Source organism: Pholcus phalangioides, unplaced genomic scaffold (genome assembly GCF_987345545.1).
Source record: "Pholcus phalangioides strain wild (caught in Gottingen) unplaced genomic scaffold, Ppha-v1.0 ptg000020l_1, whole genome shotgun sequence".
Lineage (NCBI taxonomy): Eukaryota > Metazoa > Arthropoda > Arachnida > Araneae > Pholcidae > Pholcus > Pholcus phalangioides.
In genome coordinates this window covers 14,323,589-14,467,767 of record NW_028301613.1, presented here as the reverse complement: position 1 = coordinate 14,467,767, position 144,179 = coordinate 14,323,589, and the positions used below count along the sequence as shown (strand labels likewise).

At 37.4% G+C, this 144,179-nt stretch overlaps 4 protein-coding genes and 1 pseudogene across 5 annotated transcripts; 3 read left to right on the top strand and 2 right to left on the bottom strand.

Annotated features, from left to right (window-relative positions):
* Positions 1-2,703: 2,703 nt before the first annotated feature.
* Positions 2,704-24,651, top strand: LOC149071056 (hexosaminidase D-like). The gene is made up of 15 exons (XM_089248345.1): positions 2,704-2,895; positions 2,987-3,081; positions 4,632-4,686; positions 4,793-4,902; positions 5,675-5,762; positions 5,850-5,928; positions 7,965-8,050; positions 9,695-9,878; positions 12,243-12,317; positions 12,474-12,669; positions 14,569-14,651; positions 16,570-16,651; positions 17,934-18,044; positions 18,863-18,949; positions 19,066-24,651. The coding sequence occupies exons 2-15, from the start codon at positions 3,038-3,040 to the stop codon at positions 19,247-19,249; spliced, it is 1,464 nt and encodes a 487-aa protein (XP_089104471.1). The 5' UTR covers positions 2,704-2,895; positions 2,987-3,037; the 3' UTR covers positions 19,250-24,651.
* Positions 24,652-33,069: 8,418 nt separating this feature from the next.
* Positions 33,070-61,723, top strand: LOC149071055 (putative aconitate hydratase, mitochondrial). The gene is made up of 22 exons (XM_089248676.1): positions 33,070-33,361; positions 35,766-35,843; positions 37,359-37,438; positions 38,435-38,573; positions 39,391-39,429; positions 40,465-40,545; positions 41,780-41,872; positions 44,246-44,315; positions 45,851-45,991; positions 46,107-46,205; positions 46,829-46,933; positions 51,985-52,079; positions 55,297-55,402; positions 55,489-55,646; positions 55,740-55,813; positions 55,988-56,172; positions 56,264-56,469; positions 57,781-57,878; positions 58,388-58,481; positions 59,105-59,237; positions 59,358-59,479; positions 61,333-61,723. Exons 1-22 carry the CDS (start codon positions 33,326-33,328, stop codon positions 61,465-61,467), a joined length of 2,367 nt encoding a protein of 788 aa, XP_089104802.1. The 5' UTR covers positions 33,070-33,325; the 3' UTR covers positions 61,468-61,723.
* A 6,885-nt stretch (positions 61,724-68,608) lies between these two features.
* On the top strand, positions 68,609-68,838 carry LOC149071054 (U1 spliceosomal RNA; annotated as a pseudogene).
* A 12,649-nt stretch (positions 68,839-81,487) lies between these two features.
* Positions 81,488-96,487, bottom strand: LOC149071053 (uncharacterized). Of its 2 annotated transcripts, none has more exons than XM_089248508.1 (3): positions 93,596-96,487; positions 88,282-88,452; positions 81,488-82,953 (listed from the first exon to the last, which is right to left on the bottom strand). In XM_089248508.1, the coding sequence occupies exon 1, from the start codon at positions 96,183-96,185 to the stop codon at positions 95,175-95,177; it is 1,011 nt and encodes a 336-aa protein (XP_089104634.1). In that variant the 5' UTR covers positions 96,186-96,487; the 3' UTR covers positions 81,488-82,953; positions 88,282-88,452; positions 93,596-95,174. The 2 variants fall into 2 exon arrangements, with proteins under 2 accessions (XP_089104634.1, XP_089104635.1); XM_089248509.1 differs by having other exon boundaries at positions 94,528-96,487.
* A 3,728-nt stretch (positions 96,488-100,215) lies between these two features.
* On the bottom strand, positions 100,216-143,261 carry Rpn2 (Regulatory particle non-ATPase 2). Its single transcript, XM_089248844.1, has 26 exons — positions 143,140-143,261; positions 140,706-140,823; positions 139,198-139,261; positions 138,468-138,573; positions 136,555-136,754; positions 135,240-135,383; positions 134,689-134,757; positions 132,900-133,057; positions 132,600-132,702; positions 130,991-131,128; positions 129,960-130,048; positions 129,746-129,824; positions 128,188-128,361; positions 126,990-127,050; positions 124,359-124,486; positions 123,957-124,172; positions 117,465-117,529; positions 115,496-115,610; positions 115,178-115,294; positions 112,175-112,277; positions 111,832-112,001; positions 107,545-107,721; positions 106,855-107,061; positions 106,604-106,654; positions 104,964-105,039; positions 100,216-100,426 (listed from the first exon to the last, which is right to left on the bottom strand). The coding sequence occupies exons 1-26, from the start codon at positions 143,165-143,167 to the stop codon at positions 100,356-100,358; spliced, it is 3,027 nt and encodes a 1,008-aa protein (XP_089104970.1). The 5' UTR covers positions 143,168-143,261; the 3' UTR covers positions 100,216-100,355.
* Between the last annotated feature and the right edge of the window lie 918 nt (positions 143,262-144,179).

Below are 144,179 nucleotides of genomic sequence, written 5' to 3'. Positions count from 1 at the left end.
GAGTCATGCCGGAAGTGTAACTGTGTGTGTGTGTGTGTGTACCTAACAGTCTGAGTGCACGATTGTAGTGTTGTGCATGATTTTTCAGTGCTGCCATCTATACTTCAGAAGTGAAGGGAGTGATGTGTTATGATTGAATTGCAGTTTGTGGAGGGTTTTTAAAGGGGAGATCGGCTCGCATTTTTGCGTTGAAGTTGAGAACCACTAATGGAGCAGAGGCAGACATCTTCAGCTGCGAATGAAGTGCCTGAGAGGCACAGTGATAAGATATGCTCGCCTTCCACCTTCCGTCAAGGTCGAGGGATTCAAATGTGGAGAAAGAACATCAGAAACAAGTTCTTTACTTACCAATCCTGGGGCAACCCCCGATAGATGGCACCTTCATTCCCCACCCAGCTCCACTTTGGAAATTTCTGTATAGCGATATATAACAAGAGTTGATGTGCGCTAAAGTAGCAGCTGCGAATGAATCTGCAGCAGATGCAGACATCTTCAGATGTGAATAAAGTAGAGGCAGTCATCATTAGTTGTGAAAGAAGCAAAGGCAGAAATCTTCAGCGGCGAAGGAAGCCAAGCTCACATGTTCCACTATGAAAGATTCTGGGACAGACATTTCGAGCAGCAAATGGAACAGAAGCAGGTGAGGATCTAGGATGATATGTCACAAACGGTGACAAAATGTGCGAACTTGTCAGACCATCCCGTATTTTACGGGATAGGAAAATTTTCCCATATTATCCAGCTGTTGCGAAGGATGATCACCTAGTGCCGTCTTAACGCATGGGCCCGGGGCCTAAAGGGAAGAGGGGCCTCAGAGATATTATAACAAGTCGAAAATTTGTCGGGTAGGGCATCAGAAAAATCACTCAGCCCGGAGGTCTATGATGCTCTTAAGACGGCCCTGTGATCACCTACCTCTGGATCCGCACCTTGAAAGTGAAGAGAAGAAATGAAGCGGTGCCGTCTTGACATATGGGCCTACCCAAGCACAGCTCGGTGGGTGGGGGGAAATGTATAACAGGTTTCGTGATAAAAATATTTTTGGGTTTTGATTCTTGAATAAAGAGAGGAAATTTACAAGCAAGTACTTTCAGCTAATTAGTGGTCCCGATATTGCCAATTTGCCTGGGGTCCATAGTGCTGTTATTACGGCCCTGAAATTAAGTGTATATTTTACCCTTATTAATTTATCGGTTAATACGAAATTCGAGTTATACACATAGTGTTAATATGGGAAACTTTTCATTTTCACAGCAAACGCAAAATAAAATATGCTAAAGGATATGTTTAGCTTCTTTTCGAAGGTATGTCTTGAACCTCATGATTTTTTTCACCGATGTACACAATCTTGAATATACGTGATTATTTAATAATCACATCTTTGAATTCATTGATAATGAATTATGAACCATGCGCAAGAGAAATGAAATCAAACCTAAATCTTGCGTCGAGAAAATTCAGTAAATTTTTTTTTAAAAAAGATGAAGTTAAAAAATGAACCTTCTGTGATAATTTTAAAAACTGATTAGGGAAATTGAAGGATAAGGAAAATTTCAATTAATCCGATCTTATTACCCAGACAATTTCAATCAATCCAATTGGATTACCCAGGCAATTGTTTGTTTGGTTTATGTCAACAACTAAACGGTCTTGACTACCTATTTTAATTACAAAAATTTCTGATGAGGATTTAGCTTCACTTCTACTGTTTGATTTTTCAGAGGTATCCGAATACCAAAAATACTTTTAGATAATATGTAACCATATTTGAAGAGATATAATGAAGGACGTACAAGGTCCTAATAATAATTTTATCATCTCATAAATAGTTTTAAATTTTGTGAAGAGATGACAGCACTAAAAGTAGGTGCCAATAGTGAAATTTAGTTGTCGTCTGCTTTCACTGAGGTCATTTGTTTTGTATGTTTCCTTGTATGATCAAAAAAGGACTGAACTTGACATGCAGCTCAGTTTATGGGCCCCACATTTGTAGGGAACAGAACTGAATGAAAATTTCTGCTCTGTTTCCCGGAAATTCATAATCACCTCACGAGTTTCCTTTGATTACGATAATAGATGACAGCACCAGTAATATAAATAAAACAACAGAAATAGTTTGTCGTCTGCTTCTATAAAAATACAAAATAATTATACAGGGCTTTTGGGTCGTCTGCTTTAGTCAAGGTTATTTGTTTTGGATTCCTCCTTGTGCGCCCAAAAAAGAACTGAACTCTATATTCAGCTCAGTTTATGGGCTGTGTTCATACGGGAACCGGACTGAATGAATATTTCTGCTCCCTTGAACGGAAATCAATAATCACCACTTGAGTTTTCTTTAATTTCGAAAATAGATGACAGCACAAAAAGTGTGTTCTTTTTGTCTGTTTTTTCAAAGATTGTTTGTTTTTCCTTGTACACAAAAGAAGTAAGTTGAGTTTTTGAGCTATGCTTGTAAGGAATTAAAGTAAATAACGACCAAACCTCTTTTATGTTTACTTCTATTCACTCACAGACTCCATGAGTTTCCCCCCCCCCCAGTATTCATTAAAAATATTTTTCCATGAAAACTAGAAAACTGAAAAAATTATGAGAAAATCAAAACCTTATTGTGATTTTGTTTTATTTATTTTATTTATTTATTTATTTTTTTTTTTTTGTAGCCACCAGAATAAATCTGGCATCGACTATGTCCTCTAAATAAAGATGACCGTTAACTGAACCGAAACTTTTTTTTTTAAGTAAAAACAATTTGAGTAAAAAGAATCAAACATGCGCATTATATTGTGGAAAAAGAAGAAGAAATTGTAAAATTCGAAGTTTTTTTTCGATAGTTATCGTGATAATCGGTGAGCCGGCTGATTATAATTATCCCCGTATAACGTATGGACCCTGTGTGTAAGTTCATAATTAATCTATATGTTTATTATTCGATTACCTTTGTATAATTATTATCTATTGATTTATTATGTATTCAATTCCATTATAGTACACAAGAAGGGGGCTCTTAGATTGTGATTTTCTCAACTATAAAGGCAACATGGAGGAGGAATCAATGGCTTTCTCATCACCTTCCTTCGCAAAGTATTCCTTTTAGAAATATATGCAATTACCATTCTTTTAATGTATATGAATATCCATACACAAGTATTTGATAATTTCCTTAATAAACTGTTCAAGGAGAATTTGGGATATCCTTGGTAGAGTAACTATCAATTTGAAAATCCTATGCATTGATTCGTTTACCTATTTTATGTGTTGGTAGTGACGTAACCAGCGTCTCTCTATTTCTTATAAGTTTGAGCCCTGGGCAAATATGAATTTTTTTTATGTCTCTTACATATAGTGTTGTTTGAGGCAGAGGCGTGCCCATGCCTATAATATGCAAAGGCAGGCAATTTCTGGGCCCTTAAAATTTGTGGATCCTCTAGGCACATGCCCCTGAATCGCCTACGTAAGAAACAGGCCTTGGAAGTAACTCTATTCCTATCCTCCCAGGGTTTCTGGAACCTAGGGTTGGTAAGGAAAGTTTGACCTTGGGAAGAGTGAAAGTTTCCGGGTGGGGGGAGAGAATGCATGAATTTCATTTTTACATATTTACTGAAAATTTTTTGGATCTGACAGGCTACAGTTTAGCAACGACTTCACTGTGTAAGGTAACAATAAAAACACTGCTGTGTGATAGGGAAAAAGAAAACACTCATAGAATGGCAATTCCTTGCATTACGCTTGCAGATGTATCCTAGCCACTGCACCAACGGCAACAAACACTGGTACCAACAACTATTTTCACCATCAAACATGTACACACACTGACAATAATTGTCACTGATAAGTATTCGCCAGCAGCAGTTATATGTCTATATACAAAGCTATGACCAAAAAAAAGTGATCTAGAGAACATTCAAAGCAGGAGAATGACCGAAAGGATGACCTAGAGCAGCGGTTCTCAACTGGTGCTCCATGGAGCCCCAAGGGCTCCGTGTGTGTCTCACAGGGGGTCCGCAGTGGCTCCAGGAAAATAAAACGAGTCAGTAAATTTGATAGATAAGTAAATAAGAGAGACCTACAAGGTTATGCCATAAAAATCATGCACAAAAAAGGGCTCCTCGAGTCAAACAGGGCTCCACCATAGAAATTATATACTGAAAAGGGCTCAATGAGTCAAAAAAAGTTGAGAACCACTGACCTAGAGCATGTGTAAATCACAAAAAGATTGACCTATAAAGCAAGGAACCATGCCATTGAGCGACCAAAAGAGCAGACCTACAGCTTGTGCAAGCATGTGAGTGACCAAAACAGTGCACAGGCAAGTGAATGACTAAAAGAATAACTTAGAAAGTGTGGGAGAGTGACTTAGAGAGAGACATGGGTGAACTTGCAGGAGTTGGGGGAGGAAGAGGCCAAACACAGAGGGCAGCAAGGAAAAAGTAGTCAGGAAAATTAGACTAGAATGTGAGAATGGGCGGCAAAACCATAAATGCGTTTTTGTTCCTTGCCCATATCCAGGAAGGGGGAGGCTGTGGGGTCGAGATCTTTGGCGATCTCTTAGGATTTTTTTATGCCTTCAAACTATCATTTTAGGCTTTTATGAAATGGTTTCCCCTAATTTTATGATTAATTTGGAATTGCAGGTTGGTTCACTTCGATTTGAAAGGCGCTCCCCCACTTGTTTCATATTTTCATCAGGTGAGTTGTTCCGATCATTGTATACCTTGTCTATTTTGTATCCTCAAACCATTTCATTTGAATTGTGTTCATCTGTAATAATTTTTGTTTTGAAAACTTTGTGTAGGTGTTTCCTATCTTAAAAGAGTTGGGTGCTACTGGTGTATTGCTTGAGTACGAAGATATGTTCCCATACGAAGGCGATTTAGAAATCGTTTGTCAACCCGATGTGTACAGGTATGTTGATCAAGAAACTAATTGGGTACATTAATCTTTTCATAGCAAATAAATGCACACAAGTTTTTGCTTGGTTCATTGATGTCTTGTGAATCTAGAAGGTTCTGATCGTGCTAGAGGCACCAAGCTATCTCAGATTGTCTCGCTGATTATTTATGGACTTATAGAACGGAAAGAGTCTCGAGTTCTTCAGAGTAGAAATCTACATCATTGTCTAGCTTCGTAACCGCAGTAAAAACTTCAGACCCTCTTCGTTCTGAGTGAAGCAACCAATCGGAATATCTTGGTGCCCCCCTTGTCCAAGTCTTGTATACTGAGCGGCTCAGGCCAGACAGCGCTGGAACATGTTAAATATGAAAATTGGACACCTAGCAGTTGGAATAGTTCGACCTGATGCAAATTGCTTTTTCAGAAATATAGTCTAAGCTTCACAATATTTCATACTTTCCATTTTACAAGAGGTTCGTCTGTAAAAACGTTATGAATTTTCTATACTTGTGGCAAGTTTCTTTCTTGTACCTGATATCATTAGAAAATACAGTGAATCCCAATTCAATGTGACCATTTGTGTCACAAAACTCTGGTGATATAAAGAGTTTGGCGTGATATTAAATCACAGTTCAACAAGTGTAAAGACTAGAAATGGAAGATTTGTTCACTGAAAATTTCTGATGCCAAACGGATTCCGCACAAGACTGGAGAGGGGGTGTGTTATAACAGGGTGAACTGCGTTATCGTAATGTTGTACTTCTCTTTTTTCTCCCTTTCCTAGTAAGGAAGAGATCAAGCAGATACAAGCTGTTGCGAGCGATAACGATCTGTTGGTCATCCCATTAGTACAGACGTTCGGCCATTTAGAAGTGAGTGTTTATTCATGAACGGAAATAAAGAGGCATGTGATGATGACTAAATGAAACTGAATTTTTGTATGCGTTTCTGCATTACAGTTTCTACTGAAGCATTCCGAATACTTTGAGCTGAGAGAAGCAGAAAGGTACCCGAACTCCGTATGTCCTTCGCATCCAAGTAGGTGTCAGCAATATCATTTGATTGTTCTTATATAGGTTTTTTTTAACCTGTGCTATTTATATTTGCCGTAAAGTTTTCAGATGTAAAGTATTAGTAAAATATTTTTCAATGCAGTAGGACCCTCAATTATTTGAACTGATGTGGACCGAACGTATCCCGCATAATGGAAACCTTGAATAACCCAGACCTTACAGAACTTCGATGTTATAAAATAAATGAAGCCATAAATGATGGAAATTACGGTCATTAAAGAAAGGGGGGTTTTTTTTTAAATTACTACATAGATCAGTAAAACGATCAAATGAATATGGCATAAGCCCCGTTCACATGTGCTAATATTGCGGTAGCATTGGGAGTTCTAGCACCCGCTTCACGACTTTTTTCCTTCGTAAGGAAGGAAATGAAGCGCAGTGATTGGTGAAAATTCTTGAAGCAGGTTTTAGGTTTTAACCCCACTTTTTCTATTTCCCATGCGAACGGGGCTATGATGTTACGTGAAATGCTGTAATGTATTTAGAGTTGAAAAATAGTTTTTTATCACCGACGAGCACTCTTAAATACTTCCTGGTGCTTGAGAGCAATTGGCTCAAGTTCCCAAGAGTACTTCGTTTTTTTTCTCATCATTCTCTTACTCGAATAAAATAAATGCTAATCATCTTCTTATGGCTAAGTCAACCCATTATATCTCCTTTGTAGTTCAGGCATCTTCAATCCATTGCTTGCAAGCACCACAGTGCTCTTTGAAGCACCCAGAGTGCTTGATACTCATATCTGATTTCATGCTCACGAGCACTTAATCAACGTTTCAATCAAACATCTTGTAAAAATAGACTTCTAGGATTGAAATCGTAATGATTTCATGCATTCGTGTGTCAAATTTGCTGAGAAAACGCTGGTCTAACCTTCCACAACTCTGTAGAGCTCTTGTTACATTCTGCAGCATTCTGTGAATGAGTTTGTCACAACACTATTAGTTTCAATTGAGTCTCAGATAATAGGGAAAGGGGGGGGGGTCCTACTATATATTATACAGTAAAACACTTCCATTAACCGCCACTCGTTTAACCTCCAGTTTCTGTTGTCCGTCACCATCTGAAAAAAAAATACGGAAAAAACAGCCCCAGGTTTTAAGGTCCAAAAAGATTGGATCACTGCTATGGTCTGTGCAAATGCCACCGGCAATCATAGATTACCCCTGCTTGTAATTAGTAAATTCAAAAATCCATGTGCTTTCAAAAATTTAAATACGGGCGCATTGCCTGTGAACTATTATGCCCAAAAAAGTAAAAAGTACTTGGATGGACCAAACAGTTTTTTCAGAATGGTTCCACAAAGTTTTTGTGCCTAAAGTTAGAGCTCACATGGCCGAACAGCAGTTGCTGCAGGAAGCAAATACAACTCCACTTATACAGCCTATGTACCAGGGCATAATTGAAAATATGAAGCGACATTACAGAAATGCTTTTATTGAAGGCTTGTTTCTTATCTTATGATGTCATGACTGTCAAAGCATTTTGGGAGAGATACAACATTAAGGATGCTATTGTCAATGCCGCCACTGCCTGAGCTGACCTTATATTGAAGTTTATATTGATCGTTTTATATATAAAATTAAATAAAATATATGTGTGTGTGTGTGCATTATTATTTATTCCCTTTTAAAGGATTTCATTTTCATCCCAAGCCTGCAGCAAAATCGTGTCACTGTACATTTATGTATTAAGCAATTTCTGTGTTATCCGTCTATTCGGTTACCCATCACTGCCCTGGTCCGGACAGTGATGGTTAATTCAAGTTTTACTGTACTGTGATCCATATAGTATGTAACTCATAAGCGGATGCAGACTCGTAGAACGGAGACAGTAATATGAACGGGATGGAATGTCCACTTCTGCCCTCCCGCCTATGCCAATAATACAAGTTTTCCACTTGGGGAGGGGCCTTTTGTATCCACCTATAATGCAATCTAAATTTGTCTCGATTGTTACGTTTTTGTTTGTATTATTGTATTCAGTGCATGTTTTGTTTTACAGAAACAATGTCTGTTATCATGGACATGATCGATCAGATAATGGACAGTCACCAGTCTCTGAAGTTCATTCATCTGGGTGCTGATGAGGTATGATTCCTTTTTTTTAAACTTTGTGTTAATATAATATCGCGGTTGGCATGGAGTTTAGATACCCTTCAGAGAGTCGCCAAATGTGGCACCTTGGTTACGTTTGTTTGTTTTTCTCTGTGCTTGCCTGCTCCCACTCAATTTTACTGTCTCGTTCGTCTACTAGGGCTTTAAACCTGATTAGTGAAATATTGATAATGGTGACATTATAATAATGATAACAGTAACACTGATGTGATAGCAAAATAATAATGGTTTTTCTGATTTAACCCTAATATGGTTCAGATGCATCAAGTTGGCAATAATAACAGCTGGGGCTTTGCTATCACAAATATTCAAATGCATTTGAATTGCAGTAAGCCGGTGCATTTCATATTCATTTTTTATTATTTATATTCAGAATGAGGGGTCATGACAAAGTGAAAGCGAAATCACATCTATGATTACAGCTGTAGTAATTTCACTGCGTTCCCTTTTATGTCTCCTTTGCATATTCGCATGGAGGTATGTGGAAAAAGCTTTTCCACTCATTTTTCCTTTTTTTGGAAAATGAATTTTTTATGTAGCTTAAACCCTGGATTGGACGAAACATTTTCTGCACTGAACTATTGCATTGTTGAACTGTGTCATTTTGCTTTCATCGCACAGGTAGTGCTGTTGCAGCATATTCTGCTCTCAGCAGGGGCGTCGGAACTGTTTCGAACCTGTGGGTGCCCGTCTTGAGATTCATATAGGAAATTTCGATTTTTGAATCAATTCTGTGGGTGCTCGAACCCGCTCTACAAACTTCCGTGGGTGCTCGAGCACCCACAGCACCCCCGGCTCCGACGCCACTGGCTCTCAGTCGCATTTCAGCACTGATTTTCTTTCCCCCCCCCCCCTATTGTTCACAGTATTGAACTGCTTCTGTTGGACTGAGGCCTCACAACTTCTCAAACCCCTCTGAATTTTTTTTCCCTCTGAATTTTAATTTGCATTTTCATGGGTTTTTTAAATTCGAAACAAAGAAAAGGTAGTATCAGTGTATGGTCCATTCAATTCCGTGCATGCCCTTTTGATTATTTTGAGTTATAGCTTGAAATATAGTGTAGGTTCCCTTTTGATTAATCCGATTTCTAACGGGGATTATTACTGTGCCGTGGAGAAATGGGGATGAAATAAAAGAAAAACAGGTAAGCAGTAAAAAAACTTTTTCATATTTCCATACATTATGCATTGGGTTGCAATCCAAGGTCTTGGTGTCCCAAAGGGTAACTCCATTTCCACCTCATATTGCTTTTATCACTGAGTTATTATGATAAATAAAAAAAATTCCTTTCATCACATCATTGAATGAACTTGGGTCCATTGATTTCTAATTTTTCTGCCAATGACTTTCAATGAAAGGGTCAAATGCTCAGACCCATGCCACAAATTACTGGGGGTGCCAAATCATCCCCAGCTTCAACGGCACTGCATTTACAGTAATGTTGTGTTAATAGAGCATTACTATTTTCATATGGCATAGATGTACAGATAGGGTAAAAATAATTAGACTAACTAAAATAGTAGATACCTGTATTATAATAAAATGCAACACAATTTGGTTACACCCCCCACGCTACGTTTTTTTGCACTCTATGTTTCTTTTTATTCTTCTTACAGGTTTGGCACTTGGGACTGTGCACCCAGTGCAAGGAGAAAATGAAGGAGAACAATTGGTCGAAAGAGCACTTGTTCCTCAGCCACGTAAACAAACTGGTGACAGAGTTCCGGGAGAAGCATCCAGGCATTCAGGTGATAATATGGGATGACATGATGAGGGATATTGATATTGAGATTCTTAAAAGTTAGTCCATCTCTACGTATTCTCGTATTTCATTTTTTTATCACTTTGATTCTGTTTGTTTTCCTCTTTTAAATGCTATGTAAACTTTGTTTCTGGCCATGGACTTTTTTCATCTAGTTTGCGATAAAAAGTGACTTGTTTTCAATTAAATAATTGTTCAATTATTTTCTTTGCACCTTGGTGCAGCAATACCTTGGCTGAGAAGATGATTCATCCTGGATTCACGTTCGTTAGCCAAAATATTTGTTAGACGAAACAGGATTTCCCATAAGTTTCTGTGGGAAATCGTTCGACTCATTCCAGGTTTTGCCAGAATTTAAAAATAAGTTTTTTTTTAAACATTGAGGAACGCTGTAAAAAAGACAGAAACTGACTGAAGGCTAAAATGAATGTCTTCAGAATTGTATAAATGGGAATCTACTGGAATATGAGAGGTATTGCAGACCTTTTTCTTTACACTAACATACACAACCGACACCAGCTTTAGTCTACTAAAGCAGTTGTTCCCACAACCTAGTCGGGATCACAGTTGTCCCCATCCATTTGTGATTTTGTCAACTTGTTTCTGTGTCTGACATATGCAGAAAATCTCCTAGAATGTTCAGACTGTTCAGTTTTATGCTCGAGTCTTGCACTGAAAGAATGAGTGCTCTAAAAACATAAGTTCGTTTTTATTCAATGCATTTTCTTTTAGCTGTATCTTTCATTTTACATGAAATGGTTCAGAAACTTTCAGAAAGAGAAATAAAAAGGTTGAATATGGAAGAAAATTCCGATGTGGACATGAGTTTATCGTACTCAAGTGAAAGTAATTCTAATGTGATGGTTGATGCCAAAATTCAGCTCACCACGTGGCTGTTTTTTATGTTAGCACATTCATCCATATATCAACAAAAATGCTCATTAGTCAAATCTGCATTTGTCAGCTGAGGCAGAAAACTCATGGAACAAGTCAGTTAGCGGAAAAAATTTGTGAGCCAAGGTGTCACTGTACTTAAGTGCGGCTCATACTGAAAGAATAGTACAATCGATACACTGCTGCATTGACATGAATTGGTCAAAAATATGAAATCGTATTGATTTCAACCTGGTGGTTTTTAACCAATCCGTATCAATGTGATGATAGTATTGCATCAGTGTGTGCCATGCTTTAATCTTATCAGTTATGCTCCTAATTAAATGGTCAAATGCATTAAAGATAATCTCCTAGAAAGTTCAGACTTTTCAGTTTTATGATCGGAGTCTTGCACTGTAAGAATGAGTGCTCTAAAACATATATAAGTTCCTTTTTATTCAATAGGGGCTGCCTAGTTTCTTTGAAATCGGAATCACTTTTTTTTTCATGGCTGTCTGTAGCCTCGTCAACCACCTACCATGGCTCCTCCTTCCATTTTATTTTTACCCCAACCCCTCCCCTTAGTATATTCCAGTACTTCAAGCAGCCATATTGCCCCCAGGTTGAGAAACACGGTTCTGGACTTCTGCACAAATGAATGCCAGAACTCTGCCACCAGACTTATCCCGTTGCAGAGATCTCTCCCAGTCCTGGTTTGTGGCAGAGTCAGTGATTATAGACTATACTGCAGTGGGTTTTTTAAATTGTGTGTATCGCAGCTTCCAGAGATGTCACGCTGAGCCAAGGATATTTATATGCACTTGTGTAATGAATTAGTATAAAGCGGATTCCACCGATTATTACAGCTGTTATTACTATGGCAGTTTGGTAGACCTCTGGGGCAAGAAAGTAAGGATAATTGATCACTTTGGCAAGGGATTTGCTGGCAAATGCCCAACAGAGTGAGAAGAAAGATACTGGTTAATCATCTTTAGAGCAAAGGAGCCACGGTTATGACCACTAGGACAATAAGTTAATTAGTAAATGATTGCAAGGGCGACGTAACAACTGCTAAATGACCACCAATGTGATGAAACCATGTGTGTGAATGCTAAGGCAAGGAAATCACAAGTAAATTATTGCTCGGGATTGCAAATGGGAGAAACGGTTGCATTTAAATTGAAGGAAATTGAATAAATCAGCAAATGAAAAATTTTGTTATTAAAAAAAAAATCTCTCATCGTCAAATAACCTTAGTCAAGTGCCCCTTTCCTACATACAACATTATTTTCATTCAGCAATGACTGCGAAATCTTGATCAGTATTTGAATTCATATTTGTAACAATGGCGTCTTTCAGAGCACTGAATCTTTCATGTTTCAATCATTTTTATTGCTTTGTTACCTTGTTTCTAGCTTTTGTCGTGGCATTGGGTGCATTTGAAAAATTGTTAATATTTTATGTATGTTATGCTAATGATATAAATTTTGAGTAAGAGTAAAATAATTTTTTTATCATCATCCTTCAAGGTTCCAACATCGGTAACCTAGTTCAGCCGATGGTGTGGCATTACCTGCCTCCAGAAGATTTTCGTCTCAAATCAGGTATGTGACACATGTCCAAATATGATCTTTCCACACTTCACTGAAGATAACACTGATCCATGAATAAGTTTCCGATAATTTTTAGTTTGTGATGATCCAAAAAGCATGTCTATCACCATCCCATTCACTGTTAGCTCTATTTTTTTCATCTTCTAGCTCTATGGGAAAAGTATTGTTCTGTGTTCTCCGACATCTGGGTAGCCAGTGCGTTTAAAGGTGCCACAGAGATGACGCAGTTAATAACTCCACCGAGGTATCATGTGGCCAATCAGCAAGCCTGGTTGCAAACCATTAATTCTTTAGGGAGTTCTGTGTCCAAAATCCAGGGCATCGCCATCACTGGTTGGCAAAGGTATGTGCATCTTAATAATGATTCATTCCAATGTGTATGGATTGCATCTAAAGAGTTTCGTGAATAGCCAAATGTCAGTTAAGTCACATCTGCATGGTCAACAAGTGTGATTGTTAGTTCACTGCAACAACAGTCATTCAATTGTAATCCATAGCAATAGATTTAGCTGAACAGTGATGACAAGGTAAACTTGGAAAAAGAAGCTTTCCGGTCTCCACCAGGAATTGAACCGCACTCTTCTTGCATTTTCTAACTTTGAGGCACAAATGCAAGTCGGTCTTCCATTTGAAAAAGTCGCTTCACAGAGAGCAGCATGTTGACCTTTAACACAATACTTACATAACATGAAAATTTGGGTACTTGCTATTTTCACTTCAAAGTATAGGAGAGAGATGACAGCACTCGAGTAAAACACGAAACACACATAATTCTGGGGAGAGATATAGACAGCTTTTTTTCTCAGCCCAAGATATCAAGGAAACAGATATTTTCTGAATATTATGCTGAGGTGAACTCGGAAAGAAAAGTAATCTTTTCTTTGCAAGGACTTGAATCCACGGCCTCTTGCATGCCCGGGGCCTGGATTCAAGTCCCAGTGGAGACAAGAGAACTTTTCTTTCTGAGTTCACCTCAGCATAATATCCAGAAAATATCTGTTTCCCTGACACATAATTCTGACTACATAAATACATTAGGGACCCCATGCATTCAGATCATGTTCCAGCATGTACCAATTCGTTAGAAAATTCAGCTGGGAATGTCTACAAGGTGCATGTGCGGTTAAGTAGTAATCTTCTTGCATCGTTCTTGCGCTTGCCTGGATTACAAAAAAACAGTGGTTGAATTCCCAGCAGAGATCTGCAGATTTTTCTTGGCATTAACATCCAAAAGTCTCATTCCTTAAAACATGTTATAAATTAGAGGGTTATGGTTGCGGGAAATAACATTTGGAGATATGAAAATGCATGCATAGGCTTACACAGAATTTTCTCAAGGGGGGTTTCAATTTTTTTTCTTTTTGGGGAGGGGGTGGTTTACGTTTTTTCCTGAAAAATAACACTATAATTTCAGCTTGGGGGGGGGGGGGGGTTAGAACCCCAAACCCCCCCCCTTGCATATGCCAATGGATGTATGAGAAGAATACCATACATAATGTCAAAATAATGAATCGTTATAAAAGGCATCTCAGTCAATCATGTACATACAATGATGATTCTGGTAGAAATTCGCAAATTTAACTTCACCAAAATGTTCCCATAGGCTTCATGAACCTGTCTAAAAACGTCTGTTCAGCTCACTTAATTTCAATTAAATGCTTGCAATACATAAAACTTCCAACAACTTGCTTTAACGGTAGCATTGGTCTCCTACCTAGCTAGACGTAATGACTTGATTAATTCTAAAAATGATCTTACATGGATATAATTACAGTATTCCCTGCGTTAGCTGGCATGCTGGGAGATTTGAGTTGCAGATTCGAGGAAATTCTTAAATATCTGGACTCTAAAAATTGATTAAATTGGCGGATTTGTAGCTTGTCTGTTCTCTGTATGTTAGGATCCTCTGAGTTTTGTGCACTATGCTAGAGATGGTTTGAATTTCGAGTTCGCTTTTGTTATCATAAATCTTTTTATGGAGGGGGGGGGTTATCTCAGTTTATTGGGAATGTTGTATACTAAGCATACTTATTATCATAGATTATATGAACTAAATCAAAAAATTAGTAAACTGCAAAGTATTTGTATATTCTTCTTGGCATACTGGGAATCAACCAGACTAAAACATTCACAAAAGCTGATCTACCCCCCCCCCCCCCCCGCTGATTTTTTCAGCATGCCGGCTAATACGGTATATTGTTGGATGTTCTTATTGAAGCTCATTTGTTCTCTTTCTTTGAAGGTTTGATCACTTCACTGTGTTATGTGAGCTCTTTCCCGTCGCTCTGCCTAGTCTGGGAATCTGTTTGCAGACAGTTTTGGAAGGTAAGGCAGTCAGTGTTTCTATAATGTAGTGCCGCTTTCTGATCTATCTGCAAGGCAGCAACTAGGTAACTAAGAAAGGAAGTAATTGGGGGGGGGGGGGTTCTGATGCCACAGTCACTGGACCAGGAAGGACGCCAAGTGTTTACTTTTTATTCATTCATGATTACAAGGTGAGAACACCAAAAAAGGTGGTTGCCACTGGCAACAAAGTCAGTTTTTGTTCCTAGTTGCTGCCCCGTCTATTTGTTTTTAGAAATGAAAAAAAATGGAATAGGTCATCTCAATTTACCCAGAAGCCTTCCGATTTTTAAGCCTTATTGAAATCATCTAGTCAAAAACCAGATTCTTCTGATTTTTCATATTTTTTAAAAAATCCGAAAATTGTGCTTTTCAAAAATGATTAAAAAGACCAAAGAAAATCCCTCAGTCCATGCATTCCTATAACATGAAAATTCTAGCATTTACCATTTTCACTTAAAAATATGGAAGAAAGATGGCAGCATTAGCTAGAGCATAAAATAAGCACAACTCTGACGACATAAATATGTTGGAGGCCACACATGCAACTCAGAACATACAAATTCTGACATGTACAAATTCATTAGAAATTCTGCAGAGGAATATGTACGAGGTGCATGTATGGTTAAATAGTAGTAGTTCTTGCATTCTTAGGCTGGCCAAGTTCGGCAAATTACCTATTGTCGTCAGCCCCCAAAGCAGAATGCTTTGCATTGTTCTGCAAAGAGCCCTCTACTGACTGAAAATGTCCTGCAATAGAAGTTCCCAGGCCTACAATACAATTATTCAATCATTGCACTTCACTCATAGTTAGAAAAATTTGTGGTAGATGGCAGCATACACATAACAGGTATTACACAGAAACAAACATCACGTTAGGTTCACAACATGTGTATGCACATTCCAACATTTATCAATTCGTTTGAAGTTCTACAGAGGAATATGGATGAAGTACGTGTCTGGTTTAGTAGTAGTACCGTGTTTCCCAGAAAATAAGCCCTCGCATGATTTTTCAGGATACTCCTAATATAAGCCCTAACACATTTTTTGAAACTAAAATTAATATAAGCCTGAGTCTTATTTTCGGGGAAACACAGTAGTAGAAATATCCATAATAGTGTTTTTTATACTTTTCTTAAGAGATTCTTTTAAATTGTTCTGCAGTAGTACTGATTGTTCTTCGATGTTTGTCATAGATTTCAGCATATTCTGCTTTAAGGTCGCCTGCTATGATGCAAAAAGTGAGCAGAGTTTGTCAATTATTGCTAAAAATCGCCAAAAAAAAAATCACCAAAGGCTGGAAATGAGACACTACTGAAAATTAAAGTGAATTGAAATGAATTTCACACAAAAAAAGTAATGAAAGATAATTACAAATATTTGAGATGAATATTGATATTTATAGTCATAATGTTATGTAAGTTAAATAATAATATAAGTTAGCAAAATGACTTTAATGCTTGATTTGAGTGAAAAATATAAATTTAAGTAGGCTTCGTTGGAAACACACGGAAAGAGAAAAAAGAACATCTTTAAAAAAAGAAACATCTGGATGGTCAAAATCAGAAGAAAATGTGGGAATGAAAAAGTCCCAGATTTCTCCCTTTGTGTAAGACTCATTTTCTTCACCAGCGAACTGTGTCTACATATTACAGACTACAGATTTTCCACGTCTGACACCTATGAATTAAAAACCGTTTTGATCATGATATGGATGATCAACCTACTACTTCCATGATTTGTTTTTACAAAAAGAATTCATGAGCTCTGAATAATTTATGTGTGATTTCATACAAGTACTCATTCATTTACTGATGACAAATGTTTTGCTTGGGAAAATTTCTAAGCATGCAGTGTACTTTTGTTGAGTCTGAACTCGTGACTACTCTTATTATTTCAGGTGATGTGACGTCAGAAGGTCTCAAGAGGGTTTCAGACGTTTTAGGTTTTTCGGGTCTTCTCGAAATAGATCCTTTCCCAAGGTAATCATGGTTGGTTTTCTCTGCTATATTTATTAATTTTTAATTGCAAAATATGCAATAGTTCAACATGACATATCTTTTTTTTCTTCATTCGATTTGGTTGATTTCAGTGAGACACTGAGCAACAAATTTTGACAAACGTTCTTCTGCAAAACAAAAATAGTCTTACTTGATTATAACGACATTGTGCAACAATGTTTGCATACCCGGTATGTTTTTTGTTTACCCAGATAAGTTTTGGCAGACAACAAGAAGAAATGACAGAATTTTTCTATATGAATATTTATTACATTAATTTTATATTAATTGCAGCAACAATCGTTTGATAGGATCTCTGGAAATGATAATCACAATGCGAAATTTCAAATGTTTATGTTAATAAGATTCAAAGGCAAAATATTACAGTTGTTATCTGTCTCACCAATACGATGATTGGAAAAAGTATCCACATGACTAGAAAGTCGGTTGCATCCACCTCGAAGCACGCAAAGTGGTCACCATTCTCGACACCTAGAATTCACACAGGACCACATTTCAGGAAACCAATTACCAAAAGTACGAACCAAGCAGCCATCACATGTTGTTATAGGCATGATGATCTTTCCCCCGAGAGATTGGCAAAACGGCTATAAAGTATGGTACTGAACACGATCACCTCTACAGAACCGGAGAGGTAGTGATCGAAAGGTGGCTACATCGGCTGTTCATCCTTCAGGATATCATCATGATAAGTGTGGTGACACACAAGGTGCCTTTATCGTGAGCTATTTCATACTGCAAAAACAAAGAAGTGAGCGCGAGAGGATAACACGCAACCAGTATTTAAGGGAAACTTCCCGACCCCGCAGGGTCACCAGATCCAATCAGATTTAATAAATAATACCAGAATTTGCATAACACAACAACAGTGAAACAATCTTATCTCAAATCAGGCAACAGAGTGAGAATTGGCTGCGATTGCTGAAACATGATCATCGAAACTGATCTCAAAGAGAGCAAAAAGGCAAATATTCAATAAATATAACTATATTGAAAGTAAATATGGCTTTTCTGTTGGGCCATAACATGGATATGTTACACTGAACAACAAATTTTGATAAATTTTCTTTGTCCAAAAAAAATACAGTCTTTCTTGGTTATAACAACATTGAAGATTTCACGAAATTGTGCAGATAGTTTTTTTTTAACTTTTCCATCATAGCTTATATCCACTTTTGTATCTTAAGCCAGCATTTCTGATCATGCCATGTGACTCACTTCCGAATGCTTTTATCTGATACAGGCCTCAAGCCATTGCACCAGCACCTACCTTCCCTGGTGGAAACATATATAGCAGTTGTCTTCATCTTTCCAATTTCATCACAGAGTATCACATTCTCATGCATCATCCCAGGTGATCTATTTTTATTTCTTGATTTATTCTATTAAAAAAAACTTGCTTCAATCCTAAATGCAATTAAATTCTACTGCTGCTTTTTCCTTTTGCACTTGTGTAAATGGTAAAGAACTCATAAAAAGCCTTGGCACTTAGTTGCAACCCAGCTTCATAGTTTAAAATATATTGCTACTAGCTGTTACCAGCAACTTTACTCGTGTGGATTTGGTAATTTGAAAATTGTTGGGCAATGATTTCTCCCATATAACATATGAACCCTCTCATGACACCCATAGGGGTTGAATTTACAGAAAATCCCACTGTAGTAAGTCTCTATATTATAAAATGTGATAGTGACCAAATTTCATGTTTATAGCTTCAGCGGTTAGGCTCAATTTTGGAATTTCGGGCCTCATATAACCTTTGAACCCCCTTATGACCCCCCCCCCCTACGGGTTCGACCCGTAGGGGGGGGGTCATAAGGAGTTCTGTGAAGTTTCACAGAACCCCTCCATACTGAGTCTGTATATCATGAAATAAAATTACCGATCCAAAATTTCATGTTTATAGTTTTAGCGGTTTTGGCTTGGCATGATTTCTCCATATAAATTGTGAACTCCCTTAGGGGTCGAATTTTGAAAAACTAAGTGAGTTCTTACAACATGAAATGAAACTACTGACTAAGTTTCATGTTTATAGCTTCAGCAGTTTCGGCTCAGCAATGATGAATCAGTCAGTCACAATCAGGAGAGAGGCATGTTATTACATATATATTACTTTGCCCTATACAACTTATTATCAACAATCACATTCTATTTATTCTCCTACACTTGCAGTATCGAAGGAGCCTTCAGCAGTTATCATGTGATGCACAACCGAGTGAACACGCTGCACATAGATCAGTTCCTCCCCAGAGCTCGGATGTAAGTATCATATTTGTTTCATACTCTCCCTCAGCCGTTCCCCTGCCATCCTACTTCAATATGTTATCATCATTGATCAATTACTGATATTATTATCCTCTTTGTTTCTATTGAAGACTTCTCATAAACATGGAGTCATTGTACAACCAAATAGGCACTGAGCTAGCGCAGGTCTTCTATCCGAGCACCGTAGAAGAATTCCTCGCTGTGAACGTGATGCCGTTCCTAGAAAAGTTGAGGAAGCTGGTTCGAGATGCAGATCAACAGGTTATATTGAATGCTTCTCGCGACAAGAGGTGACTGTGCATAAAAAAAATTAAGTGTTGTTATTTTGTCTCATGTAAAAATACACTGATTGTGTTAGGAGAATGTAGACTTTCATGGTCAATGCTAACTTCGGGAGATTCCAGACTAAAGTCCAGGGATTCAGAGGAATTATTAATATTTTATATTTTGTTCACATCTGCATAGCAGCCATCTTCACTTGGGATAAAAGCAAGAGTTCATCTTGTCAATTCCGCTCCCATCTCCTCTGAGGATGTCAGATGCAGATGTGAACGAACGGCTCTCTGTCTATTTAGCACGGAATCTTCCAAGTGAGCGTGTATTATTCTCAATTGTCAGTTTGTTGTCACTTGAGGGGCAGGTGAATAATTTTTTTTTGCCTTGTCAGATGACCTACACACCAGTATTGCCATTTATAGTTGATTTTAATTGTGGAGAGTATTCAACACAAAATTCATTTTTTTTAGTATATACAGTGGAACCTTGTTTATACTGCATTCAAGAGGCTCGGTCAAAACATCGTTTTAATGCCAAAGTCACACAACTGAAACTTCTTTAAAATATGACTCTACCCTCAACAGACATACAATTTGTTATAAAACTCAACGTTGTTTAATTACATCTCCAATTCTGTTAAAAAATCATTTCAATAATGCTTAAGATGGGAAAAACAAAAAAATTCAATTTTAAATATCCATTTCAAACCGCTCACTGAAATAAAATTAGTCTATCATTTCTTTTCCTTTGGAAAGTTTGCCATCTTGCACTCTCATCCTTTTGGCAGTAAATAATTCACAACCATATCAACTTCGTCTTTGATTTTACTTCTATGTTTTACAATTGTTTTTCAATTAATTAACTCAAAATTCTTGTCATTCTTTCAACATTTCCAGTTAATTTTTAAAGCGCCCGAGTGGCGCAGTGATAAGATGCTCGTCTACCACCAAGAAGGTTGTTGTTAGGTCCCAGGTTCCCCAGGGTAAGAATATAGATAAGATATTTTCTCTATCAAGCTTGAGAAGACCATGGATAGGTGGTGCCTTCATTTCCACTCCAAGTCATTGGCGGTATAAATTGCATATAACGATATAGCTGGAGTTGGTGTGTGTGGTGAAGTAGTTAATTCTAAAGAGAAAGTGGCTTTCGTTTTCGCGACATTACAAACAGTAGATTTGACTAGGGATGGGATAAATAGTGATATGGTCAAATACAGAAAATTCGGCTAATGTTTTGGCTGAATACCAAATATTCAGTGGCTGAATATCAATTTTCTTAAAATTAATCGCAATCTATATAGATAAAATTGATTTTCTCTCTGTGCGTGTTCTTTATACAAATCTACAATTTTAGATCCATTGTCGCCATATTTTGCACGTATACCAAATGGGACCCGGATTGAACGATAGGCTACTTTAAAAGTTCATCAGAGCTGGACAAATACTCAAAATGGGCAAAAACCTGTTGGGCAACAATAGTTCCTGGAGCCTCAACAATCACTTTCAGAATGTTTACTCTGGTTACCGTGGTTCTCAGACGTGAATGTGCCTTTACAATGGTTTGTCACTTTAATGCTGCCAATGTAATATTTTATTCCTTCATAATAGTTTGTCACATTTTTTTCAGTCCTCCCACTAATTGAACAAAATCCTGGCAGCGTCGGGTGTTATAACTAGTAACATATATAATTCATGCTCACTTCCACCTTATTGCAGTAGGATTCTTTTCTGGGTTTCATGTTTTCCTTAGGGGCTGTTCAAGTATTACGTCAGCAAATTTTTAGCCATTTTTGACCCCCCTCTCCTGTCAGCAAAATGTTGTCATCAGCTCTGAATCCCAATGCATGTTGGTGGGATCAGAGACATACATAGAGGGATAGAGGGAGGTAATAGGTGCTCGTGCCCCCCCCCTCCCCCGAAGATCAAAAATTTATTTTTTAATGCAAAAATATATTTTTTTAATTGCAATTTCGGAAGAAAATACCTTTATATGTTATTATAATCAATTTCTGTTAATTTCAATGTTATTTGAAGGCTGAGAACGCAAAATTTATCTTTAATAAATTCATTGTGACCCACCCTCTCTAAGCCATATATGGTAAATCGCATAAAGGCCCTTGGCCCGCGGACCAAATATGGCCCTGGGGGTTATCTAATGCGGCCTGCCCTCCTCAAACCTAATTTTGTAAAAATTAACTAAGGGGCACATTTACAGATCGCTTAAGTAACCTATGGTACAATTCCAGAATATTCAAGTGATCTGTGGCACATTTTCGGATCACTTAAATGACCCGGGATGCAGTTCCAGAACATAAGCTATCCGTGAGGTTCCGCCATGAGTGATGTAGAACCACCCCCAGTGCAGTTCTACATCACTCAAGTTACCCACAACACATTCTCAGATTATTCAAGTGATCTGCGGCATAATTATGGATCACTTGAGTGATGGGTGGTGCAGTTCCAGAGTGTTTAAACAGCCGGACACATTTCCAGATTACTTGGATCCGTGAAACGTTTAGAGATCACTAAAGTGGCTCTGTAGGGCACTTATTATTGGGGAGAATATTAGTTCAGGTGCGCCCACAAACTATCGAAAGGTTTTTCTCATTTCTGATGCACCGAGTATGATGCCATTAAGAATATTTCATATTTTTATAAAGGGTGGTTGATGACGTAAGCATTATCCAACCCCCCCCCCCTTGTCATCAAAAGTCAGCAAATCATAAACAAAACACACCCCCCCCCCCACATCGATGCTTATGTAATATTTGAGTAACCCCTTATCCTAGAAGTTCACCCTCCGACAAAACCTCTTTCACAGAAATGGAAGCACACCACACGTTAAAATATAATCAGTAACATTAGTGTACGCAAATGGTGGATTTTGGGTTCTAACCCCCACCCCAAAGCTGAGATTACAGTGTTATTTTGCAGGAAAAAATGCACCCCCCCACCCCCCAAAAGGAAAAAAATTTAAAATCCTAACCCCCTCCCCGAGAAAGTTCTGCTTACACCTATGATCAGTAAATTTTTGATTTATGGGAAAAATTCCTATCAATATAATTTTTTGAATTAGTTTGTTGTGCTTAGATTTACACAGATATTCGGCCAAACCGAATGTTTTGGCAGAAGGGCCAAATAGGTAAACACCAAGTAACAGCCGAATATTCTCGTCCCATCTCCAGATTTGACACAGCTAGCAAGCCAAGTACCACAGTGGAAAAAAATTCCACTAGAAATGATAGAAAGAACTGACACATACTACTGTGTGTATGTGTGTCTTATTGGCAAACCTGTACCCTCCAAATGCTCACAATGGACTTTTCCACCATCTGCTGGGGATAACGCTGAAAACATTGGGAGAAAAAATTCAGAAAGGACGTACGTTCGCCTTTCAAACACTAAAACCCGTTTCTTTGGGGCTTGTCACGTCGGTGTATTCTCAGAAACTAGCAATAATCTAATCATTTAGGTGTCTACTCTAAATGGCCATCGGCCAACTGAATTGGCTATTTTCGTACATGTCAAAAATCACTCTAAAAATTATGACTCTTGTCTTGCGATGATAATATGCAAAAAGCCCTGTTTCCACTGTCTACAAAAGTTGTGAGCATTTGGTGAATATAAATGACAATTTTCGAAAAGATTTTGAGTTCGAATCAAAGTGGAAATGTAGAATAATTTACATTTTGTGTCAAGTAAATGAATTACTTCAACATTAAAACGTATAGGAACACACCAATAGCAAATGAAGCGAAACATCTTATAAATATGAATGTTAAAACTGAGCCATGTATAAACGAGGTTCCACTGTATTTTAGTGAATTTGTGCAAGCATTATGTTATTTCATGGCAGAACTGCAACAAGACAGGCTCCAGAAACATTCTGAGGTGTTTTATTAATACATTGGTATCTCACAGTTCGACAATAAATTCATCACCAAACTAATGGCAAATTGTGTACCAATGTTTCCCCCGCCCATCCAGGAATTTTGTGTATTCTCATTCTAAAACATTAGAGCTGGTCACCATATAGGATGAACGTGACCTAATCTGCCAAAAGAGGAGGGAGGTGTGTAATAAATGAGCCCAAGTGGGACATAAAACATCCTACCAACCCAGTCCTATTTCAAACTGTTTTCGAGTTATCATGGATAGCCGATTATGTAAGAAAAATATGTCAAATCTTAAAAAAACTCAAATTTATGAAGCTTCTAAAAGACCTACACTCAAACTATTTTGGCGATAATTCAATTTTCTATTTTGCCAATCGCTCAGCTCTAGTAACTCACCATTAAATCCAGATATCCTGATACAGGTGGTGTCGCCTTATAGGACTTTTTCTGCAAAATCAAATTGTCACCAAAATCTGTGATTGTTCACTCCGAATTTTCTTCGAACATGACTTTGAAACACATCAATTTCAGTGATGTAATACAAAGTGTGTCAGATGATGCAAACAAGGGGCTGAATTTCTTCTGAACTAGAATACTGACATGGTTTGTTGTACACGGACAAATTTTTGGTAAATTTGACTGATTTAGCTATAAAAGTGTTTGCGGAATTGGCGGTATAAGAATGTGGTGACAATCATGGCTGTATCAACAGCATGATGGGCCCCGGACCAACTGCTTTTTCTGAAGCTTTACCTAGAAATTTCTTGAAAATTGTATCATTTTTGTGAGGCCCCTCTTCTCTTAAGGCCCCCGGGCCGTGCTTGGGTGAGCCCATCCTTAAAACGGCACTGGTTGACAATTTGATTTTAAACTTTGCAAGCTTGTAACTTTTTCAGTACTTGTAGCTAAATAAATATCGTGAATAAAACTAGATGTTTTGATGGAAATGTTGTTACCTTATAAGACTTTTTCTGTGCTTAGTTTGTGTAAAGGTCTTCTAGAAACGTCATAAATTTTGGGGGGTGTTTTTGACTTGACACATTATTCTTCCATAAATCTTTATCCACCATAACTCGAATACGGTTCGAGATAGGACAGGGTTGAGAGGGTGTTTTATGCTCCACTTGGGCTTGTCTATCCCCCCCCCCTTTCATTTGGCAGAACAGGTCACGTTACCTTGTGTAGCTCTTGCTACCAATGATAATGTATGATTGGTAACTTTTGAGATGACAAACTTATACAGGGTCATGGCCGGCCACCATATCAAAGTGGGATGATGAACCCAGATCCCAGGCTAAACAGCTATGATCTATAATTATTGTCCTTCTTTTTTTTAGTTGAGCTCTGGAAATTTTGCTCTGTGCCAATTATTCGGTGCGATTCATTTCAAGCTGCCCCCCCATAAGGGGTCATTCAAGTATTATGTTAGCATCGAGGGGAGAGGGGGGTTTGAAAGTTGCTTACGTCATCGACCACCCCTTTTTGAAAATATGAAATATTCTAAGCTGCTAACAGGGGGGGGGGGGGGGGGTCAGTGTTTTGCTGACTTTTGCTGACAAGGGGGGGGGTTAAAAATGGTTGAAAAATCTGCTTACATAATACTTGAATGGCCCCTAATCATCTTTTTTTACACCTTTCTGGTCACTTATTTTGTTTTGAGAAATTCTCAAAATTCTAGTTTGTATGCTCTCGTCAAAGAATTGTGTTATAGCTTGCATATCCCGATGATAAAAACACAAAGAAAAAATAAAGAGTTCTTTAGAGAATTGTTAGCGTTTCTTGTATGCATTTTGTGTATATGTAACATACATATTCTATACTGAAAATGTAACTCGGTGCTTCATATTAGTATACACGTGACTGCTTTTTACATATGTGCATATCAAATAAATATTTTACTGTTGATCTCTGGGACATTTTTTCTTTCTATGAGTCTCGATATGGGAACTGAATGGATGACATGCATCTCTCATCTCATAGTTAACTGCAAATCTATTTGTATCATGCACACTATTTTATTCATTTAAACCACGAGGCCTTGAGTATTCTGAGCACTCTATTTTATTGAACATTGTGATGTCATGTGTGAGGTGTGTAGTTTAGGCAGGCAATTCAGTCAGGCTCTGAATAGGCAAATGCCTATTTACCAATATCCATACTTAATCTCGCAAATTTTATATATATAACCATATTTCATTATCCCTCTCCCCCGCTATTCATTCAAGGCCTTCGTGACTTGCCCGGGTAGGCCCATGCATCAAGACGGTACTGCCTAAAGTGCATAGGTGCCTTGAAATTGTGCATAGTTGCTTATGAAATTTGGTACAATGATTTTAAAAATTAGGTATGTGTCCCAGACCAGATTTTTCTCGGTCTAGTAAACAAAAAAATTTAAGAACGCTTCCGCGTTCATGGCAGGGCCGTTTTAAGAGTATCATGGGCCCCGGGCCAAGTGATTTTTCTGATTCCCTACATGAAAAATCCTCGGATAAAACAAAAAGGGCCCCTCTTCTCTTGAGGCCCCTGGGCCATGCATTAAGACAGCACGGGTTCCTGGGCTTGAGCCCTGCTAGCTCCACGCTTGTAGAGGCTACGGTTTCTTTCACAGGCTTCTGTGGTCTAGATACTGTGTTTCCCAACCGTCGGGCCGGAGCAACACCTTCTATAGCAGAGAGCCTCCGCGCGAAGCTCGTAACGTCACTGAAGTCTCCTATCTCCTCTATAGTCATTGGATATGCTGCAAAAACGGTAAAGATTTCGCATACGTCGGATTGCTATATCCAATGGCTGCAGGTGAAATTGGCGACTTCAGTGACGTCAAGACTTCGCGTGGAGGCTTTCTGGGACCGGGGTCAGGTATCGACATGACATCAATGCTACCACTGGTGTCGTCTAACGCATAGGCCGTACCCGGGTAGCCTTATGTGCAGAGGTTCCTCATGACACTAAAATCTGGTCGGAATTTTCGAGCTTGAGCGTGTAAATTGGAAGGGGAAAAAATTTATAGCTAGAAAAAAGGGCCCAAAACAAAAATTGCTTTACCCGGGGGATAATGACAGTGCCGTCTTAAGGCATGGGCCCACCCGGACTACGCTGGATAATGATTCTCTTATATGACGGCCCTGCATACCGTATGATAATCATTCATACCTAAGAAATTTTGAAGACTAAGATTTCCGTGATACTTGACCCTTTTTAAGTGGTTAATTAATGCAATATTAGGTAATTATAAATAGTGTGTAATTAATATAGAAATCATGTCTTATTTTTATCGACCGGCCGCGGTATCATAAAGGTTGAAAACCACTGATCTAGAACCTAGGACAGTTTTCCAAGTTTTTTTGTTTTACCGCCCCTTCAATTATCATGTGGCAAAGGCCAGGACCGTCTTAACAGCGTCATGGGCCCCCGGGCCAATAGATTTTTATGAGGCCCTTATCTGAAAAATTCAACTAAATCTCAATTTTGTGAGGCGGCCCTGGCAAAGGCATTGTGGTTGAAAGTTCTGGCTTTCCATAGTTGGGTGCGATGCCCCCCCCCCCTTCTGCATTGTCAGGAAGAAAACACATCAGATGGGGACTGAAGTGAAAAAGAAAAACTTTGCTCGCACAAGCAAAGAAAAGTAGGAAGAAAAAAAATTTTTGCCATGAACCACAATTTTGGAAAAACCGCCACCCGCCAAAGCCAAAAATGTCCCGCCGAACCGTTTTCAAACCAGCCCAATTTGATATTGACGGGAAAACCGCCAATCTGGCAACTCTGAAGCTCAGGTATAAAAAACTAAGATAAGATCGTGAAAACTTTTCACGGAAAAGGGAATTTTCCCAAACACTCCACTTTATGTAATGTGCTGCCATCTAATGTCAAATTTAAAAGTGACTCATGTGGTGATGATGAAGTTTAAAGTAAAAAAACTATATTCTTTATTCTGCTCAGTTTCTTATAAACAAAGTTCATAAACTGAACTGGAAATTCAAACTGAAAGTTCGGTTATTTTCTTTGAGCATAAGGAGACGGGAAAAACCAAGAACCTCTAAGTGAGCAGACGACAGACAGTTTATTCGGTTCCCTACAAGCTAAGCTCACAAACAGAACTGGAAGTTTGTACTGCCAGTTCAGTAATTTTTTCGGGACACAAGGAGACGTCCAAAACAAGGAACCTGGAGAGAAGCAGACGACAGAAATTCTGAGGCTTAATTTAAAAACTGTTGGTGCTGCCATCTAATCTCGAAATTTCAAGCAACTCATTTTTTCATCATACGATGATGAAAAAAGAGAGAGAGAGTTCTTTGTTATTTATCAGCATACAATTCTTTTGAGACGAAAATTTCGGTGACAAAATTCGTACATTTGCAATAATCGATTTTATGTATAAAAAATAATTGTTCTTTCCACAAAAAAATTTGGACGATAAAGATGATCGAACAAATAAGTGAAAATATGGATTATGTGGTCTTCAGCTATGGTTACCAGATTCAAAACTGAAAAAAGAGGACGCCTGGTGCGAACATTTCAGGTAGTGCATCCAAAAAATCCCTTGGCTCGGGGGCCTATGATGCTCTTAAGACGATCCTGACTGTCAGCCCCATCCTTGTGGGGGTCATGGAATTCCAGTACTTGATTCCTTTACTTCTGTTAATTTGCATTAATTAAACAAAAACAGCAATAAAAAAATTCGAAAAATGATCAAAGTTACCGAATTGCAACGTATATTTGATAAAGAGATGATGAAGCGCTTTTTAAAAGTATGACAAAAATTTATGTCTGTTCAATATGATTCGAGCCACGATGAAGTGTCAGCAGGTGGACCACGCGCTAATTACTATTAACAATTTATGAATTTTGTAAAATTAATATAAATTCCATTCCCTCTCAATGGATCGTGTTTGATTACGATCCAGACAATCAACGCGTTCCTGAAATAATGGGAAAAAAATGAGTATAATAGAATGCGTTCTTTCTGAAAAAAAAATCCCCCTTCAAGTAACTCGAAAAGTTTGTTAGCCGAAGAGCAACTGCATAAAAATTTTTCAGAGAGGTCACAAAATTTTTTTTTCATTGGGCCGTGAAATTCTCGTAAGATCGGACCTGTCTCCTATTTTTGAATTTAAATATCTTAGGGAATAAATAAAAAATATCTCATAATGCAGTTAAAACATGCAATTTGTTTGTTGGGCTCAGAAGAGAAAGAGCAACAACTGTCTAATTGGAAGTTGGAGGACGAGGAGGGGGGGGGGGATCGTATAAAAATTTACATTTTTTATTTTATGTACACTGTGTTTTCATCCTCAAAACTCGTACACGGTGATTTCTGGTCACAATTTGAGAATTTTCAAAATTAGAACCATACCACTACGACGAACGGTTGATGAGATAAAGTCTGTAACAACACTCCAAGGAGAAGCCATTGAATGTTAGAATGACCATAATATTACCAACAGGCAGGGCCGCAATTAGTGGGGGGAAGCAGGCGGGTCTGGTGCTCCGGTCGCATCACAAAGGGGTGCAAATTTAACCTCTCCTTCAGGTGCCTAAATGAGTAGTTGCCGCGGTTAACCAAGTATCCAAGTGCTTATAGGAATAAGTTGTAAGTATCCAGTTGCCAATAGGTATTTTATTTCTGATGAATCACCGTTATATTGAGTATGTTTTCTTTTAGATACATTCTCAAGTTTGTAATTTACAAACTGGTAGCATTTCTTTTACTTCTATAGATCAAACTACACAGTTGATCTACTAATAACCCCCAAAAATCGTGCACTTGTTCTGTAGAACTTGTTCCACTGCATGGGCCCATCTGGGCACTTCTCTGGAGTGTCAAGTGACAATTAGATCTGGTTCCGATTTTCGTGAAAAGCTAATCGAAAAACTCAGCAATAATGTGAAGTCTAGTTTGCAATATTATTAGTTTCTCATCTTTTGTGCCATTCTTGTGATAACGATCCTCAATTCTACAATCAAGTGTTCTTAAAATTTTAGGATCTTTTAAATCTGTTGTATCTTTTGTATTTTTTAAATTAGAATATACTTGAATATAAAAAATATTCTTTTTATATAATATATTTTTTTATATACTCAGAACTTTATCATTAAAATATAATAAATTCTGTAAATTAGATTAAGATAAGAGAGTATAAATTCTCACAATTTACAAAAAATCATTGCCGATGTCAACTGGTGAACCTGAAATCCTAAATCATGACTTTCAAACATTACTAAAATATCCATTAGGCTCACTGCGCAAATTATTTACGTTAATGTTGTGTTCATAGAGCATTATTCTTTTTGTATTGCATAGATATACAGATAATTTTAAAAACAATTCGATAAACCAAACCAAAATTTTCGACTTTAGTGCAATACTTTAAGACGCGTATGCCCTATCGCGCCGATCATGCAACGCACGACCCCCCTGCAGCGGTTCTAATCCACTCGTGGGTACACAAACTTCCTTTGTGTTCCTTTCTTGACTTTGTGTTCGTTGAAAAAACAGATTCCAGATGGGTCTAGTTAAAACAGCTCAAGAATCGTTCGCAACACCGAACAAATTACTGAACAACCAATTGCGAATGGTTTCATTGCATGATCCTCGAGATAATGTATACGCGTCTTTAGTACAGTAAAACCTCCTCTAACGGCCAACAACGGTAATCTCCGAACAACGACCACATTTTGTTGGAACCGAACTCGTCCCATAGATTTGACATCACAAAAACCTCCGAACAACGGCCACTTTCGACATGGAGTCGGAAAAAAAATACGTATATCGGATGAGAAAAAATAGTTTTTTTAGGTGATTTTTAGAGGGAGTTTTTCCTCCCCCCGAACTTTATGGGGGTAAAATATTATGTATGCTCTTTCTTTCCCTGGGTACAAATGCTAGGTGGGTATATTGAAGGCAGTGGAGACGAAAAGAACTTGAAGAGATCATATAAGGGAAGACCTGTTGTCAGCAGTCTAATCACTAGAGGGATATACAAATTATCCGATTACTAAAAACCCTTTTGTTCATTCGACACTCCCTACTCCAAGGGATGGTATAGTCTAAAAAAATAGTGCTCCCAAATAGGAATAGAAATGTCCAGGGTTTTAATTTTTTGAGAGTGATGTTATAACCCCCCCCCCACTTTTTTTTAACAACAATGCATGTCAGCGCCACTATGGTGGTCGAGTGGTCATAGTGACGGACTCGCATCGTGAGGATCCGGGTTCAAACCCCACCGTTGCCACAGTGGTGGTCGGCGGAAGCTGGTTTTCTGCGGTTCCCAACTTCGAGGTGTGAATGCGAGCCGATCTCCCCATTAAAAAGCCTTGCCGCAGAGAGCACCAGGCCTACAACAGTATGATTATTCATTCATTATACTTCACTGACTATGAGTAGAGAAAAAACTCATAGTTAAAAAAAACTGATTGCAGATAAAAAGCATTACACCGGAACAAACTTCACGGAAGGTTCACTATACATACACACTCATTCCAACATGTACCGATTCGTTAGAAGTTCCGCGCAGAGGAATATGGACGAAGCACATGTCTGGTTTAGTAATAGTAGTAGCACCTATGTCTTCAGCTATCGAATTGGAATTAGGAACACCTTGGAAAGAACGTCTAGTTGAAACTCCAGTGTGAACGAAGGACTATTTGGGGTTGCTGGTACACCGTCTTGGTCCATATCAGTTTTTTCTTGCTTGTTGTGTTCTACCTGACCACTGCATGCTTGAATTTTAGGATGTTATAATAATGCTGCTGTAAATCGATTAATCAATTATTATAATACATATTCAAATTTGTATTATCAAAATATATTCATATATTTTGAAATAATTATATAACTACCATAATCACAGTTACAGAATAAATTATCAATATTCACATGCTATATATATACACAGATCGCAAATTTTAGTGTTTGTTTTTTTTCCAGAAATAAAATTAACTTCTCCCAATGAAGCTTTCGAATAGACGTCATAATCATCATCAGCATCACTCCTGAGGGACATACACTGGATGATCCCCATAGAGATCAATGTTAAAATTGCCGATTTTAGCGTAGAAATGCGGAAATCTAGTAGGATTTTCCGCCACATCGATAATTTTAAAAATTGAATTGAATATTTGGTTTTCGAAATATTGAGCTCACTTAGAGATACGAAGCCTAGGAAATTAAATATAAAATAATGAGGCAGACCCACTTTTGAGGTGGATATCCATGCAATAACATTGATTTCAAATTTTTATTTATATCTTCTCAATCGTGAAAATGAGAATTAGTGTCTCCGTACTGTCTTATATTATCCAATTGCATCTATCCATATAGTTTAGGATGTTTTTAAATATAAATTACATCGAAGAACCGCAGCTTTAATCAAGATTTTTTTGAAGAAAAAACAGGCAGATCGATAACTTGAAGTTAAAAAAAAATTGAAATTTCTAGCTCCCACTAAAAAGAAGAAAAACGATTCATTTCTATGTTTCTTTAATTTATATTTGTTTCTTTCATGAATCGCACAGGAAGTCGCCATATTGGATACCTTGTATGTCCCTCAAAAAAGAGGGGAAAAAAGGGAAATGTCACGTGATCCAAAAAGGCTCATAACCGTCACTTCCCAATAGCGGCCACATTTTCACGGTGCCGTTAGTGGCCGTTGTTGGAAGGTTTTACTGTATATAATTGTAAATACTTGACTACATATTTTCACCAATGGTGACAAATATTTCGAAATCTGTGCTCCCCAGAATATCCGACCACGAGCAGCACCTCCTAGAGATAAAAGGCCTCCGCACTCAGCTTCTGACGTCAGTGAGTAGTCTGTTTTCCCTCAGAATATTCGGGGGGGAAATTCCCTGCTCGTGCCAGTATCATCGTTGTGAGGAAAAGAAATGATCGGGCTCAGAATTGGCGATTTCTATGCCCCACATCCAATCACTATGCGGTATTTGTGAGCCAATCGGGAAGGTTCTACGCCAAAATAAAAAGAAACAAAATAGGATGCTGTATTTCAAAATGTGGCAAACTTGCTAGGTAGTCTGAATGGCGTTTATGGCAAACACTGCAGAGGCCTTCTATCTCTAGGAGGTGCTGCCACGAGCCGCTACTGATCCAAACATAAAATTTTTGAAGCATCGTAAAGACCGCTGCAGAAAAATTACATAAGGCTAGTGGCTTTTTATGGCACCTTGTTTGCAAGAAGAGGAGTCTGTGTCAGACGATTACGATATAACAAACTGAACACAGAAGGTGTACACAGCAGTGGTTCTCAAACTTTCCTCACCCGTGAATTCCTTGTGATATTCAACGTTGATCCACGGCTCCCCAGAAGAGCCGCGATGCGCTTTTTGAGAACCACTGGTACACCAAAACAAGCTGTCAAAACATTCCTGTCTCTAGTGTGGCGTTGGCCGAGAGGTGCATTTGTGGGAAAATGAACAAGGAATTCAAACTTGCTGAAAGATTCTACCAAAAGGAGAGGCAACTGGAAAAATGTTGCTCATGCCTGGAACCAACCCTAAGTACGTGTAGGTGTTGTGAAACTGACATGAAGTTTGATACTGTATAATGCTTGTTCTATGTGTAATGCTCCCATCTGCCATCAATTTTTCTAACTATGCGTGAAAAGTAGGCTCATCGATTGCATGAATTCGGAAGAAAGTATTTTTCCCTGAAAAAAAAAATGTCAAATTTCGCAAAGGATTTATGATTTCCACTTTGGTAGTTATAATGCTGATCAGAGATAATTTTTAAGAACCCTTTAAAGGGTTAAATTCTGTTTGATCATCCTTTCGTCCAGTTTATGTGACGATGAAATATGGTCACATCAAGCAGATCCATGTTTTCAACGTTTGTTATATTTAGTCTGTGAAGAATTTGGACTTGGAAGAATTTGGACTGAAAAATTGCAAAAATTTCAAATCAGATTAACTATTGATTGATAATCATCCCCTTTCAAAACTTTATTCAAAATTCCGACAACATTGTATCAAATATTTCATGATTTAAAAAAATATATATCATATCGGAAATTTTGATTGTATGTAAGTTATAATCTGATAAAAATGATGATTACAAAGAAAAGGGTTTTTTTTAATCTGTATAAAAACAAAGAAAATGAATAAATTATCTAGATCGGACTTCACTCTGTGACGGCGATATCGTCTGCTCCTTCGTCTTTCCTCCCCTTTTGCTGTATTTTACTTCAGACATGGCGTGCCGCGTATTATTGAGCTCCGGCCGATCGGTAGGTTGTTTATTTTTTTTGTGTATAATTTGTATGTGTTTTGTTTACATCTCCTATAATTCCTCCTCATGCAATGTCTATACATATATACATTTTGCTATTGTTTTGTTTACGTCGTGATGTTTATTTACTATCTGTATTAATCTTGACCTCAACCAAGGACACGAGGCTCTATTCATTCATTGTCCATGGAAATTTGGGGGTTATGGCCGGATGTTGACGATATTAATTGAATAAATTTCTCGATCGTTGTATCCTCCATATTATTGAGGGGGTGGGTGATCTCTTTGCTGTCCTGGGGATGTACTTAGTTTCAATATGGCCACACTTTTAGCACGTGAATAAGATGGCTTATTCATTATCAATGGAAACCCCGATTTGTGAGTAAATGAATATGTGGCTGTTTAGAGAGATATATATGGCTTCTTCTCAGCCCGAGATGTCAAGGAAACAGTTATTTTCCGGATATTATGCTGAGGTAAACTCTGAAAGAAAAGGTCATCACGTCTCCGCCGGGACTAATTCAGGCCCTCTTGCATACAGGGTAAGCATGCTGCCATCTACACCACTGGAAACATGACCCTGCTTTCTTTGTGAAGTAGAGACGTCAGTGGCCTCTCTTAACTTCAGGAAATGGCCCCCCTGGTGGGACGGTTTTGAGAGATGACTTTTTCTCAGCCCAAGATATCAAGGAAACAAGTTGTTTTCCAGATATTATGCTGAGGTGAACTCGGAAAGAAAATTCATCACGTCTCCGCTGGGACTCGAACCCAGGCAATCATGCTCACAGTGCGTGAAATAAAGAAGGCAGGGTCATATTTCCAGTAGTGTAGATGGTAGCATGCTTGCCCGGTATGCAAGAGGGCCTGGGTTCGAGTCTCAGCAGAGATGTGATGACTTTTCTTTCCGAGTTCACCTCAGCATAATATCCGGAAAATAACTTTCCTTGATGTGGCTGTTTGTTTGGATGTACGTTGAACCACAAGTTGTTTTAGCTGGTGGTGGTGGGGTGGGGGGGGGGGTGATGTTGTCCAAAAGAATGACCTAGAGCAGGCATCTTCAACCCGCAGCACTCCTGAAAGTGGCCAGAGTGATCGATGATTGTTTCTGGTTTCGTGCCCGCGAACACTTGATGAACGTTCCAATTAAATACCATTGCATTCAAGGCTTGAAATTATCTTGGTTTTATGCATTTGTATGTTAAACTTGCCATAAGGGTGCTCTTCTTTTGATAATGGGTTCACGCAGGGCTAGAACTAGAAGGGGGGGGGGCGGGACAACTGCCCCGGGTGGTAAAATTTAGAGAGCAATTATTTTTTAGGTGGGAATAAAAACTTAACAAATTTTAAAGTTCAGGGGAGGCAAAATAATGTTTGCCCAGGCAGCCAAGTCATGTTTGTCCTGAGCGGCAAAAATTCTATCTTTCCTCTGAGCGCCAAAAGTTTCTACGGATGGCCCTGGGTACACGCAGTGCTCTCAACTGGGAAAAAGTTTGAAGATCTTTGACCTAGTGCATATACAAGCATGTGAATGACCAAAAGAGTATCTAGAGAGCAAGAGACTACATTAATGAGTGACCAAGAACGTGTGTAAACATGTGAATGAATGACCAAAAGCCATTTTGAAATGGTAAATCCAGAAATTATTCAACTTTTGATGTTTGTGCTGGTTTACTTGTATAGTTATACAGCTGACGCTCATTATAACAATCCCATGTTACAGCTACCATTCCATTGTAACAGCTGGTAGGATAAGTCTCAAATGTTTTCATAGAATGGCGATCATTATGTTTTAGTTTCAATATAATGACCCTCCCAATATAATGTCTGTTTTGACGAGACAAAGGGGGGTCATTATATCGAGCGTCACCTGTATTTAACATCCCTATCACTGGCTGCAATGACTATAATTTTAACCCCAGAATATCTTGTGGGAGTTTGCTCATTTTCAAACATGTTTATGATCGTCGCCTACTCTGTAGAGATGTGGAGAAGAATTATTCATGTCTTGAAAATGTGTAGAAATTTTTCTTGCTCTAGACATGCATGGGATGTTTGTTTCTTCCTTTATAAATGCATGAGACTTTCTGCCCCCCCCCCCTCGCCCCCTCAGGCCAAAAAAGAATCTTAGAATCCCCTAAAGCAGATTGTTTTGCATTGTTCTGTAACAAGCCCTCGGGTGACTGAAAATGTTCTGCTGTAAAAATTTTCACGACAGTGTTTTCTACGCAAGTATTCTTTTTTTGAAATTCTTATAAAGATTTTTTTGTGACATACGCAGCAGGTTTTGACATGTTCTGCTTTGGGGTTTGAACTAACAGGTCATGGTTGCATGGATATATTACATTATAGTTTTTTTTCTCTCTATTTTATATTCTATTAAAAGGGATATCTTAAAATTTCAGGTTCTGAAGCCGTTTGATACGTCATGCCGATCAAGACTTTTTCATGCCACGCCACTTTCTGCTGCAGCAGCTCGGAAAGTATGTTTTTTAAAAAGTGCATTTTATGTTTCTTCAATACAAGTCCTGTATGACTGACTGTGAAGTTAGATGCGGCAAAAAATGCAGTATCACTTGCTATTCCTTGTTTTACACTGGCATAGGAGTTTAATTCATTCTCCCAGAAGTCACTCACAGCGAATGCCCTCATTAAAATTTCTATATGGACATATCAGTTTGATCAGGTGTCTTTTACATATGGCCATTGGAGCTTTTTACCACGTGGCTCTTCGTCGACCATCTCTGGAAAATTTGCTTAAAAGGTAACAATGAGAAAATGATTTAGAATTTGTGAGAGGCTTTCCATTTGCATTGTTCTACAAAGAGGCCTTGGCTGACTGGGAATTTTCTTTGGCAAAAGTTCCCAAATAGTGTCTTTTACACTTTTCTTAAAATTCTTCCAGTTTGTTTTGTAGTAGCAGGTGATTGATTTGTGATATACGTTGTCAATTTCGACATATTCTGCTTGACGGTGGGTCTCTGTAAAGAGCCAAATAATGTGGACTAAATTGATCAGTCACCTGAAGCACTTGGTGATGCAATGAGGGTTGCAATTAGGGAGGAGCGGGTGGGTCTTGGACTGGGTGGGGGTACAAGTTTTAAATCACTTACCCGTCTTTTAACAAAACAAGAGGGCACCGAAATGCATGCTTGGTCCTGTTGACCGAGCATCTAGTTGCGGCTCTTGATTCAATGCATCCACACAATAATTTGCTTTTCCAACATATTGCCCTAGATCTGCCTGCCTTCGCTCCATTTGAATCTGAACATGTGAGTGCCTTGGCTTCATTCACAGCTGCAGATGTCTGCCTTTGCTCAGGCATGGACCCAGCGGTAGTATGAACAATTGCTTCTGCCAAGAGCCGAATAATATGGGGAAATTTGTCTGTTTTGCAAAATAAGGGATGATTCAATGGACTTGCATAATTTGCCCCTCCTGGCACATCAGTTTCATTTATATTTCCTGAAATGAAATCACAATGCAGTAGCATTGTTCAAGTTTTTCCTGTCATTTTTGTCGAAAATGAAAATAATATAGCACTTGTACACACACTTCCTCATTCATTGCAGTCTGCTGGCAAGTAAAAATTCAATTATGTACTGTACATTAGAGTCACCTACATATGTACACCAGACCAGACCTCCCTAGCTTCATTGGTTTATGCAAGAAAATTATGGTCTGATATTTTTTGAACATGCCTCGTATGTACAGTTGAACCCTGATATAATGCCACCATTTGTCTCACAGATTTCTGACGCTATAACAAATTTGGCATTATATCGAATTACAAATTAACGTGTGTAATCCCTATATATATATGAAGTTGTGGCCCTATCAGAAAAAACACAGATTTTTCACAAGTGTTTTTTGCTTGCTTATATTCAAGTTATTCGAAATTCCAAACGATCTTGCTTGAAGCTTTTTTGAGAATACTGTGAATTTCTTTTTTTAATGCATTTAAATGAAATCTTGATTGTTCTTATTTAATGTTTCAGGTGGCTATGAGCAAGTTCGATTCAGATTCATACATGCCATATGAAAAGCTTTGCGAAAACCTAGAAGTTGTGAAGAAGAGGTAACTCAATCTATCCTGTAATATCCTTCACCATAGTTTTGTATATACAGTAACTATACCCTCTTTATATTGCATGTGTCAGGAACAAAAAAAAATTCATGATATGCAACTGATAATTTTATCTAGATTATATTGCTATTTGAACGTTTAGTAGTGTTTCTCATATATGACGAGAGATATTTGAATATGCTTTTATAACGAAGTGCAAAAATTGTAATTTATCCACATTGTGCTGGAGAACTACCCATTATCCTCAATCTTTCTATCTAAGAAGCTGTATAGCCTGTGCCCTGGATCTGTCACCTGCAAGCTTTTCTCATAGGCATGGAGATCATTTACCTCTCCTCTTTCCCGGCAACCCGATCCCAAAAACAACATTGTTCAATAGTGCAAGAGCCACAGCCATTAACCACAGTCCATAGCCATCAATGCTATCCCAGACTCCTAGCAGTGGGTGCCTCAAAAGAAAAGTATATTTTTTAACTATTGAACCAACTCAGTATTTCTTTCCCTCGATGTGGGGGAAAGGAAGTGCATGTACCCTCTTTTTTGATGGATAAATGTAGAAGGGGTGTGATGGGGTTCATACTTTCTTTCCCATAATCCTTTGCACAGTGAATGGAGAAAAACTGAGGTGTGATAGCGCTGTATGAATGTGTTTTTAGTGAAGATCACTCACACTGGTATTATACTAGCTTCCCCCCCCCCATGTGAATAAGACTTCATTTAACAATGCTGGAGGACCGGAAAAAAAAATTACTGTAGGTGTTATATTAACCATGTTCCTTACATCCTGCAGCAGGGCCCTCCTAGGCCGAGTTCTTTTGCGAGACCCACGGTGAATTTATAGTGTAAACAAAAAACAAAACAATCATCTTGATCTTGCCCATTTCTGATGTAATACACTATGAGAACGTTTGTTTCCTTAATTATGTGCCTGTTTTTTTTTCTTTATTCTGTGAATGCTGATCTCAAGGTTTTTGTATGTATTTCCAGGCTAAACAGGCCGTTAACATTATCTGAAAAAATTCTTTACTCCCATCTGGATCAACCTAAAGATCAAGAAATAGTTCGAGGGAAGAGTTACCTCAGGCTGCGTCCTGACAGGGTGGCTATGCAAGATGCAACCGCACAGGTCATCATTTTCTTTTGCTTATAGACTTCCTGTGAAAATAAATCCTTTATTGTTTTTTTTCCCTTCATAACCCTAGCATGTTAACATCAATCACATGAGCTCCTGTACACGGTGCCAAATTAACGCATGAAGTTTTGAACAAACCTGCGTTTTTGAGCTATAAATTTATTAAATGATTTCATAAAAGTTTGTACCTTTTTTTATAACTACAGTAAACCCTCAGTATTCACAGGGATTATGGTTTGGGGACTATCACAAATAATGTAAATCTGTGAATAACCCAAACACACTCTATAAATTGCTCTTTTTATGCCTATTGTTAATATCTACTTCACCCGGACTGCGAAAGGTATGTGGCCCGATTCCCCGCTTAGACGTGTGAACTTTCTTTCACAACTTCATCTCTGCTTGGTATCAGTCCTTTGTCCCTTTTATGAACAGTTTTGACAGACATCGTTTCTCTCTACCCATTTACAAACATGTGATTGTTGAATGAGGAGACATTTTTACCCAGCTTCAACTGTGGCAGGACTTCTAACTGGATGAAAAACTTGCCCTATTTTTCCTTCCCACCCTTTATTTTTGATATTTCATAAATTCTTTGTGTTTTCAAAAGAATGCTTGAATTAGCCCTATGAGAAATGTGACACAGGATTTACACCTACTATTTATTGACCTTCAGAACCATATAATAGAGAAAGAAAAGTAAAAACAATTACAGTCGCTAAGTGTAAAATTTATACAGTCAATACTAGACGTGATAGCAGTAACTTTTGTTATTTAAAACTAATCAAAAACATTTTCTCCCTCTTTGTAGATGGCAATGCTGCAGTTCATCTCTTCTGGTCTTAAACGTGTAAGTTTTTATATATTTTCTCTTTATACATTTCAGTGCTATGTTTGTTGTTTTATCACAAGTGACAGGAGACGAGGTTCGGCCTTGTGCTATAACCAATGGAACTAGTGTTCCATTTATACAAAAATTAGCCACCTAGTGTCCTTATGAAAAAAAGAACTGATAATCATATTTTTCAACAACCAAAAAGATTTTTATTCATTAATATTATAATTTTGTAACTTCTAAGCAAAAGCTGTATTTTTTCAATAAAATGGCACAAAAAAAAGTGATATATTGAGTTCAATTAGATGTATTTGAAAAATAAGTTGCCAACACTGAATGGAACTTGTTTTTTTAATCATTTGGAATTTTAATATGTATGTTGATATTCAATATTTGGTGCCATTAGTTGCAGTTGTTCGAAGGTTTATTCATATCTTATTCCTTCATGTATCCAGTTAATATTAGTTTGGTTTTTGTTTTTGTCTATTCTATTGTCAATGTGCCTTATAATATGGTGTAAATTTGATGTGCTCATTGATGAATGTATTTCTGGGCTTTTAAGAGGTGTTTGGTAGGTTTGAGTATATGCTTAACATGTTTACAAACCTCAGTGGTTGCATCAACAGGGAGAAATTTTGGCAGAATGTCTCCATTGGGATCTTGGCCCGTATTTATGCCTTGGCTGTTTAATGTCTCGGGGATACCACTTTGCCAAAATTTCAAGAAGCAAAACATCTAAAGCCAGTTCCATACTCACAGTGCCACGCCGATCTGATCTCTGCAAAAACTGGTTTTTTCAGAGATTCATTTGAGGTTCATTTCGTAGCTGTAGTAGATGTGAATCTGGCTTAGTGATGCTAACCACACTTGAGTTGGTAAAATGTCAAGTATAGGCCTATGCTCAATCATTTAAAAAAAAATTATCACCGAACAAAGCTGCTAAAAACCCTACAAATACTTCATATAATGCCCATATTTCACTTTCTTTCATTTGTTTTTTGCGAAACTTTTGAAAAACCCAAATGATAAATTTTATATTTTTATTTGTAGGTTGCTGTGCCTTCAACCATTCACTGTGACCATTTGATTGAAGCTCAAATCGGTGGTGATAAGGATCTTTCCAGAGCAAAAGTATGTAGCGATTGTATCCCGCAGTTAATGACAATACATTGCATGTTTGAATTGTCTAGTTTTATTACTCTCCATTGTTTTTCAAGTGCCATACTTTCTGCAACACCACATTCTGTTATAACCAAAGAGCCCATTTTCCAAATTTATGTCTACCAGCATTGAAAGAGCTGGTCTAATGAGTCCTTTAAGATTCTGAAAAAATATTATTTTAGGACACCCCGCCCACCAGGAAAAAAACAATGTTTGGCTCCTAAGGAATTTATGTGGCACCTAATTTTTTTCAAGACTTGTTTAAATCGCCAACATCGTGTCTATTTCCTCAACTTTTTTTTAACAATTTCTTTCTGAGTGGCCAAATAATGCTATAATTAACAAGAAATCAGCAGGAACCACACTCACAAAATTGGGGGGGGGGGGGAGAATGCTTCCATCATCAATTCGTAACTTCTGATTTTAAACGTGAATGGTGGCATCTCCTGAGCACATGTGCTGTGAGATCTACCAAAGATTATTTAGATATTTTAAGGGTTCGAAACTGACTCACATTCCTTGTCAAAATCTTTTTTGACTGGAGGAGGTGCTTCTGCTCGTGAAAGAAAGGTAGTGTCATGGTGATTGCACACACATGGCTAGCTCAACTGGGTCTTCACACCAAATGGTTTGAGAACCAACCTCTCCATTATGGAAAGAAATCGGTCCAGAATCAGCCATAAACAGTACATCCCGGTTTTGTTGGCGATTGTGTGGCCAAAAAATGACTGTAGTGAAGAAATAAAAGAAATTTTCTTTTTTCATTCTATAAGGTAATGATCCCATTTTTATGTGCCTAGAAATGCATGTCATTTTTTTTTTTTTTTTGTGAGGATGGTTCTTTTTTGGGCGCCACCCGTAGGCGGATACAGGAGGGCAAAATGGGTGATTCCCCACCTTCTGTTAAAAAATTGTATCATTAGCATATGCAGAAGGGCGGGGTAGACATTTCCACTCGCTTTCCACACCCTCCGTGATCCCCCCTCCCCTCCTTTGTGGAGCCCGTATCTGCTTATGGCACAGCATTGGGTATAACTGATATAACCAAAGAATCCAACAAAGCTTCTTTCGTCTGACAAGAAAAGGTCAAGGAAAATCACAGAATTTTACTTTGGGCATGTGTTTAGACACTCTGGCATAGCATTTATGTGATGCAAACTCGTTTTTGCTATCCAATTTGTGATGATGACTTCTCTTCCAACAGGACATAAACAAGGAAGTTTACAGTTTTCTGCAGACAGCTGGGGCCAAGTATGGAGTGGGGTTCTGGAAGCCAGGTAGTGGTATTATCCATCAGGTGAGTCAACCTTGTTCTAATTCGGGATATTTCATAGTTACCACTTTTATGTCATACAGTATTTTAGTGATATTTGCCGCCTGGCAGTTCAGTGGTTAAAGAGCTAGCTTCTGACTGTGCAGGTCTAGGTTCAAATCCCGGGTCGGGCATGGATGTCTACTAACACTAACAAATTCCCTGGACAGATCGTAACAATCTCTTGGGAATACGTGCTGATCATGTTATTATTATTATTTTTGAACTTGCGCATTAGCTTCACAAGAGCTGTGTAGTGTTGCAATTTCCTTTAGTTTCACTGTTTCTTATTATGTATGATTATAAGAAAAATCATCAGCCATAAAATGGCTGGTGTTCTTAATGTCTGCAGATATAAAGGACATGATAATTATTACATGAGCAAAATGTCTGCCAGACAAAAATTAAATCTGAAATGTTCATGCAGTACAAGTGGGGCTTTGCATGAAGTCTTTGCATGCCTTGTATAATGCTGCTTACACATGTGCTCTCTACATGATCTGATGTGAGAAAAATACAGTAGTCTCAATAATCAGAGGCGAGAAAGACCTCAGATTATCGAAAAACTTGAATCATCCAAAAAAACAATGAAAAATGCTTTGAATGTTGGTTTTACTTTAAAAAGAAAGACAAGCAAAAGCAGTCATAGTATACTTACCATAGTTTTAATTCTTGAATAAGATGTAGATGCCGTAGATGTATTTAGAAAAATGTAGAATGTGAAAACGGAGAGAAAATGAGAGAGTGAGAAGAGTTGGGGATGGTAAATGATGCATAGCTTTCACCTGCCTTTCCAATGATTTTACGTTAACAATCAGAGGGACAATGCTATTGTCCACCATTGTGAAAATGGTTAAAGTTGCTCTTTTTTCTCAGCTCTTTCTCTCCACTCGAAAGTTAAAATGGTCTACTGCCATTTAAGGGAGCCTAAATATTTTATTACACCCATTATTAGGGCTGGGAGCTGCCTAGTCCCTTGAATTTCTTTAATTCTGAAATTGTTTTCTCACTGAACATGAATTTTTCATTAATTCTGAGAGAAATTATTTTTCATCAAATGTGAATTTCCATGCCATTGCTCCCTTAAAATATCAAATTCCCCCCTCCCCTTTTAAGTCATATTGTCCTAATATGACTTAGATATGGTCCAATATTGTCGCAATATGGCTTTTTTATTATTGGCTCTAGGCAGTAATAAAACATTTTCTATTCTTATGCTCTTCGATTGAATGGAGGAGATAACACGTGTATAATGACATTTATGTAAAAGAGTACTGTGCATATCTTTTTATACGAATAAATACACTATTTAAGTAGAATACAGTCTGACCCTGATTTCATACCACGATCCGAATTGAGTTTTAGCGTAAATAACAAATTAGGCATTGTATCGGATCATGATTAAACTTGTTTCGATACCTATATAGAAGATTTGTTCACTAAAAATTTGTGATGCTATGTAGGGTTCAACTATATATGGTCTTGCTTGGAAGGTGGAGTTCCTGTGAATTTCAAATAGTATCAGAATACGTTCTGATTTACTGTTCCTTCCTGTGTGTTTGCATGAATTCGAGAAAGACCTACATTGATATTGCTTAAACAGGTACAGCGTGCCTAAAGTTCGGCACTCTGTGTATATTTTGCAAACAAACATATCCTTTATCTTTATGTCCTTATGTCCTTTATCTTTTCATATGGATAAATACACTAAGTAAAATACAGTCAGACCCCGACTTCACACAACAATCTGAATCAAGAATTTTGGCACAAATAACAAATTTCGCATTGCCTCGGGTCGTGATTAAACTTGTTTCAATTCCTATGTAAAGATTTGTTCACTAAAAATTTGTGATGCTAAGCAGGGTTCGGCTGTATATGGTCTTGCTTGGAAGGTGGAGTTCCTGTGAATTTCAAGTAGTTTCAGAATGCGTTCTGATTTACCGTTCCTTCCTGTGTGCTTGCACAAATTCAAGAAAGACCTACATTGATATTGCATAAACAGGTACAGCGTGCCTAAAGTTTGGCACTCTGTGTATATTTTGCAAACAAACATAAGCAGTGGTTTGTCCAGAATTTTTGTTAGGGTTCTGTTTTTGTGAAAATTTCCACTTAATGGGATTAACAAAATTGTGTGGGAAGCGAAATTGGACCAGAATTTTATGAAGAGTCCGTTTGTCATATCTGAAGTTTTATGAAAGGTCCTGGAAACAGACCCAAATTTTGGCTGGACAGACCCCTGGAAAGGGATTTTGATTTTACATAAACTCACTAATAAAAATACAATTTGAATAAAATTTTTACTAAATACTTAATCATGAAATACTTAAAAAAACACACAATTTTTGTTGTATGTTGCAGATAGTGTTGGAGAACTATGCTTTTCCTGGAGTTCTTCTCATCGGTACTGACAGTCATACGCCAAATGGAGGTAAAATCGCTCATATTCATAGTTTCCCATATCAGTGGTGTTATCTTGTGTAAGACACTCACCACTGATTCATATTTTGCAAAAAAATAATTTTAAACTGCTAAATAGGCCTGATATTGCATGATCACCTGTGATAAAGGGGAAGAAGATGCATTTGGGAATCGCCACTCAGCGCATGCTCTGAATGTTTTAATGTCAACCCATGAATTCCCAAAATGTTTTGAATTGTTCTGCAATAAGCCCTCAATTGACTGCAAATGTCCTGGGTAAAAATGTCCATAACAGCATTTTCTACGCAGAAGAGTGTTAGCAGAACAATCTCGGTTAGAATTCTATATATATAACAATGTTTGGCACATTCTGCTTTGGGAATGTTAACAAACCATTGTTGACAAATATACTATTACTACTACTACTAAACCAGACATGCACCTCGTCCATATTCTTCTGTGGAACCTCTAACGAATTAGTACATGTTGGAATGTACGTGTAGTGAAACCTGGCGTGAAGTTTGTTTCTGTGTAACGCTTGTTATGTGTAGTGCTGCCATCTGCCACCAATTTTTCTAACTATGAGTGAAGTGTAATGATTTATCGTTGTAGGCCTGTTGCTCTCTGTGGCGAGACTTTTTAGTAGGGAGATCGGCTCGCATTTGCGCCTCAAAGTTGTATTATTAACTACAGTACCACAAAAAGTTGTACTATACCTCATAAACATTCATCTCAAGAATTTACAATAAATTGGTGAATATACTACTTCACCAAACACCAACTCTAGCCATATCGCTAGATTGCAATTTAATGCCATTAGTGAGATGGGTTGGAAGTGAAGGCGCTGTCTATCGGTGGCCGCCTCGAGTTCGTTAGGGAAAATATCTATATCCTCCCTTGGGTTCGAACCCAGGACCCTGACAACAACCTTCACGATGGCAGACGATCGTCTTACCACCATGCCACTCGGGCACTGGTGAATATACTGTCATCTGTCTTTCATATTGTTAGTGAGTGGCTGGTGCCTGAATTTTTTTTTTGTTTTGTAAGTATTATGTTTGAGGGTCTGCCTCATTTTCATGGGGAAACTCATTTAAATGAAAGACTCTCCCCATACCCCCAACTCACATTTTTTAGTTTTGAAGTTAAATAACTACAGAAAACCTACTTCAGCTGACCATCGCTATGCTACCTGTAGGGATCAAAACCTCCTATGGTGACAAACGTACAGAAAATTTTTTTCAACAAAAAGAGGGAAATTATATATAATGTCATCTTCAGTGCCATAACTAGGCAGATGAACCTGCACGTGTCCCACTTGGAAGGGGGGGCGTAAATGGGCTGGAAGAGGTCTAAATGCAAATTCTTGCACAGGAATGTCTAGTTTCGGCACTGGTCACCCTCGTAAAATCTGTTATGTAGGCCTATCAAAATAACTTGTTAATCAGTTTGATGAAAAAAGACTGTCTTGGGCAAATTTCTGAAAAAAATATTTATTTTTTCTTAGTTTTCAGAAGCATTTGACTTTTTTTTGTTGTTCTCCAGGTGGCTTAGGTGGACTTTGCATCGGTGTTGGTGGAGCTGATGCCGTTGATGTCATGGCAGATCTTCCATGGGAACTCAAGTGTCCCAATGTCATCGGTGTCAAATTGACAGGAAAATTGCAGGGATGGGCATCTGCTAAAGGTAAGTGGTCTTCAATTCCGGGAGGGGTGGGGTAATTAGTATTCATCAATCAAATATAATGTTCATCTTCATCACGTTTCTGGATTTCAACGAATATTCTGTTTGGATATTGCAGATGTCATCCTGAAGGTTGCCGGAATATTGACAGTCAAAGGAGGTACTGGGGCCATTGTAGAATATTTTGGACCAGGCGTTGATTCCGTTTCATGCACAGGTATGAAAAAAAATGTTTGATATTTCAATCTAATCTGTCTTTCAGAAAATTTATGAAATTTCGATGTCATATCAACAAATTCATTAAGATACAGTTGGACCTCTGTAACTATATATTGTGTAATACGATAAATGTTTTATATATATATGTATATATAAATTTTCTTATAGTAGAAAGCAGTCAGGTAAGCTCATATAACGTTTTAACATATAAAATTTATAACAGAATGTCTATTCTCAGTCTGAAATCCCTAATGAAATGTTCTTAATGCTCTTAAAGTTAATGCTAAATTTTTTACTTTGTTTTCTTGTTCACTGCATAATGCATGTAGTAAGTGAATGGTGAAGTTTAAATTTCTATATTTAGAGGCTCCCAAGTATGGGCGTGTGTACAATTTATTCTGTATTTGTTACGGTGAAATGCTCTGCCATTTGAAAATTGATGTCTGATTGCATTTATATTTGTCATAGAAATTTACATGGGGAAAAAAACCTTTATCATCTTGCATAATATAGTCGAAAAGCTGCTTTTTGAGTTAAATTATTTTGCATTGTAATACATTTCATGTTGCACACATAACCTTCAGCAATATCATGTATATATTTTTTATTGTTGCTGATCAGGTATGGGCACAATCTGCAACATGGGTGCAGAAATAGGAGCTACAACATCAGTCTTCCCTTACAACAAAAGAATGAGAGATTATTTAGTTGCAACAAAGCGTGAAGGTATGTCTTTTTAGAATCTGTCGATTTTATTTTGTTTATTCTCGTTAATATTTTGGCCAAAAGCTCATGATTACGTTTTGAATTACTTGTAGTTTAAAAGACTACAGAGTGGGGTCTCAATAATCGTGGGTGAATGAGACACAGACCACCTTCTATTATCCCAAAAGTGATAGAAAATGGCTTTCCAAGTAGGTGGATGGGGAGGTGTCCTACTCCTATTTTGTCCTTAATTCAGCTACCAAGACCCATGTAGTTAAAGGAGGCTGACTAAGGCCCAAGGGAGCCAGATTTTTTTTTTCTGTTCCATAAATTTACTGCAGAGGGACTTTGTATTCTACCAGAGCCCTGTTAGGGGCATTGTGCTGGACTTGCGTCCTGAAAATCCAGGTTCGAACCCTGTTGTTGGCACAGTGGTGGTTGGCTGAAGTTCATTTTCGAGCTTTGAGGTGCAAATGTGTGAGCTAGTCTCCCATTTGAAAAAGTCTCTATGCAGAGAGCAGGCAGACCTACAACATGATACTGTCATAACATGAAAATTCCAACATTTCCATCTTTACTTCAGAAAATGGAAAACAGATGGCAGCATGAACATGAAACAAGCGCAACTCGACAACATAAATACATTTTGGACCACACATACACTCAAAACATGCATTCCAGCATGTGCAGATTCATTAGAAATTCAGTAGTGGAATGTGTATGGTTAAGTAGTGGTAGTAGTTGCAGGGCTCGGCACGGGTCACTTTTTCCCCTAAAAGTCACTTTTTTAGAAGCTGGTCACTTTTATTACCTATTTTCGGGCCCAGGTCACTTTTTCCACTTTTTTTAGCAAAAAAACCTCGGTCTCGCGCGCTTTTCGGCTGTCAGTGTTTTTCTTTTCTTCGAGGAGGAACTTTACCGGTTCAAGGTCGCTAATTTTCTCCCTCCCTTCATTGAACTACGATCGTACAAGGAACCCCTATATATATATGAAGGCGTCTTTATCTTCCCGGGAGCATACCGTGTGACGTCAGCATAACTTGATTTCAAGGCGCTTGGAAAGAAAGCTCTTTATAGTTAAGAGTCGTCATTTTATGGAAAAGCCGGTCGGAAAAAAATAGCGTAAAAGGCGTATTTACAACAAAGAATTTTTTCCCCTCCTCTACTACCATTCTTTCTTATTTCCCCACTCGTTCTTTCATTTTCATCTTATTTTAAAATTGATCCTTTATTTTATTTGTTTTAAAAAGTTTTAGTCCTAAGGGCCGAATTCCTTTCTTGGAGCATCGAGCAAGTTACATTTGTTGTTTGTTCTATCGTTACTTTCATTAATTTTTTTAAATATTTGAAATGACGATTTAAAGGCTCATTTACATTGAGCGAGTTTATAAAGAGAGCCCGTGCAGAAACTAACTTACGCGCAGCGGGAGAATACCAAAGCGCGCATATTAAAGATGCGTACTATTAATACGTATTAAGCGTATTATTAGTACGCTTTGGAGAATACTCTTGTAGTTGGCCAACGTTAAAGAAGCTCGCAAGTATTTTGAATTTACTTACAATAAAATAAAATATCATCCGACTGAAAATCGCGATCTATCTAGAAATAAAATTCGTACTATTTTTCTAACTGGATTTAAATCTCAGCAAGAAACCGTAGCCCCAGATATGATCGAAAGGAGAACTATTTATGATAAGATCACAGAATCCTGCAATTCAACGTTTATGGAAGGAGGACGTCACTCTCTGCTACCATACGAAGGTTTTTAACAACTAGCTGTTGCGAAGATATATTTTGGAAAGAGAGAAAATTTCAGCTGCCCCTGCTGGGAATCGAACCCACGTCCTTTCACTTTCCGGTTGAATTTTCTCTTTCCAAAATATATCTTCGCAACAGCCAGTTGTTAAAAACCTTCGGATTCAACGTTTAGTTTAACCAAATCAGATGAAAATTGGTCATCAGGCTGATGAAAACTCAGTTAACGGGCATGCGAGCCGTACATAGAGGCGGATTTAACGGTGGGCACACCGACCGCGCCTTTGGCCCCTACTTTATACTTTTTTCCTAATTTAAGGGGCGTAATATTAATTTTTTTTTAAGCCCGGGCCGTCATCAACTGACCTTTATCCGCTTCTGGTCGTAACTTAATTTAGAGCATCTTCACGATGCTGATTGTTGACTTAATATCGACATATTGCGCTCCATTCTCGGTGTTGTGTAAAAAAATCCCCTTTTCAGACCTCGGAAGTTATTACAACGTTTTTGTGTCGAGTCGCTGTTATGACCGCAATAGGAGAGGGCGGGGTCTGGTTCCACGGGTGTTGAACGAGGAAGGGTGCCGAGTTTACTCTTTTTTCCGTTATTAAAAATGGATACCGGCCCCGGGCGATAGTAAATTTTCGTACGTACTTGTGGCCCGGGTTGCTACATACCGTGATCAAATCCAAAACTGGGGGGGGGGGGCAATGCCTCGAATGGAATTTTTGATGGAATGGTATATTTAAGAAAAGGAAATAAATTCCTTTGCAAAATTATCGAATTTCACAGTCAAGGGGCAGTAAAATTACATTTCCCCTCCAGAAAAAATATCGTATTACGGCCATAGTAAATCGAGTGCCCCGGGTGGGGGCGAATTCACTGTTTTTGTTCTTTGAAAATTACGGGAGGAGTCCGAGCTAACGTGGCGACTATATTCGCGCTAAAATAGGTAGTCCTGACAGCAGCATCCATAAACTCTATCAACCGCATTTATAAACCTCGTATGTCGTTGATTCGATTTTTGTGTTCATTTTATCCTAATTTTCCGTATTTCCCGATATATTTCTATCGATTTTCGCATATTGCCGCATATTTGGTTGATTCATGTTATAAATTATATATTTTTTTGTAATTTTATGTTCCTTTGTCAGCCATCTTGAATTGACCGCCGCAAAAACGGCGATTGGTTGGCGCGGAAAAAAGTCGCCACGTTGGTGCTTACAAGGTTCGTGGGAAATTTACCGGGGAAGACCGCGGAGTCTTTTTCTGTTAAAAATTACGGGGGGGGGGGGGCAAAATTATATTGTTTCTGGGTAAAGTAGTAAATGTTGTTTTTGCAGGGGTGTATGTTGTGTGTAAAAAAAAAGGAAAATATATATTTACAAATTTTTCTCTCAAAAACCAAACAATTTCAAAACTGATTTGTTTTTTCCCTCACCCAAGGGCAGTATTATTTTGGAACCTCCTCCGCCTGTAAAAGAGTAGACCCACGCACCCTTCCCAGTCCAGCCATAGGTGCAGATAGACTTGAAGGTCTTAGAGGTGCGGCAGATGACAATTGATATACATCATGTATACATCAGTAGGCTCTGCCATTGACGTTGGGGGGGAGGATGGATTGCCCTCCCTCAACGTATAAGGGGCCGTTCAAGTATTACGTAAGCAAATTTTTAGCCATTTTTGACCCCCTCCCTCCCCCCCATTGTCAGCAAAATTTCGTCATCAGCTCTGCCCCTCTGAATCCTAACTCATATTTTCATAAAGGGTAGTTGATGACATAAGCATTATCGAAACCCCCCTTCCCCCTTGTCATCAAAAGTCAGCAAGTCATAAACCCCCCCCCCCTCCATCGATGATGACGTAATACTTGAATGGCCCCTAACAATTAAAATAATTTAGTTAATTTAATAATTTAAATAATTTATTTAATTCAGTAGTTTAAGTAATATTTTAATTTAATAATTTAAAATAATATTGTTAAAAATGTAATTTTAGTTTTTTTTAAAATCAATCATTATAGTAAATTTCTTAATTTGTTGGAAGATATTATACAAACCTAATTATGTAAATCAATTTATACTAGTTAAAAAAAGTTTACATTTTGTATACTATCATTCATAGCATAACATAATGAAAAATTCACTAGAATGTAGATGGGACAAATTCTCTCATCAAATTTTGTGTTATTTCATTTTTTTTTCCTCCTTTGAATGTGAAAATTTTTCCCGTTTTGAAGTTTTTCCTGCTTAAATTGATTTTAAGATGGGTTGTGGATAGCAATATGGGCCATTCAAGTATTATATAAGCAAATTTTTAGCCATTTTTGACCCCCCCCCCCCTTGTCAGCAAAATTTCGTCATCAGCTCTGCCCCCCCCCCCCCCCGAATCCTAACTCATATTTTCATAAAGGGTGGTTGATGACGTAAGCGTTATTCAGCCTCCCCTCTTGTCATCAAAAGTCAGCAAATCGGAAACCCCCCTCCCCCCATCTATGATGACGTAATACTTGAACGGCCCCTATGGGGGGGGGGGGAAAGGCATTACTACTGTTACTTAGAAAGGATGTAATGTTACTCTCTCACACATAGTTGTTGTAAATTTGATAAGTTATTCAAAACTTTTCTGGTTAGCAGAATGCATTCGAGTTTGATTTATTTCACACTACTATATGTAAAAAAAGCAATTTCGATGAGCTCCATTGAAATACAAAGTTTAGTGAAAACTAAATTCAATTTCAATTCATTCAATTTGGTAATAATCAAAATTCATTGTCCATTTGGTCTCTTTCTAAAATTATTTTGGTCACTATTGGGTCACTTTTTAAACATTTTGGTCACTATTTGGTCACTTTTTTAAATATTTTGGTCACTATTTTCACTAGTTTTGAGGCCATGATCCGTGCTGAGCCCTGTAGTTGTCTTGGGATCTAGACCACCATCCAACTGAAATTACTTGCGTTCTTGAGGAAAGTGCAACAAAATGAAACAAAACTCATGCCCGGAGGTTGAAAAATTAAAGCATTATTACAAAAAATTAAAGCGATTATACAGAACCTTCAGTTATAGAAACTATCTTTATTTTGCGTGATTTGGTTAGAATTAAATAAATTTTCAAGTTTGCCTGAGGACCATTTGTCCTCCCTTTGGTGGTTCTCGTCTTGACTGTGTATGTTTCGTGACACATATGCTACTTGGTGGGGGGACATTTAGAACAACAATTTTTGAACAGAGAAAGCTAGATTTTTTTTTGCTTGGAAATGTCTGTTTTTCCGCCCTACATCCAGCTATTGTATATACTCGTGTCTATATTACAGGAATAGCTGGACTTGCTGATGAGTTCAGAGGGCAGCTTCTCACATCAGATGATGGCTGTCAGTATGACAGAGTCATTGAAATCAATCTGGACGAGGTAATGATAAAATTTGTGTTAAAAATATTTGTCCTCTTGACCTGCATTTCGATATTAAAATTTATTTATATCGATAAGAATATTTCTATTGCCATAAAATGATGGCATTAATAACTTCCCTTGAATTAGTTCAACACTTTAGAAGTGTCTAATCTGCTTGGTGGATAGATCAAGGTATTTCTGAACTCGTTGTGTTCAACCCTATTTATAAGTATACCATGAAGCAGGGGGGTGCACAAACTTTTTGGTCTGCGGACCAAATTTGTGATATTGCTACTGCTTGAGAGCCAGAAACTGGTAAAAATAGGTTGCCCATATTTCTGTAATTTTAGTTGCCCTTACTTTTTTTAAAGAATGTCCCATTTTTCCTGTATTTTCAATTAAGCTTACTTTGATTTCCAGGATTGAAATTGTTTTCATAACTTATAAATTACAGTCGAATCCCATTGTAATGAACCCCAAGAGACTGGAGGTAAAAATTCCAGATTTTTACATTCTTCCAATGTGAACTTATCTGGGGCATTAGAATAGTTTTCGTTAAAATGAGGTTTTTTTGTTTTTTTTTGCTGTAACAGTATTCGTTAAAGCAGAAATTGACTATATTATAATAGTTATAACTGCAATTATCATAAATAGTTATACTGTAGAACCTTGATTATCTGGGCTAATGGTGGGGAAGTTGATCATGGATAACTTAAAAACATGGTTATCCTTTTCTTATCAGCCATTCTACACAGCTCTAAAATATACAATGAGAATGATACAAATTGGGAATAGTGCTGGTACAAGCCGATGTGTCATGCAGTCACACATCATGAAGTTACACCATACTTGTACCTTTCAGTTGTAAAAAAGACAATACATTTCACCACCTTTTATATATGAGAAACTTTTTCCTGCCATCACCTGTAATTTGTTGTAAATCTTCAAATGTCCATTGCCCCAGGGCGATAATTTGTTCAGTTCTTCTCTACATTCGTTCAGTTCTTATGTGTACATATGTGGGGGGGGGGGGCTGCTGTTTCAATGCATTGACATGAGACTTTACCTCTGAGAATGGGGGATATCTGTTTAAAAAAAAATCCAGCAGTTTTACAAAATAGAAATGTTTGTTTTCATTACCAACCTTCTTGAAATCATATGTAACCAAAAAGAACAACACAGATAGTAAAGAGCCAAACATGGAAACTAAAATTTTCATAGCATGGTTAATCCATGCCTGGATATTCAAGGTTCTACTGTAATAAAGTTCTCGCATGTTTGTCAAACATTTCTTCCATGAATTACATTTTAATTTATTGCGATTTACCTTGCATTTCATTTCCATCCATTGGCAATTTTTCATTGATGAATGACAACTTGGCTTACTTTTGACAACTCATTGATGTCCTGTATAGATTCCAATTTTTTGTATTTTTATAGAGGAAATATAGTTCAGCCTAGGTATAAATCATGTGTGTATTGATATTTCGGAACTTCTGTCAATTTGGATTCTACCAAAACACCTCTTGCAAGCCAGTGGTTGAGCACCCCTGCTGTTAGAGGCTTCACATTACTTTCCTGCATTTTTTACTGTTTGTTAAAAATAGTAGGCATACTTGAGTTACATAAATGGTTATAGCATCAATAATTGTTGTTCAGTACTTGGTATCCCTCACCCCAAGGATTTATAGCACTGTGGAAGTATGATGAAGGAGGGAGGGGGGGGGGATTGATTCCATAAGTTTGCTGGCATGCTCTGTGAACTACTTAACTGGTTTTTGAAAGTTTGTGTAGTTGCTCCCATGAAGTTCTAAAATTTGCTTTCCCATACTCTAGCCTTTTAAGGAAGTGTGGGCGGGAACTTGGGCAGCTCTGGCATGGCTAGGTTATGATGCTGGGGTAAAATGATATAACAAAGTTGTCTCCAGACATCTGTGGAATAGCAAGGCTCCATTCTACTATTAGGGGCATATAAAAATTTCAAAATACTTTTTGAGCAGATGAAAGATGTAACATATAATGTCAGTTCGCTCAAAATATATATAATGAAACATCATACAGCTTTTTCGAGGATAAATGTCACTATCGTATCTGTTCTCAGTCCAACGACATGCGGTCATTCTAGCGAGCGGTCTGTGCTATGAGTGTTTCTTGACCTTTTTTAGCCCATGTCCCCTTTCAGGAAATATTTTGTCATTGCCCCCTTGTCTTATCCAGACCTCCCCACCTCATGATAAAGTGAGGCCCTTTCTATTTACATATGAATGTAAGCCAAATAAGAATTTTTAATGAACAAAAATCTTATAAACAAGTCTGATTCATACTCCCGAACCAGGTGTGAGTCTCTCTCGTTCAAAAGCTTAATTATACTAGAGTAATTGGTCCATCCTATGGAATATGAGATAATCCAACGAACCTATGCAATACATTGCCCCTCCTGACATATCACCTTGAATCCCGGCATAGCTTGGGCTAGAGTTCAATGAGCTTCTTGTAGGGTTGCTATGCAAGAGGATGTCTCAACATCATGGGTCCCTGTGCGAGGTGTTGTTCTGAGGGGGCTCATACATAGCTGGGAGTAGTAGTTTACATGCATGATTATGTACTCGCAAAGATTATAGCACCATATCTTATTGTGTGGGCCTCCTGTGTGCATGAAGTCCACGTGTCATGCCCAGTGGCCATTAGCTAGGCCCATAAATTCTATGGGCAGCTCTGCTGGGTTCTGTAACTACTTGTCACGTTTTTGCTCACCTACACTTTGCTTTGAAGCTTTCACCTGTGGTCTCCTTCAGATACCCCAGAACCATTGTTTGCCATAAGACATCTAGGTGCGTGATTCACACATCAAAATTCAATTTTCCATATTTCATTGAGGAGTGAAAATAATCATTTATACACACAAATTTTGGATTATTTTTTTGATATAGCTCTGTTTCACTCTGATAAAAAAAAAATACCTCTTAAAATTTTGGGGAGGAGTGAAATTACTTTTCAAAATTATATTTTTGGATAACACTGCCCCAGGACCGCAAAGGAACCATATGGCCCCAAGTTGAGAACCATTGCTATAACAGACCATTTCTTTCCATCTTCCTTCAATTTTTTTTTCCACTGAACAAATTGCTATATCAGCCTCAAAACAGCTGTATGGTGTTCTGTTCTATTATTGGCTTGCTTTTTTAAAAGCCTTTACTTGCTTGATCAATAACCCCTCCCCCCCCCCCTTTTGCAGCTGGAGCCCCATGTGAATGGTCCTTTCACACCAGATCTGGCTCATCCTATAACTCAGTTGGGAAAGCACGCCAAGGAAAATGACTGGCCATTGGACATCAGAGTAGGTAGGTAAAAGTGTTTTTGAAGCTTCTGTTATGATAAAAATTTCTGAATTGATCATCTGTTACTCTGGATGCTTTTTCTATTATAGGCTTAATCGGCAGTTGCACAAACAGCAGTTATGAAGACATGGCAAGATCTGCATCAATAATCCAGCAGGCACTCGATCATGGGATAAAAGCTAAATCCAAGTTCACTGTGACTCCCGGTTCCGAACAAATCAGAGCAACCATAGAGAGAGATGGCTTCGTGAGTAGTGTTATATGATCGATTTTATTTTAGTTGTCCATTGTTTATTTTTCATTTTTGTTGATGACAGAGATTCTTTTTTTCTTTTTGCAGGCAGAAACCATGAGGAAATTTGGCGGTGTTGTGTTGGCTAATGCATGCGGGCCATGCATTGGTCAGTGGGATAGGTAAGGATATGAATTATCTAAATTTATGTAAGATTGGTATTTAGGAATGGGTTATCATCTTGTTGAGAGAAATTTGTAGTACACAAAAGTCTTGTTTTTATCCTGTGCTGTTATGCGGTACTTAATTGATTCAAGAATATGTTTTTATTTTCTTCCATACTTCTCATTGTCAAGGAAAGACGTGAAAAAGGGTGAGAAGAACACGATCGTCTCTTCATACAATAGGAACTTCACAGGCAGGAATGATGCCAATCCAGCTACTCATGCTTTCGTGACTTCTCCTGAGCTTGTAACAGCGCTGTCGATTGCTGGTTCTTTGGATTTCAATCCTATCACAGATGAATTGGTTGGCTCGAAAGGCTAGTAAACTTTTTTTTTTGTCTTTCTCGAAAATTGTCATGTGAGAAAAAAAGATTAATTTTATAATTTATTCCTGTTTTCTCTTCATAGGAGAAAAGTTCAAGTTGAAAGATCCTAATGGTGCTGAATTGCCGCCCAGGGGATTTGATCCAGGCGAAGACACTTATCAATCGCCCCCTCCCGATGGGACCGGTGTCAGTGTTGATGTTGATCCCAAGAGTCAGCGCTTGCAATTGCTGCAACCTTTCGACAGGTGGGATGGCAAAGATTTGGTCGATATGCAAATTCTGATCAAGGTATGACAGTCCACATATTTGTGCTTAGTTTACAGTATTTACAAAAAGCTGCTGTGGGGTGGTCACAGCGATGGACTCGCATTGAGAGGACCTGGGTTCAAACTCCACCATCACCTTAGTGATGGTCGGCAGGAGTTGGTTTTCTGTGGTTCCCAACTTTGAGGCGCAAATACAAGCCGATCTCCCCATTATAAAGTCTTGCTGCAGAGACCAACAGGCATACAAACAGCAAAAATATTCAATAGTTGCATTCATTCACTTCACTTCTTAAATATAGATGGAAGTGCTGAAAAATCAGACAATGCTAGATATCCCTGTAAGACCAAAAAAATTTAGAAAATACGGATGTTTGTTAAGTATTTCACCCACATGATCGTTCGAGCTTGGGCTTAAAGGGTTATGCATTCACACTGTTAGGTACATACACTTACAGCACAACTCACAAGATAGTAAATTACCCGTGACAATACATTTGAGTGGTGCTCTGGTTAAAAGAAAGAAAAACTATTTACGAACATCCAAAAGTGGGAATAAAATAGTGACGCTATCTATCTATAAAGCATCCACTGATAGTAGAGCTTACACTGCAAACTTTCCTGTGAAAATAAAAATTTTTCTCATTTGCATTGGGTGTCCTTGTGATTTCTTTCTACTTATAGCGACATGTATCCTCATGAAAATTAAACAGATATACTCCATAATGTTAACCTGTGTGTATCTGTTGTGCAGAATTCACCATTATGACAAGCTATAATTCTGGAATTTAATATTTTGAACTATTGATTGTTTGTGACTGCCCCCCCCCCTTCTCTGAGTATGTCACTCTCCGCTATCCATACAAAGATTTTTAATGGCTGGCTGATGTGAAGAGATATATTTTGTTGTAAAGAGAGAAAATTCAACTACCCCTGCGAGGAATTGAACCCACTTCCTTTCACTTTCCGGGTGAACGACCTAGACTACAGGGGCAACGGATATATCGATCTTTCCTTGGAGCTCGTGTGCACTGAACGGGACCGTACTTGGACGGACCTAACTCAGGCCAAAGCTCACAATTGCTGACAATGCCACCAGATGGCAACTTATCCAAGTATATCACTCTACGCTATCCATACAAAGGTTTTTAACAGTTGGCTGATGCAAAGGTAGGGCGTTCACCCGGAAAGTGAAAGGATGTGGGTTTGATTCCCCGCAGGGGCAGTTGAATTTTCTCTTTCCAAAATATATCTTTGCATCAGCCAGCTGTTAAAAATCTTTGTATGGTTCCCACTCTCCTAATCATCTAATTGTAGTTCTTTATTTGATTACTAGGTGAAAGGTAAATGTACGACCGATCACATCAGTGCCGCTGGTCCATGGCTCAAGTACAGAGGACATCTTGATAACATCTCTAACAACATGTTTATTGGGTGAGTGGTGTATGTATTTCATTAGTAATGCAGTAAAAACCTCTCTGTTGCTGACAGGACAAAAAAATTTATCTGTAAAAGAGGTGGTGACCATTAATATAATGTATAATATTTTTCTGTAAAAGCGCATGGCTGTTAAGAAGAGTGCCACTGTGTTACTAATTTCATTTCTACACAATTTCATTCTCTCGAACGAGGTCATAAAAAAATTAGTGTCACATACGGGAGAGAGACCAAAGCCTCTTTTTGCCTAAATGCTGTTTCTATAGTTTCCGACACATTATTGGGAGGTTTATAATTGTGAAGTTACAGGCCTCTATGTTTATGGTGACCGAGTGAGATCCTTTGCAGCTGCCTTAGAATGGCTCTAGAGACGGAGGGGGGGGGGGGGCTTTTGTATGATTAGCAAAGACGTTTTTCAAGCAGTTTCTTGTGTGAAATGTAATATGATGCAAGTTTATCAATAAAGACCTTCTTTCCACTTATGACATGATTTCATTCTCATTCAGGGCCATCAATTCAGAAAACGAAGAAGCCAACAAGATCAAGAATCAGTTGACTGGTGAATGGGGAACTGTTCCAGATACCGCAAGGCATTATAAAGTAAGAGCTTTCTTCCAATAATGATGAGGATTTTGTTTTTTGAAAATGACTGTGGTGCTATCTTACTCGAAAGAAGCAGAGATTTGAACACCCCCCCCCCCCCTCCTGTCAGCATAGTAGTGGCTGGCTGAAATTGGTTTTCTGGGTTCTCAATTTTTCAAAATGGTCTTTGTCTAACCTTAAAGTTGCCATTATAATCCCAAATAAGTTAATTCTTGGTTGGTTTCACTTTAATCACTAACTCTGTGTCCATCAAAACAAAATCAAAATGGGTGATAAAGAACTGGTGTTAGTGTTGGCTTATTTGTCTCCCAACCGACTGGTAAACATTGTGATTGCCGAATTCAACTCAATCATTGCCTGTGCCAAAGACAGTCCGCTACTCTTGGGGGCTGATGTCAACAGCCACGACACAGTGTTTGGCTACAAGGACATTAATAACTTTGGCGAAAGTGGGTGTTCAATGGAAGGAAAAGTTTGTGAACCTCTGCTTTAATGTTCATTCTTGTTTTCTCATTGAGTGAGAGGAAATTGTGTCTTTTAAAAGGATGCTTGTGATTTGTTTTAAACAATAACTGGAGTTCAGTTTGATATGTGTTTGCATTTACATTGTAATGTTTCAGGCTAATGGTGTGAAGTGGGTCGCTGTTGGTGATGAGAACTATGGTGAAGGCAGCAGTAGGGAACACGCTGCTTTGGAGCCACGTCACCTGGGAGGAAGAGCCATCATCGTGAAAAGCTTTGCAAGAATACATGGCAAGTCCTGATAAGATTTCTTTTGCTGCATACATTCAAGTTGTGAATCAGTTTCAATTTTTCAGTTAATGTTGTTAATTTTTAACTTTGTCTTGAAATTCATTTCTTTTTTCCTCATAGAAACCAATCTCAAGAAACAGGGTCTTTTGCCACTCACCTTCCAGAATCCGAGTGATTATGACAAAATACAGACAACCGATAAGATCTCTCTCTTGGGTCTCAAAGATATAGCACCAGGAAAGGTAATTATCAGCTTCCTCTGTTAAATCAGCTACATTACACATTTTTATTCACAATAATCATTAAACGGTTTCCTTGAATCAGGCATCCCTTTGCAACGAACTATGCACCCCCAGACTCCTACTATATCCCAGTTTAGCAGACAAAAGGAGACACCACTTGAAATCAGGTTTTTCACAAAGAGGCATTTATTCGCTTCAAACAAAATGATCATCCTGTAACAATCAAAATTAGCTTTTATATATCTGTGAAGTCAATTGTAGAACATAGTCCACTTAATTCACATCAAAATTGATCTCATCTGAAAGCAGGGAGTTCACTTCTCACAGAGTAGTAGATATTCCTCGAACAACAGCTTAAGAACACTGTTGTCACTTTCTTTCATGTCAAGACAATAGTTTAATTCAACAAATCGATATCAGTCGTCTGAATGAATGATCTTTCATTAAGAATGGTCTGTCAGGCGAGGCATGATTGTCTGAATCGATGAAAAATTTCCCATTCCATCTTGGCGTAATGATGATGTCAGTAAGGAGCATTTCCACATCAGGAAATACTCCTCGATCTCGCTGTGATCATTATTCAAGTATCCGTTGTTGCACAATGTTTCAGAAGGATCTCTATTAAAGTCTCAGACGAGAACATTAAACTCAATTCTACATTAAAGGTATGTACCTGCCGAGACATAAAAACACAAATTTCATTAGTCAATCATAACTATTGGGTTTAGACTCTGACCAATGGCCAAATGAAATTTAAATTGAAAAAAACTACAAGCGATTGTATATCAAACTGATGAAAAAATTTTATGGTACCGGAAACCAGATCTTCCTTTGCACACTAGAAACAAGCACAATCTCTGCACAAACTGGTCCCAAGAACATATGCTCAGTTTCTTGATGAAAACTATTACGTGATGGCAAATAGTTTAGCGGCAATCCACATAATCATATGAGACAAAAACAAATCAAATTCTCACAATTCTAAAATGGCAACAATAGGGGGACAAATTAGCCATGATCTCTCCATAGTTCATACATGATCACAGCAGCTGACAATTACATATTTCTCTACACATTATTTCAATTTATTTAAACAAATTATATAACTTCCATATTTTCCTGCCAGAGGGGTCTGTGGTTGTATCACACATTCTATGAGGAACAACTATGAAGGAATCTTCTTCCCTTGCTTTTTGCTTGATATGAAACAAACATGCAAAATGAAACACATAGTGGAATTTCTATGTATAAATGATTTTGATGGGATCCAAGGCAGTCATTGTTGTAAAGGCTTCACCATTACAGTTGGAATTTGATTTGATGTACACAATCACTATCTGTAGGAAATCTTTCAGAGAATAATATTGTTATATGTATGAGATAATTTGTTATATGCAAATTTCACTATGTTTCAGTTAGTGTTTAACCTACACTTTTAGCTGTAATGCTCAATTTGTGGCCTTGGGATTCAAAGTTTGAAATTCATTTTAGTCGCACTGGTCATTTTCTGCACATGATTGTTAATTAGACCAGGACCTATAATTTATTGCTGATTCCAAATGGCAGCAGTTTTTGTACTCACCAAGGGGTTGATTCGCTAACTCATCTGTTTGTGGGACTCTCTGCAGTAGCAATCTTTTCCGTGTTCATGTTGTTGCCATATCTGTCCTACTGCAGCGACAGGAAAGTTTCTAACAAGAACAAATCATGTGTATCAAACTCGCGATCCCCTCTGAACATTCTTCGGTACTTAAGGCGAGTATCTTATCGACCTGGGCAACCGCACCCTCAAAGTTTTAAAATAAAAGTCTCTTCTCTAAAATGTTGACCTTTCTCTTCTCTTTTCTCTGCAGCCTGTGACGTGTGAAATCAAGCACAAGGATGGCTCCAAGGACACGATTCAGTTGAACCACACCATGAACGAGGGACAAATCACATGGTTCAAGGCAGGAAGTGCGCTCAATCACATGGCCGACGTGAAGAAATGAAATCATTTTAGGAAGACTATTTTTTTTTAATTTTAAATTTTTAGGCAACTCTAGTACAATTTTACAATTTTATATTTATTGTAGACCATCGAAATTGTTATGTACATCTGCAGAAAACCGTTATTTGTGAATTTATGCAAATTAGAGTCTGAAAAGAGCTTCAGAAGGCTTTTTTTTGTTCTGTACATATGTGATTGCGAATCACACAGTAAAAAAAGAAAGTTCAGAATAAAATGTGATATAAACACTGAAAGAATAGATTGCGACTAATGAACTTACATATTTGAATCTCTGGCTATGGATATTACAGATATGAACCATTTCAACTAATGAAATAAGACGGAGCAGCAAGCTGACTTTGTGTGAATATAAGGTGCGTGTATACGAGTGACGAGCGTGCCGTTATATACGGAGAATGCAAAGGTTTCAATTATAATAAAAACGTTTATTGGACATGAGAAAGTACGACTGACTCTAGCCGAAATAAATGAACATCTGCCTCAAAGGGTGGGAAAAATAACATAGGTAATAATTGTGTAAGCGGTGCCATCTAGTAGCAATAGAGAAAAAGAATATAATATGAAATACTACAACTACATACACAAACAGTGAGATTCGAGCATTATTGAAATGTATCTGTCATTACCGTCACAGGTTGAACAAGGTATTTATTAGATTTTAAAGATTTCATAAAAGAAAATCTCTGGATATTAATGCCAAGTTGAACTTCAGAAAAAAGTTATTTGAACAGGAAATCGAACCAGACTTCTGTTGCATACTAGGCAAGTGCAGAAGGCGGATTTATGGTTTTGCCGCTATAGGCTGCAGCTCGCTTGGTGCCTGCTACCAGTAATTATGCCTCTCCTCCAAAGTCACTCTTATGGTCACTCGTATCAGGGTTCCCAGTGACCTGGAAAGTCAGGGAAATGGTCAAGGAAAGTCAGGGAAAATGTGAAATTTATTTAATTAAATAAATGTAAATATTTGTCAAAAGTCAGAGAAAATTCTAAATACTTAGGAAAAGTCAGGGAAAATCAGGAGGAGAAAAAAATCAAAGGATAAATCTACATTCAAGTGATTTGTTTTTACTTTTTTTCCATGGAAGATTATTTTTCAGATCCCCAGGGGGAGGAAAAAAATCCTTATCAGAATTTTCCTCCAGATCCCCTACTGACAGAAATGTGTTATCAGTTGAAGGGTGGGATTTTACATACTCGAAAACAATATTGGCCAAGGAACAATCTGCTCTCTGAGTAAATAAATGAAGGGATCTCTCTAAAGAGGAGAGACTCTCCTTTCCATTGTTGAAAACAAAGGCCAATACCAGATGGGTAGAAAACCTTTATATGTTGAAGAATGATTTATCTCTGTGAGATTTCCAAGGAAACTGGTATTGTGTGCAAGATTATATACACAATTTGATTTTGTAAGGGTCGGGTGGTGGAAAATATTAGCCTCCACCTCTCTGAAGACGATGCTCCTGGGCCTCCACCTCTCATGTGACTCTCCCGCGGCCACCTCTCTATCTGCATCCAACATCGGTCATCGCTGCTGAAGCTATCCACCACAGCAACCATACGAATATGATGTTTCTGGGGCCTCTGCCCCACAAGACTGCCCTCCTTAGTCTTTCATCGAGGACGTCCTCCGGCTAACATCTCATCGGACGAGCTTACAGTGAACCTGTCTTCCGCACATATCCCAGAGAAGGGAGCCAGATATCTGTAAGACAACAAGTAAAATAATAGCTTAATAAACTTTAAGTAAAGTTTATTCAGTTAATTTTAGGGAGCGTTGTGGAGTGAAAGAAGATGTAGTGTCGAGAATTGAAAAAGGTATGTTGAGATGATTTGGATATATAGAGAGGATGAATGAAAAGAGATAGAGGAAACAAGTATACAAGACGAGTGTGAATTGAGAGTTGGAAGGGGTCGACCTCAGCAAACGTACCTCAATCAGATTGAGGACATGTTTAGCAAAGAGCCAGCTTAGGAGTACCTTAATTAAGTTAATAACAATGCACCTACCTATATAGTTTAAATTTGAAAAATTTGGCTCTCAAAAGAAGTTTCAATCTTTGCACTGTTGATATTTGGCTCTATTGAGTAATGAGTTTGCCGATCACTGGCCTATGCAATCCATGTGTTTCTCATACCGAAAATGCAGGGGTTTTTTTCTGCTAAAAAGTTTCGATCCCTCGAGGGTATGTTCGTCACATGTAGAAAAATTGGTAGAGGTACTCTTGTCAACATGCTCCAACATACTTGATGATATGAAGAAATGACAAACAGGAATCACAATGTTCTTTCAGAAAACATTACCAACAATCAATCGCTACATCCTCTTTTACATTCCCTCATACTTTTGCGTCACCCTGCTCTTCTCATGATTTTCAAGAAACGAGATAAACAAACTGTTTTCAGTTGTTTGCCGATTTCCCGTATTTTCCCCACCCCCAGAATGTAACCCCCATGAATATGGGGGGGGGGTGATAATTTAGAGTGATATTGGATGGTTTAGAATTATTATGAGCGTGACAGTGTGTACGTGCTTTTGGTCGGGGAAATGATGCAGATTTTGCTGGGAACCCTACATATGCTTGCACACTTTCTTGGTTGCTCACTAAGTCACTCTTTTGATCATTTACGATGTTTCGGTCACTAAATCAGTTTCTCAACCACCACCTGGCATCAGTGAAACCTTGCTGTGACTAATTTGTTCTATTTTCCCTCGTTAATTTCCAATTAGTCATGTTTATGTCCAGACTTTCTACTCAAAGAAAAAATTCCAACCAGGCTGCAGGATTCTAAAGGTTGAAAACCACTGCTCTAAATTGTTCTTTTGGATGCTCACCGACATCGACGTCACTCACTGACGTGGTATCTCTCTTTAGGTCACTCTTTTTGGCATTCTCAAACTATGCGGGGGGGGGGGGATCTGTTACAAGCTGCTACAATGTCTGACGTTTGCTACATTCTGCTACAAAAATGCAGAAATTCAATTCTGAGTCTTGTGCCAAAAACAATTTTCTCGTGAGAAACTTTGAAGTTGCATCACAATAGAAGCTAACTTTCCGATAACATCGTTTGTCGTCCCTGCAATTTTATTTCTTGTGGCCACAAATGGAACTAGCTTGAGACTCTTTCCCAGGATTCGGGATGTATAAAATGGGATCAAACTGTGAATTGCCGCTCATCCGCAGAACAACGAAAAAACCTTCAATTGCTGTTTCCAGCTTTTTTTTTTTTATGAAAAAAGGTTGACTCCTTTGATTTATGTGTTCCTTACTTATTTTTTAAGTTGCATCGATTTTTCCTGACAAACAATTATGACGAATCTGTCTTCACCGTCAGGAGTTGCGGCGCAAAAGCCACCAGTAAATTCAGGGTGTCTACGATCAAGGAAAAGTGACGAAATGAGTGAAAAATAGGGAGTGAAAACAGAAAATGTACTCAGATGGAATTTTTTGTTAATATAGAACCATTCTATTAAATTTCTAATAGTTTAATTATTCTTCTATAGTTTTTAATCACTTAAATTTCTTAGAATTTCTAATAAATATTCTAAGAATTACGCAGCAAAAGAAATCATCTCGTAGTATGTTCAATCAAACTGAGGTAATACTCAAGAGCGAACTCGAAAAGAAACACATTTTAAATATGAAATGGGTAAATTCTGGTGAAAGAAGCAGAATCAAACGTTCAAAAATGATTGAAACTGAAGTGAACAAAAAGCACAACTTAGACTTGCATCATCTGCAAAAAACGACGCAATGATGAAAAATACAGTGGAATCTCGATAACTTGACATCTACTATTCCCTTGGTTGGTACAATACTAATTTCAATGTAGGGAAAACTAACTCGGTACATGTTTGGCTTAACTCCGCTTTTTTACAATTGCCCGTGTGTTACCAGTTCTAAGAATTTTTTGACACTTGTTTGTGGGGGCATTTCGACAACACTTCGTTCTCTATAATGGGTCCCTGTTATGCATCATGGTGAGAGTGTTTGAAACCTGTTGGCTGGCTTATCATTCTAGTGGCGCTTCCAGGGTGAAGGTTTTACATTCTATTCATGGTAAAAAAAAAGTGTGGATCCAATAAAAAAAGTGTCCAACATACAATAGGGATAAAAATATCTTATCTATTTTGTGTTGCATGAGCGTTTTCAGCGGAACTCATTTTTACGATTTTTTGGAAAAGGAGTAAAAGAAAAATAGCTAAAGCCTGGTTAGACGCTGAAAATGTCATTTGTTTTTCATTGTGAGTATTGACGGCCGTGAATACAATGGCTCCACACAAACTTTAACTTTAAAATCAAAAATTGAAATTTTGAAAAACTAGAATCAGGTAAAACTTGAAGAATATGGAACTGCACGGATTGCCAACATTTACCAAAAAAAAGAAAAAGCTTTGTCAGCATTTGAATGTTTTTATGAACCAAACAGAAAACACGTAAGAAAATCAGACTTCAGCGATGTAGAAGAAGCAACTGTTTTGTGGTTGAAATCCGCTCATTCTCACTCAATCCCATTATCAGGACCAATAATTAAAAATAAAGCAAAAGATTTCGCAAAAAGTCTCAATCAAGGTGATTTCACTGCGAACTGTGGATGGTTGACCCGATTCAAAGAGCGCCTATGGCATTTTTAGGAAAGTTTGTGGGGAGAGCATATCTGCATCTCAGACTTGCAAATTATAAGAATTATATTCTCAAACCAATGATAGAAGGGTATAAATCATCGAGCTTATATTACTGGAGAGAGTACAGTTCAACTGCACGAGTCGCACTGCCCCTATGTGTGAGTGTGTATATATACCATTTTTAGTGCATTTTAAAAAGCCAAGGTTACCCAAATGACGCGCCTGGTTGAACCCCTGAGCTAGATAGAAAAATAATAAATGAGAAACACGCAAAATAATTTTCTCTTTTAAGATTATTATTTCAATTTCGAGTATTTCACTACAGCTTTTGTAAAATTCTGGATTTTCCTTCATTAATATTTTCTGAAATTATTTCCTTTATTAATTATTTCTTTCATTACTTATGGAATAATTGCTTTCATCAATTCTGGATTTGTTTCTTTCATTAATTTTGGAATTATCTCTTGCTTTAATTCTGGAATTACCGCTTTCATTAATTTTGGAATTACCACTTTCATCAATCTGGAATTATCTTTCATTTATTCTCAAATGATCTCCCATTAATTCAGCTGGAGTTATCACTTTCAATTATTTTAGAATTATCACTTCATTAATGCTGAAATTACCTCTTTCATGGATTTTGGAATTATCTCTTTCCTTAATTCTGGAATTCTCGCTTTTTAATAATTTTGGAATTCTCTTTCTTTCTCTCCCTCCTTTCTGGAATTATCTTTCATTAATTTTATTATCTCTCTCGTTAATTTCGGAATTATCACTTTTTTACCAATGCTGAAATTATCTTACATATTTTCTTCCATTAATTCTAGAATTATCTTTCATTAATTTTGGAATCATCTCATCCATGCTGAAACATCACCTTCTAGAGATAGAAGGCCTCCGCACTCTGCTTGTGATGTCAGTAAGTAGTCTATTTTCCCTCAGAATATTCAGGGGAAAAAAAATCCCTGCTCGTGCCAGTATCAATGTTGTGAGGAAAAGAAATGATCGAGCTCAGAATTGGCGATTTCTATGCCCCACATCCAATCACTATGCGGCTTGTGTGAGGCAATCAGGAAGATTCGACGCCAAAATAAGAAGAAACGAAATACGATGCTGTGTGGCAAACTTGCTAGGTAGTCTGAATGACGTTTATAGCAAACACTGCAGAGGTCTTCTATCTCTAGGAGGTGATGGCTGAAATCACTTCTTTCATTTATGAGGCTTTTCGAATAGACGTCAGAATCATTAGCATCACTCTGAGGACAAACACCACATCAGTAATTTTAAAAATTGAATTTTTGATTTCGAAATATTGACCTCGCTAGAGATACGAAGCTTAGAAAATTAAATATAGAATAATGAGGCAGACCCACTTTTGAGGTGGATATCTATGCAATAACTGATTTCAAATTTTTATATCTTAAGCGGGAAAATGAGAATTAATGTCTCTGTATTGTCTTATCCAATTGCATCAATCAAGGGCGTAGCGAGGGGGGGTCTGGGCCCCCCCCCGAAATGTGAGAAAATGACTGAAAAAAGGGGGGGAAAAGATGGCCAAATCCATTGTTCTGTCACTTTGGTCCCCCCCCCGAACGAAATTTCTGGCCACGCCCCTTGGCATCAATCCATATAGTTTAGGATGTTTTGAAATTAATTATAGGCCCATATAAATTACATCGAAGAACCGCAGCTTTATTCAAACATTTTTTGAAGGAAAAATAGGTAGATCGATAACTTGAACTTAAAAATAATTTTCGAAATTTCTAGCTCCCATTAAAAAGAGAAATGATTTATTTCTGTTTCCTTAATTTAGATTTGTTTCTTTCATAAATCGTACAGGAAGTCGCCATATTGGTTACCTTGTATGTCCCTCAAAAAAAAAAGGGAAATATCACGTGATCCAAAAAGCCTGATACAAGACTACCGTCGTCGTTAAGCCGGGTTTTCCTACGAGCAGGTTTTTTGCGCCGCGTGAACCGAATTGGGTCATTGCGCATCGGCAGAAACGTGTTACATAATCACACTACGCGTTTGTGTTTTCCTAGCGTGGCGCATCAGATCAGGGCGGGAAAGTTTACTTATGGCTGAAGGTTTACAGTGGCTGAGGCCAGGGCCATATAATTTATGGTCGCCCTGAGGTGATGCTCCAAGCTAGGAAAACACAAACGCTTAGCGTGATTATGTAACACGTTTCTGCCGACGCGCAATGACCCAATTCGGTTCACGCGGCCCAAAAAAACTGGCTTCAACTACGGCTATTCGACGCACTGCCATCTATTGCGTAAAAACGTTAACAAGCCAGTTGTGAGTGGCGATGGTAAAATGCAAGTGAAATAGTTCTAGATTATAAGTTAATGAAAGAGTTCTAAAACTCAATCAATATATTTTAATTTGAAAAAAAATTTACATAATAAATATAATTTGTGATATCTTCTTTATCTCTTAAAGTTTTGTTAAGATAATATTGCACGAGTAATTGTGCAAACCTAAGTTTAGCATACTTACCTGGCGCTGGAGATGCCGTGATCAAGGAGGCGGCTCTCCCGGGACGAGGCCTTCCATTGCACTCAAAGCCGCTTGAAAGGCGCCTTTTAAGCGGCCTATTGAAAGGACTCTTAATGCAGCTTTGATTGCACTCAGGTTGGCTGAATCCCGCCACATCCGCAAATTGCGGTTGCTTGGGGCGCATAATTTTTGGTAGCGGGGTTAGCGTTCGCGCTGACCTCCCCCTTTGGAATCATTGTAGATATTGGTCGAGTGGTCATAGTGATGGACTCCTGGTTCGAACCCCATCGCCGCTGCAGTGGTGGTCGGCTAGAGTTAGTTTTCTGTGGTTCCCAACTTCATGGGGCAAATGCGGGCCGATCTCCCCGTTAAAAGTCTTGCCACAGAGAGCAACAGTATACAAATATTCAGTCATCACACTTCACTTCTGAGATATAGATGGCAGCACTAAAAATTATACACTACAATAGATACGCACTCAGACTGTTAGTTACACATACTTAAACTTCCCGCACAACTCACTAGGTAGTAAATTTCCCATGGCGATAGACCTGAGTTGTGCTCGGCTTGAAAAAAAAAAGTAGACAATGGTTAATATTACAGCTTGATAACGTCATCGAAGTAACATTGTGTAATTCTATTTCAAATGTGTGACTTTATTAACCCATTTTTGACCGCTCCTCCAATTCATGACCAAATAGCGCAATTTTTTTTATGTGATACCATATAAGTACAGTCGAGTTCGGTTATAACCCAGGGCCGTAGTGTGCCTTTGGGGCAGACTTTTCCATGGGGGGGCCGCCTTCTTGAAAGGGCCATGACCTTATTATGCACAATAAGTGTAAATTTTTTGGAGCCTCTTATCCGGCTCGGGACCCCAGCCTAGTTACGGTATGTAGCCCTGTATCCAAACGGGTACAGGCACGACCTCCTATATAACCATTATTAGGAGGTTATATTAGCTCTGGGCAGATCCGTCATCTAGATCTGACAGCCCTTCCATCAGACCTTTTTTTAACATGTTAACTGGGGAGGGGGGGGGGGATTTTGCCCCACTAGCTTTTCTATTTGCCCCACCAGTGAAGATAAAAAATGACCACTGGTGGGGCAAAGCCCTTTTTCTGATTTCCTGAAGCAGCTTCAGCTTCAAACGAATATGAAGGAAGTCAAAAAACTTGCACGAAAAAGATTCCATCATTTGTGAGATCGATGTTTTATGACAGATCTTTTTTTTTCCCCGAAAAGGAAAGTTCAACTGAAAAGATAAGTTTTCCAGGGACCGACTTCTCTGGAATAGGTCTTTTGCTCTCATAAAGAGTCAGACAAAGAACAGATGGGGGATGGTGGAGGCCAAGGATATCACCATTTACTGATTTTTTTTTTTTTATGCTCATTAAAGTGAAACGATTTAGTTATATAACCCTGGAGTAGAAACGAGATTACTCGAAAAGTTACCGGGTTGTCATCGGATGCCGAGTTTGAAGCATTCTGTTTTAGAGCAATATAGATAAACATCAGTGTAGTAGCACAAGACCAGTCCAATTCGGACATTGGGTGGTCTCCAGATCCGAAGAGAGGGGGAATGAAGAAAAGAAAACAAATACAGTGGAGAGAGAGAGAGCACCCCGTTTATACGACTTTCGAGAGACCGAATCACAGCATAGTTTTTATTTAGCCGTAACTCGAAAACTCTCTGAATTAATTAATTTTTATGTAACTTTCGGATTATATTAAAAGTAATCTGAATATGAAGAAAACAAAGAAAGGTCACGTGAGATTGCGATTTTTTGATATTGGAAAAATTCTATAGATATATATTGGAAAAATTCTATAGATATATATTGGAAAAATTCTATAGATATATATTGGAAAAATTATAAAGTCATATTGGATTAAATTATCCAATATGACTTTGCCTCTTTAGTCTCTCCTTCTCTCTCTCTCTCTCTCTCTCTTCAGGATTCTTACGATTATTTTACAAATGACGAGAAAAAGAAGAAAATTAAAAACAAATTTGTAAGATTTTCTGCGAACAATACTGTTTATATATTTACAGAGTTATTTTTATTATATTTTTTTGCAACCATCTCCAAAAGTAACTCGACATATTCAATTTCTTCACAAGTTTCACTCTTTCATAGATCCAGATTTTTTTGTCGAAATTTTCATTTCACGTTCAAGAGAGAGGGGGGGGGGGGGGCTTTTCTTTTTTTCAGAAATTAAGAACAGCTGATTCCACGTAGCCAGCTAGCATACAAGATACCACAACCAAAGGAAATTCTACTGGAAATTAAGAAAACGAACTGATATATTGCACATGTTTCTCACCAGCAGACCAGTTGCAAATGCTTCAGAAATAACGCTGGGAAACGAAGCACCAACACAATGGAAAAAACTGGGAAGGAACGTGTAGTATGCGAAGAAGTATGGTCTGTACATTTAATATCGTTGCCTTTCGAAAAATGTAAATTATTTTGTTTATGGTTCTCCGCGTTTCCAGAGTTCTCAAAAACTTACAATAAACAAACCATTTTAGAACCCACTTTTAAAGGGGTCATCAGCGTGATGAATTTTTACGTATCCGTTTGCAATCATACTAAAAATTATGGCTTTTTCCGGCGATAATATTCGCAAAAATATTAATTTCAGTGACGTCTTTTGCTGCTTACAAAAAAATTGAAATCCTATTGACAGAAATGAAGTTTTTACGGAGCTTCGGGGTTCAAGTCGAGATGAAAACGCCGTGTAATTGATCTTGTTACGTCTAATGAATTAAATATTTTAACATTAAAATGTATAGGAATGAACTGCGACCGAAGCCAAACATGTATAATGAATGAGTAAAAGTCCTATGAATGAGAGTCGTATAAACGAGTGTTCCACTGTACTGGGGGTTTTATGAGTGAACGGATATGAAACCCCGGGTCATGCTCATAGGGGCTGTGTTGCATTTTGAAAATAGTCACATTTCCCCTCCCCCATATTTTACTTGAAAAATTTAATTCTTCAGAGCTGTCTGTGTGGTTACTTTTACCACTCGTCATGGGCAGAGGCACCGACGTGAAGAAAAGATTGAGGGGGAGGGGGCTGAAAGTTGCTGGTCGTCCCGTATATACGACAATCCATCGCGTAAGCAAGGGGGGGGGGATACATTGCATTGTTTTTTTCCTAAATTATTGTGGGGGGGGCAGCAGCAGCCACCCAACAATATCTATTATTGGTGGGCCCTTAAATGACCTCAGCTACTAGTTTTTCTGATCAAAATAAATATTTTGTCAAACGTGTTTTTATTCTGCAAATTATCTTACGACCCTCCCACCCCAGAGGATCGCAACCCATACTTCGTACCCCTGATATACTGTACTCGTAGTTTCTAATGCTCTCTTGGTAAGTCCTACTGTTCTTTCCCTGAATAGACGCGATACTATCCATCTATACGCAGGTCTATACATTTATAACATTCCAGGGGCATATAACATTCCAGGGGCATGTTTAAACTTGCAATATATGAACAAAATTTATCAAACTTACCAAAATGGTTTGTGATTATGCATATTTACCGGATCTATCATATTTATCGTAACATATACATAGAACAGGGATGTGCGTAAATAAAGAGCAGTGGTTGAGAGCGGGCCGCAACTAAATACTTTGTAAGCTGAGGAAAACACGCATTTTGGCACTTCTCTCGTGTATCGTAAAAAAGAGTAGTTAAAGGGTCGATTTCGTGCCCTCTCAAGGCTAGCGACCGGGACGCTAGACTCGCCTGTTCCCCCTTAATTGTGACAAAGATTGAGGGAGAATAAATTAAAATAGTATAATAATCACTCTTCTTTTTAACAATTACAACTGCCACGTTCGGCAAAATGTTATCAAAAAGGATTTTTCTCTGTATCTACTCTATAATATAAAATCCCAAATTCGAAAAGGGCCTGTTTCTAAGCAACCGAAATTAGTGACGATTTTATGTTACGGAAGTGGGTGACGTTTTTGTGTTACGGAAGTCGGTTACGATTTTGGGTCAAGTATTCATTTAACTCTAGCAGATATCGGGACCCATTTGACCCATCGGGACCAGGTTATGTGCATGTACCGAGAGGCTCCTACATCCTACAGCAGAGCCCTTAGGCTGGAATTTAGATGCCCAAACCAGCTTTTCAGGGGCCCCTCTGTGGTTAATTTATAGTGTGAAAAATTAAAAAGTGATAAGAATCGTTGTGACCCCTGTCAGCCCTGCCCTTGTGGGGGGGGGATCATTCCGAGAGGTATGTATATGTATAATATACATACAACAGCAGCGCTCCCAACACACAGGGTCGGGGTACCCGGGGGGATTGCACGTATAAGTTAAAAGTTTTCATTTCCAGGGGCCCTTGATGGATCTCAATGTTTTCTTGCTGCTTTAACGTTGAAAAATTTGCGATACCGGAAGCAAAAGATATATTCAGTCTGGGGCCCCACTAAAAGTATGCAAATTGGTGTCCCGGGTAATTGGTTGGGGGCCCTGGATTTTATTCATTGGTGAAACGAATACAAATGAAAATTTTTCATGGCACTCGCACCGGGGGATGACCGACAAGCTTCCAAGTCGGGGGGCCACATGTTTACAGGTTTCATTTTGGGGGACTGGATGAATCTCATTCTTTTCTGTTGTAGAATTTGCAACAGCGGAAGCCCGAGATAAAGCCAGCCTGGGGCCCCACTAAAAATCTGCGTATTGTGTTCCCGCTACTGGATGTGGGTTTTATTCGTTGTAAAATTTATAAAAATGAAAAATTTTCGTGGCCCCTCACAGGGGGGGGGGGTGTGTCAGACAAGCTTCCAGGTCAGGGCTCCATGGAAATGTTGACAGGTTCTAATTCGGTGCCCCTGGATGTATCTCATTGATTTTTGTTGTTTAACATTGCAAAATTTGCAACACATCGGTAGCCCAAAATATATCCAGTGTGGGGCCCCCACTAAAATTCAGCGAATTGAATCTGGGGACCCCCATTGGGAAGTTTTCTGGGGGTACTTGATGAATCTCATTTGTTTTTTGTAGCTTTATTATTATTTTTATTAAAATTCGCTTCTTCTTCAGTAAGCTGGTGCTTTCGCACGTCCCTTTCCATAGCGCGCTGATGAAGTGGAACGAAATAAACAAGATATGTTGTGAAGAGAAGTGGGGGGGGGGGGGGGTTGGCCACCAAAGGCGGAAGGGAGGCAGAGCCCTCATAGTATCTAATAATATCCACAAAGAAACAAGTAAACGCGGAAAACGAAGATTGTTTAGAATACCCGTTACAGTATTACCAAGAGCTTGAGAATTTCTTTACTCCCATTTTATTCGATTCTTTTTTTCATTCCTTGAAAAAAAGTAGTTTCACAACTATGCAACATGACCACAAGTCACTACTGGTACTGCAATTTGTCGTAACTTATTTAACACACCAATTATAGGCGATTATGTATACACACATATAAGGCTCTCTTGATAATATAAATCTCACCACATACACACATTATTTCGGGCTTTTTGAAAAATAAAACACATAATTTCATTTCACAGGATTAAAGAATGGTAGCTCTGACTCTAGAATAATGCCATCATCCGAACGATATCAAAAAAGCGATTTGCAGATTTTGTAGGCTGTGCTTCCAAATGCCGAAACATTTCATCTTTTTTCGAAAACAAATCTACGTCATCAGAACAAAATCTACAGAATCAATCAACCAACACGGTTGTTTCAATTGTATCAACCCCTGTTACTTCTAGTTCTCTTCAAACTGTACCGCAGGAGCTGCAAAAATCAGATGGAGATGAGTGATGCCGAGGAATGAAACTAGATCTGAAATGGCTACTAAGAAACAATACATGTTTGACCGAATCGAAAAAAATAAACACAAATTGGATACACACTATACATTAGAATATATATTTTTGCAAATGTTTATTACAACCCTTTTGTGCGTGTATTAATTTTCTACCTCACATATGTTTTTAATCAATGCCAGAACTGGACAATTCTCTCTGATCAGGCCGCGCACCCTCTTGTTTTTTACCTGTTTAATGTATTTTTTGCGTACCTTCGTATATATTTTTGCAAATGGTTATATTCTCCTGTTCTGCATATACAATTTCACCTTGCTTCATTATATACATGCAATGATTTTTTAACCTCGCATATGTTTTTTTAATATTGTTTTGAATCAATGCCAGCACAATGTGTCATTATTCCCATTGTTTGTGCATAATTTTTAATTGCAGTTCGCTCTGTAGACTTCTGATAGATTTGCTATGCGTTTTTTTTTAAGTTTTACATCTCCGTCCTCCCTGTTTTGCACGTTATGCAATGTTTGTTCCCTTTTCTTCTCTAGTATATCACATCATTAATATTCAAGTCAATGGGACTTATAAATCAACTGGCCACACTCCTTGTGGCATGGGGCTTATATAGCCGTGGTGACTAAACCTAGTTTTTGTTCTGTTCTACTTGCTACCGGTGGTGAATCATGAAAATAGATTTTTGTTTCTTGGAATATCAGTATGATAATGTAAATGTAATAATTTCGATTAATTAATAATATTAATAGAGTATTAATTTAAAAAATTGAATCATCAGCAAAATTTAGTTATAATTAATTAATGAGTTTAATAATTAATACTTTTTATAGTCAATATTTTAGTAATTAATAATTTATTAATTAATATTATAAATTAATTAATTTGTAATTTTCGCCTGTTATATCATTTGTACGAACACACCGGAACTTATTCCGCTTCGAGTGCCCTTTTTTTCTAGTGCCCCAGCAGTCAAAATTTCTTATAAAATGGCCTGCCTTCCATTGTGATGTGCTGTGTACAGATGTTGCAGAGATGGCGCCCACATTTTGCAGCAGAATGGGTCCGATGCCTGTGCCAGAGAATAGGCATAGGCATTGAAACCTGGGGACTGAGTCTTATTTCAGCCTCCCTCAAGGATCGGGAAAAATAATTTCGGAGAGCCGCAAAGCAGCCGTTTTCGCATTGGGCCGCTATTATTGTCAACTTGATGCAACTGAACCACATTTGGATTAAATTTTTTTTTTAAAAACATTTTTTATAGTGATTCAATAAACGATAACTTATTATACGGGGGTGGCCCCCCATTCCCCTGTATCGCCAAGTTCGCTGTTTGGGAACAACCCCAGAAATCCAGCTGACCAGAATCAACCAATGGAAATCACCGATTCCTTTCCAGAGGACTCGAGCCCGAAAGAAGAGACCCATAATGCATCTGGACTCACAAAAGAAATATCAAAAACATCGGGAATGAAATTTCGTCTACCATTGGCCAAAACAATCTCACTGACCAATCGGAGGTTCCGACAGAGAGTCTCGTCCTTCTCGTTGCTAGCCATGGAAAATGATTCAACACTGATAACCCGCAAGAACATTGAAATTTCTTTTCAATCTTCTATAGACTTCAATGCAGCGGAGAAATGGCTACGCAACGCTCAACTTCTCTCCGAGCCCAAAGAGAAGAGATCAGACTTTTCCTCGGTTCTTCTGAGAGGTCTAGAGAATAGCACCTCGATCCCGGACATTCAGAGTGCCCTGGAAAATCTGAGCTACATCATCAAAAAAATCGAGGTTTTCAGGAAAACCAAGACCAAAGATTGGAGAGTTACTCTCCCAAAATCAGATCGCAACTTTGGTATTCTTCACCTAGAACGCCTTCACTATCTTGAAATTTCGGTCGAAAAATACGTCAGGAAGTTTAATGCATTTCAATGCCGTCGATGTCTTTTCTTCTCGAATTTTGCCAAATCCTGCGTCAACGCCTATAGATGCATAAAATATACGGACAATCACGAGCCCGGAAGATGTGGAAAAAGGACGCTCCGACCTGAGTTCTCTGTCTGGACCCGCACCCAGCAAACTTCAAGCCCAGAGTACCTCAAAGTACTTCACGGCAATAAAAACACGTCTTCTCGGCGTAAAACCACGACTACCAACATCTTGTCGCAAACTTTTACTCCGAGCAAGCAGACCACAGCAATTTCTTTTTTCCCAAGATCAGTGTCTCTGAAATTCAAAAAATACATCGAAGAAAAGAAAAATCACCATGCGGCCAGACCTACGGTGCCCTCCGCCACACAGTCAGTGGAACCTCCACGGGTCGAGACTCCGTCACCGGCAGAGCCATCCTCCGTCCCTCAACCCAGGACGCCGAGCCGCCCAAAGAACTTTGGTGAAATTACCCGAAAAGCAGTTGCTGATCTCCATTCCATAGTCTCACTCATGGCCGAAGATTTATAATGGACGGCGTTTCTCTCAACCTTTTCCGTGACTTTACTAGCTGTGCAGTGAAATTATCGGAGAATTGTTCTCCGAATGGGCTTCAGACCTAAGCCTATCTTAGAATTCAATCTTCTTTTTCCCTTTCTACTGTCCACTTGCAAAAAATTGAAAAAATCTCTATAACTTTACAAAAAAAAAAAAAAAAAAAAAAAAATCACCCTTTTATCTTATTTTACTAATATTTTGACCTATTTTGCTAACTTTTAGTCTACTATCTAGGATCTATTTTTCTAAAATTCATTACAGGTCATCCTACGCTGTAGAGAAAGAACCAGCCAATTCGAGGGCTTCACCAAAATTTACCAATAGCAGAGCACCTGTCTCTCTGGCTTTCTTCTACATGGGATTATCTCTTCTTCATAACAAGACTAACCCTCGTGGGGTTGTGACGGCATTTTTCCGCTCATCTCTTCACGAAGTTGTAACTCTATCTCAACTTCGTGACGACATCAGTTATTCCAAATTTTCTCATACCGGCCATTCCTTAAAAATTACCTGCAAAAATGTGTTAAAACTCAAAGCGGATTTTCCCAACTGATGTCGGCCCATGAGGTTTTTTTCTCCTCATGGTTTTTCATTTGCCCGCCAGGCCTTTTTTAAGCCGTTGAAATAGCCCTGAGGGCAGGACTCGACAAAAAAATCCTCGCATTCCGCATAATCACTTACTCACCGTCAGGAGGGAAGTGTTTCTGTCTATATTGCTCTTTTAACAGAGTAATACTTTATTGTATTGTGAGAGTAAGCTGATATATATTTTTATGAATTTTAAAACATCAAAAAAAAAAAAGATGTCAAAAACCGCACTTTAATTTCTGCAAGTATCGACAATGGTTTTTTAAATTCTGTAATTATTATTAACTTGCGGAAAGAAACGAAGAGAGCCTACGTCAACAGGGGATCACAAACTGAAAGCACGGACATAGCAAAGGTTCTGACAGGAAGAAATTTCAGGCCCCGGTGGAAAGACAAAATTCGGTAAACATCAACATGAGCAGAAAGAATCAAAATATATTTTTCAACCCAATAGTTTCATCAGGTCATAAGTCTATATTAGACTTTTCGGATCTACCCACTGACGAAGGAAGTGATATTGCAGCTGAAGTGGAACCTTGAGTGGAAGATCGATCGCCAAAACTACAGAAAACAGCTACTCCACTTGCAGAATCACAAGGGTACCCTCAAAACCGGAAATGATGAAGATGAGCGGCTGGATTGGTATGAACGATCCACAATGGGACAATCATGTGAAGTCGATGGACAGAGGATAACCGAGAACAATCTTCAGAATAAAAATGATATGGAAAACCCAACCACAATCCTCTGAAGTCACTAGTTATAACCCATGTGAGGACGCGAAAACGCACATTCTGTGACGGCCATGATAATTTAAACATTTCTGCAAATTTCAAAACTATCATTCTATGAGGAAGACAGTTGGAACGACGATCAGCAAAAGCAACAAGACGTTTTGCAGTCAGCATATAGTAATCTGGAAGGAGGTATGCAGGAAAAGTAAACGGCAGCGGTCAACATTGGAAGACAGCCGTAGTAAAGAAGACAATGATTATATCTGAATAAAGCTGGCGGATTTTACACGTGACACCTCGACAAGGCTAATGCATAAGGGAGAAAATGACAAGGCGAATTACAATCGTAATGACCAAATACTGCAAGGTACTCAGCAATCGTGGTCGCAAGTGGTAGGCTATAAGCCCTTAAAAAAGAAAACATATGGTTATAAAGCGGTGACTGGTTCTTACAGACCACAAAATTCCATCAATGAATCTACAAACGTCACTCGAAAGGATGTATGGTACTCTCGAAAGAGAAACATCGGATAACAACAGCGGTAGATAACCACATCGCAGATAAATGGTCACTACAGCCAATACGAACGATAATTGATTGGCAAGACGACCATAAGCAGAAAAGTGAACGCCAGTATTAATATTATGGAGTGAAGAACTAAAGGCATGTCAGAGTTCAGGCAAAAAGACCATTTGACGGTAGAAATAACAGGGAAGTGTCATCCTTCAATGGAACAAATAAACAATGCTGATGTAACATACCAGCAGTGCAAGATAATCGCTTCCAGAGACACAGTGACGGAAGAGTTGGGTTACGAACTTTCAGAGCGAGAAAGGTGGTCATCACAGAGTCGCAATACACATGCGAAATGGACTGTTCCTAAGGAAATGGCAAAGGGAGATTATCCCTCATGCAAGGGAAGTATAGGACTCGTATACTGGCATACATAATTTCTCGGGTGGGCCCATGCGTTAAGACGGCACTGCCCCCCTCCAATATATTGGTACGATCTATAGATGGCGCGATTCTCTATTGATAGAGCCCCTAAAAAATACCGCAATCTGCTGTTGGCAACGGCAGATGATACCGGTTTCGGTTTAGCGCAAGGGCGTGCGATTGGCGGAGGGTGTGCAAAGAACATACCAGAGGGATCCGCCCCCAGGCAGTGGAGCCACAAACTTGGTACTATGAAATAGAAATTTGTGGAATGTTTTTTTTTTCCTCGAAGTTTCGACCAGAGCTATAAATTGTTCCGGATAATTTTTCACAAGATGCAAGATTAGATTCGATGAAAAGTCAGTTGTGATTGAACTTTGCGAGAAAGTTAGCTCTCTGATTAGCTTGTAAATACGTGTATAAATTGCTGTTCTGTAAATAAATGTTTGTCCGTTGAAACACTTCTTGTTTTGCAATCTCGAAGTCTTGTGAAAAATTATTCGGAACAATATATATTTGCTACCATCGGCATAATAGAAATATCGAGTGACTTTTAACATTTCCAATCAATTTGCGTATATGTCCAGGACGTGATTGAGCCCTGGGCATAGTTACAAAGGTGGCCTAATGATTCCTGCTAAGGTTAAAGATATTTGTCAGTAAATAAAAAAAATACTCTATACTGTTTAAATTTTAAGGCAACAAAAATCCTGAGCCCTTAGACAAATACCATACTTGTCCCGATGAGTAATTCGGGCCCTGCTGTTATAAAATGCAAAATGAATTTTCTGTAACGAGCCACTACTGATTTGTCATAATGAACTAAGACTCTGAAAAGAGACCTTTTTAAGAATAAAACCGAATATTCTATTCAATTTTTCGACTGCCACTGGACAATGTTCTGGAAACCTGTCACTCATCCACCTCGTTAGACAATGTCTGTTGTTGCCTGTGTGTTTGTATAAATCACTATTACATTCATGTAGGCTGCAACATACACAACTTGCTTCAGTAGTAAAAGAAACTGATAAACCCAGTGGGTTGGCTTTGTTTTTAACCCTGACAGTGAGTGACCGAATGAGTTGGGGACAAGACTAGCAAATAAGTAACCGATTGAGTAAGTGATCACGTGTAAACTAGTGACCGTATGAGTGAATGACCATGTGAGTTTGTGCATGAGCTGGTAACAAAGTGAGTCACTCATTCAATGGGTCAATCAGTTGGTAATTCACTATATTAATCACCTATATTCACTCACCCACTTATTTGGTCACACTTGATGACTCTCATACAGACATCACTCCTATACTAACTTGTTCACTGTAAGGTAATTAATAAAATTCATACTGGATGAAGTAATTTCAGAATTAAATTTCAGAACTAACAAAAAGTCTAAAATGATTTTGTGCTCGAAAATAAATTTCATGAGACTCAGAGCCCCATCTATTAAAACACCATCATGTTAATCTGGATACCACAGTATGACTTGTTGGCTCTTAGGCTTCACAGAAATTTTTTGATCCACAATTGTCCGAAATGTTAGAAACCCCCTTATCAATTCACATACATTCGTGGCCTCTTTCCAAATCAATGAAGTGGCCTGCACTCTCCAAAAGGTTGAGCACCCTTGGTATAAAATGATAAATTAAGTGTTGACCAAAACAAATGGTTGTGTAACAGATTAAAAAATGTTTGTCAGTAAATAAAATACTCTCTACTGTTTAAATTTTAAGGCCCCAAAAATCCTGAGCCCTAACTCTGACAGTTTCATAATTGAAATATATAACTAATGAGAGAGAGAAAAAATATGCAACCAATTAAATTTCATGCTTTATGAAAAAAGATTCATAGTTAAAATTCACACTTGATGAAAATATTTTCATAAATAATAAAAGTTGATACTTTCATAAATTCATACTCTATGAAAATATTTTCAGAATTTACAATTTAGCATGGAATGACTGTTCATCAGTAAGCACTTTCTTGTAAACCTCAACTTCACACCCTTTAATGAAATAATGCTTCTGCTGGAGATATTCTGATACTGTGCCATGAAACTTGAGAAGTTTGGTCGCATATTTGCAAGAGATTGGGCATGTGAAATGCCATTTGTATGGAAAACTCCATGTAGTGGTGAACCTAGAACTGATTTTATTTTTCCAACTCAATTTTTTTATTGTTTCATTAAGTTCTCAATGTTTTATACTTATGTGATGGGCAGTAGACTCTCGATATTCAATTCTATACATGATTCATATTTTGAGTAGATCAAAAATTTTGTAACTCATTGAAAAAAACCACAGCAATAGTTAAATAGTGTATTTTATTGTCAAAATTTTCAAAGAATGTGAATAAGTATAAAAAACATCTACTTGGAGAATTCTGTACATTATTTTTGAACTTCACTTTAAGCACATGTGTATGTTTACAGCTGAACACATTTTTGGTTATAGGACGATGTGAACAAAAATCTTCCAGACAAATGTATGTATAATACTTAAATGGACCCTTAATGCATTATCTAAGCTTTTTCAGGTGGATCTCTGTGAAAGCATTTTAAAATAAGAGTCCTGGAAATTTTTGATCTCACACACACGATTTTGATTCAAACACACTTGAACGAATAAAATAACCATTCATAAGATTTGACAGAAAGAAATAAACATTTTTTATACTGTTAATTGATAAAAGAAAGGATGAGAGTCCTCAATAAAACACATTTTTGAGTCACAAAGAAAAATGCATTTAACGCAAAATGCAGATGCTTTAATCATAATCAGAGCATTATATTTCTTAAACTAGCTGAAAAAACAAAAGTGTAATTTTTATAAATAGCCTCAATAGCGTATTCGTACCCACAATAGGGTTCAACAGAATTAATTATATATTTTTTATGCACTAAGAGACACACATTTAAATTGCTTGTATTATCGACAATCAGTAGTGTGTCTATTTCAGGAGAGGTAGCAACAAGACAAAGAGTTGTGTAATGTTCCACATTATGGACCACCCATACAGGGTGAATAGGGGATAAATAGTAATTTCCAACCTGAGTGGTTTTGTTGCAAGTTAGAAACCCTATGTTATTTTCACTTGTTATACCTTCCAAAATAATACCCTCAATGTCTTTCAAACCATCATGACAGTATGGGGTTCCTTTCCTCGTTAATAAGTTGACAATCGACTGCAAGCAATAATATATTTGAGTATCAATTAAGAGTTTCACCAAAAACACCCGTTGCTTTAAAATGTAATATTGTTTTGTCAATATGATACTGTACAAAAATAGAATTATTGAAAATGAAATTAAAGACTCGTCTTTATTTAAATGGGCTTCTAGTTAATTTTTCAATGACTTTTTTCAAACAATACTCAGTGATGCCATCATTGATGACATCCATGTTTGAATGATTGTTTTTTTCACCCATTTTAACTACTGTTATATAATTATCATGTGAACACTTGAACAAAATCCTACTGGGAGTTAAAGCTTTTTTTTCCAACAGAAATATTTTCCCATACATAATCATTTTCTCCCGACAAATATTCCATAACATGTGATTGAATGCAGGCTATAACACCACAGGGTCCATTTTTGCTTTGTATCATTCTGAACCCTGGTTGTTTACATGGAAAAAATGTTTTTTTGCTCCAACCAGTTTGTTAAAAGCCATATTTGGGTGATGAAAAAAAAACTCTTTCCTCATTTCCTTAATTTCTTCAACGCTTATCACTTTCCAGTTTTCATCACGTTCAAGTGGCATGACAAACTATTCAAATGAAACAAAACTTTTAGTCAGCATCAGAAATAACAAAAGAAATTAAAACATTGCGTATCAAAAAATATTCAGTTGCGATACGTATTACTACTTAACAGTACATGCACCTCATACACATTCCTCTGCGGAATTTATAACAAATTGGCACATGCCAGAACATGTGTTCTGAGTATGTTGGGCCCTAACATATTTATGTTGTTGAGTTGCACTTGTTTAATGTTCATACTGTCACAGAATGACTTGGGGCAAATGATATTTGTGGCAGGGATGAGTCAAAAGAAACGAGACAGAACACTCCCACACAACAATACCAAATCATTACAGTATCACATCACTCACCCACAATTTGCTGCAATTAGTGATTGTAAAGGCCTATGTAAATTATTTGACATGCTATTTTATGTAACAAAAAGGCACATTAATACAAAACCAGCAATTTTTTGTCACCCCCTCAGCGCTGGTACCCAGTGCAGGGCACAACTGCCTTCCTATGCCCCCCCCCCAAATTTTGCCTTTGGTGAAATTCAGAGTTTAGAACCCGCGATTGCACAATGGTAATCGGCTAAAATTATGATTTTCTAAGGTTTTCCAATTTTGAGTTGGCCATTCCTTTGAAAAAGCTCTGATTGCAATGAAAATCACAGACTTACAACACAAATATACATACATTAAATTTAAAATCCAATTACCAATTTAGAGGATAGACGAAGGGGAGCAACTGGGGGGGGGGGGAGAGAAGCAGGCAGGTCTAGTGCCTCCTAGGCTCTGGACTAGAGGGTGGGGTGTCAAATTCACCCTTTATATAACTGCTTTTTCTACATTACACTGGGTGCAAAACTGTGCACTTACCCAGTTTGAGAAAGTATCTAATTGCGGCCCTAGAGATATGGTACCACTTACTGAACACAAATCACACTAAATGCTGGGCACACACACTCAAGTTTCACCAACACAAATCTGACATAGCTCCAATATTCAGGTGTGAAAATATGTGGCAGTTCAATGGCGACAGATCAGAGTGGATAGACCATCAGGGAGGGAAAATAAAATCTTTCTACCAGGAAATCACTTTGCAAGGATTTATCCTTGCTCTTATGAATAGGGAATCGGAAGATAAGTGTCAGAGAGAGAGAATCTCATTTGCTTCAAATCAGAAGATATTGAAAGAGCTAAGATTTTTAAAGAAATAAAAAAAAAAAAATCAGAAGCAAGTTTATAGATTTATTAGTACGTATATAAATGTGCGCCTCTAACTTTTAATAACAAGGGATCCTGCTTACAACATTTTTCAAAAAACTGTCATTAAAAACTTAAGCAGGAAAGCACTTTAAACAGGAGATCTTAATGAGAATTTTGACAATTGCACAGCCCCTCATTCAGACAAGCAACTAGATACCCTTCATCAACAACCCGCGTGTATATCAATACAGTACAGTGTACGAAGTATAGACGTGCCACCATTTGGAATCCAGAAATCCTGAGATTCTCCTGACGGGAGTACCCCCCCCCCCCACAAATAGACACGATCAAAAAATAAAAATAATCACAAAAGGAATTTTTTCGAAAATGTTTTTTAATCAATTAAGAAAAACTTCCATTCCCCCCAAGGAAGGTTCCGCATTGCCCCTGAGCAGAATATAATTCCATGTCAGTCTTTCCATGCAAAATAGAGAAATCACATCTACGTACTGTTCATAAAACAAGTATTTCCTTTCGTGGATGCTATCAGTGATTGATAATCTCGGGTATATGATTCTTAAAAGCTTTATATAGCTTAAAGTTTTATATTTTCCTTCTGAAGACATATTTAATCGGAGGAAAAAATTTAAAAACTTTAAAATACAAAGCTGCTGACAAAAAAGTTGTGTTTACCGCACGGCTGTTAATGGAATACAATAACAATTACACAGGAATTTTGGCAACCAAGGTCATGCCCCTGATAAATGATTGCCGATAAACGCTATGTAAACAAAGTCACGTCTTTACCAGTTACTTAAATGCAGTCACCAAGACTTTTTTTACGACTGCTTGATGGAAATGACTACGGCTGTCCTCTATGGGTGTTTTCCATAACGACGACGACAGTCATTGACGTCACGACACTGTGAAAGCTCACATGGAATCTAATTTTCTGCCAAAATCCTGAGAAATTTTAACACATCCGGAGAACGGGAGGAAAGATGAAAAATCCAGAGAGTTGCCAGGTCTGCAAATACCAGTGTCTGTACAGGGGATTTTAATCCAATGAAACGAATGATGAAAATGGTGTCTAAGACCGTATCTGAGGGTGACCATTAAAGAAGTGTTTGAAACAAATAATTTAATAGGATTTTTACCTGGATATTTTCATTTGGCCCTAAAACAAGGGTCATTGCATCTGAAGAGTGAGCATTAAGAGGTTTTACTGTACGACAGAATAGTTATACTACAAAGAATTAGTGGGTAAAACTACTGACCTGTTAGTACATTTTATCATTATTAAAGGATTCTGTATTGCGTGTGTGTGCAAACGACTTCTCTTGATGAGCATCAGTGTGGAGGAAAGTTGAGACTAGGGGGGGGGATCTGTATTTTTTATATTCCCGATAGGATTTCAGTGTTACATCGCTTCTAGGTTATGAATATGATTAATGAATGTATGTGCTACGCATATTTTTCATGGTTGAAAGCACCTGACAATGATCTTTCCAAAGGGTTTCAGCCAAGCTTTTTGATTCAGATTTGAAAAATTCACATAATTCCAGTGATGTGGAATCAGTATCTGTAAGTAATGGTTTCTCGTAGAATATTTGAATCCGACATCTTACTGAAGAGGAAAGTCTCGTGATATTTCTTACACTTTCATGTACAGCAGTTTCTTCACTACCAATAGGCGGGATATTATTGAGATATGATATCTTATGGAAATCAAATGATGTTTTGGTGTAAATCTAAGTTTTCATTGGTGTTTTCAATGTGGTTTGCATTAATTGCTTCTAGTAACATTTAATTTTGCATCAGCTGAGGTATTCTTTTTGGGGGGGGGGTATAATTTCATTCCTATTCACACATCCATCATCAATACTGTGGCTTACTTCACAAAGGCTTTTTGCATTGGGTAGTTTTCATTCTTTTTCTCCTCTGAATTCTCATCATCAGCGCTGCTGCTTTTTCACACAAGATCTTTGCCAACTTCTGAAAAGTTTTATTTTTGGTGAATCTATCTTTTTGCCATTTCTACAGCAATCATAAGCACGGGGACATTTCTACTTTGCAGAACAAAGAATTTATTGGACAAAATGACAAAAATACTTGACAACAAAAGCTGAGACACCTGCTGATTGACAACTGCAGATAAGAGTTACGGTAAAAAAAGTCTCACGAATGAATGATGATAATATTAAATAAATAAATTATAATGGGAAATAATTTGTGATAATTTCCCTGCTCAATTTAACCGCAACTGCAAGTTATGTGGGAATACTACGCTGTTTTGGCGCACAATAAGGTGTTTGGCGAGATAGAATGAGACCTTCAGGAAGAAGCCGTAACACAGAGACAGAGTGACAAGAAACTTCGAAGTGCGCGGACACCCCTGCCTGGTGGTGGTAAGTTAATTACTGACTCCTTCCCCTTCACTACTTGCCACCTCGCGTAATTAAATGATTATGTAAATTCTAAGAAGTGTGATGAATGTTGGATTAAATAACGATGGAAAATGAATCTGGAGTTAAGTACTTTATTTTAAATCGTAATTTTGTTTAATTTTAATTGATACAACCGGCCTTCGTATCAATATTATAGACCTATGGTATTGGATGCATAAAGAGACTATCAGAAGAATTTTGACCTTACAAAATCAATTGTGACAACATTGGTAGTATTATATGACTAGCTGCTGTGTGGGCATCATGCTGGACTCTCGTCCTGAGGATCTAGGTTCGAACCCTGTTAACAGCACAGTGGTGAAGTTGGTTTTTAGAGGTTTTCCAGCACCAAATACGAGCCGGTCTCATTTAAAAAAGTGTCTCCGCAGAAAGCAGGCAGATCTACAACACGATACTGACATAACATGAAAATTCAAGCATTTCCATCTTTGCTTTAGAAAATGTAAGACAGATGGCATCATGAACGCACAACTCTACAACATAGATAGGTACGTTAGGGCCCCCATATTCACTTAGAACACACATTCCAGCATGCGCCAATTCAAAATACAGAAAAGGAATGTACAAGATGCATGTACGGTTAAGTAGTATTATATGGCTAATGTGTAACATGGGAGGGTCAGTGCGACCTCTCCTCTCTGCCTTTCTAGGTATATCCATTCTTACCTCAGTTGCAAAGATAGATAACGCAAAAAGTCTTTATGTACGCTAAAACAGGTACAGGTGCTGTATAATCCAGACCGCCAAATCCAATATAATCTAGATCGAAAAGGGTACTATAAGTCGCCCTCATAATACTCTCACTTGCTTTGCCGGGTTGTCGTTGTTCTAGATTGTTCCTCGGTAGCTTCTTTCTAGAAGCTTCCATTACCCATCCATTATAGATGGTGTTTAAAACGCGGGCGATTCAAACAGATAACAGAATTTTTTCCCTTTGTGCAATAGCGTCGTTGTTTTGGATTATTCCCGTTTACCTTTCGCTAGTTGTTTTTAACGTTTCTTTTCAAACGTTTGAACAGCCATTTAGTTGTTTTCGTTCAGAGCGTTAGGATTACACGAACCAGATTACATTTTCGTCGACTGGTAAGGTTGTATCCTTTTTATTTATTTTTCTTATTAATAATCGTTATTTTATTTAATTTGTTATTTATTTAAAAAGAATCTGGATACCCAGAAAAGATCTGGGTTTTAATTTTTTTTATACCTAGAATATATACTTATTTATACAACATGCAGGACCGTTGTTTATTTAAATATACTATATTTCTTTTATGTTTCATGATATTTTTCATATTTAAATGGGTTTTTATTATTGTTTTCTATGCTGGCAATTTTTTTGGCGTCCGGAGTGTCTAACGGCCTTGACGACTTTTGGTCGGGTCGTCGGAGATGTTTGGCACCAAAAAAAAAGTGACCAGAAATCGCCTATCTCTGGATTATGCAGCACCTGTTCCCTTGAACATAATTCAGAAAAAGTCAACAAATTTTGATGTTTTTGGTTCATCCTTACTTGAGACATGGAAGCAGAATGAGCACGCAGGCCACACAGAATCTGTCTTCAAGTCAATATGTTCACTTTTTTTAATATTCCAAACTAATTGCCTTAATTAACATCACAAATATATTTTCTATTATCACGAGGAATATATATATGTGTGAATATATGATTTACCTGTTGCCTCATTGCCTTAGCAGAGTTGGTAAGCATCTCGAAATTAGGTTCAACCTTTCTTCTTTTTTCGTCTTCAATTTCACTCTCACCAGCTTTGGGCGTTTGTCTCAGACTTCTAGTCTTCTTTGGATGTTGAGGGTTCCGACACTTGTTTCATGTAATCTTCTTCCTCTTCATCGTTCATAATAAAAAAAGAAATAGGCAGAATACATGAAACTCCAAACTATAGACTGGCCATGATATGCTATCTCTTGCAAAAAAAAAAATCAGTAATCAGCATAGACTTAAGATATAAATAGACCGCGCACGCTATTCATAAAACTTGTCGAACGTGAAGAAAAGATGAGCAGTATTGTCGGGGAAAGAACAGGTTCTGCGCTATTACATTTGGCGCGTTTTCGCAGAAGCTAGGATGTTGCTGTAACGAAATTTGACTCAATTCGATCAAGTTGATGAAAACTTTCCTTCATTTTTTCAATGAATTTCACTCATTTTTATGTGAAATATTTAGGGAGTATCAGATTTGAAAAAATAAATTCTATAAAATAAACAAATATTGGAAAACGGAACAACGTATATGTTGTAAAGCCTAATTCATTTATATTTTTAAATATTCTCTTCATTCACTTTGTCGCTTTTAATTTCGAAAATTTATTTATACGAGGGGTTATTAAAACAAAAATATATCTTTCCAGAACATTACAATTACTCTATATACTCATAATTAATGTATAATTAATTATAATGCATCATATTATGTTATGTAATGTAACACATTCACACTCATACCATATTCAGTCATGAAATAATATTCAAACAATAAGAAAAAGTTTCATTCCTAACATTCCTGAAAAACCTTTTATAACCTCATCACACAAAACTGTAAACACTTACATAATATTTCAGGATTAAAATAGATTTTACTCAAGAAAATTACAGAATATCATCATCAATTTCTCTAAATTATAAGAATTAAAATTCCATGTAGAGTATATATGTAATAATTTAAAGTGTGTATATATATATATACATATATATATATATAATATTTTAGGATATAATATTTCATATATATAATATAATATTTACACATGTCACATATATATATATGTGACATATATCGCTCCAAAAGTATGCATATGTTAATCTTAATTTAAGGTATTAAATCGTTTTTAGAATGATTCTTTTTCAAGATAACATCTGAGGTACACAATATATGACTTCAGGTCTTAGTACAGATATTGACTCAAAAAATCAATTGAATAATTAATTTCCTTGTTTGAAGAGGCAATTTCACATACAACAAACATAAATTAATGAATAAAAAAATTTCTTTTCTGTAATAGTTTTATCTCAGGTGTGAAGAGGGGTAAAAATACTATTATTTTTAGAGGTTGTTTTGCATTTTTATGCAAAACTGCAATTGTCTAGAGGGGGGGGGGGAAGTTTTCCTCACATTCTATTTAAATAGAATATTTTTCATAAATTTCTCCTTCTGAAAAGCATATTTTCTTCCAAGTTGAGCAAAACTCGAATGAACTCACTAGCTCGCCAAATCTCGCCAAATCTTGCGGAGACGTATATTTCAGTTAAAACTTCATAAAATTCACAATTTCAATCATTTATTGCCAAAAATTCTATTAAAACATTTAATAATGATTCATGACATTTGAATTTTACCAAAACTTGGAACTTTAATTGAATTAAATCCAAAATGGAGTCGTTAAAAACTGAGATTACGTCAGAAATCCATTGCATCGTCAATTTAATAATCCAATTTTTAATTTATAAGAAGAGGAATAAGCAAAAAAGTATTCCCTTGTGAAAGGATACTGGTCCCCCTTTCCTAAACCGCTCAGAACATCCGAAAGCTGCGCAAGTGTTGGCCATTCTAATCAAAAATAAGACAGCGCGTGTAGATCGTCATACGAGTAGCCATAAGGAAAGCATTGCCAGCGAGATTCCCTGCCCAGCCTTTCGACCGGAGTCACGTGACTCCGGATCTTTGCTTCACATTGTAACCCCTCGCGCGCACTCTATAGTATTATTACTCTGTGGTAATCAGTATAGGCCCAACTCATCAGTTCCTTCTACATAACACACACACAAAAACACTAATGGAAAACCTATCTAATTATGGTGAAATCATACAGGTCCGATGGAAAAGAAAAACCTTACAGAATCTTACATCAGCATCCATTCGATTTCTGTGTAGTTTTTATTACTGACGAAACATGCAAATAGAAAATTGTCCTGCTCACCTTGTAGCAGCCACATGATTTAAGCTATATTTTTTCGCATGACTGCCTCACTGATCAATAGAGCTCAGAAGTTTAGGCACTAAAAATGCCTAAAATAGGCATTTATTATTTTTGGAAGGAAGAAAAAATAACTAAAAACAAAGATATTAAGGGTCCAAAAACTAGCTTAAAAAATTGGTTCCTCTTCATCAGTCTATTGTTCTAATTATAGTTTATAATAATGTATTGTTATCCAAGTTAATTTATTTCAAGCCTAAGATAAAATGTTACTGGACCCTACAGACTCAAAGTCAGTAGAGAAAATATCTATGAGGCTCCCTTGAGCTGGGCAATAATTCTGGTTTACTTTTTTTTATTATATTCGAAATAATCATTATCATTTCTATTGGTTAAAACATGGCCATCTTGTTGTATTTTTGTAAAAACAATTACAATTTAACTTTCTATATTAAAACATGCGAGATTCCTTCATGTACGGGACCCTGTATGACTGCATCTGTCACACATACCTGAAGGCGACTCTGGTCAATTAAATCGAAAACCGAATATCCATGTTTTAATAAATAGTCATGGCTGTTTGCTGTGCATCTATGGTACAAAAAATAAGATTAAAATAATATGGGCCCCACAGTGCTGTCTGCTTCTATCCCGCCTTGTGTGCGCCATAACGTCAATTCATGACTTCTTGGTACAATCATCGGTCCACTATACATATGAAATGCAGTTCAATGTGAAGCATGTAAAGAAACAAAATTATCCTCTGCTTTCCTAACACAGGCTGCGTTCATGTAAAACCAGGGCTAGGTCCAGTTTTTGACATAAGCGTGAAAAACTGGTTTAAACCATCAAAAACCTAAATGAATGCCTTTTGATAATGTTTTGAACATAATAGGTACATAACATGAAAAACTTGACATGTTTTGCATATTAGAATGTTCTATTTTAAAACATTAATTTATTACAATAATTAAAACAATGTTAATTATAATTTGCAATTTTGAATTTTTCAACATAAGAGTCTAATAAACAAAATATAATTTAATGGTTTATTTATCTAAGCTTATTTTAACTTATGTTCAATCTGCTAAGCCGAATGGAGCTGCTTATTCAAAATATTTGTGACAGGGCATCAGGGTTATGTTTTTGACTTCAGAAACTAAATGAGTATTTAAACAGTCAAAAACTTATTGTCAACGTTGTCAAATATTTTAAACCCGATATGTTGAATAATAAAACACTTACTTTTATGTAGATGAATTATTTGGAGTTATAATTACTGAGAAAAAAAAAAAAATCTATTTTGATATCTTAAATTTTCTGATCCGCCCAAAATTTTATTCCATATGAAAATTCTCACCCAGCATCTCTGTGTTAATACATTAATTAAACTCATTTATTCTCACTTAAAAGTTTCTTAGTCCAGGGTGTATAAATTCACAGAGTTTTGAAGAGTATTTTCAACCAAAGCAGAGAGCTGACAGGACTTGCTACCCAAAGCATTTGTTTTACACGTTTAAATATAGATGCAATTTGAAAACCATTACATTATAAATGCTAGTAAATATACCATAGTGAAAAAGTAAAAATAACTAAGGACAAGTTAGGAGTTTCTTAAGCATCATATACAAGCTAGCATTGCCAAATTAAATGACATTCCAGTCCTACAATTTAGTATTTTTATCTCTAGATATATTTAAATGTTATGCACAATAAGAGTATCGTTTTAAGTATCTCAGTGATTATCTTGATAATTTAATAGGCCTAACAAATCAGCATCATTATATTGATGCAATAAAAAAATTTTAACTCTTATCTGTTGTAAAAAGAGTACAGCAGATGGTTTATATCAAAGCACATATATAAGCAGTTGAAGAAATTTTGGAAGGTAAAGAATCATCTTGAATCAGAGAATGTCAAATCCTTCCATAGTTTTCCCTTCAGTGTTTATGCTGCGCTTTATTCAAATTGCGTATTTTATAAGGAAAAAACCATATATAGACTATTTTATCCAACATATCTAAATTAAGAATTATCTAAATTAAGTGCTTTGAAGCGGAAATAGAATTCTCAGACTTTACCATAGAAAAAATATCAATGAAACAGCATTTATATCTCGTTTAATCTTTGAATTACCAGCATGCTCTCATGAATTTGTATAATCTATAATTACAGTCGAATCCCGTTTTGACGAATACCAATTATAACAAAATTCTCGTTTTAACAAACACTTCTCTAATCCCCCAGATAAGTTCACATAGGGACATTTTTAAATAACCTGAAATTCCTGTATAACGAAATTTCGTTATAACGGGATTCGACTGTATAATGTTATTTAATTATTTTTAAAATAACCTTTTGCTAAAGTTTGCTAAATTGTGGTGGGGAAGGAGGGGGACTGAAACTGAAGAAATGTTTGGAAAAGGTTAAGATTTTAAATTATATTTCTCTTTAGAAAGGTTTGATCAGAGAAAGTCATGGAAATTTTATAATTATGGTTGGGAAATGATTCAGTAGGTTTTGCTGGGGACCCCCCCCCCCCCCCAGGAGTAGCCACTGTACACTAAACCACACTAACTTCATGCTAAAACTTAACTCGAACTTTTTTTGTTCCATTGCCTCTTGTTCAGAAATTCTCTCATTGCCCCCCCCCCCAACCCAATTACCAAAAATATATATTATACCCGTAGATTATCGCCCTTTCCCCCTAGACCAGGCATCTTCAACCTGTTGCCTGTGAGCACCACAGTGCTCAATACCAGTGTCTGATTTTGTGCTAATGAGCACTTTGTCAACGTCCTGGTTAAACGCTTTGTACAAATTGCATTCAAGGATTAGAATCATCCCGATTCCATGCATTCAGTATGACAAACTTACTGAAAGGTGCTCTTTTTCTAATGATGAATACAGGCAGTGCTCACAACTAAAAAAAGGTTGAAGATCTTTGAAATAGACCTTTCCAGGGCTCTCGCGAGTCCAATCCTGTTACATTACCATTAGCCCCCCACCCCACAGAAATAATCCTAGTCATTTCAATGTTACATTTATTGTCTTACCTTTTAATTTGTTTCTGGGGTCAATCTGCGAGATTGTGTGATGCAGATTACAACTCCTAGGTAATTATGTACCGAGTACTTCATAGCGTGCCTCGCCACTACTCAGATCACTTAGTCTTTTCGATTGCTAGCCAATCAATGGTTTGACCGTAGCCTGACCAGATAACTCTGTGTGCTGATGTCGTCCTGGTTCAACCGGCAACCTGACTGAAATGTCCCCAGGTCGCATTCAGCCTGGATAATATGGGCTGGACATGGGGGATTGGATGCCCACTTTCTTTTCATGTTTGCCCTCCGAGTTCAACAATGCCTCAATTTAGACTAGTGGTGACGAAGTTGTGATTTGTATATTACAAGATAACTCCACATCGACAATGGCGAGACCAATTCAATTGTTGAATCGGTTTGTAAAATTGTGTGATAACCAGGAAAGTAGTGTTAAAAATCTAACTTTAATGTTTAGTTGAATTGGTTTGGCGTTACATTGTTGTCACCTGTCTAACTCTGGGTAACAAAAATGAATCCGTGATGCAACAACAGTAAATAGAATTCGTTACAATCCGATAGCCGAAAACATAGGAGCTGACATCCGTTCTTGTTTGAAAAAAAGATTGACACATCCCTCTCAAAAAATTAATCTGCACATTTCTATTCCTATTTGTGAGCACCATTTCTTTTGGATGGGGCCCCATCTCTTGGACAAGGCAATGCCGTGAATTTGCATATCCCTCTACCTAGTCATTAGAGTGCTGACAACAGGTCACTATTGTCCCCTACATTACCTCAAGATTTCTTCCTCTCCACTGCCTTTAATATACTCATTTAACATTCGTACCCAGGAAAAGAAAGCATACATAATATTTTCTCCCCCCCCCCATAAAGTCCCTTAAATATCAGTCATAAAATTATTTTTCTCATAGCGATATGCATACTTTTTTCCAGACTCCATGTTCAAAGTGGCCTTTATTTGGAGATTTCTTGTAATGTGAAGTCCATGGGACACATTCGGCTCCAACAAAATGCGACCGTTATTCACAGGTGACCGTTAGAGGACTTTACTGCAAATAGAACTTTTCTCACTTGAAAATTTTCTATCTAGCTTCAAGCATTATTCGAAAATCTGATGTCATCCGTGGCTTTTTGTTGCCACCATAATCCACGGGCAGAGTTTTAGCATTTTTAAAGCACTGTGGTTTTTTTTTTACTTTCCAACAACTAACGGTTTCAATTCAAACGGTTTTCCATAACACAACAGGTGCAGTATAATCCGCCAAAGGTATTATAAGTCACCAATGCCAGCGGTGGGTTACTGTTACTTCTCGTTTCCAGAACCATCCATTCTAGATGAATCACAAGCGCCTCCAGTGCCAATGGCATCTTTCCCGTGTCTAGTAACATCATTTTGTTTCAAATGCAGTCTCTAATTATTCCTGATTACCAGGTTATATTTTTTAGATATTATTTTTAATCCTTATTTTAGTTTATTATTTTTATATAAAATCCTCCCATATATAATAAATACCAATTTCTATATAACATATATACAAATGGAAAAGGATCGCGGAAAGCCTACAATCGTCTAGACGGTTTTGAAATCCTCCCATTTGACTTCCCTAACTAGTTCCAAAAAGGCATTGAATACATCAATATTTTTTGCCGCACATGCCTGCTGGAACATAAATTGCGGCAAATAAAATTTAAAATCCGCCGGCCTGTTGTATTCCGGCAATGCACTCTTGACGTGTCGCCAGGTGCTTTCTGTGGCGTTCGCGCGAGCCCCTGTCTCAGAATCCTTGAACTGAACGCTGTGATTGACCATCAAATGGGTGTACCCTTCATCCCCTAGACGCTCGTAGGCCTTCCAGCAATCTGAATGAATGGTTGTGCCCTTCTCCACCCACGTCTCGATAATCCCAACGAGCGTATCCGCGGACCTGTCATGAACGGCGACCAAAAAACACCTCCCTGACCCCCTCTCTATCCCAGCAAAAAACCACTCGCCCTCCTCCCCCACCCTGCGTGCTTTATTGCACTTCCTCTTACCAAACTTTACCTCGTCGACCTCAACGGTCTTGCCTACGCCGCCTATTCTCTCCGAATGGAGCTCGATGTGATCTAGAATGGTCTCATTCACAAACTGGCGCCATTCGGCCAAGGTGCTGGAAGAAAACGAATACTCCCGAGCTATCCTGGCAGTGCTTTGACCCTGCAGGATCTCGTAGCAAAGCAGGAAAATCTCGGGAATATTCAGCTTGCTACACCCGAACAACGAGCCGTACCGAATCGATTTCTTGGCCCTGCACGCACTAGCTATGCAGACCCAAATGAAACCGTCGGAAATATCATTTTTTGGCGTGACCTTCATGACAGTCCCGCATTTCGGGCAACGCATCGATGATTTAATGAGCCCCGTTTCGCGCAGGAATTCTAACAGCAGCGGCCTATTAGGGCACAGGTAGGTTTGATAGAAGATGGTATTGCCCACGCCCTCCACACCCAACGTCGGCCGGTTATTCGAGAATTTCAGAGTGAGATTTTGGCTAGAAATAGTTCCCTGAAATTTCTGAACGACGCTGAAAACAGAAGGCATGACGAAAGGCAATTAAAAAACAGTGATGCAACCAAAACAAATGGAAAGAAAAAAAGGAACGATACAACCTGGCAACGCAAATATAATCCCAACACTCCGAACAAACAAACACGAACGGCAAAATGGCTGTTTGAAAAGACGCGCGACAACAACTAACGCCACTTGGCGGAATTTTTCTAAACAGCTTTTCAATAGAATTAATAAGGCGACTTGATAAGGATAAGGGACCCTTTAAATAGAATAGAACATTCTGGAACAACGGCAAACTAGAACCCGCCCGACGATGGCAACTTATCGTTGGAAAAAAAGTCGCCAACTTGGCAGAGATTTTTAGGGATAAAAAAAAAAGGTTGCCTTTGTAACGGCTATTACCGGTGCCTCTTCTCATCGCAGTTAACTTTCTTTTGCTATGCCACTGCATAAAGCCGGGTTTCCTTAGGAGCAGGTTTCCTGTACCGCGCGCAACGGGATTAGCCCAGCGCGACACGCCGTTAACTCAACAATAAGAAAAGCAGCATGACTACAGAGCGCAATACTCCTCGCGACAGCGCTTTACGTCGGGCGTGATTGACTGACTGCTTCTGGAGGAGTCAAATGCGTAGTGCGCCGTGCGTTTTGCATTTTTGTTGTGGGTTTTCCTAGGAATAGGTTTTTTGCGTCCGTGAACCGAACTGTATAATTTCGCGTCGGCAGGAAACGTTTTACATAATCACGCTACGCGTTTGTCGTTTCCTAGCGTGGCGCATCAGATCAGGGTGGCTATATTATAGTATATGGCCTTGGCATCAGCTACTCTGTCGTCTGCATGCTCCGGTTTGAAGGGAAGGGAAAGAAAACGCACAAGAGTGAAGAGAATATCGGCAAAACCACGGCGCACGACGCATTTGACTCCTCCAGAAGCAGTATAGGTCAATCACGCCCGACGTAAAGCGCTGTCATGAGCCGTATTGCGCTCTGCAGGAAAACAGTCGTACTGCTTCTCTTATTGGTGAGTGGACGGCGTGTCGCGTTGGATGAATCACGTTGCGCGTGGCACAGGGAACCTGCTCTTAGGAAAACCCGGCTTAACTTTCCCTTCTCTTCAAACCGGAGCATGCAGACGACAGAATAGGGCCTTAAACAATAAAGCCGGGTTTTCCTAGGAATAGGTTTGTTGCGCAGCGCGAACCGAATTAGACTATTTCGCACCGACAGAAACGTGTTACATAATCACGCTACGCGTTTGTGTTTTCCTAGCAAGGCGCATCAGATCAGGGTGTCTATATGAAGTATATGGCTTTGGCATCAGCTACTCTGTCGTCTGCATGCTCCGGTTTGAAGGGAAGGAAAAGAAAATACACAAGAGTGAAGAGAATATCCGCAAAAAACCGCGGTGCACGGCGCATTTGACTCCTTCAGAAGCAGTCGTGTAATCACGCCCGACTTAACGCGCTGTCGTCAGGCGTATTGCGCTCTGTAGGAAAACAGTCATGCTGCTTTTCTTACTGGTGAGGGGACGACGTGTCACGCTGGGTGAATCACGTTGCGCGCGGCACAGGAAACCTGCTCCTAGGAACACCCTGCTTTACGTCGGGCGCGATTGGCTGACTGCTTCTAGAGGAGTCAAATGCGTCGTGTGCCGTGCGTTTTGCATTTTTGTTGTGGGTTTTCCTAGGAATAGGTTTTTTTGCGTCGCGTGAAACGAATTGTATAATTTCGCAGGAAACGTTTTACACAATCACGCTACGCGTTTGTGTTTTCCTAGCGTGGCGCATCAGATCAGGGCGGCTATATAAAGCCGGGTTTTCCTAGGAATAGGTTTGTTGTGCGGCGTGAACCGAATTAGACTATTTCGCGCCGACAGAAACGTGTTACGTAATCACGATACGCATTTGTGTTTTCCTAGCGTGGCGGATCAGATCAGGGCGGCTAGATAAAGTATTGGCTTTGGCATCAGCTACTCTGTCGTCTGCATGCTCCAATTTGAATGGAAGGAAAAGAAAACACACAAGAGTGAAGAGAATATCGACAAAACCACGACGCACGACGCATTTGACTCCTCCAGCAGCAGTCGGCCAATCACGCCCGACGTAAAGCACTGTCATGAGCGGTATTGCGTGCGCACTGTAGGAAAACAGTCGTACTGCTTTTCTGGTGAGTGGACGGCGTGTCGCGTTGGGTGAATCACGTTGCGCGCGGCACAGGAAACCTGCTTCTAGGAAAACCCGGGTTAACTTTCCCTTCTCTTCAAACCTGAGCATGCAGACGAGAGAGTAGCTGATGCCAGGGCCAACAATAACATAGCCGCCCTGGGCTGATACACCCCACTAGGAAAACACAAACGCGTAGCGTGATTATGTAACACGTTAAGCCGGGTTTTCCTAGGAGCAGGTTTAAAAAACCTGCAGCTGCGTAAAAAACCTATTCCTAGGAAAACCCGGCTCAAGTTTCTACACCTTAGAGGAGGTTCTACACCGCACGCAGCGTAAAAACGCTGATTGGTGAAAAAAAACCTGAATTTTAGGTTTTTAACCAATGAGCGTTTTTCACGCTGCGCACGGCGCAAAAGTTCTACTCCTAGGAATATGTTTTTTGCTCAGCGTGAACCGAATTCAAACATTTCGCGACATTCAAATCCTTAGAGGAGAAATAAAGATTATTATTTCTCCTCGATTTATTTTTTCTCGATGTTCAAATCCGAATGGACGTTTCACGTTTATTGTCATAAAAGTCCGAATCGACTTTTCACATTTAACGTCATAAAAATCCGAATTGACGTTTCATCTTTATCGCCATAAAAATCCGAATCGACGTTTCATCTTTATCGCCATAAAAATCCGAATCGACGTTCTGTCTTCGGCCATAAAAATCCGAATTGACAATTTAGCTGGCATCATAAAAATCCGAATCAACAATTTAACTGGGCATCATCATAAAAATCCGAATCGATGTCTCACACTAGCGTCATAAAAACCCGAATCAACGTTTCACTTTCAACGTCATAAAAGTCCGAATCGACTTTTCCCATTTAACGCCATAAAATTCCGAATTGACGTTTCCTCTTTATCGCCATAAAAATCCGAATCGACGTTTTGTCTTTGGCCATAAAAATCCGAATCGACGTTCTGTCTTTGGCCATAAAAATCCGAATCTACATTTTAACAGGGCGTCATAAAAATCCGAATCGATGTCTCGCATTTAATGTCATAAAAATCCGAATCGATGTCTCGCATTTAGTGTCATAAAAATCCGAATCGACGTTTCATCTATGGGTCATATAAATCCGAATCGACGTTCCATCTTTAGGTCATAAAAATCCGAATCGACGTTTCACCTTTGGGCCATAAAAATCCGAATCAACGTTTCAAAATCCAGATTGATGCTTAAAGCCGGGTTTTCCTAGGAGCAGGTTTTCCGTGCCGAGCGCAACGTGAATCACCCAGCGCGACGCGTCGTTCATTCACCAAGAAAAGCAGCAAGACTGTTTTCCTACAGAGCGCAATACGCCTCACGACAGCGCTTTACGTCGGGCGTGATTGGCCGACTGCTTCTGGAGGAGTCAAATGCGTCATGCGCCGCACGTTTTTTGCCAATGTTCTCCTCACTCTTGTGTGTTGTCTTCCCTTCCCGTCAAACCGGAGAGCATGCACACGACAGAGTAGCCGATGTCAAGGCCATATAATATCCTAATCTGATGCGCCACGCTAGGGAAACACAAACGCGTAGCGTGATTATGTAACTCGTTTCTGTCGGCGCGAAATAGTCTAATTCGGTTCACGCTGCGCAACAAACCTATTCGTAGGAAAACCCGGCTTTAGGCAACAATCATAAAACAAAAATCATTGCCAGAGACTGTCAAGATAAGAGCAAACATAGAACGTCCGTTAAACTCCTGCTTTTCTCATTTGCTCTGACGTCATAAACTGATTTTGTGTGCGCGGCGCTTTTTTATCCTTTTTATAAATTTTTTCTTCTCCTGTTTCAAAAAAGAAACTGGTTTCGGTTGAGTTTATACAGCAAATAGGATGTTGAAAAGAACAAAGCCAGAAAATAAAAAAACAACTTTTTAATTCGTTAAATATGAACTCATCATGAAAAAAAACAAAAAGAAGGCGAAAGTCCTTTTAAACAATCAAACCACAAAAAATGACTGTTTATACGAGATGAACATGCAAGTTTTCTTCACTTGCATCAATCGGAGAGGTATTCAAAATCTTCTGGTGGCTCGGGTTCATCTTCTTCTTCCACTTTTGGTCCGCCGGCTGGATAGAAGGGGGAAGAGTAAAAATAATTCCTATTACTTTGACATGATCATCGCACATAAAAAAAAAATGAAGAGAACACAGAAAATTCTACAGAAGAGAGTTCATCGCTGCGAGCAATATCCCCCCCCCCAGATTTTGTTGAAAAAAATCTAATCACAAGTACATCTTCCGATTTGAAAGTTTGAAGCTCGGAATAAAATCACCCCACCCTGTATCGCAAGTACGAACAAAAATGTACTATATTTCCTGAGGTGAATATCCATTTTAGCTAACTGGCTCCTCAACGTTTGGAAAATCTTCGATGAAACTGGCTTCAGCTTTAAATTTGCTCAAGATCCCACAATACCCTATCAACATATACCCCTTATTGTAAACATTCTAATCTCACAAAGTATCCAGCTTGACACACAATATGTACAATCCTGCTATGGGTCATCTTTTTATAGAACAATAAAAAACTCTTTTGGTTTGGAAGATTATTTAATAAATAACTGCAAAATTTGTTTTAAAAGAGTCTTGGTTCAATTGCGTTTTGGCAGCCTAAGAGTCAGCCTGAATCCAAATCAAACTATTTGTATTGACCCATTAGAAAATTATATTTTCTTCAACCTTAATCAATTGGAAACATGGAAACATTTATTTTTGGAGTGTCCAACCTATGCATCCTATAGAAGGCGATACTTCAGCAACATGACCTTAAACATAAAAGATATCACGACACTGAATAATATTGAAATAAAACATATTTTTTATTTTTTAAGAGCTGTTCATGGTTTGCGTTCCCTCTATGGAGACCAGTGATCTTATATATATTTCTTTATTATTATTTATTTACTTATTTTATCTTTATATACTTGTATTTATTTTGTAACTTCCCAATTTCAAGTTTTTCATGATCTGAAACTGACTGGAAGAGCTGCATGAGGAAATTCGATCTAATCTCATCCTTTTATCTATGAATAAGGGATCTTTTGATCAATAAATCGTTTATCTTGTAAAACGATATAAATGTGAAAAATATATGCGCGCATATATGTAAATATGTGCATGTTAACCCCTCACACACCTTGATCGGGGTTTGTGAATTTTTTATTATTTATTTATTTTTCCCCAATTTTGTTATCTCCCTCTTCACGCATTAGAAAAATGTTTTTGTATTAGATAGCTGTGTTTTGTCACTAATACAAATTAATGTTATCGTTTCTGATTGATGCATTGTAACATTGTAATGAGCTACGGCTCAAACAATAAATATTCAATTCAATTCATTCAATATCCATTTTAGCACCCTCCCTATAATTTTGTATGAACAAAGTAAACTTTGTGACCTTCCTGGTCTAGCATTCGGGATACTTTTCCCCAATTTTGACACTGATCGGAAGAAATATGAGATGATCATTTTCTACCAGGGCAAACTACAAACTTTCCTTTCTAAAATTAGTCTCAGCATTAATATCCAGAAAGTCTCTTTGCTTGACATATTAGAATCATCGACTGACAAGCAGATACCCTCTAACGAGTAGGACTGGGTGATATATTGATTTACAATAAACCAGCAATGTAAGGTCCCCCACCTATATCCGGATTTAATGATGATTTTTATCGCGGCGATATATCGTTAATTCCGATGTCTAATATCGCGATGCCAATTTAGCTTATGCACATGAGCGATATATTAGGGAAAACCGATATCCTTACATCGAGTTGAAATCCGATTTAGCTACCGCGTGTACTCGATCGTTGTTATCCGCAGACGTGCCAACTTTTGGAATAGGTAAAAAAATTAGAATTTTTTTTAAAAACCAATTAAGAAAAGTTCCATCCCCAACGGCAGGTTCTACATTGCCCCTGTGCAGAATCTAATTCATTCCATGTCAGTCTTTTCATGCACAATAGAGAAATCACATCTATATAAAACCTAAGTGTTTCCTTTCGTGGATGCTATCAGTGATTGATAATCTTGGGTATATGAACTCTTAAAAGTTTAACTTAAAGTTTTATATTTTCTTTCTGAACTCATATTCGCACGGCTGTTAATAGAATACAATAACGATTATACAGGAATTTCGGAAACCAAGGACTTTCCCCTGATAAATGATTGCCGATAAACGCTACGTAAACAGTCACGTCTTTGCCAGTTACTTAAATGAGGTTACCAAGACTTTTTTTATGGCTGCTCGATGGAAATGACCACGGCTGTCCTCTATGGGTGTTTTCCCTAACGACGACGACAGTCAATGACGTCACGACCACATGAAAGCTCGCTTAAAATTCAATTTTCTGCTGAAATCCAGAGAAATTTTAACAAATTTGGAGTCTCCCGCCTAAATCTGGAGAGTTGGCAGGTCTGTATCCGATATAGACATCAGCACGGGCATGGTAGAACCGATTTTGCGAGCGAGTTTGCATGCCTAAATTCTGACTTTGCTTTCTGTCAGCAAACAAGGAGGAAAGAGGGATCTATATTCATAGGTCGGTGGAGCCGGATGACCGATTTTCCAGCTACTCTATCGAAAAACTAAGTGATGTCACCTGATTCCTCACGTGACCATCTCGCTTTACGTGAAATTGCTGTAGTTTAATTTTTTTGCACTGTTCTAATCCACACAACTTTATCTTTTTCCTTTAGCAGATGCCACAGATATCACTTACTATCGAGATATTTTTTATTTTTCTGAAATTTATTTGATTTTTGACAAATATTTCCCCTAACTCATGCATGAAATGTTAAATCAATGAGTAGTAGTTGCGCTTAGAAAATCTACAAAAAAGAATTAGAAATTTTCTGTTTTAAGAAGGGGGTACAGAATAAACCTTTCAATTTTTCATGTTAATCTGGTACGAATTAATTTTGAAAAGTTATGATTTAATCATTTCTTTCATAACTCAGCTTCACATTACTTGTTGCATGGCTACTACATCAGGCCCCTAACTACGCTGGGGCACTGCCCTACAGCCCTGCGAATGTGGATCCCACAACAAAACCTACACATATTATAATTGCATAATAATAACCCTTTCAAGTGAGGTCCCAAGAAAAAAGTCTGCCTCGGGAAGACTCACTATGGCCCAGGACTTAACAGGGCTATATTAAACTAAGGAAAAAAAAAACATGCTTATGGCATAAATGAAAATGTACACCACAAAAGAAATCTAATGATTTTTTTCCTTTGAAAACCTCCTATTTCGTTAAGGGGAATTGTTGTTTCCACCTCCGTAAGGCTATAATTGTGTTGTCTTCGAGGGTCTCCCACCCACGTTCTACTCTTTCAAATTTTTTGAGTGGGAGCCATGCATATCAATATATCATTATATTGTGATGCAAGGATGACAATGTGTATCACAATATAAAATTTTTAATATCGCCCAATCCTACCCACGAGTGTGACAAAGGCTACTGAACCACACATGCACCTCGTCCATATTCCTCTGAGGAATGTCTAACGAATTGGTACATGTTGGAATGTGTGTGTGTATGACGTGCAGCAAACCTGACGTGAAGTTTGTTTCTATGTAATGCTTGTTGTGCTTCCATCTGACATCAGTTTTTCTGTGACAAAGGTTGGTATCAGATCTGCAACTGACTGTAAATGCATTTTCCTGCTCATGATTTTCTCTGTTACACTACACCAACATTCGACACTTATCCATCTCACATGAAGTTTGACTGTCAGCGAGTTTACCTTCAGGGTCACGAATCCTTGCATGATTATACTCTTGTCAAGTGGTGCTTATTGATGTCTCTTTAGACGGGAATGTGTGTTCACTTGGCTGCTGTTGCAAATACAGTAGATTCTCCATAATCCGGCAAGGCCCTGGTCCAACCCCTTCTAGTAATCCAATGTTTTTAGGCAGGATTTCTTCGAGCATACTGTACTTCTTCTTAGCAAACATGTCACTGCATGTCTGTTGATCATTTTCTACACACAAGGATTAATTAGACAGGGACCCACAATTTATTGCCAATTCTGAATGGCAGCCTTTTTAATACACACAGAGAGGTTGATGCACTACTAGAGGTTGATGAGGGACTCCCTGTGGCAACAATCTTTTTTTCTGTGGTCATGTCGCCAAGTCTGTTGTACTCCTATGCCAGATAAGTTTCTGAAGAGGACGAACTGGGTATCAAACTTGTGACACCTCTAAACATCCTTTGGCACTTTAGGAGAACATCTAAAAGACACAGGCTTTCGCACCCCCTAGCACGTCTGAGCACAAAAGTTTATATTATTTCAATGGGCTTTTAGGTTAACCTCCAGTAATTTAGCACACCATGGTCTGATATGTGACAGATTAGCGAGAGTCTGCCGTATTATACCTTCAATTTGAAGTTGTTAGGCAGTCAACTTTTACACATCGTCCAAACATAGAGCCAAAAATTCAACATCAAAGGGATCAGTGAAGAAAGGAAAATAATTTCCATCTCAAGGAGAAATTTCAAGCACAAATTTCAGACATATACAGCTTTCAATTGGACAAGTATGCTTAAATTCAATACTTCAAGGCACATATGGCACAATCAGAAATTACGTACCAGCAACGGGCTCAACTAAATCTTCAGGGTCTTCGTCTTTCATGTCTCTCATCATTATGATTCCTCCGATAGTCAACTGAAAACGTATAGTATAATGAAAATAATTGAAAGTATTTCTAACATTTTACAACATTAATTCACTCGATATAGTGAAGCACATTTCATTTCTGCAAAATAAAATTCAATACATCTTCCAAAATATCTCAACAGACGTTATAAGCCATTTTTCAGACAATGCGTTTTTGGCATTGAAAGTTCAACGGGCCATGAAAATATTTATAGCAGCCACCAGCCAAGACTTCGTTATAATAAGCAGGCACTACTATGGTGGCGTTCAACTTTTTTACAACCCCGGACAAGCAAAAAAAATTGAATAATTTTGAAGATCGGTGATGAGGAAAGTAATTTCCAGACTGGCAAAAAATAAACAGGAGAAAAAATTGATAGAAGAAATCATTTGTGGACCAGTTAAAAAGTTAAACAATTTTGCTGACCGGCAAAAATAGAAGAAATACTTTGCGGACCGGAAAAAAAATAAATGGGAGAAAAATAACTTGTGGACCGTCCAAAAATAAACTATTTCCTATATTTTGTGGGCCAGTAGGAAATTCTTATTGACTGGCACCAGCCCATGAACCAGAGGTTGAAGAACACCTCTCTGATGTGCACCTACAAGGTGATAAATAAATCCCTTGGCTGCATTTTACTGGCAAACCGTTGATCCTAGAGGCATACTTCCAATTAAGAAAAAGTAGCCGAACATGTAGTATTAGGTATGTCATTCGTGTTGCAAGTCATTGTATAGTTATTAAAATAAAAAAAATACTTTTATATGGATGCCGTCTTCAAAAACGAATTCTAAAGTAGTTGTCCTGTCTCTTCTGAAGCCAAAAAAAAAAGAAAGAAATTCTATGTGATCGAGTGCAATATTCACTGAGATATTATAATTCAAAAATTGGAGAAAAGTGGGGGGGGGGGCAGTATAAATTAACAGACAAGCTCATTATGCTGCTCTTTCCCATTCATTGCAGTGATTTTTTAAAAATTTGAATATCGCAACAAATATTGCACTTAGAAAAATTGGATTTTTGATGAAAGGATGTCGGTATAAGTTAATTTTTATATTTTAATAACTAGATAACCATTTGCATCCGAATTCTACAAATTATCCTGTTACCTGATAATTTTTCTAATTGGATATATTTTTTTCTATATATATGTTACGTGATAAACGCATTTTCTACTTGTCTTCGAAAACGGTTTCAAATTATTTTTTTCTTTCTTAAAGAAAATTTTATGGAACTCTGAAATGAGTTTCAGGTTGTGCCACATATTTCATTTGGTGCCAATTGCTTTAGTTGGTTCTCAGAGTGGCGCAGTGGTAAGATGCTTGTCTTCAACTATGAAGGTTACCGTCGAGGTAGATTAGTTCAAAGCTGGCCCCAAAGAACGTCAGAATCAAATTCTTCACTTACAGGGTCTGGAACGACCACAAATAGATGGTGCCTTTGTATCCCACCCACCTCCACTGGTTGGAAAATGCCATATAGTGGTATATGACTGGAATTGATACATGGTAAAGTAGCTAAAACGATTAAGAAGCAACAAGAATAAAGAAAATACGATTGATGAAAACTTACGTCTTTCAAGGGTTGGTACCTAGATCCTTCTGGCATCTGCAAAACTTTGAGCTAGAAGTAGAAGCAGACAATGTCGATTCGTTATATCTATTATATTATATCCACCTTATTAATATAATCTATTATATTAATAAGGTGTTCATTTTTTGTTATGTTCAAAACCAATTGCTTGAATTTAAAAAAAAAAAAAATCACAAATATATTTTCTGTTATTACAATACATGTGTGTGTGTGCACGCAATATGATTTACCTGTTGCCTCATTGCCCTGGCAGGATTGGTAAGCATCTCAAAATTAGGTTCAACCTCCTTCTTTTCTTCTTTTTTGTCCTCAATTTCAGTTTCACCAGCTTTTGGCGTTTCTGTCTCAGACTTTTTGTCTTTGCTCTTATCCTTCTCGTCTTCTTTGGATGTTGAGGGTTCCGCCACTTCTTTCATGGAATCTTTTTTCTCTTCATCCTTCACAACAAAAAAAAGAAATGGGAAGAATAAGTGAAACTATAGACTGGCCATGATATGCTAGCTCTTGCAATGTAAACAAAAAAAATGAATAATAATTACTAATCAGTATAACTCATATAGGTTCCCCTTCTGCCCCCATCACACACACTACTGGAAAAAAAAAACCCTATCAAATTACAATGAAATCATTCAGATCTGATGAGAAGGAAAAAAACAAACATGAAAAACCTTACGGAATCTTGCAGCAACATCTATTCGATTTCCCTGTGTAATTTTTATTACTGACATAATATGTAAATAAAGAACCATCCTGCTTATCTTGGGATAATGTAGCAGTCACATAATTATTCATCAAACGCCTACTGCTTCACTGAGAAATATTTTCACAAAAATTGAAAATATGACACAAATTTTTGGCTTTCTTCAACATACAATCCACTGATTACAGGAAGAAATTATGGTTCATAAATAGCAACTTACAACATCCATTTTTTCTTCCCGTTCTTTTTTCTCAACTTCTTTCTTCTTTGCTTTAGCTGTTATCGATAGTACAGCGGTGGTGACTTTCTCTCGTTCCCTCTCTTTCTTCTCTTCCAGGGGAGGAGGGTACGCATAAAGAGATGGCTTTGCATTGGATTTGAATTCCATCTTGGGCATCTGTAAGATAAATTTTTAATCATACAAATTAAAGCATAGACAAAACATCATATTCTTTGCATTATTAATCAGTTTTATTTAGTTGGGAAATGAACAGGATATTTTTTTTTTCTGTTGAGTGTGAGAGAGAGTTCCCTACACAACTAAATAAACTAAAATTTAAAGAAGAGTGATGCAACTAAAACTGCACTGGGTGACTACTTCACCAAACACCAACTCTGGCCATATCGTTATATTGCAATTTACTGCCATTAGTGAGATGGGTTGGAAGTGAAGGCGCTGTCTATCGGTGGTCGCCTCGAGTTCTTTAGGGAAAATATCTTATCTATATCCTCCCTTGGGTTCGAACCCGGGACCCTGACAACAACCTTCACGGTGGTAGACGAGCATCTTACCACCATGCCACGCGGGCACAAAGCACTGGGTGACTGGAGAAAAACCAGACTAAAACAAGGAAAGGGTTCCGAAGTGTCATAGTTAAAAAATTTAAATACCGTATATACTCGTGTATAAGCCGACCCCCGTACTTCAGGACCACCAAAACCGCAATAAATTGAAAACCCGTGTATAAGCCGATCCCAAAAAATCCATGCATTTTAGAGAAAAAAAATATTGTTATATTTTCATAGAAAATGAATAGCTTGCGGAAATTTACAACAGAAAATGATTCAAACTTTTTAATCCGTTTCTTCTGAGCCTCCAAACTCCTCGTAATCCATCAAATCATCATAGGGGGGGGGGGGGTGCGGCATCTTCGTTTTTATCTTCATCTGGGCTGTCATCGTCATTGTCATTTTCAAAGAGGATATCATCTTCAGTTCCGTCCATCGCATTATCGATGCAACACTTTTTGAAGGATCAGCGGAAACAGAATTCCACGCCTCATTGTAGCCAACCCATTGGCACACTAGGCCAATGTCAGGTTTCATCAAGGCACCACTGTTTGTAGTTTCTTGATCATCGGAACTCATCCATTCAATCCACAAATTCCTCAAATAGTGTTTGAAAGGCTTGTTAATGATCTTATCTAAAGGCTGTGCAAACAACGTTAGCCCACCTGAAATCAAAGCCAATGATGTTTTCGATTTCTTTGCCTTAGCTTTGACATTATCGGTTCCGTGGGGTTTGAACATATCCCATACCAGTAATGCGGGGGTCCATATTTTCTTATCAAAAACTAACCCGAGTATAAGCCGACCCCCCCACTTGTGGAACGAATTTTTCCACAAAAAAACTCGGCTTATACACGAGTATATACGGTATATTCATCTCACCCAGAAACACACAAAAAACAAAAATCAGTCGTAGAATGCAATTATTAAAGCCACAAAAAATTATTAAATTGGCAACAGTTGGCTACTCAGCTTCTCGCACGCTTTGGTGATATCCATAAAAAACTTTAGCTCTCACTTTTTCCTTATCTCTTTCTTTGTCTGTGCTGTACCTGATCATGTCTGAATGGCATCACTCTGAGACTATAGGGTTGCAGGATTTTTATTGGGGTTTTTCATTCTTGGCCTCTATTGGTGTTCAAAATATTAATATTTACAATTTGTTGCGAGTGACCCATAATAATTCTGCCAGAATTTTTTATATTTTTGCACACATTTAAATGAGTGGAATCAGTAGTAATTTTTTCCAAACTTCTTGAAGACATCACCTTGGGAACCTTTCTTTGCAAGTGCAGCGGAACTTCGGTTTACGAGCATAATTTGTTTTGTGAATGTGCTTGTAGTATGAAACATTCACACATCAAATTAAACTTCCCCCACTGGAGAAATAATGGAAACTCAAATTATCTGTTCTATGACTATCTCCCACACCCCAGCCAAGATCCTTTCCAAAAGAAAAATGCAGGTCAATTTATTTTAAATTTATTCAATTCAAATTCAATTTATTTTAAATTAATTTAATTCTGACTTGTTTTATACTGAAGGCTTGAGTATTTCAGTAATGATATGGGAGAGCAAGGGGTTTCATTCTGGAATCTCTGCTGGCATTAACAACCAACGAGAGAGAGTATTCGTGAGATTGTACTATGAATGCCACTTCCATAATCACTGGTGTCTCAAAAAATTAGCCCAAATAAAACCTTTGAAAGGGTTCTATTAACCCTTACAGTGGCAATCTCGAGATATTTCAAACTTGATCTGCTTTATTGCTTTATTTCGGTCACTGAAATATCTCGGGCTCTTAACACGTTTTTATTTCCAATGTGGCAGTTATAATGCGGACCAGGAAAATTTTAAAAACCACTCAAAGGGTTAATACACTATGTGCATGCAATATAATTTTAAATTTGGAAATCTTAAAAATAATAAAAAGGAACTGCTCTGAAAAATACTTAAGCTTGGTCCCTTAACTCATTAACACACCTTGCCAGCAGTGAGAGAAAGTAAATTTTCAGCTGTTTAGTTGCGATCACGTGACACTCGACAGACAAGGCGAATACGTAAAGCTGCATTCCCTTACCAACATATATTCATGACCCTTGAGAATAGTCTAACAATGAACTGCTGCAAAGCGTCGAATAGGCACATATCATTATCATCAGCTCACCATGACGTTTCTGACATTCCCCCCAGTGTGTTACTTGGGTGCCGAGACACAATTTGAGAAACCCTTGCTTAAAATATATAAGAAAATGTATTGCAGTAGCAACCATAGCCCCCACAAGGGTGGCTTGACAGGTGTCTAGCCCCAGGGCAAGTCTCTATTTTTTTTTGGTCTTTCACACTATAAATTAACTATAGAAGGACCCATGAAAAGTCTGACCAGGGAGTCTGCAAAAGATCAGCCTGGGTGCCCTGCTCCGGGATATGGGGGCCATGGTAGCAGCAATGTGTACATCATAAACATTCGAATTCTATCCACTTAATCAATAAAGAAAAAACAAAAGATGTTAGATAATACTGTAGAACCTTGATTATACCAGATAATGGGAAGAGGACTACACAAATTACAGAAAATATTTAAGCTACCAGGAATAACAAAACCATTTCATTTTCAAATTAACCTTTTTCTTTTTTTTACAACAGTAATCGCAAAATAGCTTCAATAAAAAAGATTTATGTATACATATATAAAGTTATGTATACATATATAAATGTAAAGATTTATATATACATGTTCAGAATAGTAAAAATGGGAAACAGTAATGAATATCCAAAAAATCGCAATGCAAAAGAAAAGAAGCTATAATACACACAAAACTTACATTGGTCTGATCTCAACATGAACAAATGGGGCATTTTCCTCAAGAGGCCCCCATAGTTTCATACACCTAATCAAAAATAATTCGCTGTTTGTCCAAATATCTGACCCTAGCGCCTGCTTCTTTGCCAATGGCCACCTTTAAATCAAAGGTACTGACCAGAAGGTTGGGAGATTTTTAATGCATGACAGTGTTTGACAGTTTTAACTGCAGTTTAATACATCACAGATGGGGGTCTGAGATCTCGGTCCAACCTTGTACAACTGGAATAAAAAACTTGTTTTTCCCAGTGTGGAATCCTTTATTGAATTTTCAAAATGGGAGGGAAAGTGGTGGTGTTCTTATTTTCTTCTCTCTTTATCTAGTTCAAATTGGTAAAAAAATATAAAACCAGAGGAAAAAAACAAAAACAAGATGACAGAATTACAATATTACACCCAGAAGCAAGATTAAAACAAGTTTCACCATTACAGCTAAAAATGCCTGCATGAGACGTGTTAAACCGTCACATCAAAAGACTCATACTTCATTTCAATATAAAAACTCCTATTTTTGATGGTTAAAATGTGTTTTTGTCATCGAAAACCCAACTCTGGTCCTGACTGCAGGTAAAATAATAAAAGTTGAGCTTTCACAGATGTTGCCACAATCATTGTTTTCTTTATACACAACTCACAAATCTGAATAATCATACACATTTGTAAATAGCCACTCTTCAATAAAACTAACTTTTGTGTTTTTGATAATTCTTTTCTACTTAACTCTTCTTTTCCATGCAACATTTAATTCTTTTTTCCACTCTAATCGATTCATTTAATGGATAATCCACCCTGGATTAATCAAAGTTCTACTGTAGTAGTAACAAATAGAATGAACAAAAAAAAAAAAAAAATTACCTTCAAATCAGCATTCAAGCCTATAACGGCAGTTGGGGTGAATGCCAGTGACAGAAAATGCGCTAATGGGAACCAGTACCAGAACTGAGCAAATACCAACATCCCAACAACAGCTGCCATGTTAGTGTGGCCAGTCCTAGACTGCAGACTGATTGTGACATTCCTTCCCCCTGAAATAATTTAAGTGGGAAAATTGAATGGACTGCAAAGAAAGCAAATCAGTGAAGCAACACAAATTGACAAAAACAAAAAAGACAATTTTTTTCAGGAATGAGAGAAATGCACAAGTCAGAAACTTCTCCAGAATCGAAACTTTTTCTTTTTCACAAATCAAATAACTTACCAGCATCAATGATACCCTGAGCAATGATGGCTCCAAACTTAGCCATTATGTCGTCATGTTTGTCAGCTATAACTTTGCTATACAACTGTCTGAAGTCTTTCACCTGTGGCACAAGTTGAGAAAAAAAAATTGTGATGAATATAAATGAAAAATTTAATCTTTTTAAGAAATAAGTTACTTTTGTAAAAATAAGTGTCAATAATACACAGCTTATTAATACATCTATCAGCCCTTCGATTGAAATCCTACATATATATATTTTATAACAAACTGCTAGAGCAAAACCTCAAACTCATGCATCCCTCTACATGCAACATTTTACGAGGCCAATGAAAAGATTTTTAAGAATTCCACCACTTTCAACACTATCAATGACTGTTGACTGGTATTGGACATTGGATTGAGGGTACAAAAGCTTAAGACTTTTTGGGACATCTCAAAAAAACATGTTACTTAATTTTCACACACATATTTTCATATATATTTCATCGCCTTGAGTTTATTATTGGGTATCAATAGAAGGAGGCAGGGAGAGAGAGAGAGAGAATTTTTTTATATTTTAGAATTATCAGACTAACCTTCAAAGTTTCATATTATACATGAATCAAGATTAGTAGTTTACATGAACACTGTTGGGAAACTATTAAAATTTTAAACTGGTTAATCAAAATTTTTAATCGATTAATCAAATATTTTTGAACACTAATCATTTAAAACAGTGTATTGGTGACTATGTAATATTAATTGGTGCTATAAAATATGTTTTATTCATTTCAAGCACCTATTTTCTAGATGTGAACAAATATTGGAATAGATTAAGAAATTCTGGCTGCCCATGTGAAGCAATTTAATATGCTGAACATACTTGTCATATCCTGGAATTTATTTACTCAGATCTTATTGTTTTCTCTTAAAATCTGTTATTTTAGGTTAGTCAAATGATTTTGAAACTACTTTCAATCTTCATACTGTGTATGTGTGTGTGTGTGTGCTTGTTTCTTTTAGAAAATATAGGGCATATCTAAGATAGGGGGTTTCACTTCCAAATAGTACTGGGAAAAACTGATGCTTACTGAATGCCAAAACTGCTGTTCACATTTGGGGACAATGTACTGTATTTGAGTTTAACTCCCTTGAAACTCAATTTGGAACTGAAATCCTCTCTAGTTTTCGTTGAATCAACTTGTACTTCCCAATGTCCAAAATTTGATAAGTTATATCGGTTCAAGAATATTCATATATATATATATATATATGCCCGCTTATCTAAAAATGTTGTATTTTTTTCCTATTTGGATCTTACAGAAACAACTTGTGTTCCTCAGAGTATGTGGTGAGGCTTATAAACATAAGTAACAACTAACAAATAAATATATGATTCAGAGAAACTTGAAATTGCAATACAGCGTAATACAAAAAAGAAAGATAAATCAACATTTAAAATAACATGATGCAATTTGAAAGCACAATATAAAACGTTATGTATAAGAACATAATTTAAGACACATAATCAGTTTCGTCTCGTGTTAATTTCAAATTTGTAATGTGAATTTCAATTGGATTGATCGAGTTAATTATATGAACTAAATTTTTTGACTGTGATCAACAATTGATCAATTAATCAACCTGGTTTGTTGAACCAATCCTGGAAATGACAAAAAATTAGAATCATGTTAGTTATGGGAAAGGTGGGGGCCAACAAATCACATACACATTCTCAAGGGGAGGTAACTGAAAAAATGGGAGGGTGGGAACCACTGATTTAGACAAAAAGGTAAATACTCCAGGAGGTTATGCCAAATTGAGGATTATCACTTTCCCATATTTAAGTGATCAATAGAGCCCAAATTATAAGTATATTTTGGCCTTGTTCAGAATTAACGCATATAAACTGAAGAATTTTGAGAAGTGTTTTTTTTAAAAAAGGAATAAAAATGGCACTAAAAAAAAAAAGGCACTAAGAAATAGAAAATATACATTTAAAAACATGTTTTTTGTGGGGTATTTAATTTTATTCAATTTTCAGGTCTAATACATATTTTGGAATTTTTAGTAATTTTTTTGGGGATTTTTTTAAAGCATATTATCCGGAATCTATAGATCAATGACTGAGTTCTAGAATCCAGCTAAGTGTTTGCCAACAGGAGTGCGAGAGATAATGTGCAAAAAAACAACAAATGTATACTGATGCTTAAATCAGTGAATATAATCCATAATTAAGTCTCAAAGAGTGTATTTCTGAAGTTTTTGGTTGAACACCACATCAAAGTGAAAGAAATTTCTCAACAAAGGCACAAATTACCCTTCAAAACAAAAGATGAGCTGCTTTACAAAACCAAGCCCCTCCTCAGGTACTTCTAATTTATTCCCATTTGTTGTACTCATTGCTTAATTTGAATATAAAAGACAAATACAGTCGATACGATACTCATTAAAATGAGCTCCCCCCCCCATCTGTCTATTGGAAAAGGTAATATCTGGTGGTCATTACATAGAAAGGAAAACTTATAGGATAGTCATCATATGAAAATATTTGAGACTCAACCTACCGGTCATTATAATAATGGAAATGGGTGTTATAATGAGCATTAACTGTATACGTTTGAAACTACTGTGTAAAATGCCTTGATGAGAATATGCAGAAATGTGTTGAAATCAAATCCTCATTTTATGCCCATTGATTAAATCTATCTAAGCTTTTCCTGTGCCATATTATTGAATCTAAATTGTATGCCTGATTTCAGACCATTGCATGTTCTTCTTTGTTTCAGAGGTCATAATAGTTTAAAGTGCGATGTGCAAGCAAGGGTCAAATTTACAATTTAAATGAAAGAAATCAATCACTTCTTTCAAGAGATAACACAAAGGTTCACCAATATAAATTCTGTACTTTTCTCATCACAGTAAACAAACACCTGAACTTAATATAAAATGCAGATTCTGTAGCATCAAATTTTGAAACACATTAGTCATTCAACATTTCATAAAATATCATTTCTATACCTTTGAACAAGTTTGTTCTGTTTGTTGAATAAGTATGAGAGAGGAAGATATCAAGGCACCTTGTCGCACATAATTTACAGGATCGTTGACCATGGGCTCAAGCAATGCGATTGCATCCTGCAAGCACAAAAAATAAGGAATTACACATATAATAAACAATATTCATCCAAAATCACTGCACAATACACCAGATTTCAAATCACTGAACAAAAATGATTTTTAATGATAAGTTATGCATGTTGAAAATAAGGAAACTATTGTATCTTTAAGATAGAGAATCTCATATTTACATTCCTAAAATTAATGTTTACAGCTAACCTTATTTCCACTTCCTGCACACGATATACCTAATGCCATCGCAGCACCATATCGCACATGAGGATTGTAACTTTCTGATAAAAGGGAAACAACACTGGGACATTGTTCTGGTGTCCTGTAAAGAAGAGACACATACAAACAATAATGTAGTTAAACTACTGATGATACAACTTTTATATATATAAAATTGATTTTCTGTATGTCTGTCTGTCTGTGTGTGTATGTTCTCTATACAAATCTACAATTTTAGATTGATCGCACCAAATTTTGCATATATGTCAAATGGGACCCGACTTGAACGATAGGCTACTTTAAAATTTCGTCAAAGCAGGGCAAGTGCCCCAAATGGGCAAAAAACTGTTGGGCAACAATGGTTTCTGGGCCGCAACAATCACTTTCCGAACGTTTACTTTGGTTACCTTGGTTCCCTAGCAATGCGTTTCAGACGTGTATATGCCTTTACAATGGTTTGTCACTTTTTCAATACTATCAGGAAGGAGGTTTTTTGAATAGATGTCATAATCATCATCAGCATCGCTTTGAGGTTCAGGAAAAGGGTGATCCTCATAGGAAAGAGATATACGAAGCCCAGAAAATTAAATATGAAGTAATTAGCTGGACCTACTTTTGAGTTGGATATTCATGCAATAACATTGATTTCAAGTATTATATTACATCTTCTCAACCATGAAAATCAATGTCTCCGTATTGTCTTTTGATATTCAACTGTATAAATTCATGTGGGTTAGGGTATTTTAAAATTAATTATGGGCCCGTAAAAAGTACATCGAAAAAATTCCGCAGCTTTAACTAAGCATTTTTGGAAGCTGCAACAGGCAGATGGATAACTTGAAGTTCAAGGTGGGGGGGGGGGGGATTCGAAATGCCTAATGCGTCCTTAAAAAAGGGGGAAAAAAACGATTCATTTCTACAAGTATGTATATTTCTTTAATCTAGATATATTTCATGCAGGAAGTCGCCATATTGGTGAACACGGTTTGCATGTCTCCCTCAAAGAAAGAGGGAGATATCACGTGATTCAAAAAGGCTCATTAAAGAAAACCCGGGCACCGCCGGGTATTATAGTTAGGCATTTGGCCAAAATCCTTATTATTTAGATTACAGGGTATAATCTATATCATCCAGATTTATCTCCCGCATTTTTTTAATTATACAAATCCGCATTCCTCTACCATTTTGGCAATTGTGCAAGTTTGAAACATGTTCCCTTATTTATTTTTGTAATTATGCAAGTTGCAAAATGTTTTTCTTTCATTTTTGTCGTTATACAAGTTCGTAGCATGTTTTCTTTCCCATCTGTTATAGCTAGTAACTTATAACAGATAAGTACATTCAAAAATATTCAAAAGAAATGAAGAAAATCCTTCATACTTTCTAATAAAGATAGTCACTAGGAAAGTGCAATGAGATTATTATACTTCTCGAAAAAAAGAAAAGAAAAATGATCTGTCATGATTAATAATAGCACACTGTTAACAGGAGATTAGAATCAGAGTTATTGTTTTCTGACACTGAAGATCTGAGACAATATGTCTTGGCTGTATCACTATCTTGTGGGTACAAAACCATTGTTTTGTGTTTGTAATTTCTAGTAAAATATTTAGTGCGTTGAATACGTGAGATTATGCTTCACATACCAAAATTGTTGGAATCAATTCATTTTGGTCCTGTGTGAAGTTAGAAAATAATAGTGAAATCACCAGTGATACTGAATTAACCCCTCCCCCCACTGTTCAAATCAGCGGAACGCACAGTGAAAAGCTACTTGATACGGCAAAATTCTCAACAGAAAAAAAAAGAAAAATCTAAATATGAAGTAATGTTGCCACCTTAATTTGCCTTTCACTAATTAGTAAGTGCAATAATTAATTTACAATTCCTATGTACATTTTATAAATGTAACGACAAACCTTACTTGTCATGTCTGAGAAATTATAACCTTATTTACCTGAACAGAATGAACCCTAATGCTTCAACGGCAGCTCGTCTAACATCATCATTTACATCACTGACCTGAATATCAAATTTGAGATACACAGTTAGGCATAAACTGGCAACAATAAGTACATTATGGACAACAAAAATTGAACATATACAGAAGCAAATCACCATGGGACACCTCAAACATATCATTCGATTTAATACAGTGGAACCGCATTTCTATGTTGCTTAGTTATACGACTTCCCCATTTATACAACATTTGACTCCTGTTACACTCTATATATTTTAATGTTAAAATAATTAATTTATTTGACGCAGAGCCTCAATTACTTGGAATTTTCGACTCGAACTCTTTGAATGTCCGTGTCAACTTTGAGAGCCATTAGCTTTTAGCTACTGCTCTTTCCTGTTCCAGCTTCCTTCATCACATTATAAATTAACTGTTCTACTGCGTCCATTTAAATATAATTTTTTCTTCCTCTCTTTGTATTTTCTTTCAAATACTGTAAAATATGTAATTTAATACTGCAAACCTTAATTTGTATTTCTCTGTAACTTTTCCTCGGGTAAGGTTGATAACAAAAGACTGGTTCCTTGTTTTCGGAGAACTAACTTTGATGTTTTGCGAAGAAGGTTAGCGGAAGTTTTCAAAGACCGGTTGGAATCAGTAGGGGTGGTAAGTCAATGGGAAGAATTTAGTACGAAGCTGTCCTCTGTTTTGCACGACGTCATAACCTTTGTTCGAAAAAAGCGTGTTTGTACATCACACCCTCTATGGTTCACGGATAGCGTGCGGAACCTTTATCTTGAAAAGAAAAGAGCATTCAGAGAGTATAAAAGTGGACGAGGTGACCTATCATTGTTTACTGATAAAAGAAGACTGTTGAAGAAAGCGATAAGGGATAGTAAAAAGCAAGTTGAATCTAGGTTGGCAGATAACATTGGCTCTGACCCAAAATCATTTTTTCGATACGTCAATAATGGATGTAAGGGGACAGTTGGCCCCCTCTCGATAGGAGGTTCAAAAGTAGAGAGCAATGTAGGCATGTGTAGTGCTTTCAATGACTTTTTCGCGTCGGTTTTTAATGGAGATAATGATATTCGATATACGGGTGTTGCATGGGGTAATAAAACGCTCAACGATATTCAAGTGGAAGACGTGGAGGTCCTAAATCTTCTAAGAAATGTATGTGCAAGCAAAGCACCAGGACCAGATGATATCTATCCCAGGGTTCTCAGGGAAGGTGCTAATGAATTGTTGGGGCCAGTCGCACAGATATTCAGGAGTAGTGTTGCTGAGGGTATCGTCCCGAGAGATTGGAAACTGGCTAACGTTGTTCCTATATTTAAGAAGGGTAGTAGAGAAGTGGTGTCTAATTATCGTCCAGTGAGTTTGACGAGCTCCCTCTCGAAAATTTTGGAAATTATCATCAAAAGGCAGTTTGTGAAGTGGATAGACGAGAATAATGTATTGTCGGATAATCAGCATGGGTTCAGGAAGGGGAAGTCATGTGTAACTAACCTCCTTTGCTTCTATGATTACGTGACTAAGGCTTTGGGTAAGAGCAAAAATGTCGACGTGGTTTACCTTGATTTCCAGAAGGCATTCGATCGGGTCCAACATGGCAAACTCTTGAAGCGTTTACACGAGATTGGAATAGGGGGCAACTTGCTGAATTGGATAGAATCGTGGTTAAGAGATAGGTCGCAACGAGTTATGGTGAACGGGGAATTCTCTGGTTGGACAGACGTCACAAGTGGAGTTCCTCAGGGAAGTGTCCTTGGCCCCATACTTTTTTCACTTTTTATCGATAAACTCGATCAGGGTATCGATGGAATTACTAGCAAATTCGCAGATGATGTGAAGCTAATGGGGGTAATCGGGAATGAAAGCGATAGGGAGTTGCTCCAGACCAACTTAAACAAGATTGCAGCATGGGCAAATGAATGGAGCATGACGTTTAGCGTAGATAAGTGCATGGTCGCTCATTTTGGTTCGAACAACCCACGGTTCTCTTACGAGTTGAATGGTGTCACTATCCCGGATGCAACTAGAGTCACCGATTTGGGAATTCTCATTGACGAGCGACTTAAGTTTTCTGAACATTGTTCAGCGGTTGTCAAAAAATCGAATAGAATGCTTGGTCTCATTTTCAAAAAGGTCTCTTCGCGTTCTCCTAAAGTCATTCTTCCGCTTTTTCGAGGCTTAGTTCGTCCTGGACTGGAGTATGCTGTAAGGTTTTGGAGACCATACCTACAGAGGGACATAGACTTGGTTGAAGGGGTGCAGAGAAGAGCTACGCGTGTCCTTATTGGCACACAGGGCTTGAGTTATGAAGAAAGACTTCTTTTTTTGAATATGTTTACATTGGATGAACGCAGGTGTCGAGGAGATATGATCGAAGTGTTCAAAATTTTCAATGGGATGGATAGGATGGACCATGAACTTTTAGTACACCGCCAATCGACTGCTTTTACAAGGGGACACCAGTATCGATTGGTGAGGGACAATGCAAGGTTATGGTGTCGCAGGGAATTTTTCTCCAATAGGGTTGTTAATAAATGGAATAGCTTACCCCCGGAGGTAGTAAATTGTAACACAATTGACACGTTTAAAAAGAAATACGATAAACATGTTGGGGTAAATCGAGAAGCTATCCATTCTTAGAATAAGACAACCATAAGTATTCTTTATGGGCATTGTATAATATTTTATCATGTGTATATATTGTTTGTAATTTGTGTTAATTGCATTTTTAATTGGGTTGCTGTATTTTTGAAACATATGACAACCATATTTTTATGGGCATCTTTTTATCAGCCACCTCGTTGGGCATTTTGCCTGTTGTGGTGTTGTATTTGTATTTGTATTGAATTGAAATTATTATTGTAATTGAAAAGGGACAAATAAATTATGTTATGTTATTAGGGGGAAAAGAGAAAAAATGTAATTTAAGAAAGAAACAAAATCAAAGACCAAGCTGCTGTTTGCAAATCATCTACTGCCAAAAAAATAACTCCCAGATTGAAATTTTTCCAAAGTCAAGATGATTTTATTGAAATTTTTTACCTAATGTTGTGTCTCGAAGGTAATGTTCTGCTCAATTTTATTTCTTTAAGTGATTTTAAATTTGATTCAATTTTTTATCCCTCAGGTATGATTGAAATTATATTTTTTATAACAGCATTGGAGATACAATCAAACACACCAAATTTTATAATATTTTAATGTCTGTAGGGAGAGTTGTTTTCTGTTAAAGTCTCAGTTATACGACACACATGTATACAATGTTTGACTCTGCCTCTTGAATGTTATATAAATGAGGTTCCTTTGTACTAGAGCATGGTCTCCCAAACTTTTTGTTCCATCACCCCCTTCATCAGAAATTTTTTCCTCTCATCGCCCCCAACTCACGTAAACCCGTAGGATCCTATGTTAAATCAGTAGGTTCTATCGCCTACTTGTACCATTCCTTTGCCCACCAGGGGGCGATATTGCCCACTTTGGGAAACACTGTAGTAGAGGATCAACTATACCAGGAACTAAGCCCGCATAAGTTTGTTGCCAGATTTTTAATTGACTATCCAAAATACTAATGCTTCAATTATGATTAAGCCATGTGTTATAATAAGTTGGTGTTTATGATTTGTTTGCATGTGCATATACACAGGGTGTTTCAAAAGAATGAACTCTATTCAGCTTTTAATCCATTTTGATCAAACAACATATATGTAGAAAGAGGTAAATCTCAAGTTTCACGTAGTTGCTGACAGGTAGTGCTAATGCTATTCCTTCGGCTGCTACTTAAGCGTTTGTCAAGATCACGACTGCACAACAGAAACCATTTCGTGTTCTAAGCTTCGTGAAGTGCGAATCAGCAACAACTGTTTATCTTGCCTTTCGTTGACAATACCTAATGGTGATGAACTTTCTACCGCTCAGAGCATTAGGCAATGGTATAAACAATGCCGAGACACAAGTTGTCTGTGTAAAGGGAAATCCCCTGGCCGTCCCCGCATGTCAGATGAAAATATGGAGCGCATCTGACAAAGTTTCGCACGTAGTCCACCAGCAGTGTACTTGACATTCCTGCAACATCTGTCTGGTGTGTTTTGTGCAGACGTTTGTTTTTGAATCTATACAAGATTCAATATCTGCAACCTCTTAATACAGGTGACAAAGAACAATGTGTGGAGTTTTGTGAATTCACCTTTAGAATGTGTCGCAAGATGAAATTTTTTTTAACACGCTTAGTGTTTAGTGACGAGGCTATTTTTCATCTAAGCGGCAAGTCAACCGTCACAATGTTATAATATGGGGTATGGAGCAGCCACTTGAAATTGTACAGCATGAGAGAGCCTCACCCAAAGTTAATATTTTCTGTGCAATTTCTCGTAGAAAGGTGTACAAATACAAATACAAAGCCACAACAGGCAAATTGCCCAACAAGGTGGCTGACTTAAGAACATCATGGATCCCCGAGCCATTTTTTGGAGGCCCCACCTACTACTGCTACACCACGCATGCACCCCCCCCCGCGGAACCCCCCAACGAATCGGTACCTGCGGGAATGTGCGTGTACGTGTAGTGCAACCTGACGTAAAGTTTGTTTCTGTGTAATGCTTGTTATGCGTGGTGCTGCCATCTGCCCCCAGTTTTTCTAACTATGAGTGAAGTGTTATGGTTGAATGATTTACCGTTGTAGGACTGTTGCTCTCTGTGGCGAGACTTTGTAACGGGGAGATCGGCTCGCATTTGCGCCTTGAAGTTGGGAACCACAGAAAACCAACTTCAGCCGACCACCACTGTGGGGTTCGAACCCGGATCCTCGCATCACGAGTCCGGTACTATAACCACTCGACCACCACAGCGGCGAGGGGGCAGGGCGGCGGGCCCCCTTTTTTTCAGACACCACTGTTACAGGAATCACCTATCTCGATATGCTTGAAAACTGGCTTTACCCACAGTTAGAAACAGATGACTTAATTTTCCAGTAGGATGTGGCAACACTACACAGGAGCTTGGACGTTCGAGATTTTTTGAACAATCACATTCCTAAACGATGGATTGGCCGTATGGGACCATTCATTCGATTCAGTTAAACATCACTGGCCCCAAAGATTGCCGGACATCACAGTGTGCGATTTCTTCTCATGGGAGTTTATGTGCCTCCCCTTCCAGCTACATTAGCCGAACTGAAGATACGCATAACAGCAACTGTGGGTGCAAACATGCTCACAGAAGTTTGGAACAAATTTGACTACCATATAGACATATGCCGTGCATCCCAAGGAGACTATACTGAGCACCTTTAATTGGTTTGTAAAAAAACTAATTTAATATTACATGGCTAATCATAATCTTAAGTGTCTATGTTTAACATTTTTCATAATATACACATTTCAAATCAGGCGATTCTTTTTGAAACACCCTGTACATTAAAACCTTCCTAATAGGTGCCAAACTACCTTCTCTAGAAAACCAGCTCTTTAGAAAAGTGTGACTTCTTACAGGAGAAAAATTACAGCAGAAAAAAATATTGGTACTCTAGGTGGATAGAAGCTTTATAAAGATGGCTCTTTTACGAGGTCGTAGTACATTTAATTTGAATTTCCATTTAAAATATTTTTGTAATAAAAGAATATACAGGGTGATTCAAATTGTTTGTCCATAGGACTATCTCTGCAACCGTTGATTTTAGAAAAGTATACTTTCAGTAACAAAAGTTTTTAAACTAGATGTGGTTTCTTAAAATGTTGTAATTTATTTGAGGGGGTCATAAGCATAAAAATAAAGAAATTAATTTTTTTTACAGCTTCCATGTGCTAAAATCCAATCAGAAAGTTGCTGCCCTATTTCTTCTAAGGTAAAAAAAATCTAAATCTTTAAGTGTAATATTTGCTGAGATATTTTAATTCAAAAGCACGGAAAAGTAGGAAAGTATTTGTAAGTTCATGCTCTTTCCAGTTTCTCAAATTTTTAAATTCAAATAAGCTATCTCAGCAAATACGTCATTTAAAAACATTAAACTGCTCCGCTTACAAGCGATTGGCAAGAAATTCAGATGATCTTTGACAAATCGACGATAAATATGGTAACTTAGTTCTAATGTCGTGTTAGAAAAAGAAAAGTAGAAAAGTACGGAAAAACAGAAATGAAAGGAAAACAGCATATTACTATACTCTTATCTGTAATAGTAGGTATAAAGTATATTTCTCTTTTCACGATCACCTACCCGTTCTCTTTCCCCTCTTATGTACATGCATATAGTAAAACCTATTTAACCTTAGAATAGAAGCTTTTTACCACCTCTCTCATGATGGGGTAAAAAGAACTTTTTTTCATAGGGTTGCAACAAAGTTTCGTGGTGATGTGGAGGGAGGAAAAAAAAGCAGATAGACATGTTTGAATTATTCCACTGGCATTTGGATGCAATATTACACATCCTTGATCATAAATTGGTTAAGAATGCAAACCTTATGAATTGAACAACTTACAGCAAAATGCAGAAGTTTGCGTATAGCCTTGTTATTACCACTTCCACAGTATGCCATGGCTATCGTATGCATCGCAGATCTCCTAAGCAACGGATCCTTATCTCTACTTAAGCTCTCAATCAAAGTGTCAGCTTCCTCAAGACGACCATAAACAATTAAAGATAGGCCAATGGCTATGCCTCTGAGAATTTTTTCATGTTGAGTTTCTGTAGCATACTAGAAGTGATGGAATGAAAACATTCAAATTAGAAGAAAAAACTTTGTTTCATATGAACTCTTAATGACTGAGATAGTGTGCACACATTTAAGTAAATAAAAACTATAATACTTCCAAATATAATTCAAAAACGGTTTATGGCTTTGCAATTACATGAAAATTGTTTATGAAGAAAAAGTCATTACCCCAAGCAGATCTTCTATTGCCTGACGGCAATTAGATCCTAACATCACCAGTCCCATAGCAACTCCAGCAGCTTCACCAGTTATAGCGTCATCTTGGAACATATTGAACTTTAGTTGTTCATATATGTCTGTATAGAAATAAAATATTCAACAGATAAATATACAGAAATTGAATTCCGAAGCTCAAATATCGTTTGTCTTAAAAAACTTTACTGTATTAACCAGCATGCCGAGAAACAGTAAAGAAGACTAGCATGCCGGGAAATTCAAGCACAGATTCTGGGTAATTCTTAAATATCTCCACACTAACAATCAATCGAATTGGCTGATTTCAACCTTGTCTGTTCTCTGCATGAGAATCCTTTCTGTTTTACAAACTATTTCAATAGCTTAGGTTTTATGCTCTTGCTACAGCAAATCTTGATTTTTATTGAAAATGATGGATGCTACGCATAGATCAAATGAGTCAAATTTAGACACAATTTGTACTCCATGGTTACAATCTTAAGATTGGAAAAAGCAACAGAAAAAAAGAATTTCACACTAGTACATGCTGATGCGATACAAAAATGACAGTATATTTTTAAAATTTCAGAACATGCAGAATAATATGCAAAATAGTGTCTGTATTTCATATTAGGTTTGTGATGATTGAATATTGGATAAGAGTAATAAGTAAATGCTCAGCTTTCATTACTACTATCAAATTCTTAGATGGATCACTTTTTCGATAATGGAAAAACCATTAGTGATACTTCAGCTAATGAATGCCTCTGGTTGCAAATTGGTTTGCCAACAAATATTATTTCAACTTTTTCCTCTGCCTTGGTTAATAAACATGGTTTTGGTTTACAAACATTTTAGTTGAAATCAATGCATGCGCTGAGATAAAAAAAAAGCTGCATCATGAGCAAATTTTTGTTGTAATCAGAATGAATCCAATGAGTAACTGTCACTTGAGCTAGATCAATTTATTTCTATCACAGGGAATTGCTTTCTGGATACATTTTTCTCTAGAAAGATTTTGAGCCATCTCATGTTAAATCAATGATTAAGCTAAGAGGAAAATGCATCTAACTAGCAAGTCTTAGACTTGAATAGCTTCGGTGGATATAGGACTTAATACCATACTGAACAGTTTAGACATTTTAGGAACTTATCTTTTCCATCAGCATGTGTGTGAGAGAGGAATGAGCTGACTATGTCACATAGCACCGCTGCCGTCTGAACGTATGAGCCCACAGGGGCATGGTAACAATAGCCTAGTGAAAATGAGATCTGGTACCCATTTCCGAAAGTAAACATATCTCACTAGGTGGAGGCTTACTTTGCCCAGGGGCACAGGTTCCTCTTAAGATGGCCATGCATAGCACACCACCTCACACTTTTTTTTACTATGGCTCACGAACTTGAATGTATGGCATACATAGTTCAGTAAAACCAGTCTATATAATACCATGCTGTCTACAATACCATAGGGACCTTGAAAAATATTGTTGTAGAGAGTGAGCATTGTGAAATTTCTTATTAAACATGAATTCTGAATGGGACCAAGAAAAATGTGTGAAAGCAGGTTCATCCTTATACACAAGTGTTTATGAAGATCAAGCACTGTCCATGGAATGTGTGTACGAGTGGTTCGCACGTTTTAGAGAAGGCCGGGAAAGTGTTTCTGACAACCCTTATAAAGGAAGACTGGCGACCTCCGTCAGTGACAAAAACATTGAGAAAGTGATGAAAATTATCACGAAAGATTGTCGATTAACTGTGCGCATGATAGCTGATGAACTGCAGATTAATCGTGAATCCGTGCGACAAATCGTTACCCAGAATTTAGGGATGCAAAAGGCGGGTTGTCTTGTGCCACATCACTTGACTGACGATCAGAAGCAGGCACGTTTACACGCTTCACAGGATTTTGTTGAAACGGCGGATGCAACACCCAATTTCTTGAACTGTATTGTCACTGAGGATGAGTCCTGGTGTCTCAGGTACGGCCCTGAAACGAAACGGCAAAGCATGGAATGGCTTGCATCACCTCGTTGGAAAAAGGTCAGAGCAGAAAAATCATGCATCAAAACGATGCTAATCACCTTTTTTGACAGCCAAAGCATTATCCACAAGGAATTTCTACCTGACGATGAATGCTGCAAGATACATTGAAATTTTGACCCGTTTCATAAAACGTCTACGCAGGGTACAACCTCAGTACGCACAAGGTTCATGGTTTCTTATTCACAACAATGCTCGCCCTCACACAGCCAATATTGTGAAACAGTTCCTCTCAAAAAAGGGGGTGGTGCAAATTGAACATCCACCATACTCGCCAGATCTCAATCCTCCAGACTTCTTCCTATTCCCACGACTCAAACTCGCTTTAAAAGGAAAGAGATTTGACGATATTCCTGACATCCAACGAAAAGTGACGAGGCTTTTGAACTCCATCCCAAAAGAAGACTTCTTGCAAAGTTTCTAGAACATGTATAGGGGATCTCAGCAGTGCATAGTAATGGAAGATGACTATTTCGAAGAACAGTAAGGTAACTTTCGTTAACATTTCATCTACGTTAATGTTACAGGACTATTCACCGAACTTTATTGTCAGAGGTTGTATATATATCACAAACTAACCTTGACGCTGAGTGCCCATAGCAGCCAAACCAAGACCCAGGCCAGCACCATGTTTCACCGTCTGAGAAGAAACAAAACAAAGGAAATGGCATGATGAATTTGAAGTTTTAGAAACAAATACAACTATGTATTTCAGAAGAAATTTTTAAAAACGCTTATAGAATTTTAAAAATGACAAGATTTTGTGCAAATTTTCTTCGTGCAAAGCAATTTTCCAAAAATACTCAAGTTTGGTAACTCCCATAAGAATATTCTAATGCTAACCTATATTATACGAATCTGTTTTAATGGAAGCTCATCAAATGTGAAAAATTGTCATCATAACAGACTACATCATTATAAGCGATAAATTATAATGCATTTTAACTCCTGGCAAAATTTTTGCAGACAGTCTGACTGGTTACATTGGGATTGGATTGGACTTCGGGTTTATTGGCGCAAGGACCAATTAGGTGAAACTGCACCAAAACAAATGACCAATTAAAAATAAAATAAAACTTATTCCTTCCACGTCCAGCAAGTAAAACTATGCATGATTAAAAAACAATGTTGCGTGAAATGTAAAGCAATCACATAGATTGTAAATAACTATAATTTGTTGTAAAAGGCAATGGCTTTGATGAATTTATGAGAGATGCATTGCAATGGTCATTTAAAATGTAACGAAGTTAAATATGACTTTGATCACAAGCAGTCATACAATAATGGTGCGAACAAGTAAAAGTCAATGAACTGACAATGTGGACACTCTGGTTGACTCTCTCGTAATAAAAGATAAGAATGTGTGAGGAGACTGTGTCCTATGCGCAATCAGGTAAACAGAACTTCCTCCTTTTTGTCCTGCAGCTCGATTGCCAATGGCCAAGTGTGGGCTTAATGGCATGTAATTTAGTGTTTACTTGATTATTCTAGTGCTCCTGCAACAACAACGCATCACTTCTCGGAGGATTGAGAAGTGGTCACTAGCAGGTACCAAAAGGTTATTGTCAATGTTAGTTGTTGTTCAAGCTGCAGTGTCTGCTTTCTTATTGCACGATATTCCTACATGACCAAGGTTACATTGGGAATTATATCCGGCCTATTAAGGCTGCAAAGCATGAATATTACAGAAATTAAGAATCACTAATTTTTTTTCTTCTTTTTAAATATTTTGTCTTGATGCTACATAATGTGAAAATCACAAGTCACTGACACTCACTTCATTGGTAGCACCTTTGAGTTGTTCCAACAAATAATCTGAGATGCCAGCACCATGATTTGCATGAATCAAACCAAGAGCATACAATCCTCCGCCCTCTGTATAACCACCTGCTGGACCAGAATCCTTGGGCAGATAGGAAGACATTAGGTGGAGCGCTTCCTTCTCGTGACCCTATAAAGATACAAAATAAACTATATACAAATTAAATTTTTATATGTTAGCCTTTTTTTAATTTGTGATCTCTATTCAAATTTTATAATCCAATGAGATTCCTGGCTACACATGTTTAACCCCCCAAAGCAGAATGTGCCAAAATCTGCGACGTATGTTGCAGAACAATTAGCGCTACTGCAGAACAATTCGGAAGAATTTTAAGAAAAAGTGCAAAAAACACTATTACATGTATGGGGATTTTTACTGCAGAACATATCCAGTCAGCCGAGGGCTCGTCGCAGAACAGTGCTAAACATTCTGCTTTGGGGGTTTAACCATTCAGAACTTTTTATACAATTTACATGACTATAAATAATTTCTCTTAAACAAAATTTTGATTGGATTAGATGCTTAGCAGAATACAGCCAATACCCCTACAACTTATGAACTTTTGAGAGATGAACATAACTATTTTGGCATATCGTAGAATCTCTGTAAAGTGTACAACCACCAACTGTTCAGTTGTACATTGGTAGCATTTCTTGCCCAAACAGCTTTGTCATGTCAGGCACTATCACGAGCTTAACATTTTGCTTTGCATTAACAAGTTTATATATATCAAGTTATATCAAGTTTTGGTAATACTAATGAAGGTCTGCAGATGAATGAAGGTATGAACCAAAGCAACAAGATTTAAGAAAGAATAATTCAGGAGGGCCTTGAACGTCATAAAGAAATTTATGAGAAAAAAGACAAACTTTACAGCAGTAGTACAGAAACATTTGACACTCATGACTCCCTCGCTATTATGTTCATTCATCCACAGCTGCCTCACTATAACAGTAATACACTGATGACAGCAAGAATTGCACACATAACATCGTATAATGGATGTGTAAAAAATCTACTTTCCCTATTAATAAGAATGTAAGTGAACATCAATATCCATAGCACATCGTGACGCCCTTGAGAAAGGGAATCTTGTTTTTTAATACATAGGAAAATACAGTGAAAATTTTTTTATTTAAGCCGAATAAACATTTTTAATAAAGTTACAAATTACACCAAAAAAAAAATCTTTGCCACAAGATGAATAAAATCAATGAAAAATACAACAATTTTTGACAAATACAAAATAAAAACCAAGTGATGTGATAAAAAACTAAATCCTTATAATTGTTTTGAAACACAGTTGGTTGGTTCACTTGGTCAAAAATTGACTTTTCGATCCAAGAAAATTTTTCATTTTTATCCTTTGACAACAGAACCCACTGTGTTTGAAAATAATTGTAAGGATGCTGTTTTTATCACATCACATGTTTGTTGAAAATTGTTGGTTTTAAAGTTAAAAATTTCTGCAATTAAAAAAAAAACCAAAAAGTGAAAACAGGAAACCACTAACTTTATGGATAACGCCTAGACTAGCTGTAGCACTAAACTTAGCCCAATTCGTTGCTCTGGCAAGCCATTCAAGATTGTCCCTAGATAAAATATATCATTGAGAGAAAAGTCACTTTTGTATAAAAACTAATCTTACCAATCTATAGTGAACGCACAGGATATACTCAAAATATAAATAATTTGGTAGCAAGAACAAAAGCTGAAGTTTGTTATACCTTAAAAACTGATCACTAGTTGTACCACAATGCATAAATGAATTAGAAATCACTGTTGCGGTGTGACACACAGAGTTTCTCACTGCATCCTATAAACACAAAGAATCAAATCAAATGTTTCAAAATCCGTAAGTTAAACATTCTGTAGGAAAAAAGAAATCTGGAAATACGAGACAATTATCTGAAGTAATTGGGACGAGCCTGTACTGATAAATCATATTTGACAATAACCCAATACATATTAATTTCATTACATTTGCAATAACTAAGATGAAAACTACACCCCCCCCCCAAATTCTGTATCCAGAGCCCAATTGTAATAACACCAGCCAGTCAAACAACTCATGTTCAATTGACCAATACCACCAGAGCTGTGCAAGTCAAACACAGCATGCACAAAGGATTGAAATCAATGAATGTCATGTTCCTATGGGCTCGTTTTTATAGATACGAGTGTTCTCAAACACCAGAATGTTGTGTACTCAGTAATCTTCATTATCTGACTTCAAAACTACTTCCCATATTTTTGGGTATGGTTCTCAAGATCAGTATCATAGCATGATTAAAGTTTAAAAAATCTATACGTGGATCCCACTTATAAGGTTCCCGCTTGGTACAACTTATTTTCGTGATCCACACTCTTACAAATTCTTAGAGATTTCCCATTTAAAGCATTTTCTCCCACTTATGTTTTTTATAATAGTTTTTTGAAAAACATTGTAAGCATGATCTACTGTATTTACAAAATATTTTGCAACTGACCAAAAAGTAGGGTGCACATGGATGAAAAATCAGAAAAAGAGTACGTAAATGGCAGACCACCTTTTCTCTAAAGCATTGATGGAATCTCAGATGGAAAAAAACAAACAATTCAGTATCAGAAACAGCATTTGATTAAATATTAAGAGTTATCAGTGAACTTATACAATGTGTTCAATTCATACATCCTGACACAAAATATTCAATCAGATAATAATTGTTGATAAACATTTGCCGAATTCTGAGCCATGCCATGTATTTGGCAATCTTACCTTAGTTTGCTTCAGAACGAGCATGTCAGTATGATTGTTTCTGATGAGAAACTGTAAATTCAAACCAATGGACACTTCTCCACACAAAATTGTGGCTAGTTTTTCTATTCTTTCTTGGTGTTTTCTATCTTCCTCATTCTGCAATTATACACATATACATGAGTTTTTAAATACACACCTCTTTTTTTTAAACTTAAAGTTAATACGGTTCATTTGGAAACTTACGTCGTCGAATAGAAAATTTTATCTACAAGCATTCGTAACTTTTAAATAATTTGTGAAAAAACAAAAAATATATACATATAAAAACAAGAAAAATAATTAAAATCCCACTTTGCAGAAAAGAAGCCTGTATGAGAGGTAAGCTACCCCAAATACTATATCAGTATCACATTTTAAGCACACATAGATTATTAGTTGTATACTGTCTATCAGTCAAGACTGCAAGTACTAGTGAAGACCCTTCAGATCAGAGCAGATGATCAATAATATTATAAATTCTGGGTATTCAAAAGCTAGCAAGCGACATCACCGATACTATTACAAAACAAAAAAATGCATCTTAAACGCTCCTCTTCCTCTGGAGTGTTTCTAATGAACTGGAATATGACAAAGAGTGTTGAGTGTTAATGCACAACCCTGATGTATTTGACATAATTACATGTGCATATCACTACCCCCTCCCCCTCCAAAGCAGAATGTGCCAAAATCTGTGACGCAAGTCACAGAAAAATTAGTTGTACTGCACAACGATTTGGAAGAATTTTAAGAAAAAATGCAGATAACACTATTATGGGGATTTTTACCACAGGATATTTTTAGTCAGCCGAGGGTTCGTTGAAGAACAATGCAAAAAAATCTGCTGGTCATCAAATCTGCTGAAATCTGGAGATCACTGCATAGCCACTTCATCATGCTTTCAATCCTTTTGAAACAGTCCACAATTGATTCACAAATTTTTAAGACAGAGTTTAGCAAAATAAGGCTTCGCACAGTGAAACTCCTTTCCAATGATATAAAATTCTGGTCCCACCACACTTCTCCTCTCAGTATTAATGCATTCCATATATAATGACATATCTTCCCCCCCCCCATATAATAATGTGTCATCTGGTCCTCTGAGTGTTACTATTTAGGAGTTTCACTGTAAAATGAAGAAAAATTATGAATGTTCCCATATTAAATTGTTTTTAATGAAATTTCAATTCCATAAATTTGCCGTGTCTTGTAATACAAGTAGTGCATATGCCAAAGCTTCCAAGATGAGGACAAATTGTACGACAGGCTTCGAGTGTTTGCACTGATTGTCAAGTGTCATATAATCACAACTGAGCTAGCGTTTATTCTATTTTGCTCCGAACAAGACTGCAATGATATAAAATAAATTAATATGCACTCTATCTTTGATAAGCATCATAGTTAGTGTGAGGGAAACTATTGTTGAATATATTTCAGTTTCCATTATTTCTTATGAAGAAGCTTGCTTCGATATATGAGTGCTTTGGATTTTGAGAGAACATTCATGGAACAAATTATGTTTGCAAACACCACTGTATATTAGAAATATTATGTCTGCAATCTCATCAATGATAATAAAATTGATTAATACCAGATCTTCCATTTTTAACGTGGCTGTTGCTTGAACTGTTGCTGCTGCCTGTTGCTGAGCTGAAGTGACTTCTTCTTCTTTAGCATCTGTGTCCATTGCTTCACTGAAGAATGAAAAGTTAGAAATCAGTATCAGAGGATTCAAATTGGATTCCAGAATATTTATAAATGCAGTAACCAAAATAAATTACTGTCATCTACGACACTGACTGAAGTATAACCACCAAAGGTTTATCCGTCAAATGTTTTACAAAATATTTAAAAAAGGCCAGCATTTCTACAGCCAAAAAGATATAATCACCCTTCTGGTTTTGCATCTGGTTTAACAACTACAGGCGAGACCAAATTAGAAGGGATAGGAGCTGTGGCTTTCAGAGCCTGTAGTACTAAAGCCAAGAATTGTTGAGTTGCACTCTCATACAAATCGAAAGCAATCTGGTATGCCATCAACACTTGATCCTGTTAAGTGGAATAACAAAAAAAATAAAATAAGATTAAGACATTTATATACACATATAACCCCCTTTTTTCAATTTTAAATGAGCACCACAGCTTTTATTTTGTAGAAGAAAAAAAGAAAATTAGATCCTAAAATTGACAAATTTTCAAACTCAGACAAGCATGATATATAGGGCAAATTTCACCTTATCTGCCAATCCACTCCACTAATCTGTGTTTGCAGCTCGCTGTTAAATCCAGATAGTCTGATAAAATTTGGGTCACCTTATGTTTTTTCTCAAAAATCAAACTGTGCTCAAAACTGTAACAGTTAATTCCGAATGTCTACTTTGACCAATGCCGATTCCAGTGATGTATTGACAACAGAAGGTTAATTCTCTTCACTTAGAACACTGATATGGCTCATTGTAGGCTCTTTCGAAAGCTCCTGGAATGTGAACAAGTCTTTGGTAAATTCGATTGATTGTAGCGAGAAGGGAATGCAGAATTGGGAGCTAGATTTTGGTGACAATTTGATTTTGCACTTCCCACATCTTTCAGCCCTTGTAGCTTGCCATTAAATTCAGATATTCTGATGGCTATGGTGTCACTTAATAGGATTTTTTTTTTTGCTAATTTTCCAAATATAGTCTTCCAGTGTTTTACAGTCCACTTGAGCTTGTCTATCACCCCCTCCTTCCTTTTCATTCGGCAGATTAGGTGAAATTCACCCTGTATAACAGTATAAGTCATACTTGGACATCAAAGGTTTACTTGGAATTCACCATTTAGGTTTAACATTTTTTTCTCAATTTTATACTCCAACAATATCAAAGCTGGATAAATCACAAAAAAATCTAGGAACCAAAGAAATTTTTACCCAAAGAAAAAAATCCAAAATACTTCTGACTTTTTTCAGGACATACTCTTTCATGTGTTGGCAAGTATGCTGCTATAAATTCCAAACATTTTATGCTGCTCTCAGCCTACAATTTAATAACTACACGAAGAAAATTTTAAGTGCCGATACCAATTTTTTAGTCACCATCGCAACCTGGCTCCTGGGTTCATCCAGCCTTGATCAATACGTCATACAGGGTGTTTATAATCAAACTGACACTAATCTGGGTCATATGTAGCTTGATCTAACAACCGGAATATAACCAAACATATTAGGAAAACTATCATATGGGAAGAATGATATAACGAGTTTCATTGATTAACCTAATACATGTCTTAAATTGATAAAATCTCCACACTTTCACTCTCAGCACACACACACATCCAAAAAGATACATTTAAATACAACAAAAAATTTTCATTTCCTGAAACTCCTAAACATTTCCAGAAATGCAATAGTTTGTTAAATGAAGACCTTGTTATACAGTAAAATACCTATATAACAATACAGAAGGCACAGGAGAAGCATATCGTTATAAAGGATTTATCACTACGGATAGAATATACCAACCCTATGAAAAGTATGTTAAAACCAGAAATTAATATAGTTATAAGGTAATAATTAGAGAGAGTATCTTTATATAGGATTTTCACTTTATCAATACTCGTACGTTTTATGTGAGGGTGTAACATAAAACAAGGCATTCAGAAATTCAAAAACCATTTGAATATGAATGAAAAAATTTGCTTACATTGCTTCCTTTGCACAGTTTTTCGAGGAGATCAGCAACAGCTTGTGCATCATCCACGAATATTAAGCACTGAAAATATAGAATATGTATACAATATAAAAATGTTTAATTAAATGAAATAATTCATTGAAGCAGCAATAGATTTTAGGAAAATGAATTCTACGACAAAACAAAATTTAAAAGAAAATAATTCTTCCATTAAAATATTAATTTCAATATAAATGTTATACTCCATTAAGGTTTGTATTTAAAAAAAAAATGAAATTATTTCACAAGACTCATCATGAAATTTTGTCATTCCCTGACTGGGACTTCACTGACACTCAGCGATTAATGCAGAAAATTTTCTAATGGGAAAATATAAAATTATAATGATGAAAAGTCTATCTAGCATTTTAAAACAAGTTTTTGAAGATTGGCAAAGGCAGATGAGGGTAAAGTAGGCAGATTACCTTCAAACGTAAATAAAATCCTGTAACTAAAAATTTAACATTCACAACTTTTAATGACATTAAATATTGATTTCCTATATAAGATAATTCCATACATACCTGACACATGTTTACATAATCTGGAATGTCCAGATTCTTATACAGGTTAACTAGAACAAGAAGTATCTCATTACGATATGTTCTGTTTTGTATGAAAGACATGCACAGCTTGAAGCTGTATGACAACATTCCAGCTACATCATCCTATAAGAGAAATTGAAAACCAAAATGTACATAAAGCACATGCAAAAGATAAATTTGCTAAGATTTTTAAAAAGGCTAATTTTTTTTCAGTGTTTCTCAGGGAATTGATTACTTCACACGCTATGTCAGTCACACACTTGCACCTTTTTATTCTAATTATTACTTCATTCCGAAAAATTCTCTCTTCATTCTTTCAAAAACCAAAGGTCACTGTCAATCTCCACCTTGTCGGGAAGAAGACCATGGGAATTATAATTTTCAAATGTTTGATAAAACGCAATAGGTCATACCGGGCTTTCATTTTATTACATTCAGCAAATAGCAATTTCAAGCAGTTAAATTCTGCAAAAAAACAGACACACGTGTGGTGCTTAAAAGAATTAAAATATAGAGAGATGACCAGAAAAGAACATACATGATAACATTAATTATAAAGATTCCATAAGAACAGAAGAGAGATTGGAGAATAAACTCGATAATATATTTAAAAATAAATTGAAAATAGCAAAAATAAGTGAGATTCATTGAAATGAGAGAGAGAACATTACTTACTGGGTATTACTTAATGAGCATATAAAACAAAGAGTAAAATAATTAAAAAACATGACTTGCAAATGGTTTCCGGGTTATTAGGCCATGGTCTAGGAGATTTTCTTCCTGACGTTTCGCCCACATCTGTGGCAGGCATCATCTGAGGTTAATTCGACGTAAGTCTCCGCGGCAAGCGAGAAAGGCTTCGTACATCTACTGTGATAGACTTGTTCTCTATATGCATTTCTGAGACTTGATCGGCCGCAGAAGAACCGCATTGGTTGGCTTGTGTGGATGTGTTGTGCGCCGATTGGTTGCAAGTGGTGTCTGGCGACGACAATCCAACCAATCGGCGCACAACACATCCACACAAGCCAACCAATGCGGTTCTTCTGCGGCCGATCAAGTCTCAGAAATGCATATAGAGAACAAGTCTATCACAGTAGATGTACGAAGCCTTTCTCGCTTGCCGCGGAGACTTACGTCGAATTAACCTCAGATGATGCCTGCCACAGATGTGGACGAAACGTCAGGAAGAAAATCTCCTAGACCATGGCCTAATAACCCGGAAACCGTTTGCAAGTCATTTAACGCCGGCCATGAAAGCCTCAGACAATAATTAAAAAACAATTCAACTCACTGATTTCAATATAGCTTCTTTGAATATATCCATTCTTCTTGTTTCAACTGCTATACCAACAGCCTGTCTGAACTGGCTATCATGGAAGCATCTCTGGAACATCCTGTTCACTATGGTCTCAAGTCGAGGGTCTACGGGTTTCTTCTCCTTGTTTTCAGCGTTGTAGACGCTAAGCTTGGTGTAGTGATCGATGCATTTAGCTAAAATGAGCAAATTTCATAAATTATTGCTACTTGTGTGTTTTTAGTACCGTATTTTTCTGCATGTAATCCACAGATTATATGTTCAGAAAATCGTAGGAATTTCTTAGTGTGAATTATATACTGCTATGTAATATCTGCAGCTTTTTTTCTTTATTAACCCCCCCCCCCCATCCCAATCTTTCCCATGTTAAATTCCACTTACTTTATGTGATTTGGGTCTTACATGACTATTTTACAAAATCAATTAATCAAGTAAAGCTAAGGATACCTGTACACAGGTACAGGAGGCTATATAATTTCTAAGGATACCTAAGCGAGTCAAAATTATTTGCACTCACATGAAAAATATAAGTATTTTTGAGTAAAATATATTTATGGACTTATGAATGTGCAGTCTTGAGTGTGTGTTGCTACTTTTCGACAACACAATCACAAAGTTTTAGTAAAAATAAACCGATATACAAATTGAATATAAACCCCATAGTCTGGCACAATAATTTATATTCATTATTGAAAAAAAATCCCTCCAATTTGAGATATCTATTGTCGGATCACATCTTGGAAACCTGCATTGGACTGACATCAATGAGTAGCTCAAAACTAATGAACGTACTAGAAGCCTCTAAAATCGTATTTTTAAATGCATGCAGTACGTAAACTATGGCACTCATTCCTAGTAATTTAGTATGCAAATATTCTGTGTGCAAATACACATTATTTGACTACATGGGGAGAGCCCAATAAATATATAGAAAATACAGTCAAACCTCACTATCTCGAAACGGGGGGGGGGGGGAAGGAGATCAACAGAACTTTCAAGAAATAGTGTTTTTGTGTACGAACGAAGAACCATGACAAACATGACAAAAATTTTGATTGATAAAACTAAAATTCTCGATTCTACTACATACCAACTGAATTTTTTATTGACACATTCAAATTTATTTTAATATTCAATTCTATTTTCATTTACATACCTTATTTAAAATAACCCATAAGCTTAGTGTAATGCATATAGGTATTTCTTTTTAGCCCTTTGAAACTTCAGTGTAATCTGTACTAGCAAGAAATGCAAACAACTCAGACCCTATCATCTCAGTTCATTCACCGCTGTGGCAGCACAATCCTTGGCCTCTGCCCTTGACCCAATCCATTCGTTTTGTTCAATGTTAACACCTATGCTATGAACATAAGCAAATTCTGGCTCTTCGAATGGAAAGGGAAGGAGCAGGGTCCACCTCCTCCATTTCTTGTCTACGCCACTACACTTTTTTTAAGTGACTTGCCTAACTAATGGCAGTCATAGTTTCCACCTATGATTGACAAGATCCATCATCACAATGGGTTGTAGCACTATCAGGAAAAGAAATCCTTTCTTTTAAGTTTCTTTCACCGCCAGAAAAAAAAAACCAGACTTACACAAAGGTAAAAAAGGGGAAAACACAGAAATTCTTTTTCTATCATCGTAGCTTGACGTTCAAGACAGTTTTGGAAAAATAATTTGAGACAGAAAGGTGAAAAAAATTCATTCTTTTAGAACAGTAAAACGCAGGAACTTCTTCCCTTCTATGAGTTTCAAGAAAAAGAGGTATGGCAGCATAATTTATTGATATAATTTTTTTACTAAATAAAGAAGTTCAAATATTCCTTTCAAGACACAAAGAAAATATACTGGGAAATGGGAGTAGAAGGATAAGTTATTCCACTTACCAATGATAGTTTCTACATACTCAGAAGAAAGATTCACGTTGAACAATTCACCAGCACCCAAAGCATATGTAAGAGACTCTTCAAATGCACCAAGGTGGTAATATACCTTATGAAAGAATCACAAAGGTTTAAACTTTCATACAAAGAAAATTTACGATTAAATAACCAAAAATTCATTTTACAGTGGAAAATCCTAAATTTTGAACTTTTCTTAACATATGAGTATAGTTATTACTAATTACCCAGAATTTGTGACTTTAAATGTCTTGGTTGGACTACCTCAATGTTTTACCATGCCAAGCTAATACAGAAAAATATGTATCTTTCCAACAGTTTCTAAGCAGGACTTGACAAATAAAAACAAATGAGGTGTCTGGAAAATTTCTTAGGAGCCAAGCATAGTTTTCTTTCCAGAAAAAGTCCCAAAATAATTTTTTAGGCACGTTTAAGATTTAATGTTGGAAGACACATAATCATGAAATAAGGGATTTATTTGTTATTTTTAGACTCTGATTTAACAATTACACATAGAAAATTTTAAGCACCAATACTGATTTTATAGTTTCCATGGCAACCTGACATCTGGGATTTGTCAGGCGCTGGTTCAAAGTGTTTTGGTTGAGGTTTTTTTTTTCTCACAATTATATTCTATAGTAACATTACTTTAGATCAATTTTGGAATAAATAAAGATTTAAAAAGGAAAAAAAATGTATTTGCAAACATACATACCTTTGACGCAACCAAGGCAGCGAGCTGGCGATCAGTGAACATCTCATTTTCGTACAATACTTCACTAGATAACAAAAAATAAATAATTGCAATGTATGCATAAAGCATAAATACTTTTTTTTTAAGTTTTATCATGACATTGTTCATTCAAAAACAATACATACAAAAACTTCAAATTGATAAAATATATTTAATGGCATGCACATTGAATTACAACAAATTTATGTATTTTAATTATTTTCTCGCCTGAGCAATTGTTCATGCATAGAAAATTTTAGGTGCCAGTATAAATTTTTAGTTCCCATGGTGATCTGTGATTTGTCAGTCCCCGTAATACGCAATGATTATATGATATTTTAGATAAAGCTAGATTGAAAAACAATAAAAAAAACAAATTTACTTTTTTCATATTTATCGGAATCTGAAGCAGACCTTGTTTCAGGTAATTTAAACATACATCTGGAGGTAAAATCCACAGATTTAGCAAGTAAACAAAGAAATAATTGAAGCACTGCAATAATGTTCCATATATTCGGTCAAATCTATACTTCCAAAAAAACATTTTTCGAAAAGTAAATAGATTCCTCAGATATATATTTGTTATCAGATATTTAAATCTTCATTACATTACTCACAAGGTCCAACAGAAAAAAAAAAACAAATGGACTTGGAAACAATAACAAAAAGGTTTATTCATTGAAGTCTCAAAATAAGATAACATGTCAGGAGCGGGGGCTGGAAAAATCCAAAAATTTTTTTTGCAACTTAAAAAATACAAGGACAAAAAAAAATTCGTAGTTTCCCTTTTGAGCAAATTTTCCATACACATTCAAAATTAATATGCTGCTATCTATTGATGAAAATATGCAGATAATATAGAAAGTTAAGCATTGCACTATATTAAAAAAAAATTCAATTTATTCCTTCACTTGATGAATCAGTGACGACCACCTAGTCCATAGCAGCGTTAGAATTTAAAAAATGAAAGTCACTGGTCTGTGGGACCAGTGAATACGAGAACCTACTGGTCCACTAAACAAAATCTGTTCAAAATTTTCAATTATATCTCATTTTCGTGAGGCCCCTCTTCTCTTGAGGCTCAGGTGAGATCATGCATTAAGACGGCACAGTGTCTTCCCAGTGTTTTATCCAGAACCAGTTATGTGGGTAGATTTCCCCACTAGGATTTCATTCTTAAAGTTATGAATAGAATAGATCTTTCATGCATGGGTTTTTGGATCTTCGAGATTAGTTTTTCTTTGTTGGCAGTTCATCATTAAGAGCAGTATAGCCTACTCATTATATTTTGCAATAAGCATTGAAATTTCAATACCTGGGGTTTCCAACAGTAAGGTCATCTTGACTCTTACACAAGTTTTGAGATTTATTCTATATACAACATAAAATAACGCACCTTATATTGTTTTTCCCAGGAAAATGGTATAGATTTTGGGGGGAAACATATGCACATAATTACATAAACATGCACATTAAGAAAAAACACATACATTTTCTGGATAGCTTCCGAAATTTCAGGCCAGAACTCGTCCACAATATTATTGAGCTTTCCCAAAGCAAAAATGTGCAGTTCTGGCTGTCTCTCATCCAAAAGCGATATTATGCCCCCTGTTTGAAGAAAATTTTTGAATTAGACAGTAAAAAGACAAACATCACTGAGCAAAATCTTACAATTTGAAAGACACAAACGTTTTCAGGAATTTGGAAAATCCCAGGAAAACGTCCGCATCTACCACAAGTACAATGTCGCTGGCATTCAAAGATTTTCACAAGATTTTGCAAGGCAAAAAAAAAAGTGTTTCCACAAATTCCTAACGCTGTACTTTGAATCAGAGTAAAATACACAAAAAATGTTTTCCGAGCATTTCATACGTGGGAATGTGAATAATTTCATCATTTGAGCAAAAGAAACAAACATTCGCCGAGGAAAAAAAATTGTCTATTTCTCTTTAGGAACAGTGGCAGCGGAAAAACAGGAATAATAATGAAAAAAAGAAACATTAAGTTTGTATTATTTTAAACATTAATGTGGCAGTAATTAAAACCTGGTAATATGAATTCTTAATCTGGAAGTCCTGTACACATTGAGAAATTCGGAAAGTTTTCAGCTCTATGAGCCAAACTGCAAATTTGAAGAAAAAATAAAATAACTCGCATCAACAGCTGCAGATAAACCTCGTCAATGAAAAAATATATATATACATAAAGTCAAATCCCTTTGAAGCGCACCCCCCCCCCCCCGATACAGCGCCAAAAATTTTTCGGTGAACAAATCTTCTGCACATACAGATTATACACGTTAATTTGTGATTCGATAAAACACCAAACTCATTATAGCGCCAGAAATCTGTGATTGACTGTAAAACATTGTTCCAGACACTTTTCACAAGACTTCGAGATTGCAAAACAAGTGGTTCGGCGGACAAACACATTTATTTATAGAACAGAAATTTACACGTATTTACAACCTAATCAGAGAGCTAACAACTTTTTTGTAAAGTTCAATCACAAATGACTTTTCATCCAGTCTCTTCTCTTGTGATCACCTCACTATTTATAGCTCTGGTCAAAAGTTTGAGAAAAAGAATATTCCACAAATTTCTATTTCACAGTACGAGGTTTGTGGTGCCACTGTCTGGAGGGGCGAATCCCTCTGGAATGTTCTCGGCCAACCCTCTGCCAATCGCACATCTACGCTAAACCGAAACCGGTATCAACTGCTGTTGCCAACAGAGGGCCATCAAACAAATCGCGCCATCTATCATCTATAGATCATAACATAATCACCGTAGGCATAAGGAAAAAATTACCACATATTAAAATAAATACAAATAAAATAGAAGTTTTTTAAAAAATATTTTCTCGAGAGTCACGCGGGACCCTATGTGGGTAATCGACAAAGATGATTCAAGATGATTTTCTTAAATAAAAGGGGGGGGGGGAAAGGGCTTGAAATGGTATTTTACCCCCCCCCCCCCCAGTCAAAATGTTCTTACCCATGACCAAAGTTTTCTCCACGGAGATGAAATGTACATGATTACCTGAAGATGCTAAATGGTGGTCAAAAATGACCAAAAGGGGGGACACAGCCCCAAAGACATGTGACCTTCCAAGTAAAGTGTCCAGCCTTGGCAAAAAAATTGGGAGATTTCTGGATCATGCTTGCTGATTGGAAGAACGGGATCTGGTCTCTCCCCCCACCGAAATGTGAGAAAATGACCAAAAAATAGGAAAAGTTGGCCTAATCTATTGTTCCATCACTTCAGTCCCCCAAACAAAATAAATTTCTTGCTATGGACCCGCATAGAAACCACAGACAATCTGCAGCAGTTGGCAACTCTGCCAAATGAAAAAAAATTGCAACGTCTACAAAAAGGGATTATACTATATGCTTCTGTTAAGTAACGAGAGCCACGGCACAAGAGGGAGGTAAGATGATGACGACAAAAATGAATTGATAATGTCGCTGAAAAAGATTGCTGGCCTCGCGAAACATTTCGGTCGCCAATGAAAAACTTTCGAAACACCAAGACAAACCATAGGTAACGAGAAAAAACAGCCAATATAGCTGCACACACACACACAAAACCTCACTTACGGAATCGTGCCCATTAAAGCACAGAGACCTTTACTAATCTGCAACAAATGTTGATAACAATAAACGTTGTTAAAAGGCTCCCATGCCCCCTGGTGTCTATAAACAATATTTATTAATCCTCCCCAGTAATTCAAGTGATGACGCAACATATGTTTGTTCACTTCGAACCGTTATTAAAATGAAAAGGCATTCACCTAACTCGAAAATTCAACTTTTTAATGATGAAACAATCTAACAATAGCGATAACACCAGTGTATATAGCCATCCCAGATCATGTTATAAAACTCAGTGATAAAATCAAAAGAGATAAAAGCTGTTTCCTTACCAGCGGATGTGATGGTCATTTTGCCCATTTTTCTAACTTTAAATAAACGAATATTTCCCCCTTAAACTTGCACAATAACACGCATCTGGAGGATGACAGTCGAATTTCTCTCAGCGGCCGGAAAAGTTGAGAGTTTTCCTCTTCCTTACACGAAAAAAAAAGAATCTGAATTTTTTTTTTTTTTCCATGGACATGGTGCTGTCATCTAGTGAGTCATTCAGAAGATGGTGATAGGAAGGAATGAGATGAGTGCTTAAGCCGGATTTTCCTAGGAATAGGTTTGTTGCTCAGCGTGAACCGAACAGTATAATTTCGCGTCGGCAGCAACGTGTTACATAATCACGCTACGCGTTTGTATTTTCCTAGCGTGGCGCATCAGATCAGGGCGGTTATATTATAATACATGGCCTTGGCATCAGCTACTCTGTCGTCTGCATGTTCCGGTTTGAAGGGAAGGGAGAGGAAATACACAACATTGAGGAGAAAATCGGCAAAACCGCGGCGCACGACACATTTGACTCCTCCAGAAGGAGTCAGCCAATAACGCCCAACGTAAACCGCTGTCGTGAGCCGTATTGCGCACTGTAGGAAAACAGTCATGCTGGTTTTCTTACTGGTGAGTGCACAGCGTGTCGCGCTGGGAGAATCACGTTGCGCGCGGCACAGGTTTAAGCCGGGTTTTCCTAGGAGCAGGTTTCCTGTGCCACGCGCAACGTAATTCCCCCAGCACGACACGCCGTCCACTCACAAATAACAAAGTCAGTATGACTGTTTTCCTACAGAGCGCAATACGCCTCATGACAGCGATTTACGTCGGGCGTGATTGGCCGACTGCTTCTGGAGGAGTCAAATGCGTCGTGCGCCGCGGTTTTGCCGATATTCTCTTTACTCTTGTGTGATTTCTTTTCCTTCCCTTCAAACCGGAGCATGCAGACGACAGAGTAGCTGATGCCAAAGCCATATACTTTATGTACTTTATGTAGCCACTCTGATCTGATGCACCTCACTAGGAAAACACAAACACGTAGCGTGATTATGTA

What these genes read in the sequence shown, in the direction of transcription:
- LOC149071055 (XM_089248676.1), top strand. Translation starts at nt 33,326, where the DNA reads ATGGCGTGCCGCGTATTATTGAGCTCCGGCCGATCG. An exon ending in TGCAAGATGCAACCGCACAG is followed by an intron (nt 38,574 to 39,390) that starts GTCATCATTTTC and finishes CCCTCTTTGTAG; the next exon opens with ATGGCAATGCTGCAGTTCAT. An exon ending in TCTAACAACATGTTTATTGG is followed by an intron (nt 57,879 to 58,387) that starts GTGAGTGGTGTA and finishes ATTCTCATTCAG; the next exon opens with GGCCATCAATTCAGAAAACG.
- LOC149071053 (XM_089248508.1), bottom strand. Translation starts at nt 96,185, where the DNA reads ATGCCTTCTGTTTTCAGCGTCGTTCAGAAATTTCAGGGAACTATTTCT.
- Rpn2 (XM_089248844.1), bottom strand. Translation starts at nt 143,167, where the DNA reads ATGGGCAAAATGACCATCACATCCGCTG. An exon ending in AAGAAGCTATATTGAAATCA is followed by an intron (nt 135,384 to 136,554) that starts GTGAGTTGAATT and finishes TTTCTCTTATAG; the next exon opens with GATGATGTAGCTGGAATGTT. An exon ending in ACTAGTGATCAGTTTTTAAG is followed by an intron (nt 129,825 to 129,959) that starts GTATAACAAACT and finishes TATTTTATCTAG; the next exon opens with GGACAATCTTGAATGGCTTG.
- LOC149071056 (XM_089248345.1), top strand. Translation starts at nt 3,038, where the DNA reads ATGGAGGAGGAATCAATGGCTTTCTCATCACCTTCCTTCGCAAA. An exon ending in AGACGTTCGGCCATTTAGAA is followed by an intron (nt 5,763 to 5,849) that starts GTGAGTGTTTAT and finishes TCTGCATTACAG; the next exon opens with TTTCTACTGAAGCATTCCGA. An exon ending in GAAATAGATCCTTTCCCAAG is followed by an intron (nt 16,652 to 17,933) that starts GTAATCATGGTT and finishes TATCTGATACAG; the next exon opens with GCCTCAAGCCATTGCACCAG.